The sequence below is a fragment of the Prionailurus bengalensis genome, chromosome A2 (genome assembly GCF_016509475.1).
Source record: "Prionailurus bengalensis isolate Pbe53 chromosome A2, Fcat_Pben_1.1_paternal_pri, whole genome shotgun sequence".
Lineage (NCBI taxonomy): Eukaryota > Metazoa > Chordata > Mammalia > Carnivora > Felidae > Prionailurus > Prionailurus bengalensis.
Window position 1 is genome coordinate 116,566,718 of NC_057348.1, and position 144,179 is coordinate 116,710,896.

At 39.7% G+C, this 144,179-nt stretch overlaps 3 protein-coding genes, 1 long non-coding RNA gene and 1 pseudogene across 5 annotated transcripts; 2 read left to right on the top strand and 3 right to left on the bottom strand.

The window, feature by feature from the left end:
• Positions 1 to 883: 883 nt before the first annotated feature.
• On the top strand, positions 884 to 1,950 carry LOC122486452 (annotated as a pseudogene).
• A 16,776-nt stretch (positions 1,951 to 18,726) lies between these two features.
• On the bottom strand, positions 18,727 to 21,229 carry LOC122488013 (cytochrome c). 2 transcript variants are annotated; one of them, XM_043589114.1, is made up of 3 exons: positions 21,116 to 21,229; positions 19,869 to 20,045; positions 18,727 to 19,757 (listed from the first exon to the last, which is right to left on the bottom strand). In XM_043589114.1, exons 2-3 carry the CDS (start codon positions 20,035 to 20,037, stop codon positions 19,609 to 19,611), a joined length of 318 nt encoding a protein of 105 aa, XP_043445049.1. In that variant the 5' UTR covers positions 20,038 to 20,045; positions 21,116 to 21,229; the 3' UTR covers positions 18,727 to 19,608. The 2 variants fall into 2 exon arrangements, with proteins under 2 accessions (XP_043445049.1, XP_043445048.1); XM_043589113.1 differs by having other exon boundaries at positions 21,050 to 21,207.
• Positions 21,230 to 28,982: 7,753 nt separating this feature from the next.
• CA2H7orf31 (chromosome A2 C7orf31 homolog) lies at positions 28,983 to 72,522 on the bottom strand. Its single transcript, XM_043589112.1, has 10 exons — positions 72,372 to 72,522; positions 71,554 to 71,706; positions 60,897 to 61,073; positions 50,022 to 50,093; positions 47,936 to 47,965; positions 44,706 to 44,887; positions 41,033 to 41,121; positions 33,679 to 33,853; positions 33,295 to 33,386; positions 28,983 to 29,864 (listed from the first exon to the last, which is right to left on the bottom strand). Exons 2-10 carry the CDS (start codon positions 71,685 to 71,687, stop codon positions 29,043 to 29,045), a joined length of 1,773 nt encoding a protein of 590 aa, XP_043445047.1. The 5' UTR covers positions 71,688 to 71,706; positions 72,372 to 72,522; the 3' UTR covers positions 28,983 to 29,042.
• A 3,074-nt stretch (positions 72,523 to 75,596) lies between these two features.
• Positions 75,597 to 78,249, top strand: LOC122486453. Its single transcript, XR_006298162.1, has 2 exons — positions 75,597 to 76,641; positions 78,100 to 78,249. It is a non-coding gene; the product is annotated as an uncharacterized LOC122486453 (long non-coding RNA).
• Positions 78,250 to 100,498: 22,249 nt separating this feature from the next.
• Positions 100,499 to 103,838, bottom strand: NPVF (neuropeptide VF precursor). Its single transcript, XM_043589542.1, has 3 exons — positions 103,694 to 103,838; positions 101,620 to 102,023; positions 100,499 to 100,595 (listed from the first exon to the last, which is right to left on the bottom strand). Exons 1-3 carry the CDS (start codon positions 103,829 to 103,831, stop codon positions 100,499 to 100,501), a joined length of 639 nt encoding a protein of 212 aa, XP_043445477.1. The 5' UTR covers positions 103,832 to 103,838.
• Between the last annotated feature and the right edge of the window lie 40,341 nt (positions 103,839 to 144,179).

The following is a 144,179-nucleotide window of genomic DNA, read 5'->3' on the forward strand; positions in this document are numbered from 1 at the left end:
ACAAACTTAAAAAATTACTAGGTGACATTTAGCAAGCTCATATTGTATGCCAAATACATTTTAAAATACTTTAAAAATATTATCTCAACAGATGAACGAATAATAAAATGTGGCATATACAGACAATGGAATATTACTCAGCCTTAAAAAGGAAAGAAATTCTGACACATGCTATAACATATATGGACCCTGAAAACACTATGCTAAGTCACATAAGCAGACACAAAAGGATAAATGATCGAATGATTCCATTTATGTGAGTTTCCTGGAACAGGCAAATTCACAGAGACAGGAAGTAGAATAGAGGTTGCCAGGGGCTGGGGGAGAGGTTTCTGTTTGGAACAATAAAATAGTTTTGGAAACAGATAATGGTGATGACCACACAATGCTGTGAATGTGCTTAGTGTCACTCAATCGTTTAAAAATAATTAAAGGGTAAATTTTATGTTGTGTGTATTTAACCACAAAAATAAGTTCTCATTCAAATCTCCTAATAATCCTATAAGTTATACAATAGATGGATTTGACCCAAGCAATCTGACTATAGATCCCAGGTTATTTTCCCATATTTTTAAAAAGAGAGAGAGAGGGAGAGGCAGAGAGGGAGGCACAGAATCTGAAGCAGGCTCCAGGCTCTGAGACATCAGCACAGAGCCTGAAGAGAAACATGAACCCACGAACCGTGAGATCATGACCTGAGCTGACATCGGACCTTAACCGACTTCACCCAGGTGCCGAACGGTATTTTCATCTTTAATGCACTTTTCAGTGAGTACACCATCCCGTGAATCTGAGTTCTTACTTTCATCACGAAGAAGTTCTCCTGCAAACAGGTCCTGTGGCCCCGGTTTTCCCGTTCCCCACGCATTCTGGACTACCCAGCAGCTACCTTTTGCATGACAATGGCCTTGCAACATGAATAGGGATCCAGCTCAGCTCCACTGCCTGCCTTGCCCCAAGCGCCCGATTCTAGGGACTCTTCTCCAGTGCCTGAGATTGATGGGCCTGAAGAAAATTATGCATCCCTGCAAATGTCATCTGCTGAGACCCCCCACACGGAGACCATCTCTCCTCTTCCTTCCTCCATGGATCTACTTGTTCAGGACAGCCCCGATTCTTCCACCAGTCCAGAGTAAAAGTGCTACCCACTTCTGCAGAGGAGATCACTGCGAAGAAGGACGATCCAGCTCAGGGCAAGAAACAGAAGATCAGAACCGTCTTCTCTCAGACCCAGCTATATGTACTCAATGATAGATTTCAGAGACAGAAGTACCTCGGTCTCCAGCAGATGCAAGAACTTTCCAACATTCTGAACCTTAGCTATAAGCAGGTTAAGACCTGGTTCCAGAACCAGAGAATGAAATGTAAGAGGTGGCAAAAAAACAACTGGCCAAAGAATAACAACACTGTGACTCAGAACAGCTCTGCAAATCCAGAATACCCAGGCTTCTATTCCTATCACCAGGGATACCTGATGAACACTTCCGGAAACCTTCCAATATGGGGCAACCAGACCTGGAACAGCCAGTTGTGGAGCAACCAGACCTGGAACAGTCAGTCGTGGAGCAACCAGACCTGGAACAGTCAGACCTGGTGCCCCCAAGCCTGGAATGGCCAGGCCTGGAACAGTCAGCTGCACGACTGTGGAGAGGAATCCCCGCAGCCCCAGATACAGTTACAGCAAAATTCTGTCAGCGATTTGCAGTCCGTCTTAGGAACGACTGGGGAAAGCCACAGTGTAATACAGCAAACGGCTAAGTATTTTAGTGCCCAGCAAATAATGGATTTATTCCCAAACTACCCTGAACATACAGCCTGAAGTCGCGTGACCATGAGCGTATTAATCCGTCTCCATTTGGGCGATGGCTGTATTACTTCTAGGATTTGTCTGTTAGGGTCCTGTATCTCTGCCTTGATATTCTGTTTTTCATTATGTTTATTCTGTCCATCAAGGGGGAACGGCAGGAGTCTCATCAAAGAGGATTCCGTAGCTTTGGCTGCTTTGAACAACATGCGGAAATACGTTTCTGGCACTAGATAACTAGATATAATACTAATTTGTATATCTTTAGGCTCCAGAATTTAACCACAAGAATAGGAAGTAAAAATACAAAGATGTGATGAAGGATTATTTGTATTTTCTGAGATAATGAGGCTTAACAACCTCAATTGTTAACGGTGGAGGGTTAAGTTATAATGTGCGTCGTTGATTTCCTCTGCCCCCTGTGCTGGTTTAACTACAACTCCTGATGTGTTCGTTATTCCAGTATTTGTAGAAAACTGTTTTTATATTTTATGTGTCGTGATGATAGGACCAGTTTGGCTGGTGGTTTATTATAGATTTAAGTACAAATAAATACCCACTTTATCTTTAAAAAAAAAAAATAAAAAGAGAGAGCGAGAACAGTATAAAGAAACCTCTGTATACACCTCATCTTGCTTCAACAGTTTCCTGCTTATGGCCAATCTTATTTGCTCTGTTCCCCCTCCCACTCCCAGTCCTACCCCTAGGCTATGTTGATGCACATCCAGACATCATATCATTTAATCTGCAAATACTTCAGTGTATACCTCTAAAAGAATAATTTTATTTGATTTTATTTATTTTTTAATTTCAAATTTTATTTAATTTGAATTCTTTTTTTAAATGTTTATTTATTTTTGAGAGAGAGCAGGGGAGGGGCAGAGAGAGAAGGGGACACAGGATCTGAAGCTGGCTCCAGGCTCTGAGCTGTCAGCACAGAGCCCTATATGGGGCTCGAATTCATGAACAGCAAGATCATGACCTGAGCCGAAGTCAGATGCTTAACCACTGAGCCACCCCGGCACTCCTAAATGACTAATTTTTAAAAACAGCGCTGTATAATCTAAAGCCCCCCAACAATTGCTTCATATTGGGTATGCTATTATTGTTCACATTTCCCCAATTGCCTTATATTTTATTTATTTTTTTAATGTTTATTTTCGAGAGAGAAAGAGAGAGAGAACCTGGGTGGGGTAGAGAGAGAGGGAGACAGAGAATCCAAAGCAGGCTCCAGGCTCTGAGCTGTCAGCACAGAACCCGATGCAGGGCTTGAACTCACGAACTGTGACATCATGATCTGAGTTGAAGTCAGATGCTTAACCAACCCAGGTGCCCCTCTAATTGCCTTATAAATTAGGACCCAAATAAGACCCACACATCGTAATTGGTTGACGTTTCTAAGTTTTCTAATGGTAACAGTAAGTTCCCCTCCTTCTTTTGTCGTTGTTCTTACAGGATTTTGTTGTTGGTTGGTTGGTTGTTGTTTTGTCTATGAGGTGTGTCATTTGTTCTGTGGAATATCCCACAGTTTGGATTTTGGTCATGGCATCTTTTGGAGTCACCGAATGTGTTCCTTTGTCCCCTGTACTTCCCATAAACTGCTGGTTGGATCTGGAGGCTTCATCAGTTTTAGGACCTGCTGTTTTGGCAAGAAGTCACAGGTGGTGCTCTGCACTCTCACCAGGAGGCACAGAATATCCAGATATCTGTTGCACTTTTGTGATGTTAGCTGTCACTAATAATTATTGTTCAGACCATTAATTCACTGAATATTGGGAAATGATGGTGTTCTCTCTTAACGTATTAGCTGGAATACTTTTATAAAGAAAAATTTTCCGGGGCACCTGGGTGGCTCAGTCGGTTTAGTGTCCGGCTCTTGGTTTTGGCTCAGGTCATGATCTCACTGTTTCTGAGTTCGAGCCCCACATTGTGCTCTGTGCTGGCAAGTGCGGAGCCTGCTTGGAGTTCTCTCTCTTTCTGCCCCTCCCCACTCATTCTCTCTCTCTCTCTCAAAATAAATAATTAACAAAATTTAAAAAAATAAAGAAAAATTTTCCTTTATCAGCTTTTTGGTTGCCAAGGTACAGTTTGTATGGGAACGGCAGGGTGAATACTTGATCATTTCCCTTTATACCAGTCTTTCAAAAACTGTGTCAATGGGAATGCAAGCTGATGCAGCCACTCTGGAAAACAGTACAGAGGTTCCTCAAAACACTAAAAATAGAACTACCCTACGACCCAGCAATTGCACTACTAGGCATTTATCCACGGGATACAGGTGTGCTGTTTTGAAGGGACACATGCACCCCCATGTTAATAGCAGCACTATCGACAATAGCCAAAGTATGGAAAGAGCCCAAATGTCCATCGATGGATGAATGGATAAAGAAAATGTGGTGTATATAATGGAGTATTACTCAGCAATCAAAAAGAATGAAATCTTGCCATTTGCAGCTATGTGGATGGAACTGGAGGGTATTATGCTAAGTGAAAAGAGTCAGTCAGAGAAAGACAAATATCAAATGACTTCACTCATATGAGGACTTTAAGAGACTAAACAGATGAACATGAAGGGAAACAAAAATAATATAAAAACAGGGAGGGGGACAAACCATAAGAGACTCATAAATAGGGAGAACAAACTGAGGGTTACTGGAGGGGGTGTGGGAGGGGGGATGGGCTAAATGGGTAAAGGGCACTAAGGAATCTACTCCTGAAATCATTGTTGTACTATATGCTAATTTGGATGTAAATTTTAAAAAATTAAAAATAAACACACACACACACACACACACAAAACTGTGTCAGTTTCCTGACAGTGAGCTTTGTCTGAATATTATTTTGAGCTTATGTACTTAAACATATTTGATGTGTTTCAATCTGTTGTAGTTACCGTGGTAGGCCATGTCCCGTGTCCACATCCCTATCCCAGGAACCTGTGAACATGTTCCATTACATGGCAAAGATAAGTTAAAGTAGCAAATAGAATCAAGGACGCTAACCAGTTGACCTTAAAATAGGGAGATATCCTGGATGACTTGGGTGGGCCCAATGTACTCACAAGGGTACTTAAAAGCAGAAGAGGGAGGCAGAAAGAGGAGGTTAAGGGTCATGGGATGTGAGGACTGTTGCTAGTTTTGCAGATGGAGGAAGGTGGTCATGAGTCAAGGACTGCCTGCAGTCAGTCCCCTTGCATTCCTTGGGAAGTCATGCTGGAAAAGGCAAGAAATAGATTTTCCCCCAAAGCTTCCAGAAAGGAGTGCAGACCTGCTGACACCTTGATTTTAGCTCAGTGAGACCATGTTGGCCTTCTAACCTACAGAACTGCAACTTTATGTTGTTTTAAGCCACTAAGTTGTGGTAACTTGTTATAGGGACAATAGAGAACTAGTACAGTTACCATCCTTACTGATGTTCATATTGATTCATCTTTGGCCAGTGTGATCCTTTTCAAACTGGCTTCTAAATCCTTGAGTTTTCTTGCTTTCTGGTATGACAAGATGTTCCTGGCCCACCTACTGGTAAGCTCTTGGAATTTGACTTCTATTTAAATTTATCGTATTCCCTTGACTGTAATCAGGGATTTTCAATAGGAAAATCCAGTCCTTACCATTTGTGTCTTCTCTGAAGAACTTGACACTATTCATTTCTTTCCAAAAGACATCTATCCTCCCCTATAATACCACCACAGAATCTTGTTCCATGCTCTTTTTGGGTCTTACTTCCTAACTCCCGAAGGCTGTCCTCAGGCCTCATTTCTTCTTTCTCCACACTGGTGCTTAGTAATCTCATCCATACAATAATCTCGGCCTACACCCCCCCCCCCCCCCATGCCAGTGGGTCCTAAAACTGTATTTCTCTACCTCATCTCTCCTGGTACCAATACAGGACCTCATTTCCAACTGCTTGTTGTTGATAGCAGTCACCTATACAAACAGCTGGCACCTCAAATTCACAGCAAAACCTTTACTATCATTGCCTGCCATCTCTTTTCTAGTTCTGCTAATGGTTCTCTCTGGCACTCAGATTCAAACTCAGGGTGCTATTTTAAAATCTTCCTTGTCCTACGACCCTCCTAAAATTAGAAATGTAACTACAGCCAACTAATTACAATATTTTCACTTTTTTTTTGTTATGCCATAAGAAATAAGAATTTTTAAAGTTTATTTTGTCCTTGAGTGTCTGTTTATGGACAAAGACCCTCCTCCCTCCCCCCATGAGAATCCAAATAACCATCAGAGATTGCTTTGTGAGCAGGGAACTAGAGCACAGGGATTGGATGGTTTGAAGAGTTAATGGTGTCCAGCTACAATGGTGTGAGTAATGTGGGTCTTATCACGGAATTACAACATTTGAAGTCTTTGCTAAGCATCCCCCTTCACTGAAAAAGCTTAGGGGATCTCTGCCAATGCTTCTGCATCCTTTCTATACCCCATGCCTGACCAACCTTCTTTTGATTTCCTTAGAAATACTGGTGTCTTCAATTTGGTGGCAGACAAATCTTTCAGGCATATAAAAATCACAAAATTAACTGAGATGGGTATCTACTAAACTAGAAGTCGACATAGCTCTCTGTTATGTTAAACATAACATAACATAAACATAAGTCTCTGTTTAACATTTGGTATAACCTCTAAGAAATATCACTTGAAAATTACTAGTTGTATGTATGCCATGATATGGACCTTAGTGGCCTGTGCATCATTGTGGAGTTCAGCGCCCTCTTGTGTTCACTACGAAGCCAAGCACAGCGGCTCTCCAGGATTTGCCAATCATATTTTGAACCGCGTCTCTTAAGTTCATGGGGAATGTGTGAATTTGGCTATCAGTTTTTTTGTTTGTTGGTTTAAAAATTTTTTTTTTTTTTAATGCGGGGCTTGAACTCACAACCCTGAGATCACTACTTGACTGAGATCAAGAGTCAGACGCTGAACGGACGCTGGATAGTCACCCAGACATCCCTATCGGTTGTGAAAAGGATCTGTCGCCCTGAGAAGCATATGTGCACAGAGCCAGCTGTAGGAAAAACTGAGGACGTAAAATTCTTTAGCTCCTTTATTTTCTCGTTCATCCTATTCTCTCTCCAACACTTTCCTTTCCCCCATTTTATAGCCTCCAGAGCTCCCAGATCATATCTGATCCTGTAACTTATTAAGTCATCTAAATTTATATATTTTTTTCATGCTTCCAAGAAATATTTTCATATATTGGGCATCAAACTATGTTGTATAGATTGATAGATGGAACCAAAGAGATAAGTGATTATTTAAAAATTAAGTGCCATAGCTCTAGGCTCCAATGGGAAAAGCATTTAACCTCAGAAATGAGCTGGCTTTTTAGTCAAAGGCATGGAACTAACTGTGAAGAATGGGAAAGATTCACAACTCTTCCAGAATCTCAAAATGGCAATGACAGCTACAAATCAATGGACATTCATACCGTAGCTCAATGTTAAGGCCCCCCAAAATATCCAGGATACACTAAACAGGATTAAATTATACACAGTCATAGAATTCTTCTGGTTCTCCCTTCAGATAACTTAAAAAAGCATTTATTTTGAACCCTGTGTAAGGCCCTTAACGGACAAGCCAGTTACAGGGCCTGACAGGCCCATTAGCCCCGTCCACCTCAAGAATCTCAAGCTAACTAAAGGGGGTCCTTGCTAGGCTGTTTTTGGATTAAGAAAAGACCACCAATTAGGATAGAAGTGGGCACCTGGAAACCTATTAAGTGGCTTGGCTTAAAAAGCTCTTCTTATCAGGGATAATTAATAAAGTAATTGGATTTTCTCCCTCAGGTAGTTGAATGGGAGTCAGCTGGTTGATAACAGGTGTAGACAAGACAGAAAAGAGAAGCAGTCGAAAACAGGAGTCATATTAATGGCAGCATGCTGGGTTAAAAATACAACAACTCCTGCTGGAGGAGCAAACATGTTAATCTGGCCCCCAGAGCTGCCTTAGACTGTGAACGGTGCTGTTCTTAGAAGCCTGTATGATCGTGGCCTCCCTTGTCACAGTGAGTTTGTTTCCAATAACCCCCCATTACCTGAAATAGCGTGAGACCGCTGGTTCATGCAATCAAATAAGAGTAATTAACAGCAGCATGGGGATGAAAATTAGAGGAGACGGTTTCTGCCGTCACAGAACTTAAATTGTAGTTGGGAAGATCATGCATATTAATTCATGGAACATTCGTTTCCTACTGTCAAGTGGTGTGTATATATATATTTTTTGTTGTTGTTTATTCAATGTGAGAGAGAGAGAGAGTGAGAGAGTGAGGGAGGGGCAGAGGAGAGGGAGACACAGAATACGAAGCGGGGTCTGGGCTCTGAACTGTCAGCACAGAGCCAGATAGAGCCGGACCCGGGGCGCCAACCCACAAACAGTGAGATCATGACCTGAGCCGAAGTCAGACGCTTAACTGACTGAGCCACCAAGGTGCCCCTGTCAAGTAGTATATTAAGTGCTAGGGAAAAAAAGATAAGTAGAACAGAGACCCTCTGCTCCAGAGGCTGAGACTCTGGCAGGAAAGGGACGGTGTGCAGGGGATACCCAGCACACAAACGGCATGGGGAGGGGCAAGTCACCAATGGTTGTGCCAAGAATCTGGATTTTTTTTTTCAGATATAACAAGGTATTTAAAAGCTTTCTATCTTCTTTGTGTGTTCTCAGCCACTGACTAGTACTTAGGCGTAATATTCTTCAATTTTGTTATCAGTATCTAAAAGTGTTCTGTGTGTCATTGCATTTTAACTGTTCAGTCAAGGTGATGGACTGTTCTGAGTCACCCACAGTCTCACTGGGGGGATGATCATGATTACTAGACTGGGTTGAGGTTACAAATTGCATGTGGCATCAGACAGTGAGAATTAGGGGGCAGGAGCAGAATGTATTGGAAAGAGTAAGGGCTTTGGACTCAGAGAGACTTGACTTTGAATCTTAGTTCTACCATTTACTGATGAGCAATGTAACATCTCTCAGCTTCATTTCCTGATAAAGAGTACTCACTAATCCCCCACCCTGCATAGGATTGTTGTGCTAAATGAGACCAGGCATAGAAAACACCCACACCCATGCAACCTGAGAACAAAATATCAGAACTATAAAATAGCTAGTTATTATTTTTAATAAATATCTCTGACCTTGCTTACCAAAATAGTCACATATTGACTCATTTATAACTTAATAGAAGAGAATACAACCTACAAGAGGGCTATTATTAAAGTTTTTATTTCAGAAATAATTTGAAGAACAGAAGGCAACATATCTATGAATGTCAAAGTGAGCCTTCTTTCATGCCTGATTTGGAGCTGGCAATGCACTTACTCCAGAATTATCAACAAGGAGAGAGGAGGATTTAGAAAGCAGGCAATCCTACTTTTCAGAAAAAAACAACGAAAGCCCTAGTGTTATTCACTCTGGCCTGGGATGCAGCTTGAAGCACCTGGGGCTTGGGGTAGGGAACTAAACCAGGGAGAGATACTGTTAGATTGTTGGGAAAGAAAAAGAATGTCAGCCTGTCATTAAAGCAGGGCTTGGATGCCAGGCAAGTTCTTTACAGGGGCAGGTCACAGAATAGAGCCTGGGGAAGCAGCTGAGGAAGCCTGGGAGTCACCTCTCTCTCACAGGTAGAGCTGCAATTAAGTAGATTGCAGTTACTGTTTAAAGATAATGCAGAAGCAATCAGGTCTTGGAAAGATAAAATCTGGAGAAAGGAAAATTTGAGACAGAGGTAAAACCACAGTGTGTAGCTGTATTTTCCTTCTGGGCCATTACTCATTTTGGGTCAAAAGCCAAAGAATCCAGGGGAAGGGCTTGGGCAGAGGGTCTCTACTAAAAGGTAAAGAAACTCTGCAGGGATGAAGAAACAAAAAGTAGAGAACAGAAGGGTGAATATCTCAGCAAGAAGGGGCAAAATGTGTACCCAACATCCTGCCCTTAAGACATCTTCCAAGTTTTCAAGCTGACCAAAGCTAAGAAGCCAAGCAGACAACAAAGAGCATGATGGAGTTTGTGTCAGTTCAAGACTCACCTTGGGATGAGCCCAGTCAACTCCCCAGGCTCTGCTGGAACCAACTCTACTCTCAATCTTAGCCAAAAGGCTGAGATGTGATCTCCTGGAACCCTAAAAGGCTACACTTTAACAGCAGGGTTGAACCAGATGTAGATAAAGCCTTTCCAGAGTTTCAACCTAGCCTCGAATCAGCTCAGTCTCTAAATGGCTTGAGATAATCAGCCTCCTTGCAAAGAAAAGGTGAACTTCTTCTGGAGGAAGATATTATCCAGAGCCACTGTAATTTTTAATACTCCATGTTAGTATTCAATTAAAAATTACTCGGCATGCCAAGAGAAAGGTCAAAAGGATTGAAAACTGAGAGGAGAAAAAAACAACACATCTGTAAGTGACCCAGATATTGACACCAGATATTGGTGACCAGATATTGGTCAAGGACTCTGTAAGTCTCACAATTAACAACAACAACAACATCAAAAAGGCGTAACTTGAAAATATAAAGTGAACATCCCAATAAAGTGCAATTTACAATAAAGCAAGTCAAATGAGTGTTTTGGTTTCCCAGTACATATAAAGTTATGTTTACATTATACTGTAGTCTATCAAGTGTGAAATAGCAGTAGGTCTAAAAAATATGTGCACTCTTTAATTAAAAATACTTTATTGCTGGGGTGCCTGTCTGGCTCAATTGGTTAAGTGTCTGACTTCAGCTCAGGTCATGATCTCGCAGTCCGTGTGTTTGAGCCCCGTGTGTTTGAGCTCAGAGCCTGGAGCCTGCTTTGGATTCTGTCTCCCTTTCTCTATGCTCCTTCCCTGCTTGCACTGTCTCTCTCTCTCAAAAATAAACATTACAAAATTTTAAAAAATCTTAAAAAATACTTTATTGCTAAAAAACGCTTAACCATCATCTGAGCTCTCAGTGAGTCATAATCCTTTTGCTGCTGATGGCTGTCTGATGGGGTAGTGGTTGCTGAAGGTCAGATGGCTGTGGCAATTTTTTTTTCTTTTTTAAAAAAAATTATTTATTTTGAGAGAGAGAAAGAGAGAAAGAGAGAGAGAGAGAGAGAGAGAGAGAGAGAGAGAGCAAGAGAGCATGAGCGGGGGAGGGGCAGAGAGAGAGGGAGAGAATCCCAAGCAGGTGCTGGGCTGTCAGCACAGGGCCTGACGAGGGGCTTGAATCTAGGAACAGTGAGACCATGACCTGAGCCAAAATCAAAAGTCGGATGCTTAACCAACTGAGCAACCCAGGTGCCTCACTATGTCAATTTCTTAAAATAAGACAACAGTGAGGTTTGCTGCACAGACTCTTCCTTTCAGGAATGATTTCTCTGTAGCATTCGATGCTGCTTGATGGCATTTTACCCACTGTAAAATTGTAGAACTTTCAAAATTGGAGTCAATCCTCTCAAACCCTCCCACTGCTTATCAACTTAAGTTCATGTAACATTCTAAACCCTTTGTTGTCATTTCAACAATCTTCACAGCATCTTCACCAGGAGTAGATTCCATCTTAAGTAACTACTTTCTTTGCTAATCCTTAAGAAGCAACTCCTTGTCTTTTCCTTTGCATTCACAACTTGGCTATTTGCTGTAAGAGACCTAGCTTAGTTCTTGAGACTCGCCTTCCTCACTAAGCTCAGTCATTTCTAGCTTTTGATTTATTTTTTTTTATTTTTTATTTTTTTTATTTAAAAAAAAAATTTTTTTTTCAACGTTTATTTATTTTTGGGACAGAGAGAGACAGAGCATGAGCGGGGGAGGGGCAGAGAGAGAGGGAGACACAGAATCGGAAACAGGCTCCAGGCTCCGAGCCATCAGCCCAGAGCCTGATGCGGGGCTCGAACTCACGGACCGCGAGATCGTGACCTGGCTGAAGTCGGACGCTTAACCGACTGCACCACCCAGGCGCCCACTAGCTTTTGATTTAAAGTGAGAGACATGAGCTGCTTCCTTTCACTTGAAAACTTAAGAGTCCATTGTAGGGTTATTAATTGGCCTGATTTCAATACTGTTGTATCAAGGAATAAGGGGCCGAAGAGGGAGAGAGGCAGGGGAACAACGGGTGGAGCAGTCCAAATACACACATGGATCAGTTAAGTTCTCTCTCTTATATGGGTGTGGTTTCTGGGACCCCAAAACAATTACACATCAAAGATCACTGATCACAGATCACTGTAACAAATGTAATAATATAGTAAGAGTTTGCAATATTGCGTCATATACCAAAATGTGATACAGAGACACAAAGTGAGCAAAGGCTGTTGCAAAGATTGTGCCAATAGGCTCGCTTGATGCAGGGTTGCCACAAACCTTCAATTCTTTTTTTTAATGTTTATTATTTTTGAGAGAGAGAGAGAGAGAGGGAGGGAGAGAGAGCACAAGTGGGGGAGGGGCAGAGAGAGAGGGAGACACAGAATCCCAAGCAGGCTTCAGGCTCGACATGGGGCTCAAACTCATGGACCCTGAGATGATGACCTGAGCTGAAGTCTATGGCTCAACTGACTGAGCCACCCAGGCGCCCCACAAACCTTCAATTTGTAAAAAAAAAAATGTAGTATTTCCAAAGTGCAATAAGATACACCTGTACATTTCCCTAGGGAATTGGAAATTATAATGACGATGACTGGAGTGGTTTAATATGTGAAGCAGGGAGACTAGTTTTAACACTACAGCAGGCTTTTTCAATCTTGGCTTTACGTTTTAGACTAGGAAATTTTGTTGTGGGGCTGTTCTGTGTATTATAGGTGTTCAGTAGCATCGTTGGCCTGTACCCACTAGATGCCAGCCAACAGCACCCCTACACAGTGGTAACAACCAAAGATGTCTCCATTTTTGGAGACAAAAATGTCTTCCTCCCCTGCCTAAGGTGGCAAATTCACCCCCAGCCGAGAACCATTGTACTACTCCAACAGTACAGATGGAAGATAATGCAGACAAATTAGGTATTGATTTGAGTGACAATGTATAGAAATGAAAATACAAAGTGGTAAGTGAAGGATGGTAGAGTGTGACAAATCGAGAATATATGACTGATTTCATATATTTCATATTTTGGATTATATAATAATCATGATAGGAAATAGAAAAGGATCAGGTTTGGGGGGAAAGTTAATGAATTTATTTTGGGATATGTCAGGTTTGAGGTGCCTGTATCAGTTTCCTATTGCCATTGTAATAAATTATCTCAAACTTTATTATCTTACAGTCCTGGAGGTCAAAATTCCAAAATGAGTCTCGGCAGGCTAAAATCAAAGTGTTGAAAGGGCTGTTTCCTTCTAGAGATTCCAAAAGGGAATCCACATTCTGTTTCTTCCAGCTTCTAGAGGCTGCCAGCATTCCCTGGTTTGTGGCCACATCACTCCAATCTCCGTTTCCATTGTCATATTGCCTTCTTCTCTAACTCATCAAGCCTACCCAAATAATTCAGGATAAATTCTTCATCTCAAGATTCTTAACTTGATTACATTTGTAAAGTCCCCTTTGCCATATAAGGTAGCATTCATAGGTTCCACGGATTAGGGCATGGACATATTTAGGTGGCCTTTATTCATACTACCACTGTGCCCAGGGGGTAATGCAAATAAAGATGTCTTAAAGGCAGTTGAGTATATGGCTTTTGAGCTCAAGAGGGATTTGGACTGTAGATAAAGATAAGAAGTTACTGGGATGTGTGTGGATATGCGGGGGGGGGGGGGGGATGTAAAGAAAGATATTATGAAAGGAATAACTGTGGGAGCACCAATATCACATAAGGGGTGGGCATCAGTTAGGATGAGAATCAGCTGCATATAACAGAAACTGAAAGTAACAATGGCTTAAATAAGAAGGAAGTTTATCAAACTATTAAAGAAGTCTGGGCTGGAATGGCAGCTTGACCACATCATCACTGTGCTAGTTCCTTCTGTCTTTCCGCTCCACCATCCTAAGGTGTATGGCTTCCATCTTCGATGATGCAATGTAGTCCAAAATGGCTGCCGGAGTTTTACCATCCCATCTAGTTTCTATGCAGGAAGAGAAGGGGTAAAAGGGCAGTCCTCCTAGCTGAGTCAGATCTTTCTAAAAAAAGATTTCCTGTAAGACCCACCCAACTGACTTCCATTTGACCCACTGACCACACCTAGGGAAGTTGGAGTGTAATCTTTTATAAGTATATTGCCACCCTAAAAACAAAAAAAAAAAAATCAAGGTTCTGGTCCTAAAAATGTAGGAGAGAATGGGTATCAAATACATAAAGAGTAGTCTCTTTGAGAATGAACCAAAACCAAAACCAAAACCAAAAAACCCAAAAGACTCTATAAATGAAACTGAGAAGGAATGATCAGAAGAGCAAAGGAACCGAGGGTGGGGAGTTTGGAGCTGTGTCTTGAAGGACAGTTCCCTGTCAAATTTTTGGATTCAGAAATTGTACTTGCATGAAGGCCAAGGGTATAGGTTGGCTGTCCACTTTCAAAATAGATTCTGCTGGAAAACCAGCAGGGGTAAAAGGGGACTTCTCCAGCTGAGGTCTGTTAGAAAATCTTACACCTTGTCTGAATTCTCTCGGATCTTCTAACAGAGGCCTTGGTTGTGAACAGCTTGATCAACTTCAGGGTGGAGAATAGAAAGAGAGCTACCAGAATTTTCAGACAGGTTATCTACATATCTGGCATATGCAAGCTTCATTTTGTTTTATTATGCTATAAAACAGTACTGGAGTCTTTACCTGACCTTGATTTACAATAAAAAAGGCCCTCCTTCCTCCTTCCTTACTTTATCTTGAGAGATACCCTCGTTGGGAAGGGGCAAAACAGGCAAGCCCTTCCTGTTTTTTCCAAGCATTCATTCTTTAAAATCCCTTTCCCCCTTATGTACATACCAAGAAACTAAATATCTTAACCTACTCTGATTCAGGAGACTCACAAATTAGAAACTGTCCCCACAGATCTCTTCCCATACTATCTCTAGGCACATAAGTGTTTGTTAGAATAGTGTTGTTACATCACACATGCCCCATCCAAGAATTATACAAGGCGTTGGTTTCCATTATCAACATTCTTTAAAAATACAACTATGGAATATCGCTCAAGACAAGTTAGCAACCACTGTGCCAAGACAGGAAACAGAAGCACTAGTTCTTTAGACAGGGGCCTTGCAGGTGGTACCCTACTATGACCTGGATTAGGCCTCCAGATAAATCCTGGGAGGTGCAACCATGGAGGGCTGGAGTCAGTCTACTAAACATTACCCTCTAAACTGCCTTTAATGCACATGGTCCCATCTTAATGTCTCCTTCCTTGTTGAGATTAAAGCTTCGGAAGTTGACTAGAGCCAGCATAATCCCAGTAAATAGAGTATTAACAACTATGTCTTTGTTAGGTTACTAGAAAAACTAGACACACAAGATGAGTGTATGAAAATTAGGTGCCCATTTAACCTTTTGACCACATGTCTCTGACCTCTCTGGAAAAGCTAAATGGAGTTGGATATTGCACTTCATGCATTCTTGGTCCTGGTCACTAAAAGGGAATGAGGTATCACCTGGTCAGTTATTAGAATTATGGGCCAGAGTCACGGATACAAATCTCTAATTCCAGGCACTTCTCTTCCATTATATCACTTCTTTAGAAGCCTCATCTTGGCCTCCCTTCCATACAATCTGCCCAGCTGTTAATTTGACAAACTATACTGCCCACCCAGTTCAAAATTAGCTAACATTTGAGTGTTTGAGTGCTAGGCAATATGCCAAGCACATTCTCTTGTTTAATCCTTACAACCCTCAGGGCTAATGTAATTAATGACAGTTTACAGATGAGTTAACTTAAGGCACAAATGTTACTGTACAGAATTCCATCAAGCAGGGTCCACAGAGGGCTCAGATCCCTGGGCTGTCTTCTTCCAACTCTCACCAGTAAAAAGTATAAAAAATTTAATCTGATATGCCCTAACTCGGGCTGGTGCCTTAGAAAACCTGCATATTTCCAAATTGTAAAGATTTTCTTTTTAAATTTCTCGGTCCAGATGTATTGCCCATGCCCAGTTACACTTTCATTAAACTGAGTAAGGAAAGCTGTAATTTCCAGAACTTAGTGATATTTGTTATGTTGAATTGTGGCTCACTGCACTGTGAAGTTCCTGTACTGAACTGAAAGCAAGCAGTTAGCTCTTCAAACTTCTATGGGAGAGAGAAGCAGAAGACAAGAGGGTTGGGAATGGGTGTTACACGGACCATGCTGGAGTAAGTGTAACATCTGGAGCTCCTCTTGATGTAACTGAACATTCTGAAACATATCTGAATTAAGAACATGGCTGAAGGTGGGGGGTGGGGAATAAAACCCTTCCTTGTAGCCAGGGGTAAAGAATTCATATCTGAAATGGGAGGCAAGGCCATCTACTGTGAGAACAGGAGAAGAGAGGTGAGAGAAGCTTGAGGAGCATGATTTTGTAAATTAACCGTGAGGAAGACTGGGAAAGAATGGTTACATAAAAAAACAGTTGCACAGAGTTTCTGCTAGTTCCGTGGAATCAGAGGTATGTTTACAATGGTGCCAGTTGGCAGATGTATGTGATTTTCTTCAATAATGCTCAGATCAGATGTGGAAGTGGAGAAAGCAGATGGCTGGGCTGCTTCCAGGCTGGGTGTGTGCAGGGGAGATGCTACAGAAAGCAACCGGTGACAATGGTATTGGATGTAGGCAATGCACCGACTGAAAAGATATGCTGAAAAGTTGGCTATGGAAGGAAACCACAAGGGAACGAGTAGGGACTGGGATTTTGATGAGTAAAAGGAAACAATAGAGAGACACGAAGAAGAGAGACATGTAGTATGAGGTTGTATAATGGGATTTCAAAATTCAGAAGTGGAGAAGTTCTGGAGCAACGACAAGTCTAAGTTGCAGCTATGGGAGAGCAGCAGAGAAGAGTTAAAATCAAGTAAAAAGTTTTGAGGTTATAGTGGCATTAAAGACAGATCATTCATTCACTTTTATGTAGCTCTTACCAGCATAATTTTATTTCTTCAAAGGAGTGAGAATGGAGCATGTAAATTCTTAGCAAATGTAGTGAAGGTCCTGAAGTACGGAAAACAGGAAAGGGTCCACAAAGATGTCCTCAATCTCACACAGGTAGTTCTGTCTGTGAGAGTAAGAGGAGTCTGGAAGGTGCCAAGACCACAATGATCTCTGCTGTGGACAGTGTGAAAGAACAAGCAGTCTCCACCTGTGAGGACTGCAGAGGTTTAGAGGCCTGGAGAATGTGGTCTTTAGTAAGAAAAGGAAGTGTGAGTGCTGTAAAGAGGCTACTAGATGATACACCTTACGAGGTACTGAAGCTAAACTGAAAAGTGAATGGACTTTATAAAGCAATCTGATTCATAGGGCTAGAATTTGGGTAAAATGTCATGCAAAACAATGTATATGAGTTACCAACATATTAAAGCTACATGTGCATAAAGATTCTATGATGCCTGTATTTTATTCCATGTTGAGTGTGAAACCTAAACCAAGGGAGAGTAAAAGAGAAGTCAAGTGTGTCAAAAGTCCTAGAGATCATCATAACTATTGAGAACAGAAAAGAACTAGACATGACAATTAGGTCACTGCTAACCTTGGAAGAGGTTAACTTTTCACTGTGACTTTCAAGGAATTTGACATGAATGTAAAGTATTCTGGTGCTCACCAGTCCAGAGCTTTCACAGATGTCAATGCTCAACAACAGTCATAGAAGGTAGCCATTTATAGCTGTATAAATCTAGCCATTTTTCAAGGGCTTAATTGCCACATGTAATTACTGGCACTATATTGGATAGCACAAGTACAATCCATCATCACAGAAAATTCTATAGGACAGTGCTGTTCTAGACGAAATCAATGGTGTAGATGGAACTGGGAAGAAAAACTTAAAAGCATCTGGCTCTCAGGGTACCTGGTGGCTCAGTTGGTTGAGCATGACTTGATATTGGCTTTATCAGGATTTCATGGTTCCTGGGATGGAGCCTTGTGTTGGGTTCTGTCCGGATAGCATGGAGCCTACTTGAGATTCTCTTTCCCTCTGTCTCTCAAAATAAAGTGTTTTTATCCTATTGATTTCTAAAAGAGCATGTATACCTCATAACCGGGAATTTCTTTTGAATTAGTTTTAGGATCATTTACATTATGTATGAATCACCAGATGCACTTACTGAGTATAACTGTCCTAGAAGACAGCAGGTACTCAAGTATCTCTGTCAACATAGGCTTCTGTTGATGTAGGAGGCACAGAAGTAAATCAGCCCCCTAGACTCCATGTCTTCCCATATTGACCTAGAATTCTTATAAGCTAAATGGCTAGACTGTTTCTGAATACCATTAACTTCTGCAGTTATCAAGGTGTTACAAAGGTGTTACCTCTGATTACAGTAGGCCTTCTTTTGCTTTCCCAAATTGTTTCCTGACTTCTTTGCTTACTTACATTTTTCCAATGATTGAAAGTAAGATTAAATGACAAATTGCTTTGCCAGGCCTTAATAAGCTATCTAATCATCCCCATCATCTTTGAAACCATTGACAGACAAGGCCTCTTCCCAGTTTCCTTATTGTCTCAGAGATAGCTTGTCAGTTTCTTTCACTGAGAATTTCACCACCTCCATAAAATGGCCAGGGTCTCTCTAATTGTTAGGGCATGGACCATGTATGAAATAACTTGTACAAAAATTATAGTCACACACCACAAAACTGTGACCAGAAGCATGTTGTTTTATCCACGTATGAAAGTCTGAGGGTTCATTCTGGCCACAGAAACTCTAAGGACGAATCACTGAAGTGTTGTTCTAGTTCAGACTGTCCTAGAGGAATAAGTACACAATCTAATACTATTAGTAACACTGCTCCATCAGCACTTAGGGCTGTTGTACTTAAATTCTGGCATCAGTCATTAAATCAAGCACATTAGAAAAATCATGATCTGTGATTTTGTTTTTAATTATCTTAAGCCTTATCACATAATTTACAAATTTGTGCTGATGATATATCTCCTCTACCTTAACCCTTCTAACGAGTTAGCAAAAGCACCATTACCAATCATACATATATGGTAATTCCACAGTTGTATTTTTGAATAGCTATTTAGAAGACAATCCTGAATTATAACTTAGTAAAGAATTCACAGGCCAAATCTGCTGCTATAACTTATCACACTGAATTTTAAAAGCATCTGACCTTACAGATCATCTATAAAACGTGAGAAGTGTTACTATTGTTTATTTAATATTATACATAAACCACACTAAAATGCCTTTCATTAAGCAAAAGGCAACATTTTAAATGCAGGGAATTTTAATTAAATTGGCATAGTTAAGACTAAAAAGATAAAGTGGACATTGCCAGCTTATCTTCAGCCCTTGCCTTTAACAGGCTAACACAACTTTTGAAACACAGCTGAGTCTTGCTGTTCTGATACAGTGAAGGGATTTCCTCAGTATTTAAATATATTAATATAACCAGTTATATAAATCTAAATATAAAACCAATCTCCTGTAAGTTTAGAGATGGCATTTACCATCTCTGTGAAAAGCTCAACAATCTAATCAATTCCAATCATATTCAAAGGGGAAAAGAGTGACAGCACTTGCTGAACCAGAATTACTATCAAAGGTCAAAAAGTGAATCATATTCATTTAACCACAAGCCAATCTTATTTAAATCAGGACTGTCCAAATGAAATATTCTATCAGCCATTCATGATCTGAATTCTGGTGTATGTGATCAATTTAAATATGGTACACATAAAAAAGTCATGAGACATTTTTGTTTTGTAATAAATAAGGCAACAGCCAACTATTACTCCTTAGTAGCTTTTTTGAGATAAGCTATCAAGTCTGCTCTTTCCCCTGCCTTCTTAATGCCAGCGAAGATCATTTTTGTTCCAGGGATGTACTTCTTGGGATTCTCCAAATACTCCATCAGTGTCTCCTCTCCCCAGGTGATGCCTAAACAAGGAGGAATGTATGTTAAGTATTTTACACTCCTGATGAAGGTCTTACCGTTGGTTATATTCATGCAATTTGTGCTTCTGTAATTTTACAACTGTCCCGCCTTACCTTTGTTCTTGTTGGCATCCGTGTAAGAAAACCCAGGGGCTTGGCCTGTCTTTCGCCCAAATAAACCGTGGAGATTTGGCCCAGTCTTGTGCTTGCCTCCCTTTTCCACAGTATGGCACTGGGCACACTTCTGAACAAAAATCTTCTTGCCCTTCTCAACATCACCCATTTTTAAATCTAAAAACGAGAGACCCAATTACTTATTTCCTTCAAGTAAAAGTCCCATGGAAATCAGTGATCACTCTGGACACTTACTCATCCACTGCGAATCTGAATCTATGATATGATATTGAGCACCAGGGTAAATCCCATTTTACTTATTGGTACACTTGCAACAGACTCTTTAGTACCAAAAACACTAGGTGGAAGGAGAACTTCCTTAAAAACACATTAAAACCCAAGTAAGCAAAGAGGGAACCTAGTTCAAAACCATTTCAAAAGTTGAGGTCAAGGTCACAAAAAGTCACAAATCTGAATACGTTGAAAACCATGATTACATTAAACCCAAACTACCGAAATCTCAACGTTTAATAAAGCCTAGTTATTTATTCATACTACAGTTTGAAGCCACGTCTCAGGAGAGATCAAAATATATTTAAAAAAAAATAGAAATCCTGGTTGATTCGGCCTGCTCAGGTCACTATAAACTGCCTTGCTGTTGTGAGTGGGAGGGCAGCAGGGGGCTGAGGTCTCGCAAGGAACCCCGCTCTGGGATCTCTGAAAGCGACCACGAGGTCACCCAATCAGGCAGGTTTCAAGGAGACTGATGAAACTTAACTTCCCGAGATGCTTAGGAAGGTTAAGGGGAGAAGCGACAGGTAACCAAGAAGAAAAATGACCCCTTTTTGGAGGAGCAGTTTTTTCCTCTCCACGAAAAACGTGAGGCGCTGCGCACCGTCCCGCCCTCATCCCGGGAAGTCCCGTCGGTCGCGTCTATAACCCTCAGCCCCGACTACGCGAGCTGGGGTCTCCGTCGGATCCGCAACCAAGTCGCCTTGGGCTTTCAGAGTCCTGACTGAGCCCATTCCCTCACTTAGCTGGGATTCCACCCCATTTCAAGCCGTAGCCCACCGGGGTCTGGCTGGCCAAAGTCCGGGGTCTTCACTTCTGGGCCTACTGACCCCGCGTGGGCCCCACTCGCAGAACCCGGGCACTGACCTCGGCCCCGCCCGCATACCTACCAACGCAACTGCGTGCTCCTACGGCTGCGCTTCCCGCCCGCTTCGGCCTCCCAGCTTTGCGCTCACCGTTCTTTGGTTGCGCGCGAAAAGAAGGTGCCCGCTCTCAAGCCGGACGTCCAGCTCTCTCAGTCCAAGGACACGCCGGTCCGCGCCTAAGTACCGGTGTTGGTGCAACCGAACTCGCTCTGCCCCCTCGCGGCCCGAGTGCGGCTGCGCCGCCTGATACGCAGTGATGTTTCAGCGCCTCATTGGCTCCGGTCTCCGGGGCCTGCGCCAACGACCTGCGCGTTTGCCGGCTAGCAGGGTAAGGTGTACCGCGAGCGTGCCCTTCTGCTCGAGGCCTCTCTTGCCGGCAATTACGACAGGCCACTGGAAGTACGACATCGAGGCGGTGCCAGGAAGGGCTGACGTCACCGTTCGGCCTGTGTGTGCCTGCGGGTGCCCCGGGGAGGGTGGAGCCGAGTCGCGTGGTGGACTGAGGGCGTTATCCTGCTAAGGTAACTGCTCTTGTGCTCGTTGACGTAATGCGCCTTGAGGGGGGCGTTTTGCCTGCCCAGAGGGGAACGCCCCAAATCTGTTGTACGTAGAGGTCTCCTGGCTACCATCTTTTCAGCTGGCGACCTTTACCCAGCGTCTGTCGTGGTTCCACGGCTGGCGCCAGCCGCACCCACAAAGAATACCCTGGAACCGGAGTTATGAGAGTTGGACCCGAGCTCCTGACGTGTTCTTGTTTCGCCTCCATTCTGATACTTTGAGTCATCTTTCAGATATCCCCTTAATGGATGCCCCAAGACCGAGGAATGGGGCAGGTGCAGCAGCTGCGGCAAAAACTAGATTGTAGCTCTGGCCCCTCACCTGCCTGTTTGCTCTCTGCCAACACCCGTCTCTCCTTCGCGTCCATGTGCAGAACAAGGAGGATGTTCAGGCAACATTAGGAAGTAACAATTTTTACATGGTTAGAGAATTCTTGGAAATCTACGGCGGATTTGCATCTCATTTAACCTAGGGTTGCATGTCATGTTCAAATAAGATACGGGGCTGGAGTCACATTAGAAATGCAGGTTTGATAACCCAGTTTCCAGTTATCATACTTTTCCTTTCGAACTAGCTCCCCTTCCTGTCATGCTCAATTATATCACTGGGAAATTTCTTCTGGACTCCCGTGGCCCTCTAATTCAGCCCCCGAGTTCTGAATGATTTTTTTCCAACTTTCTCATATTCTAGCACTGCCATATTCATTCAGTCATGTGTTTGTTGAGTGCATATTATGTACCTGGTGTAAATCATTGAGGACTCTCTGGTGGAGCTTACATTCTAGCAATCTTCTTCCTGCTCCCAATTTAAGCAATAGATGCTAGATTACCTTACACTCCTTCCCAACTACTGATACTGTGATTTCTGCTCCAGAGCACGCATCTCCCTGTAGAACTGGATTTTTTTTTTATTGTTTTCTGTGTTCTGACTTCCAGTTCCCCCTCTCTCTAATTGCACACACTACTGCTCCAGAAGTGTGCTATGAAACAGCAGAAATCACACTTACTCAAGATCATTTGTGGCTTTTGGAAGGGACCAAGATAGTGATCATTTAGGTTTATTCCTGAAGTAGGGTCATTTGGCTAACCAAGTATTTATTTACTTATTTTAAATAATCTTTTTTTTTTTAAAGATTTTATTATTAAGTAATGTCTACACCCAACATGGGGCTTGAACTCACAACCTTGAGATCAGGAGCTGCATGCTCTACCAGTTGAGCCAGCCAGGCACCCCATGGCTAACCAAGTTTTTAAAAGACCAAACTTAACAACACCTTGCAAATTTAGAACACCTGTTCTTTTGAAGCCAAGTACTGATAGCGTCACCCATATTCCTCCAAGGAATGTGTGGTCCTTAAATAGGTATAGTCCTATCAAAATCTGTTTTGTTCATGGCATCAGAAGTTATTAGTCTTTGTTTGTAGAAGAGTTGACTCATGGAGCATATTGTGCTGCTACCGCAGATCATATAGATGTAGCATTAAATCAGTTGGCTAAATGAATTGATGTCATTTAAAATTAATTCCTATGAAGGGGAGAATGGAAAGCAAAGTTCTTAGTACTTTTAATTAAGGACATTGTAGATAAAGAGCCTTGTTTTTGAATGTAATGGGAAGATGAGGAAAAAGAAAACAAAAGTAAACACTTGGCACATTGCTGTAGTAAAGCAGATACCTTAAATTATGTGTTATAATATTTATGTATTTAGGTTTGGAAGAGACTCATAGTATTTACAGTTTACTCAGGATACCTGAGAGAATTAGTTGGGAACAACAATATTTTGCACTTGTTCTCTGTTATATTCATATGTTATATCTGTTCAGTCTATCTCCCTCTTATCCCGTTTAGTGGCTGGTAAGGAGTATAACTATTACAAAGCAAATGCGGTAGCTTTTTCCTTCCAGCAATAGAATGGATGGCATACTTTAAAAATCCCTCCTGATGAAAAAGATCTAATAAGATACCACCCTCCCCCAAATCAAAACATATACGAGGTCGCAAGAAAGAAAGGGAAATCTCCTGGTTGGAGGCAGGGCTGACGTGGGGAACAGGCACTGAAAAGGAATGTGATAAGCTTAAGCTCACTTTAGGACCACCTTAGGGACTTTTGCTGAAGTAAAAGAGCTTTAGGCTTTAGGAGCAGCTCAGCAGAATGAGAGTAAAGCTCATAAAATGTGACAATAGGGGGGATGGAGAGGTAAGGTTGGCTGAGTCCCCTGCATAATGCTGAAACACTTGAACCTAAAGGATAAAATACAATCTCCCTGGAAAAGGGAAGAACCAGGTTAGTCTTGTCCGGCTTGGCCTTAAGTACTGAGTGAGAAGAAGAAGTATCCTCTGTGCATTCATAACCACGGGTCAGCCCTCATGCAGGTTTGATTTTACCCTACCTGCATGGTCTGAGAAACTCTCGCTGAAAAATTAATACAGTAGTCGTGGATGAGCAGTATGTTCTGGTGTCTCACAGAAGAAAACATAGATCTGCAGAGGAATATTTTAACCCAGGCCCTCAGGATTCCCGTACTCTTAAGAAGTGCCAAGCATGAGATCATTATGAAAAAACAACAAAGAGCAAAGTTACACCACAGATGACCATAGGTGTTGGAACTATTAGATGTCACTGGGGAAGTAAAAATCTTACTGAGAAAGATATCTCCTCACATCACCGTATGAGGAAAGAAAACTCGTTCACTGTTGAGTAAGCACAATAAAGTGGTTGTACGTATGTAGTCCACAAGAAACTACCAAATCAGAATAAAATCTCACACAATTAAGCTAAATTAATTATAATCCTTTTATACCATGCTGTTTTTAGCTAGCATAGAACATGAGGCTTTAGGATCAATAGTAGCCTATTTCCTTTTGGGCAGCACAATTATTGCTTATTATTTGTATTAATGGTGACCCTTTTTCCATAGGAGAACTTATCACAGTTTGTGATCAGATCCTTCGTGGTTGAGGGTTTTTTTTCACATTCTTTTACCTTAAGTTCACCAGGAATTGGGGTAGCCATTTGTTGTCCTCATCCAAAAGAATAATAAAACTTATTTTCCTGAGAAACAAATAGTTACGCTTACATTAAGCTTCAAGGTGACACTCTACCTTCCTTCATGTTTACCTACCAAAAAGCATAAAACCCAGACCTCTGAGAGACTCTTTTATACTCTTAAAGGCTAGAATGAGGACTCTGGCCCTTTAGATTTTCATAGGAAACACTCCTAGAAGGGGGAAAGAAGAGAAATGGTCTTATTTTCTTTTAAAAACAAAATAATTTTTATTTACCTTTACAATGTGTAATATGAAATAACATTTAAAATATGTAGACAAAAGCAGGGAACAAAAGCATTTGCAATGAATAAGAGACTATCCAAAACAACCAGGCCGATTTTAAAAAGAGCCAAAGCTGATTTGTAGAAATAAAAATAATAGTCATTGAAATAAACTACATACAATATGATAAGCAGAACATTTATTATCTTACAGCTTCTCTGGAAGCAGCTTATTTGGGTTTTGGCTATGGCTCAGAGTCTGAATTTTGTAGTCACACTGTTGAACAGAGATACAGTTATCTGAGGGCTCAAATAGGGCTGGAGAATTCAATTCCAATTCACTTCATATGGTTGTCAGACCTCAGTTCCTTGTTGGCTCTTGGTTAGAGGCCTATGGATGGGACCACTTACCCCATGGAAGCTTGCTTCCCAGAAACTGAGCTAGAGAAGCTAAGGTAGATGCCAGTCCTTTATAACCTTTTGTAAATCTTAGAAGTGACATACTTGTTTTATTGGTCATTGATTTTGGTACAATGTAAAAGGAGCCTTCAAAAGGGTGTAAATACTAGGCTGCAGGGATCATTGGACACACTATTAGTCGTTAGATATATCACTATCTGTATCTGTATATAGAAAATGTATGTGTCTTGGGGCATCTGGGTGGCTCCGTTGGTTAAGTGTCCAACTCTTGGTTTTGGCTTAGGTCATGATCTCACAGTTGTGAGATGGAGCCCTGTGTAGGGCTATGTACTGGGCATGGAGCCTGCTTAAGGTTCTCTATTTCCCTTTCCCTCTGCCCCTCCCCTGCTCCTGCATGCACTCTCTCTCTCTCTCAAAAAAAAAAAAAAATTGATATCTACAGTATCAATTCAGGGCTTGCAGAGGTTGTCGAACCTGGTACCTGGTAAACAACCCTAGCTGTAGGTCAGCATTTCAAAGGCCTGCAGCCTGGAAATGAAGGTGAACTGGAAGAAACACTGATCCTACAAGGTCTGCAGCCCGACTTTAGTGGTTGGCCAAGGATACCTCAAATTTTGAACTTGGAATAAGGAATTCTGTTGTCTTCAGGCACCTGGCAGAACCAAATGAAAATTCAGGAAGATTATAATGTCACCCTAAATCTCAAATTATTTATTTTTAATGTATGTTTATTTTTGAGAGAGAGGGAGGGGAGGGAGAGAGAGAGGAGAGGGCAGAGAGAGAATCCCAAGCAGGCTTTCCAGAGGCTCGTGTGGGGCTTGAATGTACGAACTGTGAGATCATGACCTGAGCTGAAACCAAGAGTCAGAAGCTTAACTGGCTGAGCCACCCAGGCACCCTTACAAATAAAGTTTTTAAAGTGTTCAGCAAAGAAAGAAAGATAATTTTTAACTCCATGATATGAGTGAGAACTAGCAGAAGCAAGAACAAGGTCATAGGGATTCCAGATTTTAAAATTATCAGACTGTAAAATATTTGTGTTCTAAACATAAAAGCCAGGCTTGAATATTTTAGAAGGGAACTAGAAAGTATATATATAAAATAAAATGGCAGATTTGAACAACCTGTCAAATAGAAACTTTAGAACTGAAAAATAATCAAAATGAAGAAGATACCAAGATAACGTATAATGTACTGTTTAAAAAGAATTTTAATATTTATTTATTTTGAGAGTGAGATAGAACAGGAGCAGGGAAGTGGCAGACAGAGAGGGAGACACAGAATCTGAAGCAGGCTCCAGGCTTTGAGCTGTCAGCACAGAGCCAAACACAGGGCTTGAACCCATGAACCATGACCTGAGCTGAAGTCAGATGCTTAACTGACTGAGCCACCCAGGTGCCCCTGTATAATGTACTTTTAAGTGGAGTCCCAGAAGGAGAGAAGAGAAAATGGGATAGAAACTATATTTGAGTGAAAGATATCAATCCATAGTTCAAGAATTCCAGTGATTACTAATACAGTAAAAAAAGAAATACGGTAACAGTGTAAAAGCAAAATGAGAAAAACACTGACATTCTAAGAACTCTTAGACTGACCACTGAGTTCTCTACAGCTACAGTGGAACTCAGGGAACTGTATACGGATATCTTCAATATACTGGAAGAAAGTAGCTGTCAAATTAAATTCTTCATCTGGCAAAATATCTCTTAGGAAAGAAAGACATTTCAAACAAAAACTGAGTTTGTCACCAGCATATCCACAATGAAGGAAATTCTAAAGGGTGTTCTTTTTTTTTTTTTTTTAATTTTTTTTTTCAACTTTTATTTATTTTTGGGACAGAGAGAGACAGAGCATGAGCAGGGGAGGGACAGAGAGAGAGGGAGACACAGAATCGGAAACAGGCTCCAGGCTCTGAGCCATCAGCCCAGAGCCTGATGCGGGGCTCGAACTCCCAGACCGTGAGATCGTGACCTGGCCGAAGTCGGACGCTTAACCGACTGCGCCACCCAGGCGCCCCTAACGGGTGTTCTTTATACAAAAGGAGAATGATTACAGATAAAGAGATCAAAGATTAAGAGAAAAAATAAAGAGCAACAAAATAAATATGTGGTTGAATATAAAGGAACATTGTTCAGGGGTACCTGGGTGGCTCAGTCAGTTGGGCATCTGACTCTTGATTTCAGCTCAGGTCATGATCTCACAGTCATGGGATTGAGCCCAGAGTTGGGCTCCATGCTCAGTGCTGAGTGTGGAGCCTGCTTGGGATTCTTTCTCTCCCTCTCCCTCTCCCCCTCCCCTGCTTGTGCACACTTGCATGCATGCGCGCTCTCTCTTTCTCTCAAATAAACAGTAAAAAAAAAAAAAAAAAAAAGAAAGAAAGAGTCAGACATTTAACCAAATGACCCACCCAGGCACCCCTAGTCCAGAATAGTTTGAAAGGAGGTGTAATTAAATGACATGATCATGAAATATAAAAATTAAAAGACATCTCAACGAAACACTCATAGAAATTCCTTATGAACTTTCATGATAAACAATGTCTAAAATGTGCCTGTTGGCACATTAAATGAGTTGGCTTGCATTTGACAGTTAGCTAGCCTCTTGGTAGACACCTTCCAAAAATGATATTTGGCTTTAGAATAATTGATATCAAGCCATTTGCTATGGTGTCCATGTTTATGTCCCCCCAAATTTCATGTGTTGAAAGCCTAAGGTTTATTAGAAGATGGGACCTTTAGGAGGTGATTCGTTCATGAAGACAGCCCTCATGAATGGGATTAGGGCCCTCATAAAGGAGGCCCCGGAGAGATCCCCTGCCCCTTACACCATGTGAGGTTATAGTGAGAAGATGGCTGCAGGGAAGAAACAGACCCTTCCCATTCACCAAATCTACCAGTGCTATATAACCTTAGACTTCTAGCCTCTAGCACTGTGAGTAACAAGTGTTGTTTATAAGCCACCTAGTTTATGGTGTTTTGTTTTAGCAGCCCAAGTAGACTAAGATGCCTTCCTTTCTTGCCACAATTAACTCACCAGTTACTAATTAAAGCCACTGCTAGACCTTCACAATAACATTTTTTTCCTGCGTAAAAAAATTGGTTATGTTTCTCTATCAGAAGGTTAATGGAAAAGAAACATCCAACTTTGAATGTGTGCATGCAAGGCATTTTGGGTTTCGTTTTTTCTACTGACTTAATTTGTCCACGTTTACGTAAAAAAAAAGGGCCCGTATATTTAATTTATTAAGGTAATGTAGTTTATAGAGCTGCCCATCTCTCAATTCACTGGGCATTTGAATTTTGTCTTTTGTATTTGATGTTAGTTTGTACAAACATTTACAAAAGGGGACAATGTTCACATATTTATTTTATTAAGGTACTATAGTTTGTATAGACATCTGTCAATTACTGGGCATATGAATTTGAAATACTCATTTCTGGAAAACAATGATGTAAACTTTGTCATACACATTGTTTTTCATGATTTTGGAAAATTACCTTGGAGTATAATTTGAAAATGAGATTAAAGACTATAAAATTTTCTGGTTCTAATATTTTATTGCTGAATTGTTAAACTTTTCAGGAAGTAAGAACATCCCCTTTTTATGGGTTCCTCTGACTAGATCCTAACTTAAAATTCCTGAAAACATAAACTTCATAACAAGGTCATTATGGCTTTTCTAGAAAACAGAATCCAACAACATGGAAGAAATTCTGTTAAATTTTTACTTTTCTTGCAAGAGGCTGGGTTTTGAAGGAAAGGATGAAAATCTCAATTATAGAAATAATAGGAATTATAGCCATAGAATTGGTGTTTCATCCCTGAATGCTCCTTATCCCTGAGGTCTTTATGGTCTTCTAGAATTGATTTATGGAAACGTTTTTGTGCACCAGTTTTTGAAAAAGAGTTCTTAAGCCCTAGCAGGTCAGTCTGAGGCTTGGCCACTCCAGCTCTAGGAATCCAACCCAGAATGGGTCTTGTCTCCTCATTGTTTGCTGTGTTCAAGGTCAGCCTTTCTTCTGGCTTACTTAAAAAATGTTCAAAATCAAAAGCTTCCAAGTCTGGTTTACTTTCTAAAGTAGTAGGCTTACTAAAGCTAACAGAGTTTTGACACATAGTACACGGGTCACGTATGGCAGGTTTTAGATGCTCATACTGAATGTAATGGTTTGGGCTATAGCAAGGTATAGGTTGGGGTTTTAATGCCAGCTGTCTCCAGTACAAATCTTTTATCTTCTTAGTATCTGTGATTTTTGGAGATATTTTTATGTCGCAAACGTTAGTCAGATCTCTTGTTGGGTAGCAAGGTGGGGATGCATAGGTAGATAGCAAACTTTGTTCTTCCTTAATCTTGTCTTCAATTTCCTGTTTTTTATGGGTGACACCTGCCAGTGTGTTATCACTAAGTGCCATCATTTCTGTAGAACTGGGTACAAAGGTATGAAAATTACACAAAACTCTAGGGGTACAATCTGGACAGGAATGTGGTCTCTGCTGGACAACAGCCTCCAGAGGCCGTCGGTTCTGCATCAGTCGAGCAATTCGTCCTGCTAGGGGTCTTGGAGGTTTTAAGACAGGATGGAATTTTTCTTGCTGTAGTGGTGGGATAAAAAGGAGAAAATCAGTTAATAAATCTGACATTGTAAGGGTATCACCACAAACGGCAGGTCAAATTTGTACCCGTTTTCACTGAGTAAATGTAGAATGGGTGTAGGAGTGCACATTGCAATGTTTGCTTGCTTATTTATTTATTTATTTACAGACATTGACATTTGGGTCCTAATAAACACATGTTTTTCTCTTCTACTGGTTTTTGCTGATAGGGAAAGGGGATGTTTTCACTTGGCTATGGAAAAATTCCTCTGTGTAGGAACTCTTTGCTTTCAAATGTTCAAAGATATAAAAGAATCACTTGAGCAGAATTTCTGCCATCCCCAACAGATGATGTTGAAGGTCATGTGTGGTTATTTAAATCTCAGTGAAAGCTTTCCAATGCAAGGGTTCTTAAACCTCGGTTGAATCAGAATCAGCTTTGGAGCTGGGGAAAATGAGATTCCTAAGCTTGATCCACTTGAGACTGTGATTCAGAGACTGTGATTCTGCAGTGGAGCTCAGGAATCTGCTTTTTTTTTTTTTTTAAGTTTATTTATTTATTGAGAGAGAGAGAACAAGAGAGCACAAGCAGGGTGAGGGGCAGAGAGAAAAGGAGAGAGAGAGTATCCTAAGCAGGCTTCACACTGCAGGATGTGGGGCTTGAACTCATGAACTGTGAGATCATGACCTGAGCCGAAACCAAGAGTCAGACGCTTCACTGACTGAGCCACCCAGGTGCTCCAGGAATCTGCTTTTGTAACAAACATCTTGAGTGATGCTGAGACCAGTGATGTGCTGTGCTTAAACAGCAGTCTGCAGGGGGCTTGTTCTATCTGTGCTTTTTGAGATATTTTACAGATATTATGAATCATGTCTGGTAACTGCAAAAGTAGTGTATTTACAAGTTTAGTAATAGATATATGTCGGTGGGGGTATAGGAATAAGAGGGAGGAGTTGATTAGAAAGGGGCATGAGGAAACTTTCTGGAATGATGGTAATATTTAATGTATTGATAGGTGTTTGGGTTACAAAGGTGTACGTGTTTGTCAGAACTCAGTGAACATGCACTTAAAATATGTGCAATTTCATTGAATGTGTATTTTGCCTTAAAAGAAAAGCTGCAACAGATTGAACTCTGTTTAATGATATGCATGCTGATTGTTTAAGGATGAAGTATCCTAGTGTCTGCAGTTTCTCTCAAGTGCATAAAACATAATAAAGTGTATTGATGGGTGGCTGAAGAGATGGAAAGATGGATAGATTATGTGATAAAGTAAGTATAGCAAAATGCCGATGGTAGAATCTCGGTGGCGGGTGCATGGATGTTAGTTGTGAAATTATTTCAACGTTCCATAACTGTCAAGATTTTTAAGATAGTATGTTGAAGAAAAACTAACAGAATGGATGGATGGTGATAATGGAATTGATAGCAGAGGCAATAAAAATGAGAATGGTGAGAAAACAGTAACTCGAGTTTGGATATAGAAAACAAAACGGAGTTAGGAGTGTCTTTTTGGATCCTAATTTTCTCAGAGTTGGAGGAATTTCCATCTATTATTAACAAATCTGTTATAACCTTTAGCTAGTTAGGTTTCAGTAGATACTAGAAGAAACCCCAGCTCTTTAAAATACTTTGTTAAATTTGTCATAAACAAAAAAGTGTGGGGTATATCATATCCTCCTTGGACAGGACCCCTTTATGCAAGAAGCAGTTTTTAGTATCTTTATTTCATTCTACTGTAACAAAATACTTCATACACTTATTACCACTAAAACATGCCTTCCCAGAGTCTGTTATTCATGTCTTAGTCAGAAACCAGAAAGAGGCACTAAAACTTATTTCATTTATTTTTTTAAAGTTATTTATTTTGAGAGAGAGAGAACATGCATGCATGCACAAGTGGGGGAGGGGCAGAGAGTGGATGGGGGGAGAGAGAGACAGAGAGTGAGACAGGGAGAGGGAATCTCAAACAGGCTCTGTGCTGTTAGTTTGGAACCTGATGTGAAGATCAAACCCATGAACTGTGAGATCGTGACCCGAGCTGAAACCAAGCTGGAAACAACCGACTGAGTGAGCCACCCAGGCACCCCTAAAACTTTTAAACTTTATTTTAGGCATATTTTATCTTATTATTAATAAAAATTTAGTTGATGGTTTACTTGCATAATAATTTTGCATATAATATACTTGGCAGACATTCTTTATATAACTGTACATGTATTTCTTTGTAAAAATGATAAAACTGCTTCCTGAAGGGCTGGACTCTACAGGGTCAAATCTGTGGAAACCTGGATAGCTGATGAACACACTTGACAATGTTGTAGTACATGTATAGTGCTTTCTAGCCTTAGAGAATATTTGTTGCAAGTGAAAAGTAAAAAAACCCTTCAGTGAATGATAAAGCACAGTCTGTATAACTATTTCAGGTGTTATGATTTTTTTTTTATCACCTTGGGAAATACCAAAGCTAATGTAAAATAAATGTGTTCAGTTCAGTCTAAGTTCTACGGTTTATATCTTCGGAAATACTAATTTTGTTTTAAAAACCGTGTAGCTTTAGAGGATAAAATCTAGGCCCCAAATAAAACAGCATATATGTCTATTGTTAAATTATTTTATTTCATGTATATATAAATAATCCAACAGACTATAATTTCTGTCACTAACGGGCTTGATCATTTCTTTCAGGCCATTTCACATAATCAATTAAGAAATTTGTATTGATATTTGCAGAGAATTTATTGGCTTCCAATTGCAATTTAGCCAACTCTCAATTGTGAATATCAGGCTTTATCTCTTCAAAAGCAGTGGTAATGTACAAGATATACAAGTATATAAACATTCATAGAATTATTAAGAATCTCATTAAAGGGTAAGCATTTGTAAACCTATTCCTTTTTAAATTTTAGCAACAGTAGCATAGTAGAAAATCTGTTTTTTAAACAGAATTTCAGTGGGCGCCTGGATGGCTCAGTTGGTTAAGCCTCTCAACTCTTGATTTCGGCTCAGGTTATGATCTCACAGTTCATGAGTTTGAGGCCTGCATTGGTTGCACTGACACTGCAGGCCTGCTTGGGATTCTCTCTCTCTCCTTCTCTCTCTCTGTCCCTCCCCTGTTCATGCACTCTCATGCTCTTTCTCTCTCTCAAAATAAATAAACTTAAAAAAAAAAAACAAAAAAACAAACCCTCAAAACACCAGCACTGGGAATAGGAAAAGAAACCTCGCTTGTTCTTTGAAATAGTGGGCAAAGGTATTTAAAGGAGTTCAGATCAATTCAAAACTAACTTCTATAATGAGTTAGATTTTTCTTTTGTTAGCTTGGTCACCAGTACTCATGAAGCAAATAAAAAGTGGGTAAAGCAAGAAGGGGCCTAACACTCGGATACTTTCCCCCTAAGTAACTGCGAGTTGACTGCAATTACTTACAGGCTCTGGGTCAAATCCTATCTGTCCAGTTAACTCTGCTCTCTCCTTTTCATGGTAATCATCCAGTTCAAGGGGGCTCATGGGCCCCAGACCTTAATGGAAACATCACATCTTATTACTTTGTTAGAGTAAATGAAGGATGGCTCTTAAATGACAGTTTATAGAAAAACTTACCCATTTCCCTTTGTAATATAATTAGAATGAATAAATTGAAAACAGTTTTACCTCCCAGTTTCCCGCTAAGAGAAGCTTACTACCCACCCTAATTTCTATTAGTATTCAGGTTAAGAAACAGGGGAAAATATTAGAAGATGCAAGCTTGTAACAGCATTTGTCAAATATTCTAATTTTCTTCTTTTTACTTGTATTAAAGTAAACTCATACCTGTAAAATCATGAGCATATGAAGTGATCCAGTGGGACCTCTCAAGATTTCTTTGTATATTGGCTTCTTTTAGAGAGTTAATCGGGTCCCACGAATTTAAAGAAGTGTTAGGAGCGAAGGTTTTAGGAGGTTTTGGGTAGAACACTGGCTTGTTCTTTCCAACACATTTAGGAAACTAGAATATGAACATCAAAGTTTATTGTTATTAATGCCATCTAGTAGAATAGGGCTGATTCACTATCTTAGCAAGAAGGAGCATAAAGGAAATTCTAGGCTGAAGTCAGATATGATTTTTTTCTTCATTAATCACTAATATTCTGCAACTTAACCATATTTAGAGTTAAACACAGTATTTTATCACATGAATGATGAGTTTTTTGCTTTAGCAGGGACTCTATCTGATAATAAACCTTGGAGAAATGTCCCTGAGAATACTCTACCTCCAGTAAAATTTTATTAGAGATAAGTGTTCTGAGGTACTCCTTTGGCTAAATTCAGCCAAAATTGTGTGTCTCCCACTTCTCTTTCCTTGTCAGAAATGGCACCATTTGATATATTTTATGGATTTCTGATGAAGTTTAAGTCATTTAAATTCAAATAAAATTTTTCCTTCTATCAGTATAACTTTACAATGGAGTTTATTTTGTATTTTCAAAAGGAGGTGTACGTAAAAGTGAATGAATGAATGAGGTTCATTGAAGTCTCTTTGGGTATTTAGAAATTCACCTTTTTCTCAGATTGAGCATACTCAGTAAATATTTACTGAGCACATATATATGCAAGGTAGTGGCAGGGAACAAGGATGGAACAGAAGAAACAAGTCATCCAGGGATGTATTGGCTAGAAGAGGAGAGAAGAAATGAACATAAATGACTCTAAGATGAAAAGTAACTGTTATAAAAGAGGTCAAGAAAGAAGTATTGGTAAGTTCTGAGGAGGGAGAGATTGATTCTAACTGAACAGGAAAGTAAGGTGGGGAGCAGAGAAGAATGGAGGAGACAAGAGCCCATGTTATGTCATACCACAGAAAATAGGCCTTGAAGGACATGCAGAGATAGGGAGGCCAAAGGAACAGCAAGAGCAGAGGTATGGATGGTGGTGGAAAGTATGGAATTAACTTTCATGAACACTATGCACTTGTCCTGAACAAAGCCTATCCTTAACGTTTGCAGGTCCTGGGGCTATATTGAGACCCTGCATTCCATTAGTCTAAATTATTTTATTTTATTCTATTTTATTTTATTTTATTTTATTTTATTTTATTTTATTTTATTTTATTTCATTTTATTTTATTTCATTTTACTTTATTTCATTTTACTTTATTTTATTTTATTTTATTTTATTTTATTTTATTTTATTTTATTTTTAAGTTTATTTATTTTGAGAGAGAGAGAGTGAGCATGTACATGTGTGCATGTAGGAGGGAGGGTAGAGAGAGATGGAGAGAGAGAATCCCAAGCAGGCTCCATGCTGCCAGCATGAAGCCCAGTGCAAGGCTCAGTCCCATGAACCTCAAGATCATAACCTGAGCAAAGATCAAGGGTTGGCCACTTAACTGACTGAGCCACCCAGGTGCTCCTAAATAGTTTAATTTATAAATCAAGCAAATAAGCTGTTAAATAAATATGTTCCATTTTCCTACCTTGACAAAATACCTTCATGACAACTTGGAAGACCAAGTTCAAATTTAGACTTATTAGACTGCAGTGGGGACACTGGTTCAAAAAGAGCTAGCTGCTGGCCCCTGGCCTCAGCATCACTTGCTGCTTTCTTCCTACCCCCAATTCCATCCCAAATTGTGAAGTGCCTTATATATAAGGGTACCCTGGCCCTCAAGTTCAAGCTCCATTATACCTATTACCTCTACTTCCAGCAAACAGCCATCACTTGGCAACTGCTTTGGCCCTGTGGTAGATATTGGCTTGGAGCACTGTCAACCCCTGGGAGGACGGGCCTGGGGAAGAGACCTCATGAAGGCCCTAGTACTGCATTCAAAGCCATTTTTTTAGGGAATTCTGCAGTGTAACATCAGTCTGGGGTGGGAGCCTGGGGAGCATGGGCTCTAGATGGACAGATTGTCTTGTTCCCATAAACATCCTGTCCCATAGGGAGGGGTATAGCCAGAGGAAGGACAGAGCTGGGCCCTAAAGGCATGGGGCCTTCTAAAATTCCTGGACCTAAGGGTGATGCTGATTATAGCAACTCTGTGAGGTTGGAGTGCTCCCCATTTTCCACATATAGAATAGTCATGGTAAAAGGCACTTGTTAGAAAACTGTCTCAAGTATTCCATAACCACCTCTATAAACCTTTAACTAATATGTGGTTTGCTTATTCAGGGCTAAAGAAAACCCTTTCTGTTCTCTTTATCTTCACAATGATTTGCAAAGCGAGCTTAGAAATAAGGACTTTTTTCAAATATTGTTCTGAGGGGCTGGATTAATCTTGTGTCTTAATCTAGTTTAAGTAACAGCAGTGATCTACTAAAATGCAGGCAAGGGCACAGAGGAAGAAAATAGGGAATGGGAAATTGTATTGTAACCTGTGGTGTTTTGGAAGAGTTTAAAGAGTCAGGGATATTTGAAGTGAAGATTTGGCCAGTTTTCAATATAGAGATGGAACTGTCCTAGGAATGAGAAATATATCTCTAGGAGGGGGATGGGCACTTTAGATTAGAAAGAGGGCTGGTGGTTCAAGAAGGAAACCACATTCCTCTGTAAGGATGATATAAGAGGATCCTCTTTGCAAGAGAAGCCAAAGGTCTTTCCAAATATTTACAGAGAAGGAATAATGGATAGTAGGCTCGGTTAGGCTTTTAAAATCGTTCATTAAAATATTTCAGATAGTCCAAGGTTAGGGAAGTTTACGTCACTTGACCTCTGTGGTTATTATATTTTATCTTACTCAAAAGATGATTACAAGGTAGATATTATCCCAAAGAATATTTTCATATTGCAAAAGCTAAGACCAGATGCTTTGGCTCTTGAGAAATAGAACAAAAGATCTTTGGCCGTTTGAGGAAGAGACAAAATCAGTCCAGAAGAGTCAAATATTTGAACCTATCTGTTTGCCATTTATGAAAGGAAAATGAACGTTCTGATTGGCATAATGTCTAGAAATGGCCATTGAAAAGAGGTTACCGAGGAAAGAGAATGGTAGGAGGAGAGACCATGGCTAGAGTAAGGGCAGTGCAATGATTAGTGACTCTGGTGGGGAAAACTAGGTCAGGCCAAAGAGATAAAAAGGTAGGGTGGCTCTGGGGAGTGGGTGGGAAAGAGGTACCTAGATTTCTGTGACTCTTGAGGGCACAGGCTTCATATATATGGAATGTAAAAGGATGAAAGCAAAATGACATTTAAAAATTTTTTTTTTCAAAGTTTATTTATTTTTGGGACAGAGAGAGACAGAGCATGAACGGGGGAGGGGCAGAGAGAGAGGGAGACACAGAATCGGAAACAGGCTCCAGGCTCTGAGCCATCAGCCCAGAGCCTGACGCGGGGCTCGAACTCACAGACTGCGAGATCGTGACCTGGCTGAAGTCGGACGCTTAACCGACTGCGCCACCCAGGCGCCCCTATAAAATGACATTTAAAATAGTGTTAAAATTGGGGCGCCTGGGTGGCGGTCGGTCGGGTGTCCGACTTCGGCTCGGGTCATGATCTCGCAGTCCGTGAGTTCGAGCCCTGCGTAGGGCTCTGTGCTGACAACTCAGAGCCTGGAGCCTGTTTCAGATTCCGTGTCTCCCTCTCTCTCTGCCCCTCCCCCATTTATGCTCTGTCTCTCTCTGTCTCAAAAATAAATAAACGTTAAAAAAATTTAAAAAAAAATTAAAAAAAATAGTGTTAAAATTAAGGCCCAGAACTTTATTTTTAAAAGGTTAAACTCTTATTTAGAATATTCCCCTTTCCAAGACCACCCATTTCTTAATGTTCTAGGTCAACAAAGTTTTGTAATCATTGGAATAATAACATTGACAGAAGGTTACACTTATTATAAGCTTACTCTCTGCTAATATGGTGCTGAGTGTTTTTACATGCATTTCATTCTCAAGACAACCCTATGAGGTAGAGTTTATGATTATTCCTGTTCTATCTATGAGGTGACTGGGGTATTGAAGAATTAAATGTATTATCAAGGGTTATACAATTGGTAAATTATTTCATTTTTTATTTTTCTTTTTTAAAAATTTTATTTTATTTTTAAATGTTTATTATTTATTTATTTATTTATTTATTTATTTATTTATTTATTTATTTATTTTTGAGAGGGAGAGAGAGACAGAACGTGAACAGGGGAGGGGCAGAGAGAGAGGGAGACACAGGATCTGAAGTAGGCTCCAGGCTCTGAGCTGTCAGCACAGAGCCGGAAGCAAGGCTCGAGCTCAGAAACCGTGAGATCATGATCTGAGCCAAAGTTGGGTGCTTAACTGACTGAGCCACCCAGGCACCCCTACAGTTGACACATTTTTAGAACCCGGAGCTGAGCCACTTTAAAATTTATACTTTTAAAAAAATTTTTTGTTTTAAGTTTATTTATTTTTGAGAGAGAGACAGACAGAGCAGAGGAGGGGCAGAGAGAGAAAGGGAAAGAGAGAATCCCAAGCAGGCTCCATGCTGTTAGCATGGAGCCTGAATTGGGGCTTGAACTTACAAACCATGAGATCATGGCCTGAGCTGAAACCAAGAGTTGGACACCCAACCAGTTGAGCCAGCTAGGCACCCCAAAATTTGTACTCTTTACAAAATGTTATACATGTTGTCTTATCAGCTTAGATAGAAAGTACTAAAATATGGTTTCTGGAAGTTTTCTTTTTTATAACCAGGAGATATATTTCTGGAATTAGTTAAGTTATTTTTTGTAAGTTTATTTATTTATTTTGAGAGAGACAGAGACAACACAAGTGAGGAAGGGGTAGAGAGAGGGAGACAGAGAATCCTAAGCAGGCTCTGTACTGGTGGCACAGAGCCCGATGTGGGACTCGAACCCACAAAGCCGGGAGATCATGACCTGAGCTGAAACCAAGAGTCAGATGCTTAACCGACAGAGCCACCGAGGCACCCTTGGAATTACTTAAGTTCTTAGTGTCCCTCTGCCTCCTCCCACCCTCAGAGAATGCTGATTATAATTATGTAATCAATTATAATGTGGGTGGGGTACAGCCTGGGAACTGGGATTTCTGAAAACACCCCAGGTGATTCCAATGTGCAGCCAAGGTTGAGAACCACTGCTCTAACAACAGGAAAGGTAAATACTATACAAAATATTCTCCTTTAACAGAGATAGAACATTGCAGATAAAGTTGAAGACCCCTTGGCCACTCTCCCCAGTGAAGTGGTGAAACGCAAGGAGGACAAGAATAGGTATTATCCTAAAGGGGGAAAAATGGATGAGTCAAGAGATAACTGCTCTCAAGCCCAGTATCAAATTTATTTTTATTTTATTTTTCTGTCCAGCGAAGTACAAAACTTGATTAGGATTAGGGATAAACCAGAAGAATAACTGAAAGATTGAAAATTAAGATTAGAAGAGATTAAGAAAGTTGGATTAATCATTGGATGAAGAGTCAGATAAATCAGTCAAAAATATTTACGTACAAAGTGCTGTGGGGAATATAGATATTATAAAAGATTCCACTTTCAGAGAGCTTGTAATTGAGTTGATAAGATATAAAATACGTGTAAAAAGTTATTGGTTATAATAATTGTAGAAACTCAGAAGAGGGGAAATCACTTCTGTTGGAGTAATAATGCTTATAAATTATAGCACTTTCCATTTTTCAAAGTGCTTTTATAGCCTTCATATAATCCTCATATCCTGTGAAGTCTGTTGGACAGATTTTAGTGAAATTATACAGGTATATTTTATTAATGTAAACTCAAAGAACAGAAATGATATTGCTAATATTACCAAGAGAACAAATGGCAGGTATAGGAATAACTAGAATGCAGGTCTCCTTATTTGGTTCACTTTCTGCTCTGCAGCAGAAACAACCAGAGTTGAGCTGAGCCTTGAAGAATGAACAGGTTTTGCATAGGCAGAGAGGCCGTGAAAGGAGAGCATTCCAAGAGTGGGAGATGGCCATCCACCTGTTCAAGGACCAGCGAGCTGAGCCGGGCTGCAGGAAGGAAGGAAGGCCAGACTCCGAAGGGTCTTCGGAGCTCAGTTAACCCTTGGAATTTACACTTAGGTAAAGGAGAGCTAGTCAAGATTGTTGCAGAGGGCTGAGATATGAGGACAGTGGCATTTTCATGAGCAGGAGGAAGTGAGGGAGATTAAAAGAAGAAACTAAACCACTGAACTGGAGACTTTGGCCATAACATGTATTGACGGAATGGTCTCTCGAATGACTTCTCATATTTCTTCATATACTCTGATATAGATTTTGCTTGAAAGAATTAAAGAGGTCCAGTATGATGGATGATTCTGTAAGGATCTTTCCCGATGTATAACTTTACAAAAAACAAATAGGAAATTGTGTATTTCATAGATGACTGTGTGACACCGCAGTGACCACTCTCTGGCCTGCCACAATGGTTATCCCAACTAAAATTCAAATGTTTCTGGCCTTGCATAGTTATTTCTTGCCTACCTCATAGATTGTTAAATGCAAGAAGATAATATATGGAAAACACTTGGTACTGCCTCTCACAAACTAATTGGTCAATGAATGTTGGCTATTATAGTTTTCAAATGTCCGGATCTTTCCCTTCACGATTAAAAATTTTCTCTCCCTGCCCACGTGGAGTCGTGGTACCGAGCTTAAGAGCAGAGAGTGGAGTCCGACAAGCTTGAGTTCAATGATTATGAGATAGCCACAAGCTCTCTGAGACCCAGTTTCCTCATCTATAAAATGGGGATGATGATACTAACTGTTTTAAGTTATTACAAAGGCTAAGTGATATACTGTATCCAGAATGGTCATTGTGTAGCAGTTTCTCAGTACACAGTGGCCGCTGTTTTTATCTTTGATTCTACACAAATATAATGGTTGGGATAATAATTGTAAACCTTTCTGAGAATTTTTCATTTATCCCATGTATATTTGGAGTTACTTAATACTCTGTGAATTATAAGAATAGGGTTGGGGGATACACAGCGAGTGAAATGCAGCCTTCCACCTTCTTTCAGTGGGGAGCATTTTTTCTTTTTTTTAGTAATTGTGGAAATGTTACTTTACTGCCCAAAGTATGTGAAATCAGCTAAGGAAACGCACACAAAAAAAATGTGAATCATGGTCAAAATCTCAACTTTTTTAAGCAGATAGAAAATAAAACAGTCCATCTTTTGGGTTTTCATAAATGTATAGAGTAAAAACATTTTTGCTTTGTTTTAAACACACATTTAAAAGATACTTACATCATAATATACACCCTGACCTGGCCAATTCAAGGCTTTCTTCTTTGAATCCATTGGAAAATCAAGCAGTTCATATCTGTAAGGATTACCTGAAATTTTCAGGAAGAGTGCTGTTATTCTGAATAAGCAATAACAGTTTTCTATGAATGGGATTTTGGGGTGCAATAAACAGAAACAAGATGATAGGAAATAGAGAGGAATGAGGGTGCATATTTTAGCTAGTGTATTAGAGCATTGCTTGAATTCTTGCTCCCCTTCATGAGCAGCATGTGGGCCACACAGAGCAAGAATGAGTCTCTAACCCGAGTGTTGCCAGCAATATGAGGGGGCAATGGAAATGTACCTTTCTTGTTAACGAAAGGGATTCTTAGGTAAGTTATAACTTTTAAGTTTAAATTTTCCTACGTCCTCTTTTGGTCTCTGAAGGCTTAGTAAATACATTTCTGTACTACTTGTTTTGGGCTTTCCCTGCCTAAATATCAAGAAATAGAATTAGTATTTGCTTACCAAAAAGGTGCTGAAAGAGAACATTTTAAAGAATGTAGCTTCTTAGGTATTAGTGGTGGTTTGATAAGCTTTATCAGATATAGCATGGTCTCCTCTGGTCCTGTAAGAAGTTCCACCTTAAAGAATGCTCTGGGGCGCCTGGGTGGCTCAGTCGGTTAAGTGTCTGACTATAGATTGTGGGTCAGGTTTGTGAGTTCCACGCTGGCAGTGTGGAGCCTGCTTGGGATTCTGTCTCTCTTGCTGTGCCCCTCCCCAGCTCACTCTCTGTCTCTGTCTCTCTTTCTCTCTCTGTCTCTTTCTTTCTCTCTCTGTCTCAAAGTAAATAAGCTTAAAAAAAAAAGAATGTTCTGAACATCCATCCTCATATGTAATAAGAACAAAGGCTGGCATATATTGAACATTTACTGTGTGCTAGTACTGTACTAAGTGTTTTATATATACACTCACATTGCTATGAATAAGGTACAATTACTTCCACTTTAACAGATGAGGAAACTGAGGCACAACAAAAATAAGCAATTTGCCTAAGATCACACAGCTAGTAAGCGGAATAATTCAAACTCAGGCAGTCTGGTACTAAGGCACTCTTCTATGTCTTTCTATTAAAGAAGAGTTCAAATAAGTGTAGAAAACCTAATGTGGTGGTATAGTAGTTTTTGGAAAGGTCTTTTTAAAAAATTTTTTTAATGTTTATTTATTTTTGAGAGAGAGAGAACGAGAGAGAGAGAGCATGGGGGGGTGGTGTGCAGAGAGAGAAGGAGATACAGAATAAGAAGCAGGCTCCAGGCTCTGAGCTGTCAGCATAGAGTCCGATGTGGGACTTGAACCCACAAGCCGTGAGATTATGACCTGAGCCGACGTCAGGTGCTTAACCAACTGAGCCACCCAGGCGCCCCTAGAAAGGTCTTTTAGAAGGGTTATTACAATATACTCATCTTTAAAAAAAAAATTAATGTTTAGTTTTGGGAGAGAGGGAGAGACAGTGCGAGTGGGAGAAGGGCAGAGAGAGAGGGAGACACAGAATCTGAAACAGGCTGCAGGCTCCGAGCTGTCAGCACAGAGCCCGACACGGGGTTCAAAGTCACAAACTGTGAGGTCATGACCTGAACCGAAGTCGGACGCTTAACCGACTGAGCCACCCAGGCACCCCTGAACTTGCTTCTTTTTTAAAAACATTTCTTTCGGTCTTTTGTAATTAAATTGTCATCCCTTGTCTTTTGCTTATTGTTTGATAAACATGTTAGTGTTTTCTTGCGGATTTCTATAAAATATTTACATATCAGAACAAATTTTGCATTTTTGGTCCTAGATATTTTTCACAACTTGCTAGCCTGCCTTGTAATTATTATTTAAAAAAAATTTTTTTTAATGTTTATTCATTTTTGAGAGAGAGAGAGAGAGAGAGAGAGAGAGAGAGACAGAGCATGAGCGGGGGAGGGGCAGAGAGAGAGCGAGACACAGAATCTGAAACAGGCTTCCAGGCTCTGAGCTGTCAGCACAGAGCCCAACACAGGACTTGAACTCACCAACTGCAAGATCATAACCTGAGTTGATGTTGGAGGATTAACTGACTGAGCCACCCAGGCGCCCCAATATACTCATCTTTTTAAGGTCCTCTAAGAGTGACTAACTGGTCAGAACAGGTGGATGCTTGGAAGAGTGGGTAATGGTGGTGGTAACTTACTTTAGTCTGTGACCTACAACTGCGCTGAAGTGTTTTTATAAATTCTGCACACATTTCTCTGATTTCTTGTTAACTCTATGCACTTCATGTAATTTTAGAAATTATCTAATTCAGGGATTGAAAAAAATAACTTTAACACTTTGCCTAATAAGATCATACAAATTTCAGTTGCTTGGCATCCTATCTTGTAGTTCTTTTGCACAGCTCTTCCCACCCCAACCTCCCATGTATTTACATGTATACATGTTTGTATATGTATCATTTAGAGTTGAGTATATTTATATGTATGTCGATGTCTATATATCTATATATTTGATACAGATTTCACTACCTTTTATCCATGACTGGACTGAGAGGTAATGGAGAAATTCAGTATGTGGCACACATACTGGAATCATTATATGGGTAGAGAGTAATAAAGTAGTAACTGCTAATACTTATCTCTGGTATCTGTAAAGTAGGTGCTCATAGTCCCATTTTATAGATTGAGAAGTGGAGGCAAAGAAGTTAAGAAACTTTTCTATGGCCCATGGGGAGTAAGCGGCAGAGTGGCAGGGGTAGAATTCTACCCATGCCATCTGACTGCATAGTCCACGTTTAAACACTCCACTGTACTGTCTTTCAAAATATTACTGCTGTCTCCTAGTAAGGTACGGAGGTTGATACTAATGATGGCAAACATTTGGGTCCAAATATTTATGTACCACTAGTGGCACTGCATTATAGGACATTTCTTGGGTCTTACCTACGTCACAGCCTAAATTCATTCAACAAATGTTTCTCTCTGCCTAACATGCACCTTTTCTGTCACCTTCAGTTACCTCTTCTGTAGTATTTTCAGTCTTTCTCCATAGGTTTCTTCTCTGTTTTCAGATATCTAGTGTGGGAGAAACTTGATGACTAGTGAATGGGCTTACCATCCTAATACAACACATCTGGAAAGACCCCAGGGTTTGCTTCTGCAAGAAGATGCCCCAAGGTGTTAAGAGGACCTAAACAAATTGTTCCTATTACTTTCTGAGTCTTGTTTCAATGACATTCTCTCAGTTTCATCACAACTGCTATACCTATGTCTAGACCCTGATGCTCTGAACCAAATATTGTCCCTTGTGCTAATTACCTGAGCTAGGATAAAATTTTTAAAAGCTAAGCCATAAGAGAAAGCAGGAAGGAAATAAAAATAGAAAAGAACAGGTAGAATAAAAACAACTAATTCTACAATGTTTGGTTTCTGCTTCTAGCATGGAAGGCTGTATAAAGAAGAAAAGTTAAGAGCATCTGCGGAAAATCTGATTTACTTGGTTTGTGGTAGGGTTCCCGGTGATTCTAAAGCACAGCCACAGTTAGGAACAACTTTCCTAATCTGATGGGTCACACTTTTGTGTCTTGAGTCCTTTGCCCTCCTTTCTTTGATTTTATTAATTGAATACAATTCAAATATGAGAAGAATTAATACTGTTCTGATACCAAATCACATTTTACCTCTTGTTTTCAAAATCGTCGTATCGTAAGCCTTCGTTGGCACAGTGGGAGGAAACGGCCGTTGGCTTCGGGCTTTAATGCCAGTGTAAGGATCCTTAGGTGATGTAAAGGTCGGGAACATGGCACCACGTGAGATGTGTGTGTGGTAGGGGTGTTCAATCGGATATGGGAAGCAGGTTTCTCTGAGATTTAGTTGAGCAAACAAAACAGAATAGAAAGAAATGCAATTGAAAAAAATTAATCATCAAATATTTATTGGGATCCTTCTTTGTGACTGGTACTGTTCTATTTCTGAGGATACGACAGTGAGCCAAGCAAGGCCCCTATACTCCTGGAGTTAGCTTTCTGGTGGAATATGTGCCACGAAACATATTTTCCTAATTTTGCTAGACAAATAAAAGTTACTTTTTAAAATAAATCATAACTGAATTCTTTATCTGTGAATAATTTTCACAACTAATGCAGACGATACATGAAATCTGTAGTTTTTCTAGTTGCTTTCAATTCCTGCCTCTTGTTTTAACAGGATCCCAGTGCTTTATTTTATGGAATCATTTCTGGGCATTCAGCTTCAGTATGCAAAGTGATATCCAACCATCTTGCCTTGAACTTTCAACCTAGGCCATCTGTTTCTTTTAAGTAGTCAATCAACAAAATATACTGCCTGTTTATGTACACAGTACTGTTTAGAAATCAAAAAGCCAAAAATAGCTGATAAACTGATGGGAAAAATAAAAACCAACAAGTTAAAAAGACCACGGGGATACAATTTTACTATGATTTGAAAAACTAGCAGAGTTCTTAAAAGAACTAGCAGAGATTTGTGAGAGCTGATAGCTGGCAATCAGCGGTGGCCCAGGCCCAGATCCCGGCCCCTTACTGCTTACTCGGCCCGCTAATGCAAATCCGTACTGAATTCAGCAGCCTTGTCATCATGACGGGCTCTCTGAAATACCTAGCAGTCCAAGATTCTTAACAAGTTCCTGATCTCTCATAGATACCGCAAGAAGTTAAGGCTGATTTGTAAGAGAAAGTGTCTAGACTTCAAGCAAAAGTCATTTATGAAGGCCAGCTCGTTCTGTTTTTGTGGAAAGATTTGGTTTTCTTGCCCTTGTCACAAACTCCCTCAGTTGAACACATTTTTGCATTGGGTATGGCATCATTTTATTGTGAATCACTAAACTTTTCTAATGTATTTATTTTGCTTAAAAAGCACCACATCAATGGCTACATGGCTTGGTACAAGGCACGAGGTCATCAACTCCGTGATGATATTAGAACACAGAATCAAGACATTCATTCCTGAATTCCAACTCACTGATGTACCTCAGAGTCATAAAAACACTAGCCTAGTAACTGCTTTCATTGAAGCAATATTGGGTATACTTCCTTTTATATACAGCACAGTGATTTCCACTTATTCTAAATAAACATTTCCATTGTCCCAATTCAGTGGATATTATAGTTAACCATCTCCCTCAAATTAACTTCCCCTTATAAATTTGCTTGAAAATAAACGATCATTTATAGTTGGAGCAAACTGTGAATAAAATAGGAAGGAACACATTTTTCCTCATGGGGAGAATGTCCAGTCTACTTAAGTTAGGAAAGGACGGAGTTTACTGAGGTCTAGTAAAAAGCCCATGTTATAAGAGAAGTTCTTGTACATTCAGAGCCTTGAGTGTTTGCTTCATTCACTTTCAGGTGTAGTAGTCAGAAAGCAGGGGACCTAGGTAAGAAAGATAGAGACCCTGGGGACAGTAAAGAATGAAATGAGAAAGTCCAGGGTTCAAATATTGTCCAACAGAGACATTTAGTCACAAATCATACTAGAAAGAATGGCTGAGTAAATACAGTATAATGATTGTCTCAGTCTATGCTAATTAACTTACCTGGAAATAAGATTAATTTTGATTTTCTTGGATTTTTCCCAGTATGTGTCAGATTGAGATAAGATGTAAGAATTGGTGGGAATGGCGAATCAGTGGGATTAATTTTTGAACTTTCAATGCCATTCCCCCTAGACTTGATGATGTAGTTTAAGGAAATGTGGTATGAATATTTCATAAAATGGTCATGTCTGTCCACTGTCCCTAGAAAATATCTCAGTGGTTAATGTGGGAGGTCCTGAGACATTGTAACTACTACAGGAGCAGGAATTATACTCAGGGGACATTGCCTTGAGATGTTGTTAACCACAACAATAACTACAACAATAAAGCATTTATGTTCCTGGCTTTATGCTAACTGCTTTATCTCTCCTCTTTATCAGAGAATCATTCAACAGGCTAAATGCTAGCATGCACCCAGAGGCCAGGGCAGGGTGGCCCCATTTGGTACTAATCTGATGTTGGCTAGGACTGCCCAACAAAGGCATTTGGTTTTCATTGTATCTTGTATCTTGTTCATCACAAAGACATGACCAGAAAGTAGAGATTGACTTCTTAATTTAGAATACAAATTCCAAAGGCCAAGATCACGTTAAATTACAAAAACAGAACCAAAAGAATTTCGTAAGACTTTTTTTTTCCTGGGGATTGGTCCCCCTAATAGGAAGTAAATTTGCAAAAAGTGTATACATAGTTATTGGGTCTTTCTGGTTTTGTCTGTGGCCAGGGTTTTGCTTTGAGAAGAAGGGGTAAAAGGTGGAAGTTACAAAGGCAGGGAGAGGCCCACTTAATTCTGATCATTTGGGATTGAGGCAGAATTTTCTTCCCCCTCAGATTCTAGAAACTATTTCCTAGTTAATAATATTAAGTTATATCTGGTAATGATTTAGCAAAACATATTTTACTCTAAAACTCAAAAGCTATGGACTCTGTCTTGAATCTATATATGAGATTTCGTTCAATATTTTATATATATAGTACAAAGGCTATTTTTGTTAAAAATCTGAATAAAGTATGGATTTTCGTTAATAACAATACATCAATTTTGGCTCATGAATTTGTAACAAATACACCCTACATGTAAGATATTGCTAATAAGGGAAACTGGGTATGAGGTATATAGGAACTCTGTACTGTTTTTCAAATAATTCTGCAAATTTAAACTGTACTAAATTAAAAAGTTTATTAAGAAAGGATTAGCAGCGTATATAATACCATCCTCTTCTCCCACTTGTTAAAGTCTTTCATGAAAAGTCACATTTGTACTCACACTGAGACATGGATTGCCAATATTTTTTACTTGACTATAACATGGAAGGAAAATGTTAAGTATATACTTACTGTACTGTTGCATTAGGTGGTTTGGGCATCCTAGAGTAAAAACAGGAAACAAATCCTAATTTATATTAAGGACTTTTCAAAGCTTACATTCCTATTAGAAATTTGCTTAAAAATAAAGATGTATCCCATTTTCAAACTACAGTGTCTTTAAGATAACATTCTCGATTGACTTTCTGGAACACTGAATACCAGTCAGAGGGATGATATCCTCTTATCTCAGTTCTGTTGATCAATCTAACTTCAGTCCCACTCACCACCCATTTTGCATTTCCTATTTGCAGTGCAGGTGCAGGACTGACTGCTTCCAATGATAATGCGGCTCTGATTTTGACATTCACCCTCATAATCAGGCAGTAGCCAAAGTGCTGCAGGCAGCCTGCCACCATGCATGTGGTGCAATTACATGACCTCAAGTGACCTCAGTGTGGCCTGGTGGGACAAGATATAGAAGTACTGTGTGTGCTTTGTCCCTTTGCCCAGGATTGCTGATCTATCACGATCATAAATGTTGCCCCGTTGACAGAAAGGCTGGAACAAACCTGAACACCTTTCTGAAGGCATGTCTTTTCTGAATCAGTTCATTTGAAAGTTACGTCTTTACTATTTACCCTGAGCCCTGCCTGCCAAGAAATAATACTGAAGCCCAGGAACAAAGTCCACACTACAGGCCTGTCACCTACTTCTATTGGATTCAACAGTTAGTTTCAGCCTATGCAGATATTTCTGAAATATTTCAGGCATAAAAAAGTGAATAGAATGTTATCTGTTGATAGCAGAGGTCAACAAAATGGAGTGTGCTGGTTAAGTTTTGTATGTTTCTTTAGAAAGTGGTACGTAAGCTATATTATGTTTTGATTCCACAGTGTATTATCAACACGTAATTCAGATGAATCTTAACAGGTTTATGTCTTTCTTTATTTGGACTCCAAGTTTGCAGGCTTGGGACTAAAAAACAAAACCAAAAAACATGTCTTCCAGTTATATTTATGGTTGATTTGGGGAAGGCGGGGGCAATTAATATTAATAATCCAAGGAATTCCGAGTTACTAGATTGGCTACAATATATGAAATGTTAAATCAGCATCTAAAATTTTTCTCATGTGACAAATTTAGCTATGATATTGACAAGTGTTTATCTAAAATCAGTTGGATTCAAAATTGAAAACATTTTTAAAAAGGAAAACTTTTTAAAAAGTTCAAGTTTGAAAGGATAAAATGAAAATTAAAAATGCTCAGAGACCCAGGCCCTTGACCTAAACCAGTCCATTATTTTACTGCTGCACTCTACATTTACTACTGATCTCAAAGGGATAAATGAATAGGACCTAGTAGCCACCACAAATTTCACGTCTTTTTGGCTCCCTCTTGTGGCTGAACTCTATATTAACTTCTTATCTACACAAATTTCCTTACAATTCTAATAAAGGTAAAGAAGTGATTTTTTCCTTGTTACTTCAGTGTTGTCAGTATTTTATTTTTATCTGAAAATTAAGAAGTATGCTTTCTAAATATATATAATGGACTACTGCAGAGAGGAAAGATAATTTAATATGCTGGAAAGTAATTCCTCTAAGCCAAGGATAAATTAAAAAATATTCCTTATCCAAAAAGGAGACTTAGGGAGTAACTTTATTACAAATTATTTGTAAATTGTCATGATAATCCTCTCCCCTCATAATATCCTGATGAAAAATTTTGCTGAGGGCGCTGGGGCATTTCCTATGAAACTTTTAAGAAATTTAACAGATTCTTATTAGATTAACTAGGTCAAAGGCAGAGAAATGGACCCAGATGACTTGTTTGAATTCTTTTGAAAATTACTATTCCATATTTTGTATTTTTTTCTTTGTTTAATTGCTACAAACTATAAGTTTGTGGCTTATTTTTGTGGGTTTTGGTTTATTTTTTAAATTTTTATTTCTTTGGTCTTTGTTTCTATTATTAATGATCTCTGTTGGAAAAATAAAAGAACACTTTTGTTTTTCTAAAAGTTCCCATTTGGGAGCTTTTTTTATTTCTCATATAACACATTTTCACTTAAAAAAGCTATTTGGTCCATTATGATGAAAAGAAACCCCAAACTTACAAAGAATCATTTCCATAGATGTCACTTTTTTTGTTCTGTGTCAAATAATAGAATTGTTCAATAGGAAGTTTTCTGAAAAGAAAGATTAAATAGAACATCTTTTTAAATTAATACAGTGATTATCAGATAGTAAAAAGATAAATAGGCTAACAACCATGTATTTATGGAAATTCAGTATATGAAAAGGTGACATTGTAAGTCAGTGGCAAAGGATTTACTTTTCAGTAAACAATGCAGGAAAAATCACTAGCCATTTGGAAAAAAGTAAATTTCCATTTCATGTTATGCATAAAGATAATTTCAGGTGGATTAAAAATCTAAATATTTGGGGGAAAACATACAAATATTAAAATATGTAAGAATGTATTTTTTTCTTTGTGGTGGGGAAAACATTTTAAATGAGATTTTTCTTTTAAATTCAAAATCCAAAAGGAAATTTTATGACATCAGAAGAAAACCTTTGAATACGGGATGGAATAAAACTGAAATAGGGGTGCCTGGGTGGCTCAGTTGGTTAAGGGTCTGACTCTTGATTTCAGCTCAGGTCTTGCTCTCAGGGTTGTGAGTTCAAGCCCGACATTGGGCTCTATGCTGGGCATGAAGCTTACTTTAAAAAAGCAAAAAAACAAAAAACAAAAAACAAAAAACAAATAAAACAAAGGTTGGAAGAAATTTTTGCAATAAAGATATATAAAGGATTACTATCTAGAATATAATTAGTAAGAACCTATAGCTAAAAGACAGTACAAATGGGCAAAGAGTAAGAACAGAAAAGGGAATGTAAATGACCATACATAAGAAAACATGAACATAAGTACTCAACCAGAGAAATGAATTTTGATAACCAGATCTTTATACTAGATGGGCAAAAATTATGTAGTTTGATAATATAACACATTTGGCCAGGAGTGTGGGTAAATAGATACTTTTACACACTACCATGAAAATATAAAGCATTTGGGCCATATCTCTAAAATTAAAAATATTCAGGGCGCCTGGATGGCTCAGTCAGTTAAGCGTCTGACTTCAGCTCAGGTCAGGATCTCGCGGTCCGTGAGTTCGAGCCCCGTGTCGGGCTCTGGGCTGATGGCTCAGAGCCTGGAGCCTGCTTCCGATTCTGTGTCTCCCTCCCTCTCTGCCCCTCCCCGTTCATGCTCTGTCTCTCTCTGTCTCAAAAATAAAAAAAATTAAAAAAAAAAAGTTAAAAAAATAAAATTAAAAATACTCATATATTGTGACTCATAACTTTCACTTAGGATTTTCCCTAGAGAAACATTTGTGCATAAGCTCAAGGAGGCCTGCACAACTGTACAAGAAGGATATTTGTTACATATAGTTAATGTCAAAAAAAGGGAAACCATATGAAAATGGCTAAATAATCTCTGATGCATCTGTATTGTAGGCACAATGAGAAATTAAAATGAATTAGATCGATCTGTGTTTACAGTCTTTAGATTGCAGAGAGCGAAAAAAGAACCGAGTTGCCTAATACTATACATCCAGCGATTCCACACTTAAACTGTATAATGCATATATTTTCAAGGGGTACATGTATAATTATATAAATGTGCAGAAGGTGTGAAAGAATGTACACCAAAGTGACAGCAATGGTTCCTTCTAGGAAGGAAACTGGAATTGGTGGGACAGTGGTCAAAGGAGACTGGACCTTGTCTTTGACTTTTTTTTTAAATTTTTTTTTTTAAGAGAGACTTGTATTTTTAGAGCAGTTTTAGGTTCACAGCAAGGTTGAGAGAAGGTAGAGAGATTTCCCACATACCCTTTATCCCCACACATGGCTTAGCCTCCCCATTTTACTATTTCTCACCAGAGTGGTACATTTGTTACCATTGATAACCTGCATCAACACATCATTATCACCTAAAGTTCATGGTTTACATTAGCCTTTGCTCTTGGTGCTTATAGTGTTTTAATATACATTGTAGTGCTCAACTGTCACTTGTGGCTCCAGGTATCTTTTAAACACCCATCTTTTATCTCATCTACCCAAAGTTCTAAAAAGCTTGCTTTCTCAGTCTTTGAGAATGGCCCTAGAGTAGTGAGGGTTATTTGTATCCATGAGAGTCCTAACCAAGAGAGTCCTACAGTTGAGGATGTGCTTCATAATTAGGCAAACAAAGTGACCAACTCTGTGAGTGTCAGGCTTTCTCCAGTCATCACAGTGCTTGCTCGGTGGCTTCATAAATTAAATTACCATGGAGGCAGGACAGAAGTTATAGGTAGATTCAACAACGTGAACTTCTCATCAAACTGACCTGGCAACATTTGAGTTTGCCAGTGGAGGTTACTAATCCCAAGTATTTCAAATGTTTATTTATTTGTTTTGAGAGAGAGCAAGTGAGAGAGTACAAGTAGGGGTGGGGCAGAGAGAGAGGAAGAGAGAAAATCCCAAGCAGGCTCTGTGCTACCAGCACAGAGCCCAGTGCAGGGCTTGAACTCATGAACGGTGAGGTCATGATCTGAGCCAAAATCAAGAGTCAGACACTTAATTGACTGATTTACCCAGGTGCCCCTAACCCTAAGTATTTCATAGAGAAAACTCTCCCTGGGTGTACTAGTCAGCCACCTGATGGGAGGTTGATTACATCGTGAAAGAGATGATTTATCCCCACAGGAGTAGACACTTCTAAAGACAGATTTCCCTTTCTTTCTCTATATACTTCTGCCAGTTACATCACCAGTGGACTTCCTGAATGCCTTATTCACTGCACGCTATCTTAAAAAATACTACTTTCGATTAAGGAATTCAATTTACCACAAAAGAAATAAGACAATGATTGCATTTAAAGGATTTACTGGTCTCCTATTTACAGAATGTAGAATAGCTTATTGAAGATTCATTTGTGGCTGCAGCTTGTCCTAAAGAGTGTGGCACATGCTCTGAACCAGTGGCCAAGAAGTGGTGTCTCTCATAGCCAGAACGGATGGTCTAAAAAGCAAAGGGTCGGAGTGGAACCTCTCACTATTATACTTACTGTTACACTTGAGAAAAATGTTACTTCCTTCCCAACCCCCTTGAGTTTTGCTGGGTTTGAGGTCAAGGGAGAAATGCTACCATGAGAAGACACAATGGTCCCACTGAATTGGAAGTTGAATTGATGATGTGGTAATTGGAGGCTCCTTATGATTGGAGAAAACAGGCAAGAAGTAGATTGGGATGATTGATTCTGAATGTCAAGGGCAAGAGGACTGTTGCTGTGCAGTCATGGGGAAAAGTATTTTTAGAACCTAAAGAATCTTTTGGATACCTCTTAGTATTGCCTCTAGTGGCATAAATTTAATGGAATGCTGGAGCAGCCTCACACAGGTAAAACCACTAATTGCTTAGATCTCTCAGGAACAACATTGGGGGGTACCCCACTTGTAATGAACTTGTACCAGCCCAGGTGCTTGCTGAGGGCAAGTGAACTTGGCTATGTATATAATTATGTTATTCTCTCTCTATATATTCTATAGATATTCTATAGAATATATTCTATATTCTATATATATTCTATATATATTGTGTATATATATTGTATATATATATTCTATATATATATTCTATATGTATATATATATACACACACACTTAATATATTTTTCTATATGTTTTTATATACCATAATATATAATTACTACAAAGCTTATAATATATTTATATATAATATGTTTATATATTAACTAATTTTATTTTTTCATTCACCCTTTTCCCTTATTTCCTTATTATTCTATATAGGGTGTTGGTGATGGTTTACTTCATTAAGTGTGTAGCTGTGAACTGTCAGGGCAAGATTATGACTGAACTAGAGGAGAACATCACCCAGAGATCTTGGACTTGGAGCTGGATGCAGGCACTGATGAGACTCTGGGTTTCCCCGTTGGGGGAGGTGAGTGCATTTTCATGAAAACGTCTTACATTTTCTTACACTGGCAGCCGTTCTCAAACTTCACTGCATGTTAGAATTACCTGAGGGATTTTATTAAAATGCAGATTCTGTCTCAGTCAATCTGGGGTGGGGTCCAAGATTTTGCATTTATCATTTTCTAGATGGTACTCAATGCTGCTGGTGCATGGACCACATGTTGAATAGGAAAGCATGATACGGTTTTTGCTGCTGTTATTTAGTGTGACAGTCAACTGGCACAGGTGGCTGACATCTTTACAGTACCCTCTCGGTATTCTGTTAGTTTTTCACATTTTGAATATCCCACTTGCCCAGGAAGAATCAACTTTCCAGCCCCTTGAGCAACCAGCGAGCCAGTCATCCATATCTGCAACCAGACTTTGATTTGAATGTGAGTAGCCTAAAAACACAGGCTTCAAGAGGGGCATCCATATTGCTAATAAGGTAGCAGCAGAGCCACCCAGTTTTAGCAGAAGCTCTTCCCTGATGAGGCGAGTCTCGAGAATGAGTCTGGATATTATTCCCGGAAGCTTAGCAATTAGCCTATTTCTCTAGCCCTCCCACAGTTTTGTGAGTTAACCTAATATCCTCTGGTAGATCCTCTTCTTAAACTAGTCAGAACCGATTCTGTTTTTGCAACTAAAACTCCTGACACATACAAATGGATGACTTGTGAAATTAACATTTAATTTAAAAAAGAACAAAAGTGGTTTTACTGTGAAAAAGTCAAATATAATTTAATTTAAATGAGATAATGTCTATAAAGCAGTTAGCACAATGTGTGGCTAATCAAGTACAAGTACTTGATTAATGCTGTTGTTTAAAAAGAGATTGTTTTCTGTTTTTATGGAAATGGCATCATTCTCATTTTAAAGGTTTAAGTAATTACAAAAAAGTACATTATTAAATACTACCATGTAAAACATGATTCTAGATATCTGTCTCTCTTTAAAAAGTAGATGTAAGGAAATAAGAATGGGAGAATGGACAGCTGTGGTCAGAATCAGTTTCAAGAATAGGATGAATGTTCATTCAATTTCTAAAAGAAAATTAAAATTAAAAAAATTAATTAGCACTTAACAGATAGCAGTGTAAAACTGTAGGAATTCCTGAACCATAAGTATATCTCTTCACTACATAGACATAAATTTCTAAAAGATTCATGTAAAAGTAAGAAAACGTTTTTGAAACATTTAGGATGTTGGGAGTCATTATTATTTCTTAGGTAATTATGACTCTCAGGCGTGAGACGATTTCACTCGCTTCTGCTTTCTCTCTCTGATCTCTCCATTTTGGTTGTTTAGTTAATCTGTAGTTTGCCAAGGTTTATAACATTTACCTAATTGTATGATGATAATTTTCCCAACCATGTGAATGGATTCAGGGCTCACCATTTAGTGTCCAGACATCTCATGCTTGAATGGATTCAATGTTCATCATCAACCCTTTTATCACAGTATCTCTGTTCTTGAGTTCTTTATTTTGACTTATTTTTTTGGTTTGTTAAATTTCATTTTCAGATTTTTTTTTTTTTTTTTTTAAGAAGGGCTCATTGGGTGCCATTACTCTAAATTCTGCCTGTATGTAGTCTTTATGCTTGATTGACAATTGTTATGCAATATCTTTGGGTTATGTTTACTTTTACTGAAACCTTTGAAGATAGGTCTTCTGGAGTTGAATGCTGCTGTAGATGCTTGAGGCCAGCCTCCTTTCCTCCTTGTAGGTGCCTTGCTTTTCCTGCTTGAATGTTGAGAGAACTCTTTCTTTATGAATAAAATAATATTGGGGCGCCTGGTGACTCAGGCGGTTGAGCATCCGACTCTTGATTTTGGCCCAACTCATGATCCCAGGGTTGTGGATAGAGCTCCACATTGGGCTCCATGCTGAGTGTGGAGCCTGCTTAGGATTCTCTCTCTCTCTCTCTCTCTCTCTCTCTCTCTCTCTCTCTCTCTGTGCTCTTTTCCCCCACTCACATTTTCTCTCTCTCCCTTTCTTTCTCTCTCTCTCTCTCTCTCTTGCTAAAATAACCAGGTTGTATCTCAATGTCAGTACTTCCACTCTATTTTTTGCCATTATATGGTATATGCTTTTGATTTTCAGATTCAGTTCTTAATTTCAAGGGAATTTTCTTGTGTATCTCTGAGTACCTTTTTCTGTTAGATTTACTTATTATTTGTTTTACTTGTTAGATCCTCTGCATTTGGGACATCAGTTTTCCTTATGATAATTATGCTTGTTCTTAATAGCCATAACTTTTTCCTTTATTGCTTTAATATCCTTGTCTTTTCTTTCTGCTTTCTCTGTGATTTATTGTCTTTATGCCATTATATCAATTTTCAGTCACATCCATTCTGTTTCTTGCTGCTTCTTTTTTTTTTTACTAGATTTGTGAGTGCTTTTGTGTGTTTTTCTTATTTTTTCCCTAAGCCTTGTGGTCTTCCCTTTTATAATATTCTATTGTCTAATCATCCTGTCTTTTATGAGATTCACATACTTATTTAGTCCCTTTATAAAGAATGTAGTTTAAAAAAAAAAAAAGAGAGAATCTACTTTTGTTTCCTGGGCTATGTTTTTTCTCAGACTAGTTTCTTAATGTGCTATATAGATATAGATATAGATATAATTTTATATTCCTGGTGCTTCATCATTTCTTCTCATATTACATGTATTTAATTGAACAGCTCTGTCTAAATGCAGCTATTTGCTCTGATCTAGTGTGGGTGAATTCTTGATCCTGTCATCTGAAATAAGTTTGTCTTTCTGTCTGTGCTACAAGCTTGATGACTGAATATTATTCTCTCCATATTTCTTTAGCCTGATGGGATGGAGGGGACAGAGAGTTCAGTGCTGAGATTGTGTCAGATGGAATCCGAGTCTCTTGGTACTGCTGTCTAAGGTCCTATTAAATGTCCTCTGTAAGGCTCATTCCTTTCATTTAGGGAAGTAGCCATACCCATGGCTTCTATTCATTCCCTCAGGTCAACACAGTGTTCTGGAAGAGCACACATTCGGCACAACTTCATCTCTCTTGAGATCTTGTTGTTTTTATTTAAAAAAAATTTTTTTTAACGTTGATTTATTTTTGAGAGACAGAGACAGAGTATGAGCAGGGAAGGGGCAGAGAGAGAGGGAGACAAAGAATCTGAAGCAGGCTCCAGGCTCTGAGCTGTCAGAACAGAGCCCATCACGGGGCTCAAACTCATGAACTGTGAGATCATGACCTGAGCCAAAGTTGGACGCTCAACCAACTGAGCCACCCAGGCGCCCTGAGATCTTGTTGTTTTTAAAATAGAGGCTTCTACTCTTGAGGCTTTTCTTCAGTTCTAATAAGATTACCTATTAGGATTGCTCAGTCTTTTAATCTTCTCTTCAAATTGGAGAATTATCAGGATTTTGTTGACTCGTCTCAGTATGCATTTGGAATATAGGGATGGGGTTAGGTATAATGCCTCTCAACCAACAGTGTGTCTTCTCTCTGGACCTGCAGCACTTCCAGGGGTCTGGAAATATGTGTGGCTGGTTTTATTTTGGTTGTCACAATGAACGAGACTGGTATTTACAGGTTGAGGGCCAGAGATGATGTATATCTTGCAGTGTACGGGACAAAGAACTGTCCTGCTCCAGATGCCCTCTTGAGAAACATTTAGTTACAAACTGTAATAAATGACATGGAATTTTCTTTTCTTGACATAACATTAAAATTAATGGCATAAAGGCGTTCTTCTTTTCTTATTTGGGGGCTGCTGGTGAATTTCCTGTTTATTTCTCTGTTAGGTAACAGGAGAGGGATATTCCGTGATTTTGTTTCATAAGCATTAACCTCCAGGCATTATCACCACCACTACTACTTGTGTCATCATTAAAGGGTGCTGGTTAGCAAGAGTTTCAAAGTATTCGTTAGTTCACAGACCACTGTATATCTATTGAACAGCTTTTTAACATTTGCCAGGTTGTTAGAGGAAGATTCATTTCCTTTTTCTTTTTTTTTTTTTTTTTAATTTTTTTTAACGTTTATTTATTTTGGAGACAGAGAGAGACAGAGCATGAACGGGGGAGGGTCAGAGAGAGGGAGACACAGAATCCGAAACAGGCTCCAGGCTCCAAGCTGTCAGCACAGAGCCCAACGCGGGGCTCGAACTCACGGACTGCGAGATCATGACCTGAGCCGAAGTCGGCCTCTTAACCGACTGAGCCACCCAGGTGCCCCCATTTCCTTTTTCTTAAACAAAGTAAAAACTTTGCTACTTTATCAAAGTTATAAGAAGAAGTGTTTATGGAAGTGAAAACAAAGCTATAAATTGTTATTACTTTGTAACTTCATTCTTCTAAGTGAATGGATGCTGAGTTAGGTGATGACAATTTCACTTTGAATTTCCGAAGCTTGGTTAAGTAGATATTGTTTAAGTTCCTTTAAAAGTGTTTTAATTAGATATAGGTTATGTCATGAAATGCCGGAAGGAATACTGATGTTGACAGGGACATTACATTGGAACATGCATATATAAATGCATATGATTATATTGCCATTAGTAAGCCATGTTCTTTTAACTTCTTAACCTCACACGGCATACCATAGGACCTCTCACTGGACATTTTCCTAAGCAGTATGTACTTGGCACCTGGGTGGCTCAGTGGGTTGTGTGTCCAACTCTGGATTTCAGCTCAGGTCATGATTTCACAAAGTGAGATTGAGCCCCATGTCAGACTCTGTGCTGACAGTGCAGAGCCTGCTTGGGGCTCTGTCTCCCTCTTTGTCTGCCCCTTCCCTTTCCCTCCCTTTCTCTTTCTCTCTCTCAAAATAAATAAATAAACTTAAAAAAAAAAAAAAAGAAGCAGGTACTTTCAATTTATAAAGTCATATGAGTGGAGGGTTGGTGAGGCAAAGGGGTGATCCTGTTCCCCATGAGGATGGGGTGAATGTGTGGCACCACAGCACCCCACTGAAAATCCCCATTAGGGAAGGTGGTAGGGTGTGATTGTTAGAGCAAGATTTTATATGGACCGGGATGAGGCTTGACCCCTCAGAGAGCTGGAAAATATTCTGTTATTAAGCAAAAGGCCCTTTTTGGGGAGAAAGGAAAACATTGTGACAGAAGTTATTCCCTATTAGGAGACAAGTAAAACCTATTCTGTAGTTGTTTGCCAAGTAATGTGCATTGTATCAGAAAATAGGACTTTGTCCTGAATATATTTTTAAGAGATAAATATGCCAAAGTGATAATGTTTAACGTAGTTGTGAAGAGAATAGAGTACAGCAACCTGCATTTCTGAGCCAGGGATGATGGGCATTCTAATTGGAACAAGTACTTTATCTCCCAGTGGCCTAGGGCTGCATTCAGTGAGGCACCAGACACAAACCTCTCATTTCAAGCTGGATGTCCCTTAAAAAACCTGTCTTTGGCTCTTCTTTTATACTCTTGAATCCTGTGAGTACAGTTCTGATCCTTTTAGAATGTTGTGTGTTTTTTTTAATATGTAAATTTTGAGGACAATAGATGCAGAGTCCGTAAAGAGATACATACAACCCTAGTCTAGAACAATGCTCAAAACTGCTGAATAAATGAATAGCTGGAGTGAATGATGAACAGAATGGACAGATGAAAAGAACTTGGTCTTTGGGGTCAAATAAATCTGGACTCCGGTTCCTGTTCCACAACTTCACAGTTGTGTGATCCAGGGAAAGGTACTGAATCTTCTGGGTCTCCATGTATTGTAAAACCAGGATAACAATGTGGCTACTGTACAACAATATTATAAATCTCTCTATATTATATTAGAACGTAAGTTCCATGAGAGTGGGGACTTGAAGAAATCTGTTGGATGAATTCATGATCTTGAGGTCCTTGCTATCTGTAACATGTCAGTATTTGCAGCTTTCCCATTGGACTGACAGGCCTTTTCATTTGTCTGCTTTTTATTCAGTAAGGTCGTTAGCTGCCACATGTCATTATTGTTTCTCTTTCTACCTGCAGCTTGTCTTTCCTAATGTATTTTTTGAAACTGCTTTAGAACAACAAACTAGTTAGCTAGATTGTTAGTAAGCCAGGTAAGCAGGATTGTTGGATAAAGCAGGAGTAGGTAGGCTCTGTGGGAAGGTTTGATAGATTGTGCTTTGAGTAAATTTCATAGTTTTTTAAAATTTCATATTTTTACTAAATAGTTAATGTGACATTTAATTTGCTGCTCAGATTTTTTTTTTGCTTTCTCTTCAGTTTTAATATGTTTTGAAGAAAGTCGCTGAGTGACTTTAAGAGTTACAAGTGATTATTGAAATATTTTATTACTTGAAAACAATGCCCAGTAGATTCTAATGACTACAGATTGATGAACAAATTAGAAATCAAAAGTTCCAAAAATCAACAACATCTACACAAATGAGGCCAGCTATTTGCTCAAGCAAAAAGATTTTAAATTTAATATCTCTCTGGAATATTCTCATATAGTTTTAGATAAAATGTGATTAGCAAGGGAATTAATCAAAATTTCTTTTTTTTTTTTTTTTTTAATTTTTTTTTTCAACGTTTATTTATTTTTTTAAGACAGAGAGAGACAGCATGAACTGGGGAGGGGCAGAGAGAGAGGGAGACACAGAATTGGAAACAGGCTCCAGGCTCTGAGCCATCAGCGCAGAGCCCGACGCGGGGCTCGAACTCACGGACTGCGAGATCGTGACCTGGCTGAAGTCGGATGCTTAACCGACTGCGCCACCCAGGCGCCCCAAAATTTCTGATCACAATAATTGAACATCTCTCAGGATAGCAAAGACATCCATAAACAGATTTTTTTTTTTTTACAGATTTCACAATTAGAAATTATATAATTAGTTTTTCCATCTGTGTCTTTTCATAACTAGTAAAAGAAATAAATTTGGAGGTAGATTTAAGTTAACAACAAGACTCACAATGGAAACAAAGAGCAAAGAAAAATGCAAAATAAAGATCTCTATGTAAAGAGCAGGAAGTTTATTTACCTTGGCCAGGTTTCTCCACCAAATCCATAATGCTGATGTCCTTTGCCCATGACATGAGGAGGTTCACATTTTGGCCTGTGCTCCTCAGGGAGTGAAATGGGTATTACCCCACCATATTCTCTGTCAGCACCCCATGGAAGTCTACATTGTTGGAATGACTCCCTTAATTCCTGATATCTGTGAAAAAAGAGATAGTTTTGAAATCACTTCAGCATGGAATACTATGGAATGCTATGGTCGGAATGTTTGTGTCCCCCAAATTCGTGTGTTGAAATCCCAATGCCCAGTGTGACGGTATAAGGTGGGCCCTTTACTCAGTGACTAGGTCAAGAGTGGAGCCCTCATGAATGGGACTCATGCTCTTGAGAGACCTCAGAGAGCTTGCCATCCCCTTCCTCCATGTGAAGATACAGCAAAAAGGTGCCAGCTACAAACCAGGAAGAAGGCTTTTACCAGAATGCAACCATGCTGGCACAGTGATCCTGGACTTCAAGCCACCAGAACTGTGAGAAATCAATGCTGCTTCTAAGAAGCCACCCAGTCGGGAGGACTTTGTTATAGCAGCCCGAACACACTAAGACAAACAACTAAAATTCCTACAGCTTTAAAATTATTTTTAGATTACATTTTTAAAACACAGAATTCTCAGTGTTGGGTACGTTATGATAGATACTGGTTACTTGGGCATCCTCGAATTGCTGAAGGAATGAGGTTAAATTTTTGAGGGCCTACAGATGATGATGATGACGATGATGGTGATTTGTAGTTGTACTCCATGTACTTCTTTCTTTTAAATATCATTTTATTGAGATATAATATACATACCATACAATTCATCCATTTAAAGTATACAATTAAATGGTTTTTAGTATATTCACAAATATGTACAACCATCATACGATAATTTTAGAACATTTTCATCACCTCAAAAAGAAACCTTGTGCCCTTTAGCCATTGTTTATTTCCACACTTGCCCATCCCCACCCTAGCCCCAAGCAACTACTAATCTACTTTCTGTCCATCTCTAGGTTCTTGTATAGCCCTCCTAGGGCATGTGAAGTAGTATCTCTTTATGGTTTGGATTTGCATTTTCCTAATGACTAATGATGTTGAGCATCTTTTCATGTGCTTATTGGCCATTTCATGTATGTTCTTTGGAGAAATGTGTATTATTCAGGTCCTTTGCCATTTTCAAATTGGGCTTTCTTTTTCTTTTTTTTTATTTTTTTAACGTTTATTTATTTTTGAGAGACACACACAGAGCACAAGCAGGGGAGGGGCAGAGAGAGAGGGGGACACAGAATCTGAAGCAGCTCCAGGCTCCGAGCAGTCAGCACAGAGCCCAATGGGGGCTCGAACTCACAAACCTCAAGATCATGACCTGAGCCGAAGTCGGATGCTTAACCGACTGAGCCACCCAGGGGCCCTGAGCTTTCTTTTTATTACTGAGGTATAAAACTTGTAGATAAAGTCCCTTCTCAGATATATGACTTACAAGTATTTTCTCCTGTTCTGTATGTTGTCTTTTTATTTTCTTGATAGTGTTCTTTGGGGCACGAAAGTTTTTAATATTCATAAAGTCCAGCTTATCAATTTTTCTTTTATTTCTTGTGCTTTTGTGTCATATCTAAGAATATGCTGCCAAATCCAAGATCATGAAGATTTACCCCTATTTTCTTTTAATAGTTTTTATGTTTTAACTCTTATCTTTAGGTCTTTGATCCATGTTGATTTGTTGTTAATTTTTATACATGGTGTGAGATAAGGATACAGCTTCATTTTTTTTTTTTTTTTTTTTGCATGTGGCTATCCAGTTGTCCCAGCACCATTTGTTGAAAAGAATATTGTTTCCCCATTGAATGGTTTTGGCTATGGATTATCTTTTGATTTTTAAAAATGGAGAGTCCTGCAAAGGAGCAGAAGCATTTGCTCCTAAGCTTTATCTAGAGCTCCTTTTATAGTGGTTCTCAAAGTGTGGACCATGGACCAAGCATCAGCATCTCTCTAAAAGCTTGCTAGAAATACAAATTCTCAGGCTCTGCTTCAGACCTAGGAATCACAATTTCTGGAGGTGGGCCCCTGTAATCTGTTTTAATAAGCCCTCTAGATGATTGTTATGCATGCTAAAGTTTTCCCATCCCTTATAACTGTGCCATTCAGTGGGCTGGAGATGTGGAAATTTCATAAGTTGGCTGGTAGGGTTTTCTGATCTTAAAAAGTGGTAATTCACATGGCTCTTCCTGCTCGTTCTTAACAGGGAAGTGGAGGGCAAGGACTCTAACCAGTTCACTCTTGTAACCATGCTTTATAGAACATATCCAGTGGATGTCTTTTGAATGAGTGCATGCATGAGTGAAACCAGAGAGATGGATTTGTTTCCTGGACTGTAGCCATTGACACAAGAATGGAAGCTTCTGCCTAGAAGAAGGCCTCACAAAACACTTAAGAATACGTGACAAAAAATCTGCTTCCTAATTAGTAAGGATTTAATGACTTAAGTCTCCAGTTATGGCTGTCTAGATTATTTGGAATATATTTCCCACTGAAAACAACCAAAAGTGCTGAGAAGGGAGCTTCTGGGTTGATGAATACATGGCAATGTGGGGAGAGTAGTGCACTCAGAGAGCGTGGAAGTTCTGGGTACCTTTCCACATAGCTTGTCCTATGCATGTATTTCACCTAGCTGTTTCAAAGCTTTATCCTTTTTTAATAAGCTGGTAATCTGTCACCAAGAGATGAACAGTATAATGTCGTAGAGAACAAAGAACATTGATTCATCACAGTTTCCATAGCACAGCAAAAAGGACAAGTCACTGTAGACAAGGACTCTGCCATACTCACCACAAAATCCCCAAGATAAAGCATAGTGTCTTGCAAATATATAATGCAAATATATGATGGGCTACAGATATTTATTGTCTAGGTGGTTTTCCTGGAGAGCAGACAATGACATGAAGATCTTATAAAGGGAATCAATTACACTTTTGGGTTAAATTTTCTTAGAGAAGTTAAAATCTATTTCTGTCTGACCTTATTGATTTACCTGGAGGAGACAGACTAAAACAAAACAAAATGCTGAAAAGAAAAGAAGAAAAATACCTTTTTGAAAGTGACTAGTTGTTAGCAAGATAGGAAATACCAGAGCTCCATAAGAGGGAAAATAGGAAATCAACAAAACTAAAAGGCAGCCTGCAGAGCGAGAGAAGATATTTGCAAATGACATAGCTAATAAAGGGTTAGTATACAAAATTTATAAAGAATTTATGAAATGCAACACCAAAAACATATAATTCAGTTAAGAAATGGGCAGAAGACATGAGTAGACACTTTTCCAAAGAAGACATCCAGATGGCTAACAGACACATGAAAAGATGCTCAACATTACTCATCATCAAGGAAATACAAATCAAAACCACAGTGAGATACCACCTCACACCTGTCAGAATAGCTAAAATTAACAACTCAGGAAACAACAAATGTTGGCGAGGATGTGGAAAAAGGGGAACCCTTTTGCACTGTTGGTGGGAATACAAACTGGTGCAGCCATTCTGGAGAACAGTATGGAGGCCCCTGCCCCTCAAAAATAGAACTACCCTATGATCCAGCAATTGTACTACTATGTATTTACCCAGAGGATACAAAAATACAGATTTGAAGGGGTACATGTACCCTGATGTTTATAGTAGCGCTATCAACAATAGCTAAACTATGGAGAGAGCCCAAATGTCCATTGACTGATGAATGGGTAAAGAACATGTGGTGTGTATGTGTGTGTGTGTGTGTGTGTGTGTGTGTGTGTATACACACACATATATAGACACACATATATATACATATATAAATATACATACATATATACATATATATACATACACACATAATGGAATATTACCCAGCCATCAAAAAGAATGAAATCTTACCATTTGCAATGATATGGATGGAGCTAGAGTATATTATGCTAAGTGAAATAAGTCAGTCAGAGACAAATACTATATGATTTCACTCATGTAGAATTTAAGAAACATGAACATATGGGAGGGGGGAAAAGAGAGAGGGAAACAAACCCTGAGAGACTCTTAAAGATAGCGAACAAACTGAGGGTTGATGGCGGGAGGTGGATGAGGGATGGGCTAGACAGGTGAGGTGATGGGTACTAAGGAGGGCACTTGTGATGAGCACTGGATGTTGTGTGTAAGTGGTGAATCACTGAATTCTACTCCTGAAACCAATACTCACTATATGTTAACTATCTGGAATTTAAATAAAAAATTAGAAAAAAAAGAAACAGAGAGGTAAAAAAAGCACAGGAGCCACTTTTGCCCTTAAGGCAGTGCCAATTGTTTCCAATTTCATTTTTGTTTTAAGGATGCTGTGGGATGAGCAGTACAGAAATCAGTCAGGTGAGAAATCTAAAGGAGAGCATCTCTACAATAAGCTCCAAAAGATTACTATCTCATATTAGAGCTAAATTAGAAGTAAACCACCCCTCTTATTATCTTCTGTCCAAATTTTCATCTGCCCACCACCTGACCTTGGATTTCAGTGGTCCAGGATAGGTTGCATACCCCCAGGTACCTTGCAGGACCAACAAGATTCCTTTTTGGAGGAAAGACTGTTGGGGGAATGAGTTCTAAAGAATGAGTCAGACATTTAGGTGGGGGAATAACATGTCAAAAGGCTAAGAGGTTAAAAAGATTATGGAATTGAAAATTTCTGACAGCCTTGGCTCTAGAACCCTTCTTAGTAAAGGATCTGTTTTGTTTGATAAAATATTTTGTTAGGCCACTTGATATAGAGGTAGAGACTCTATGAGTATGGGTGTCAGTATGATACCAAGCCACCTGAGACTGACTAAGCTGCTCTGCTGTGGGAGGGATTTGGTGTTTTGCTCTTGTGAGAGGAAGATGAGAGGTAAGTGGAGTACAGGGAGATGAAGGGAGAAACCATCAATATATTAGGAGACTGGACACTGCACTTGGGTGAAAAGTCAGTGAGGAACCCTAGTGACAACTGAGTTCAGGGACTTTTAAGAATACAGAGGTTACAGCTAATAAGGGACTTTAAGTTATGTGTTGTATGGTATGATGTGATTCTTCCTCTTGACCTATAACTGATCAGGGAAGTTTACCAGGCTCACAAATGCTCTGTGTGGATGAGGTCTTTGGAGGAAACTGAAGAATGTATTTCATGTCTGGGTCAAAGTATTGTTGAACAGAAGCAGTATTAAGTGGAACCAAAGGAAAAACCAAAGTCAGAAAGTCAGTAATGATCACCTCCACCCCACCCTGGGAATTTGTAAAGTTTTGAGGAAGGCTTTGGACTTTCAGAAGGTATAAAGATTTGAGTGGAACTTATCCAGATCTTAAGGACTGAGCAAAGGGGAGTGGAATTTTGGGTCAAATCAGTAGAGATAATACAGAATTCAGGAATTTGAAGCACAGTAGAGAAGAGCTATGGTAAGAGATAAAGCAAGAGAGGAAAACAAGAACCAGAGCCTCTGGGCCTTGTAAGCCCTTTGGACTGTATTGTCTGAGCAGCGGGATCCAATTAGAAACACGGGAGAGGAGCTCAGAGAGAGGGGTATGGACTGTGGAACTTCTTTGTACCTGTATAGCACTTGGCTTAATGTAATCCCCTGTAAATATCTGCTGAATGGAATGAAGAACTAACACTGTCTTTTATAAATGGAATGCTTTATTTCATAAAGTCACTAGATAGGTGTTGGTAAACCATGGCTTATAGGCCAAATCCAACCTGCTGTCTGTTTTTGTCAGAATTCTGTTGGAATGCAGCCACAATCGTTCATTATATATTGTCTATTGTCTATGGCTGTTTTTTTGGCCATAGCAGAGTTGAGTAGTTCGACAGAGACTTTAAAGCCTAAAGTACAGTTGACCCTTGAATAACATGGGAATTAGGGGTGCTGACCCCTCATGCAGTTGAAAATCAGCATATGACTTTTGACTCCCCCCAAACCTAACTATTAAGTCTACTGTTGACCAAAAAACCTTACAGATAACATAAACAGTTGATTACACTATTTTGTAATAGTGTACACACATGTGGACACATATATTTTGTATGTTATATGTATTATGTATTGTAGTCTTACAATAAAGTGAACTAGAGAAAGTGTTAAAATCATAAGGAAAAGAAAATACATTTACATTACCATACTGTATTTGTTGGAAACAAATCTGCATATAAGTGAATCCATGCAGTTCAAATCTGTGCTGTTCAATGGCCACCTGTATTTCCTGTCTGGCCCTTTACACAATAAGTTTGCCCATCTCTGCGCTTGCTCGTCAAGGAGAATGTAGGTGACCATTGATTTAGGGTGCTGTCGAAGGGATGGCGGTATCCAGCTCTCAGACCTCTGAGGCTTTCACCAGCTTTATGGCTATGATCAGTAGACACGGTTTGGAGGACATGACAAGTGAAAAATATTTAAATACATTTGATTAATGACAACCTAAGCTTTAATATCTAAGTTTTAAAAGTTATATTTAAATTAGATGAGTCAATTTCTCAATATCTGACCTCCATATATTACATTGTCCTAGGAAGATGAGCCAGTAGAAAATGTTAATCAATCATTTGGGTTGGTATCCATCTAAAGCCAGTAAGTTGTAGGAATCCATTTAAAATAGAAGGCAAATGCAAAAATAAGTCCTGTTTCTCCTTTATTTTAGGGTCTCACATTTCCCCCCTTAGCTTTAATATTGACAGCATTGTATAGAAGGAACTAGGAACATAAATATTGAAGTTTTAGGATTGAGTAATGTGAAAGCTTAAATAATACATGTCTCCATAACAAAGAAAATAATAATAAATGATTAGTACTGCAATCTGTGACCACATAAAATTAAATGTTTACTTGTTTTTGAGAAAGATGTTTCCTAAGGATGAACCAGCATCTTGCTTTGGAGTCACTGTGGAGTTTTGAGTATTACATTCTACTTGGGGGAGCTGAATTTAGCCAGTAATTATTGGAAGGAATGATTAAAGGAAGCTCAGAACAAACATTTTCTCATTTTTAGTTGGCAGAGAACTAGTAGTAACAATAACAAAAAAGTTAAAGAATCTAAAAGCAGTGGAATGAATTCAGAAACAAAATGAGAACCAATGATGAAATCTTAAGCAATTCTCAAGGCACTTCTCTAATTGATGTTTGTTTGCTTAATGAGCTAGAGAACTTGCTAGAGATAAGGAGATGCCAACTGAATGGAAAAAGGAGATAGACCTCTGTCATGATTCTAAGTAGCAGTATCAGCCATTCTTAAATTTTCAGTGGAAGAAATACAAAAGAATACCATCTGTTTATTAATATTTTTAAAGAAGATCAAGTCAGAGTATATATAATAGTGACTACTATGCTTATTCTAAAATACACCAGTGAAGAAAGTAACTGAAGTATAAAGAGTAACTCGCTTTTGGTCAGTGGGGAAGTTACAACCATAGTCCTGGTTTTCTTACTGTTTTCAGTGCTTTCTGCTAGCCCACTGGTTCTCCAAGTAAGCTGAAAAACTTCTAAAAATGCAGATTTCCTAGACTCACATCAGAGCCCAGGACTCTCTATTTTTATTTATTTATTTATTTTTATTTAAAAAAAATTTTTTTTTCAACGTTTATTTATTTTTGGGACAGAGAGAGACAGAGCATGAATGGGGGAGGAGCAGAGAGAGAGGGAGACACAGAATCGGAAACAGGCTCCAGGCTCTGAGCCATCAGCCCAGAGCCTGACGTGGGGCTCGAACTCACGGACCGCGAGATCGTGACCTGGCTGAAGTCGGACGCTTAACCTACTGCGCCACCCAGGCGCCCCAGGACTCTCTATTTTTAAAAAGCTGCTCAGGTAGTTCTGATGTGTTCTGTCTGCATACCAGTGCTGGGTAACACTGGAGCTAGGCTGCCTATTCTGAAAAGAAAAAGTACACTGATGTGAGGAAGTCATTTTGTGTTGCTGTTAAAATTGCGGAGTTCAGAATACACTATGATATTTTAAAAAGGCATCCCTTTAAGTACATCCAAGTTTAGAAAACTAAACTGCTGAGAGCTAACATATGCTAGGACTCATGTTCATCCTTATCATTATGAAGGGTAAACCCCAAAGGCCAGGAACTTTTGTTGTGTTTTGCTTTGAGATACCTTGAGGTTTGAATTGGGAGCCACAGACCCTGAACTTCCTCTGAAGAAGTAAGCCTCAGCATTGACAGAGTAGAGGTTCCAATGTTACCATGATGACACTTTTCAGAGCAGTTCAGAAGAAAAAGGGAACTTCTGTATGCTGCCCACCTGCTTTTTAAGAGGGGGTTAAAAAAGGGGGTTCTGAGAATGCATGATCATCCTGGCTTTCCCATTTGGGGACTATGATAGGAAAGAATTCATATGGAATAAAAGGGAAAGCAAATTTTAGTTATTAGGAGTCAGGAACATGGTTGTACCTACCTACTGTTTCAAGGAGTACCTTATTGTAGTTTGCAGGTAACTGAACATATATTGTATTTAATTTTATAGGCAGTTAATAAAAAGCAATATTTTCTCAGAGATGCTTCTCTCCTTTTTTTTTTAAGTTTATTTATTTTGAGAGAGAGAGAGAAAGAGAGAGAGAGCAGGGGAGGGGCAGAGAAAGAGAGAAAGAGAATCCCAAGCAGACTCTTCACTGTCATCGCAATTCAGAACTCAGACTCATTGACATTAAGACCTGAGCAAAAACTAAGAGTCGGATGCTTAACTAGCTGAGCCATCCAGGCACCCCTCAAAGATGCTTCTGTTAAGTTTCATGCTACTTAAAAGGGTTTGGGGCCAATTACTAACCAACCATAGGACCATTTAGGTAGAAGAGATAAAAATTTCAGTGAAAAGCCTTATATACATGCTGTTAGTGAATTCAGTCAGATATGACAGCCTTAAATTCCTACTCAGATTCCTTTTGACCAAATATAAAATTTTATGTTGCTGTTTTTGAGCTAGGGACAGTTGTCTATCCCCAGATCATGAACAATCTGCTAAGAGTTTCCTCTGACTCAAGGGAAGCCCGTCCGATTCTGATGACTCTTGGAGCTGAGTAGGAATTTAGGACCGACAAGCCATTTTGGGGAATCAGGGAACAGAAGAGCATGTGTAGCAAGGACTGACTTAGTAGAAGTGAGCTGAGTCCTCTTTCCGACAAATACGAAAATATTCCTTTTCATTTAGTGAAAATGTCAGTTTACAAAATATGTTAAATATGATCTTTAAGTTAAAAAAATGGAGAAGACACATATCATGGTGTTAACGGTGGTTATTCTGGATAAAGGAAGTACAGAGGTTTTCTTCCTTTTGTTTTAATTTCATAGCTTTTCCTTTTGTTAGAAAAATGGAAAACTTGTTTTCTTTGTGGATTTCCAGGATTTCTAAATTATTTATGAGGAATGTGTTAGTTTTATAATTAGGAAAAGAAAAGCTTCTTTTTTCATATAAAGAGCATGTTTACACACTGGACTGGATCCATGGAAGTCTGATCAAGATGGTGAAAGCCCAGATTCAAGAAAGAAGAGTTAAGTTTGCAGAGCAGCAGTATTTAGCCTGGCAAAGAGAACTCTTACAGAGCCAAAAAGATCTTCGAACTCTTGAAGGGCTGCTGTCATGGAGATGATAGGTAGATTATTCTTATTTTGCATGGAGAGAAGAACCAGGGTCAGCAGGTAGAAATTATGAGGAGGAAAAATGTCCTCAGTAGAAAGAAATTATCTGATAACCAATAGCATTCAAAATTGGGATGGACTGCCTGTGTGGTAGTGATGTCCCATTTTGGAAGTGTAAACTGAGGCTGGGTGGCTTTCTGAATGATTTCTTAAAGAAGGAATTCTTAAACGAGAGATTTGATCAAGTGAAATTATAAATAAAACCAAACCAAACTGAACAAAATAACCATACAGGCGCTTTTTTTTTTTTTTTAACCATCGAAGTGTTTTGAGATTTTTTCTTTTTCCTCAAAATGATTCAAATAAATACAATACAGAGAGCTGGCACTGAGATCTTAGAAAATTACTTGTTTGCACCTGTTGCTTCATATGTAAAATGGTGAAAATAATAGTACTTATCTCATAGGGTTGTTGTGAGGATTAAAAGAATCACTATATACAAAGCATTTGGTACAGTGTCCATAAACAGCAATCAATCAACATACGTTAGATGCAATTTAAATAATAATTTGTAATTAGTGTGTTACAGGAAATTTGGTGAAGCAAAGATTTAAATCAACCTTGAACAACGGATTCTGGGAGTGTTTTTGAACAGATGGTGTCAGGGGATGATAGGGAACCACTTATACTACTCCTGATAAAATAAAAAGTTTGATCAAATCAGATTAATTTTCAAATGAAGGAAGTGATCATTCTGGAATTTTAGAATGTTGTGAATAAAATTGATGTCTGCCTTGTAAAGATGCACAGCAACTTACTTTTGATCAGGTTCCTAACAGATGTGGACACTACAGTTTAGTTAATTGTCATGTTATGCCATCCCTAAGCTGTGATAAACAGAAGAGCCCTCTGAGTGTTTTTTTTTCTCACATATAAAAATAAACTAATATATTAAAGCCCTTTGTAATTATTTACGTTTTGTAACGTTTTGTAATTACGTTTTGTACGTTTTGTAATTATTTACGTTTTACCTGTCCTCGGAGGCAGTTGGGCGAGTAGCTGTTTGTAATGGAGTGTGCAATTCATTAGAGTAAAAGGTGTTTGACAATAGGTCAGCTCCTTCAAGCTCTCTGCAACAGTAGGGCCTGCCATGAATTACCTCCATGTTTCTTGAAAGGCACAGACTGGAAAGAAAAGAAGGGCACAGTTGGTTCCAATAGTCAACTGACTTGGTCACTATCACACTCTGACCCTCCCTCAGGGCAGGCAGGAAACATACTTTATACTGCTAAATTGTTCAACTCAACATTGCATAGAAATCAGGGGTTTCCTTTCTCACCAAGAAACCATCTGTGGGCCCTCATATATCACATCAGTAATAAATAGTAACTTAAATTCTATGGAAGTGAATTTCAAGGGAAATTGAAAGTGGAAGTGGAAGACGTTCTTAAGGACAATCTAAACACTACTGAACGACAGGTCCATATCCATACAAGGCCACTCCTCCATGGACATCGACTGAGGTTAAATTTTTGCCTCAAAGTTTACCATAACTATTCAAGAAAACTCAGCTGACCCCCCACCCCATCCCCATAATATTTCTTAAAAGCAGGCAGAATCACACAGCAGAATCAGCAGCTGTGCTTCTAAGGGTTTCAGGGATCCGGAATGAGAGAAGAGCTTTGCAGAGAGGTGCAGAAGCAGTGGTGCAGCAGGACCCCAAAGGGTTAGAATCCCGCTCCCTCCCTTGGACTTGGACGAGGAAGCCAAGGAGGCGCCCCGGCTGGCACCGCGGGCCTCCCAGGCCATTAGCGTCCTGCCTAGCGGTGACTCAGGGGTTCGGACGCACCTGGGACATCAGCCTGGGGGCGGCCCTGGATCACGTCTCCCCTTGCCCTCCCCAGAGCTGGTGGGCCTCTGCGGGGCGTGGAATCCCGCCGTTGTCCACACCTGCGGGCCCAGGGAGCTTGCTGGTTACGGGCAGGTGCGGGTGGGGAGAGAGAGGGACCGCGGGCAGGCCAGGGGTGGGGTTGAGGGTGCCTATGACGGCAACCGTGACCGTGGCACTAGGTAATGCATTCTTGCGGAGGGGCAGGAGGCTATTAGAGTTTTCGCAGGAAGCCAGCCTAGGAGCCTTGCGACTGGTAGTAATCCGAAACGGGACTGGAAGTGTAGAGAGAGGACAAGACGCCCAGTCTAGAGGTGAAAGGGGCTCTTCCGGGGCTCCAGGCCCTCGGCCCCGCCCCCACATCTCGCCCCGCCCCCAGGCGTCCTCTGGTGGAAGATCGAGTTCTACTTGGTCTGCTTGTTCTAGGGTTTTTCTCCGGCCCTAGCATTCCCAGTGTGGACTGCGCGGAGGACGGGCTCAGCGCCAGGATGGAGGGCAGGACACCCTGGTGAGGCGAGAGCATCCTGCCCATCTTCTCCTCCGCCTCCTATTGCTGGAATGGGGGGCTGCGGCCGCTTTGAAGGTGGCTTCGCTGGACTCTGCACGCGTGCTCCGGAGTTGTGCCCTGTGGGAGACTTGGCTCTTCCTTCCTCGGGTGGGTGCGGACATGGCAAACGGGCAGGTCTGGCTGCGGCTTACCTACCCAGTTCCCAAGGACCTAGCCCCACCTTGATGACCTCAGTTACCCGCAACCCCTGCCCTCCCACCTCCATCCCCTTTCCCCCAGAAGCTAATGTGAACACAGCCCCGCACCTACAGAGCCCTGGGTTTCTGTGATGACTGAGACACCTCCCCCACCCCCGAAGGACGGGGATGTATGTGGGAAGCTTACATTTTGAGAGAGGCTAGAACTGAGCCTGTAGGAACACAGAAGGATGCGGAGGTAGAGAGATCACCTCTGCGAAGGGAGTTGTTCTCTGACTCTTAAAACAGCTTTTTAATCAGCCGACCAGTGGATATTCATTTTGTGCTGTGCTTTCTAGGTGAGTGTTAGGTGACATGCGAGAAAGAAAGGTGCATTGGAATCGGCAAGGTCGGGATTTTATATTCTTGGTCAACTTCATAGTCTCTGCACCTCTCCCCCAATTCCACTAAGCTTGCAAGAGTAAATACTGCTGGAGACAGAATTGTGAATTAGGTGAAGTGTGCCCTCATCTTTCCCCTTTATACATTTTATCCCTCCCCCCCCCCCAAATAACTTCTCATGGAAGTCCATCCTAATCTTTTTTTGCCTTTTTGTTGCTCTAGGGTTTTCAGGATTTCCTTTTAAATTCCTTCCCATTGAATTCCCTGTCAACTTAGCCTATTTCATGTGCCCAGCCTTCCAGTAATTTCTGTATCCCACCTTTCTCTTGTGCTTGACCTTTGTTCCATTTCCTCATGGCTTGATTCTTCCTGGGTGGTAATAACTGAACACAATAGATTTAATCAGGGATATCTGCTGAAGCTGCATCACAAGCCATGGGCTCGTATGTATACGGATGGTTGTGAGACCAGGGAAGTTAGGGCCACAATGGGACCCAGGATATATGGTGAGAGTCTCCAGGTTCTAGTGGGTTTGAAATTTTATTTTCTGTCAAACGGTGTAAAGAGTAGGAAAATAGCATTACTTATTTTTAACTTTGTTATCTCCAAATAAAATTTATAGGCAAGAAAAAAAATTCATTGTCAGATCTTTGTAAAACAAGTGTTCTCTTTGGAAATGCTTCCCCATCTGAAAGGTTCTTGAGGATGTCAGAACTGGGTCTACTTGACCACACTCCTCAGCCATCAGATCATGTATATGTGACCCCAACCAAAAGTAAGCACCTGCCTTGGGATGCTCAAAATAACTGATTTCTTAGGTGTGTCACCACTTCCTGTGGAGTCAGATCACCTTTCTATCTCTCCTGACATACTGTTCTCTCCGTCACCACTTCATTTACCTTAATGTATTCTTTGAGTCACTAGTAATCCCACCAGCAGAGAAGATGAAATTTGGGAATGAAAAAAATGTATGCATAGAATACTGTGTCTGGGTTGACAAAAATTCCAAACCGCTAAAGTTAGACCTTTCGCCTTCAAGGAGATAATATACAGGAAGTATATAATAATGTAAGCTATACTCTATAACCTTTATTTTAAATCTGTTATAAAAACTTTTAATTAAAGTGGTATTTGATAATGAACCAAATAAAGTTTTGAGGGATCTCGTACTTCTTGGCAGATATGGGTATTTAATCCACCCCTCGCAGTTTCACTGATATAATTGATGTATAAAATTGTATAAGTTTAAGGGGTACAACACAATGACTTCATATGTGTATATATTATGAAATGGCTGTCACAGAAATTTTATTTATTAGCATCTATCACCTCATATTGTTTCAAAAAAGAATTTTTCCCCTTGTGATGAAATCTTTTAGGATTTGTTCTCTTAGCAACTTCAAATATACCAAACAGCCTTGTTCACTATAGTCATCCTGTTGTGCATTATATCCCAGTACTTACTTATCTCATAAACTGGAAGTTTGTACTTTTTGACCACCTTCGCTTGATTCCCTTACCTCTCACCCCCTGCCTCTGGCAACCACAAATCTGATCTCTTTTTCTATGAGTTTGTTTTTTTAGATTCCACATATAAGTGAGATCATACTGTATTTATCTTTCTCTGTCTTACTTAGCATAATTCCCTCGAGATCCATACATATCAGGAATGCAAGATTTCTTTCTTTTTTATGTCTGAATAGTTTTTCCGTGAGCACACGTGTACCACATTTTCTTTATCCACTCATCTGTAGATGGACACTTAGGTTGTTTCCATGTCTGGCTATTATAAATAATGCTGCAGTGAACATGGGGTGTAGATCTCTCTTTGACATAGTGATTTTATGAATATTTAAGGTTTTTTTAATATATTTTTTAAAAGTTTATTTATTTTGGAAGAGACAGCGACAGCACGAGTAGGGGAGGGGCAGAGAGAGAGAGAGAGAGAGAGAGAGAGAGAGAGAGAGAATGAGAATCACAAGCTGTTGCCACGCTGTCAGCACAGAGCCCTAGGTGGGGCTCAAACCCATGAAGCCACAAGATCATGACCTGAGCTGAAACTAAGAGTCAGGTGCTTAACTGACTGAGCCACCCAGGCATACTTCATGAGTATTTTTTAAATGGAAAAAGTTTGAGTGTTATTCCTTGCCTAGAAGATGGGTTGGGAAGTCTTTTTCAGTGACTTTAAAACATACATTAAAAAACAACTGTAAAACTTAAAACCTCGTTGATTCCAGTGTATGTATCCTACTTACTAGGATGATAATTAAAACTACATATTCTTCTGGCCTTAAAATTAAACTGATTACAAATGAGTTTAATGACACTTTAATATTAAATTGAGGTTTTTTTTGCCTTGAGTAGCTAAGGAACTGTGTACTCATTGCAATGACAGAGGTGCAGATATTTATAAAATGTCCTTATTTGGTAAATAATCCCCAATTGCCCAGAGTGTGTCAGGGATTGCCCCAGTGCCTGCAATCTCTGGGGATACGGAACAGGAAACAGTTACGATCCAATGAGGTAGGTGCTACCTTGGGAAGCAAACACCCTTGTACTTCTAGCCTCAATAATTATGGAAATCAGTAATGCTGGATATTTTATTCCTGGCCTCTGGTAGACTAGCCTCTAAAGATGGCACCCATTGCACTTCTAGCCTCAAGAATTATGGAAATAAGGACTATAGTAATATTGGATATTTTCTTCCTGGCCTCTGGTTGACTAGGCTCTAAAGATGGCCCTTAATGAACCACAGCTCCTGCTATTAATGCTTATGTGTAGTTCCCACCTACATCTGTATGAGCTGCTCTGTGACTCGTGTTAACCACTTGAATGCAGAAGTATGCTCTGCCAATGCTAGACCTAGTCTTTAAGAGGACTGGTCGCTTCCACTTTCTCACTCTTCGGACACTTACTTTTGAGAGACCTGAACCACCATGAAATAAGTCTAACTACCTTACCAGAGGGACCCTGTGGGAAGATTATATGAAGAGGGAGAGGGACCCTGTTGTCATAATGTCCCCATTATCTGAAGAGATGACTCCAGTCTCACGTGTCGCCCGACTGCAACCAGATGAGAAGCCCCAGGTGAGACCAGTGGAAGAACTGCCTACATGATCTCAGACAACCTACAGAATCACAAGAGGTAATAAAATAGTTGTTCTTTAAAACCACCAAGTCCTGGTATGGTTTCCTGTGCAATGATAGATAACCACTTATTGTATAATGTTTGTACATACTACATAATTTGTTTTCTTTCTTACCTTCCTAAATATTAGAATGTTTTAATATTTTAATGTTAGCTAGAATGTTGGTGGTTGACTTTACAATGTAGTATTTAGGATGCAGAATATTTTGATGGCATTGTAACTAAACTAGGAGACGAAATAACATCATCCAAAAATAGAAATAGTGACTGTTAGGGTCATCTGGGGAGTGGGGGAGTGAGTGATGGGATATTCATTTGTATGAAGAATAATTTCATCATTTAGGTGGAAGCATGCCATGTAATTGTTGCATCGACATTTAAATATGGGTAGAAGTGTGTCTGTGGATACCTTAGGGTCAAAGGAGTAGAGCGTAGGCTAGTTGATGCCACAGTAACACATAACCACCAAATCTAAGTGGCCTAACATCTCAGTGGCTTGTTTCTGCTTATATTCCATAAACCAGTACTGCAGGGGACCCTGCACCTTGTCATTCAAGGGCTGCTGTCTCCTAACTCTGCCATTTCAATGTGGGGCCTCAGGGTTTGCAGCAGCAGAAGGGAGTGTAGGTAATTAAGCACCAGCTCTTAGCTGTTTCTACTCACAAGTGATTCACAGCAGTTTATAAACATTCCTATGGCCAAGGAAATTGCAGGGCATGGCCTGCAATATGTCATGTTCCTGTGTGTCTAGGGAATGGGAAATGTTAATGAATTCTAGTAACGTCAGTCACAGTGTTCTTCTAGTACTTTGCCTCCCTCCAGTTTTAACTTCACCCTATCATTCTCTATACTACCACCTGGGAGATTTTTGTAAAATGCAAATCTGACATGTGTCTTGCTTGAAATCCACCATGGACCCCTGTTATTCACAGCATGAAGGCTGACTTCTGATTTTGAAAAAAATTTTCCTAACCTAATCTTTCTCAATCCTGTCCCACAGCAGCCCACCCTTCAATTATATTGACCTTACTTGCAGTAAGGAGCAGAAACCATGCTTATTATTTGAGCAGGGTAAACTTAATATAAAGGATTATTAACTAGTAGAGGCTGGTTAACTACGAAAAGAGGGAGATTTAAACTTCTTAGAAGACAGAGTGTCTGTCATAGGTACACACAGCCTTCGGATGGAGAAGAAACCTGTTAGAGGTGTAGGTTAGCACTGTTCTCTAGAAGTGGTCTCGTCTTAGAGGATGTGAGTTGGCCAGGACTGGCCTCTGGAAGTGGCCTGCCATTGCTGGAGGGTATGTGCTGGATATGGCTGCTGGTAGAGAGAGAGAGTGGTCTAATGGCCAGTTGGAACGCTTCTAGGTGGATGCCAGGCTCTAGTGATGAATAGTAATAATAAGGGATCAGTAACTGAAACAGAAGTGTCTTACTGTTATCATTGCCTTGCAGGGGGTCATTCCAGTGCTTTCTATTGATGAAACTTAAAATTCTGCCACCTGATGACAGAGAACTTTTTGCAGGATCCAAGTCCAGTATCACAAAGTGCAGGGTAAAGAAGAGTGGATTTGGAATGGAGAGCCAATAAATTGATAACTTGCACACCCTAGTAATGGTAATTTATTTAACATACACTGTGTACCAGATGCTGTGATAGAAGAGTGTGTGTGTGTGTGTGTGTGTGTGTGTGTGTGTGTGTTTGTAGGTGTACATAATTTTAAAACCCACAGCAGCCTTGTGAAGTAGATATCCTCATTTGACATATACAAAAAATGATCCACTTTTGTCTGGACATTAAAGCTATGCTCTTCTCTGCCATCCTGATATTCTTTTCTTCTCTGTGGAAAGTTAAATGTGCCCTCTTATCTTCCCCCTTAGTACTTGCCTCTGTATTACAGCACTTATGTTGCAGTACCTTTTGGTTTGTGTGTCTACCTCTCTCGGTAATGTAGAAGACCTTGAAAAGCAGGAATCGTATTTTTTGTTTCATTTTGGGTTCCCAGTGCCTACCTTTAGTACTTAGTACTTAAATACTCATGAAAAGAATAATTATTTGGATGTCCCCTCCTTGAAACCAATGTCAGTGAGCTAGATAACTCTGGAAACATATAGGTAGGTGCTAAGTAAATCTCTTGAGTTGGGTTGAGTATTTACTATTGGATAAGCTAGTAAGGTCTTGTTGAATATTGGGAATAGGGAAAGCCTTTTTTGTTTTTATTTTATTTTATAATTTGGTTTATTTATTAACACCATAATGTGATAAGAAACTGTCAATTTAAAATCTCTTTTATATGTTTGTGCATAGGAAAGGTTTGATTCCTAAAAAACATTTAGCCCATCATAAAATGGTACAATTTTAGTTCACAGTCATGGATAGGTTCTGCTGTTGGCCATTCCGTTAAATCTCCTTTAGGTTCAAATTCTACCTCTGTCAGTTTTTCTTTCTTTTTTTTAAGTTTACTTATTTATTTTGAGAGAAACAGAGACAATGTTGAGTGGGGGAGGAGCAGAGAGAGAGGGTGAGAGAGAATCTCAAGCACGCTCTGTCCTGCCAGTGCAGAACCTGATGCAGGGCTTGAACCCACAAAACTGTGAGATCGTGACCAAGAGTTGGATGCTTAACCGATTCAGTCACTTAGGTGCTCCTACTTCTGTTAGTCTTTCAAGTAAGAAACTTTGGAATCATCCTGTGGATTATGTTATTGGTATTTAAAGAGTTTTGAGTTTTGTTCTAGCAGGAGTTAAATTACCAGCATATATGAGGCTTGGTTTTATGCTTTTTTAGAGTGCTTTTTTAGGGTGGGTCTATTTCAATCCCCCTCTTCCCCCCCCCCCAACCCCCGTCCTTTATGAAATGGCCTTAGCTGAATGGCCAGAGTGTTCACCAAAGTCTCCACTCTTGCTTAGCCTGAATTCCGGTGTGTTCCTGGCACTGTTCAGTGTCCAGAATCCTTGTTCAGTTCTTGTGTCCTCAGCAGCTGTTCTTTGCTAGTGCTCCTGGAGTTTTGCTGTGTGTTTGAGATCCCTCATAGATCTGAGTCTAAGATTCACGAGCTTCCAGGATTTGATAACCCTTGATTTTTCCTCTGCTTCCCTAGCTTATTGTCATTATTATTTCTTTTTATTTTTCTATTCTTTTTTGCTCCTTCAGGCCTCTAACATCTGTGTAATCACTTTTATATATTAAATTCCCTCTGCTGAAATGCCTAGTTTGGTTTCTGTTTTCCTAACTATTCATATTGTGTCACACATAGAAAAGAAAAAACTGTTGAATAAAAAAGTAAGAAACACAGTGAGATCTAAAGCACCATACCATTTATTTAAATACAGACAGAGTGACATGATCAATAGGCCATTTTAAACCTCGGTCCCCATATAAGAAGACCAACTAGCAACTATCCATAGACAAGACATCATTGTAAAAATTGCAGAACCCAGGGATAAGGCTGAAGCACCTCCCATGTCCATAAAGATTGAGAAAAACCACATTAGGAGAGTAGGAGTGACTGCACTTTGACTGTATTGTCTTTCTCTCACTGGCATAGTGCTGCACTGATGTCCCCCCAGGGCCTATAGTTTCTCCAGTGGGGAAAAATATAGAACCCAAGGTGGACATCCAGCTTCTGAGCATTGTGGGATGCTTCCCAGAAAGCCCACTTGGGTCTTACCTCACAGAGATCACTGGGGGAATCTGTGGGGCTTAACCACTGAGGATAAGATAGAGATGGAGAAGATAGTGGGGCTTACAGCAGCCAAAGCTCAGAACTTGGCAAACCCTATTCCTGCTTGCAAAGATCCCAGTCAGTGGCTCTGTCCATCTGCAGAGCCAAACCAGTCTAGACAGGGAACTTTGTTGGCAGTTCTACTTGATTTGGGTCCTGAGCTAACAGGCTTTACTGGCTGTTGAGCCTGTTCTATGCCCCTTAATCCCCAGGCAGGGAAGCAACATTGCAGTCCCAATTGCTGAGTATAGCCTCCTGCCTGATCAGGAAATCCAGGCAGCCACAGAGTCTATCCTACAGCCATGCAGAGATGGAGGCTCCCAGGCAGGGAGTAAGTAAGTATAGATCTGCTCCCATAACCAGGGAGCATGAACAGTGACCCTGGCAAGGCTTGGAGCCAATGCTACATTACTATCCAGCTGCAGAGCCCAGCCTACAGCCCAACCCAATTGCTGAACCAAGTCCATGGCCTTGCCCAGCAGGGAACTGAGCCAGTGAACCTGCCAGACCTCAGAGTTCACTATCTGGACCCACCCTACTGCAGGATACAGCCAAGGCCTCTCCTGATCAGAGAGCATAGCCAGCAGTCTACCTAATCATGAAGCATAACCTGTTGTCCTGCCCAACTTCAGGGCACAGCCTATGGCCTTGCCTGATCACAGGAACCAGCCTGAAACCTGACCAACTATTTAGCTCTGCCTGCATTCCCACCTGAGCACAGAGTCTAGTCAGTAGCATCATCCAGTTGGAGAGAACAGTCTGAGATCTAATCTACAATCTACAAGCAATTGTAGAGCTCAGCCCATAGCCCTGCCTGACTGTGGAGTTCAACCAGTGGCATCACCCTGCCATGGAACATAACATGTGACCTCACCTTACGAGAGATGATTGTAGAGCCCAGCTAGTGACATCTGACTGAAGCACAGCCAACAGCCCCACCCAATAAGAGAGCCCACCCAACTACCTTGCTTAATATGTAGCCCAGCAAGGAAGCCTACCCAAGCCTAGAACTCAACCAGTGGCACCCTCCTGCCAGCCAACCTCAGAGCATGAGAAGTGGCCTTGCTTAACTAGAGACCCTGATAGCAAGCGCATCTGCTCACAGTCTGTACCAGCTGACCCATTCAGTCCAAGCTGAGCTGACTGTTGAAGGTCTTTCTCTGCTGAATTGAACCTGTAAAGTATAGAGAAGAGGCTACTTATTCAAATGTATAGATACTAATGCAAGAAATCAAGGATCACAAAGAATCAGGGAAACATAACTAAAGGAAACAATAACTGACCCTAAAGGAATGGGTATCAATGAACTATCTGACAAGGAATTCAGAATAACCCTCTAAAGAAATTCAGTGAAATATAAGAACAAACAGTTAAACAAAATTAGGAAAACAATGCATGAACAAAATGAAAAGTTTACCAAAGAAATAGAAACCATAAAAAATCCAAACATAAATCCTAGAACCAGAATATAATGACTGCACTGAAGAATTCAATAGAGAGCTTCAATGCAGAATTGACTAAGCAGAAGAAAGAGTTGGTGAACTAAAGGTAGGGCATTTGAAATTATCCAGTCAGAGGAGAAAAAGAAAATGAAAAAAAGTGAAGAAAGCCTATGTGACTTACAGGATGACATCAAAACAAACAGTAAAATGGAAATCTCAGAAGGAGAAAGGAAAGCGATAGGGACAGAAAGTCTCTCTAAAGCAATAATGGCTGAAAACTTACCAAACTTGAGGAGAGAAATGGACAGCTAGATTCGTGAGGTCCAAACAACCCCAAATAGGTTGAACCCAAAAAGGGCTACACTAAGACCTTATAATTAAATTGTCAAAATTTAAGATGGAGTATGTTGACAGCAACAAGAGAAAAATGACTTGTCATGTACCTGGGAGGCCCATACAACTATAAGCAGATTTCTAAACAGAAACTTTGCAGCCTAGGAGAGAGTGGTATGATATATTTAAAATATTCAAAGAAAAAACTGCCAGCCAGGAATACGATACCTGGCAAAGCTATACTTTATAAAGGGAAGAGAAAGAAAGACTTCCCCTAAGAAATGAAAGCTGAGGGAGTTCATCACATTAGACTGACTTACAAGAAATGCCAAAGGGTGTTCTTCAAGCTGAACTAAAAGGTTGCTAATTAACATCATAAAAACAAGTGAATGTGTAAAAGTCACTGGTAATGGTAAATACATAGTCAAAGTCAGATTTTCTAATATTGTAATGGTGGTGCATAATTTACTTATAAGTCTACTTTAAAAGTTAAAAAAACAAATATATTAAAAATAACCATAACTACAATAATATATTACTGGATACACAACATAAAAAGATGTACATTATAACATCAGTAACCTAAAATGTGAGGCTGGTGGGGGAAGTAAAAGTATAGTTTCTGTATGCTATCAAAGTTATGTTGTTATTAGGTTAAAATAGGATGCTTTAAAGATATTTTGTGCAAGCATTCTAGTAACCACAAAGAGAAACCTATAATAGATACATAAAAGATTATGGTAAAAGAGTCAAAGCATACTACCACAAAAAATCATCAAGTCACAAAGGAAGACAGTAAGAGGGGAAGCAGGAACAAAGAATCTACAAAGCAGTCAGAGAAAAAAATTAACAAAATTTCAATAGTAAGTCCTTACCTACCAATAATTACTTTTAAGATAAATGGATTAGGGGCACCTATGTGGCTCAGTGGGTTAAGCATGTGACTTCGGCTCAGGTCATGTTCTCGTGGTTCCATGGGTTTGAGCCCCACGTCAAGCTCTGTGCTGACAGCTCAGAGCCTGCCTGGAGGCTTTGGATTCTGTGTCTCCCTCTCTGTGCCCCCTCCTCAAAAATAAACATTAAAAAAAAATTTTTTTTAATAAATGGGTTAAATTCTTCAATCTAAAGATATAGAATGACTGAAAGGATAAAAAAAAAGATACAGTGATATGCTGCACACAAGAGACTCACTTAGCTTTAAGGACACACATAGACTGAGAGGGAAGGGCTAGAAGGAGATATTTTAACCAAGTGATAATCAAAAGACAGTAGGCATAGCTTTACTTAGACAAAATGGACTTTAAGCCAAAAATGGTCAAAAGAAACAAGGTCATTACAAAAATGAGAAAGGTGTCAACTCATCAAGAAGATATAACAAGTATATGCATATTGGGATCATCTGAGAAGTTTTAAAGAATCCCAGAGTCCCAGTTTCACTTCCAGAGTCTTTGATGTAGTTGGTCTGGAACTTGCTTGGGCTTCAGGATTTTTAAGATCGCCTCCAGATGATTCCCATGGGCTACTTTTGAGAATGACTTCTCTAGATCCAACTTCCAATTTACAGAAAATGCATGACACAGAAGAAAATGTTACATAACACCATGGGGATACAATCAGCAATAACCAGGCCTTAGGAAATGCTGTAGGGCAAAGACCCACTTTCTTTACAGAAAATTATAAGGAAAAAAATTAAAAAAAGAAGGCACAGAGGGGAGAGAAACATACATTAAAAGTGACTTAGAAGAAATAGCAACTCATTGCAATATATAGCTCCTTTTGGATGCTCAGGTGAATAAAGAAAGTATATAAAAATTTTTATATAACATGGAGAGTGTTGAACATTTAGTAAATAGTTGATATTAAGGGATTCTTTCTAAATTTTGAGTATGATGATATGGTGGTTATGTTTAATTTTTAAGAAGAGTTTTTATTTTTCAGAGAAAAGATGTTAAAAGATCTCTGGATGAAATATATAACATCTGGGATTTGCTTCAAAATAATCTGGGAAGAGGGAGCTTTGGTAGATTGGTATAGATTAAAAAAAAGACTGGAAAAAAAAGAAGATAAGACAAGTGTAAATATTTTTGCAACTAACATCAGAGCCCCTAAATACATATAGCAAATACAAACAGAACTAAAAGGAGAAATAAACAACAATGCAATAACAGCTGGGAATTTTAATATCCCTCTCTCAACAATGGATAGAGAATCAATAAGGAAATAGCAATTTGAACAATGCTATAGATCAAATGGATCTAACAGACATATTAAGAACATTGCATCCAAGTGCACATGGAATATTCTCTAGAATGGATCATATGTTAGGCCACAAAAGAAGTCTTTAAGAAGAGTTGAATCATATTGAGTATCTTTTCTGATGACAATAGTATGAAATTAGAAATCAATAGTAGAAGGAAAATTGGAAAATTCCTAAGTGTGGAAATTAAAAGTACACTTCTGAGCAATGAATGGGTCAAAGAAGAAATAAAAAAGAAATAAAAAATATCTTGAGACAAATGAAAATGTAAGCACAACATTAGCAAAATGTATGATATGCAGCAAAAACAGTTCTAAGAGTTTATGGCAATAAATGAGTACATCAAGAAAAAAGAAACACCTCAATAAACAACCTAACTAGTTCCTCAAGGAACTATTAATAGAAGAACAAACTAAGCCCAAAGTAATCAGAAGAAATAATAAAAATTAGAGCAGAAATGGGCTAAATTGAGAATAGAAAAACAATAGAAAACATGAACAAAACTAAGAGTTGGTTCATTGAAAATACAAACCAAATTGACAAACCTTTAGCTAGACTAACCAGGAAAAAAGAACACCCAAGTTAATAAAATTATAAATGAAAAAGGAGGTATTATAACTGATGGAACGGAAATACAAAGGGTCATAAGAAACTACAATGAAGAATGAATAATTGTACAACCACAAATTGGAAAACCTAGAAAAAATGGATAAATTCCTAGAAACATGCAAACTACCAAGACTGAATCAGAAATAAGTAAAATATCTGAAAAGATCAATAATAAGTAAGAAGATTGAATCAGTAATCAAAAACCTTGTAACACAGAAAAACCCAGGACCAGATGGTTTCACTGGTGAATTCTACCAAACATTTACATAAGAACTAACACGAATCCTTTTTGAACTTCCAAAAAATAGAAGAGAGGTAACACTCTCAAACTTATTTTACCAGGCCAGCATTACCTCAGTACCAAATCTTGATAAGGACACGACAAGAAAATTATAGGCCAATATTCCTCATAGATATAATTGCAAAAATTCTCAACAAAATACTACAAAGCTAAGTTGTGGAACTTAGTAAAATATCATATACCATGATCAAGTGAGATTCATCTTTGGGATGCAAGAATGGTTCAACAGATACCAATCAATAAATGTGGTATATTGCATTAATAGAATAAAAGATTAAATCATATCATAATTTTAGTACATGCATAAAAAGCATTTGATAAAATTCAACTTTTATCCGTGATTAAAAATGCAACAAATTAGATATAGAAGAAATTTACCTCAACATAATAAAGGCCATAGAAGACAAGCCCAACGCTAACATTACAGTCAATGGTGGAAGACTGAAAACTTTTCCTCTGAAATCTGGAAAAAGACAAGATTCCCACTCTCACCACTTCCATTTAATGTAGTAATGGAAGTCATAGCCAGAGCAATTAGGCACAGAAAAGAAGTAAAAGGAATCCAGATCAGAAAGGAAGAAATAAAATTGTCTGTTTGTAGATGACATGATGTTATGTGTGGAAAATGTTAAAGACTCCACTAAAGAATTGTTAGAACTAATAAATGACCTTAGTAAAGTTACAGGAAGCAAAATCAACATACCCAATTGTTTGTATTTCTATGCATTAGAAATAAATTAAAAAGAAATAAAGAAAGCAATTCAATTTACAATAGCATCAGAAATAAAATACATAGGAACAAATTTAACCAAGCAGGTGGAAAGATCTGTATACTGAAAACTGTTAGACAATGATGAAAAATTGAAGAAGACACAAGTAAATGGAAAGATATCCTATATTTATGGATTGGAAGAACTAATATTGTTAAAATATTCATACTACCCAAAGTAGATCTAGATTCTCTAGATTCAGTGCAATCTCTATCAATATTCCAATGGCATTTTTTACAAAAATAGCAAAAACAATGCTAAAATTTGTATGGAAGGACCAAAGAACCTGAGTAGCCATAGCAAGTCTGAGAAGAAGAAAGCCAGAGGCATCACAAGTCTTGATTTCTAACTATATTATAAAGCTATATAATCAAAACAGTGTGGTATAGGCCTAAAAACAGACACATTGACCAACAGAACAGAATTGAAAGCTCAGAATTAAACCCATGCATATACATCAGTTACTGTTTGACAAAGGAGCCAAGAATAATCAATTGGGAAAAGATAGTCTCTTCAATAAAAGGTGCTGGGAAAACTGGATATTCACAAAGAATGAAACTGGACCCTTATATACTATTCACAAAAATTAACTTGAAATGGATTAATGACTTAAGACCTGAAACCATAAAACTCCTAAAAGAAAACCTGGAAAGCGCTCCCTGACATTGGTCTTGGCAACAATTTTGTGGATATGACACAAAAGCACAAGCAACAAAAGTAAAAATAAATAAGGGCACTACATTAAACTAAAAAGCTCTGCACAGCAAAAGGAATGATAAAGAAAACAAAATGGCAGCCTACGTAATGATACAGAATATTTGCAAACCTCATATCTGATAAGGGGTTAATATCCTATATATAAGGAACTCATAAAAGTCAATAGCAAAAACAAAAACAAAAACCAACAACAATAAAGCAAACCCCCTAAATAATCTTATTAAATGGGCAAGGAGCCTGAATAGACATTATGTCCAAGGGAGACCTTCAAATGGACAACAGGTACATGAAAAAATGGTTAAAATCACTAATCATCAGAGAAATGCAAATCAAAGCCACAGTGAGAAATGGCCTCACACCTGTTAGAATGGCTATTTTCAAAGAGATGAGATATAACACATGCTGGTAAGAATGTAGAGAAAAGGGAAAACTTTTGCACTTTGGTGGGAATGCAAACTGGTGCAGCCACTAAAAAATGGTATGGAGGTTCCTCAAAAAATTACAAATAGAACCACCATATGACTCAGCATTTCCACTTTTGATTATATATACAAAGGAAATAAAATGATGATTTCAAAAAGATACTAGACCCCCATGTTCATGCAGTAGTATTTACAATAGCCAAGACATGAAAACAACATAAGTGCTCATTGACTAATGAATAGATAAAGAAAATGTGGTGTGTGTAAAATGGAATTAGTAAAAAGAATTTGAGAATTACTCGTGTGTTTTAGTCATACACATATGTCACACACATACACATACACTTTCCCAATATCTACTACATCTACCAATATCAATCTACTATCTGTTGACCCTTGAACAACACAGATTTGAACTGTTGGTTCACTTATATGAAAATGTTTCACAGCACAGTACTTTCTTACAATTTTCTTAATAACATTTTCTTCTTTCTAGCTTACTTTATTTAAGAATACAGTATATAACACATATGACAAACAAAGTACCTGTTAATTGATTATATTACTTGTAAGGCTCTGGTCAACAGTAGGCTAATAGTAGTTAAGTTTTGGGGGAGTCAAAAGTTATACTTCGGTTTTTAACCACGTGGGGGTTGGTACCCCAACCCCTGTGTTGTTCAAGAATGAACTGTATACATATGTACAGAACTCTTAACACATATTGGTGGTAAAATATACACATTAAAATGAGAGGTTTTATATCATTATTGCTTACCAGACTTCTCTTTTTTCCATTATTTCTGTTATTCTGTAAATGTCAATTGAACAACTACTGTGTTTTTACCGTAGGGGATGCAAAGCTGAAAATGTCTGATCCTTGATCTCGGAAAATCTGCAGTTTAGTAACTTAGATTCCAAAGAAGGGTGAAGCATCTTCAAGATGGAACCAGATGATCCAATAGGGCATGGGAAAAATATTAGAACCTCTATATTTTTTATCCCAACATTTAAAATTTCTACTTTTGCTTATATTTTATACTGGACTTTATTAATTTATTGGTGTGCATAAAGGAAGTGTATGGGGGAAATAGCCTCTCATTTATTTTAGCAGGATTTTAAATTGGTACAACATAAATGGAAAGCAGTTTACCAACATCTATCAAAATTGTGATTTGACAGCATTTTGACTAGGAATGCCTCTTCTAGGAATTTTTCCTGCCTACATGCACACACACACAGGGCTCAAGCACACACACAGAGCATTCAGTGCAGCCTTGTATGTAACAGGAAAAGATTTGCTATGACCTAAATGTCCATCAACCAAGTTATATTACATCCATACAATGTAATACCATGCAGCCATTAAAAAGAGTGATGATACTTTTTAAAAAATGTTTTACATTTATTTATTTTTGAGAGAGAGAGGAGAGAGACAGAGCACAAGTGGGGGAAGGGCAGAGATAGAAGGAGACACAGAATCCAAAACAGGCTCCAGGTTCTGAGCTGTCAGCACAGAGCCCAACACGGGGCTCAAACTCACAAACTGTGAGATCATGACCTGAGCTGAAGTCAGACACTTAACTGACTAAGCCACCCAGGCGCCCTTAGAGTGATGATACTTTTAATTTATTGTCTTGAAGCAATCTCTGAGATCTATCTGAAGGGAGGAAAAATCTAAGTGTAGAACAGTTGCAGGGTATGCTATTTGTTAGTCAATGAAAGAAAATTATGTATTTTCTTATAAATCATGTATATATACATGTATGTATGCACATAACATTTCTTTTTTTAATGTTTATTTATTTTTTAATTTTATTTTTTATTTTTTATAATTTACATCTAAATTAGTTAGCATATAGTGAAACAATGATTTCAGGAGTATATTCCTTAATGCCCCTTACCCATTTAGCCCATCCCCCCTCCCACAACCCCTCCAGCAACCCTCAGTTTGTTCTCCATATTTATGAGTCTCTTCTGTTTTGTCCCCCTCCCTGTTTTTATATTATTTTTGTTTCCTTTCCCTTATGTTCATCTGTTTTGTCTCTTAAAGTCCTCATATGAGTGAAGTCATAGGATTTTTGTCTCTCTCTGACTAATTTCACTTAGCATAATACCCTCCAGTTCCATCCACGTAGTTGCAAATACACATAACATTTCTTACATATGCAAAGTATTTCTAGAAATATGCACAAGAACCCGGCCACATTACATTGGTTGACTTTGGGAAGGAGAACTAGTAACTGAAACTCAGTGGAGGGAGGGAGGAGGTATTTTACCATATTCCTTTTTTGTACCCTTTGAATTTTGAACATATTACCTATTTGCTGTAGGTTAGGTTTTCTGGAAGCAGATGCTGAGAGGGAGTTTGGGGTACAAGGTTTCTGTTAAAAATCAACACCTGTGGAAGGGAGGAAAGGAAGCAGGACTGGGCAGAGGGAGAAGTCTGCCTGTCTCAAGCCTGACAAAACCTTGGCTAACCCTCTGGGGAGCTATGGAGCACATGGCCTGTCATTACTTTTCTTATCCCTGCACTTTGTGGAGGGTTTGGATGGATATAAAATCCCAACGGTGTGAAGGAAGAGAAGTTATTCTTTGATTAATAAGTCTTCAAACCTCCCCAGAATCTCTTTCAGTTTGTTTAAGTCAGTGATACCACCCACCTCACCCATCTTTGAATTCAAAGGCACTTTTAAAAAAATGATTCATTCATTCATTCATTCTTATTCATTTTTAGGAGACAGAGAGAGACAGAGCATGAGCAGGCAAGGGGCAGAGAGGGAGACACAGGATCCGAAGCAGGCTTCAGGCTCTGAGCTATCAGCACAGAGCACAATGTGGGGCTCGAACCCATGAACCAGGATATCATGACCTGAGTTGAAGTCAGATGCTTAACTGACTGAGCCACCCAGGTGCCCCCACAGGTACTTCTTAATTGATGCAAATACTATAATCATGCTTGTTTGTTTGGAAATTTGACAACATATAGAAAAAGTCCTAAAGAAATTGAAAGTAGTTGGTTTTGAGGAATAGAAATTGGAAGTGGATGAGGTTGGGCTTGGGACAGTTATTCTTCATCCAGGTGGAGCCCTTTTATGAGTGAAAGGGGGGGCACTATTAAAATTACACAAGGATAATAAACCTAAATTAGAATTATCCCTGGAAAACGGGGATGCAGTCACCCTAATTACAAATCCTGTAGAATTCTTTTGACTTCTTAAACTTTGTACACCTATTTCTTTCTAAACATAGAATTAATCTTAAAAGAAGACTCATAAAATTTAGAAGCCAATTAGTATAACTTGACAGTCCATGCAGAAATGATGCCTGTGATATTCCTGGTGTTTAATCATCCAGTCTTTGCTTACACACTTTTCCATGGCCCATATCAGTCAGATCAATTACTGGGCAGCTATACTTGTTAGAAGCTTCTTTCATACTTACCAGTTTGTAACTTCCACTAATAGGCAATAATACAGAAGCCTTTCTCTTCTCTGACTAGCCTCGATTTTAGAAGTCTGTTGCTTTCATTAGTTTAAAAGAAGTAACACCTATACCCTGACTTACCCCTCAGCTTTTCTGTACCACTGTGCTCTGCTTATTAGTGTTAGAGCGATCAGTGCCCATAGACCCGAAAGGTGGGGAGAGCAGGTTTGCTTAGGGTAAGAAACAAGACTTGAGAAATGATTTAGTGTCTTGAGTAAGGTCATGCATAATCCTACAAGGTAAAAGCCTTATCCGGTTTGATTGGCAAGTGAAAGGCTCATGCATCAGAGAAATCACTGACTTGAGTGATGTATAATCCCTGGCTCCGTGCCTGCCCCAATCCTCTATCAGGCTGCCACCATTGCCCTCCTGCTGTCCTATGATGTAGGACATGGCCAAGATTGACAGAGAGAGAAGGTTGAAGGGGCAGTTGTTAAAATGTCACCCACTCAGACTGAAATCCAAATGGCTTAATTCAGCATGATGCATTTTAATTAATGAGAGTGAAAAAGTGAAGAGGTTATGGTTTCTAATCAAACAAAGTAACACTTTAGTTACTGAAATGCAAATGGCTTAATTGGGAGGGAAGCAAAAGTTAATTAGATCCAAAAGATATATTAAGAAGATACTAAAAACATTTTTGCCTCAAGTAGATCTACAGTCGGTTTGTGGCTAAAGAAAGTACATATAGATATTAAATTAAAATGTAAATATTTTAATATTTGATCACTTTGGGACTTCAGTGACTATTTCAATTTTATAATAAATACAACCTTTGCATTTCATTGCAGGTATTTTAACATAGAATCTTGCTGATTCTTGGCTCTGTTTGTTGTTATTTTAGGACTTTCCTTTTCCTTAAGGATGTATGGATTCTCTGTTGCTAATAATCCTTAACTCATAGCTAGACTGAGACTGGAAATATGTTTACTTTGGCCTCCTAAAAACTGTTGAATTGAGGTGGTCTTACATTAGGTTAAAGTTGTATGTTAGGTTTAAGTTAACTGAACCTTAAGTTACAGAATACTGTACAGTATAAAACAAGAGGCTCTTAAGGACTTTTTGTGGTGGTGGTGGTGGTGGTTATTATTTTGGTGTAAGAATTTAAAATTAGTTAAGGGGCACCTGGGTAGCTCAGTTGGCTAAGCGTCTGACTCTTGATTTTGGCTCAGGACATGATCTCATGGTTCCTGAGATCGAGCCCTGTGTCGGTCTCTGTGCTGACAGCGTGGAACCTGATTGGGATTCTCTGTCTCTGTCTCTTTCCCTCTCTTCCTCCTTCTGCCCCTCTCTCTCACTCTCTCTCTCTCTCTCTCAAAAATAAATAAACTTTATAAAATAAAATGAGACGAAAATAGTAATGTACAATGTGGAGCATTTTCTGCCCTCTAGTGGTTAAAAGTAATTTTGCAATATCAGTTATATTTCAGAGCTTTAAATTACATGAGAAAAGCTACATGATATTTCATGGTACTTTAAAAGCAGTTTGAGGGGTTCCTGGGTGCCTCAGTCAGTTAAGCGTCTGACTTCAGCTCAGGTCATGATCTCACAGTCTGTGAGTTCGAGCCCCGCGTCGGGCTCTGTGCTGACAGCCCAGAGCCTGGGGCCTGCTTCAGATTCTGTGTCTCCCTCTCTCTCTGCCCCTCCCCTGCTCATGCTCTGTCTCTCTCTGTCTCAAAAATAAATAAAAACATTTAAAAAACTTTTTTAAAAAGCGGTTTGAAAATTATGTGGGTGTATTTCTGTAGGCAGTTACTATAGTTGCATATTTTAAGAAGGAGAAATAATTTTATGTTTTATTGACCACAGTATACCAATTCCTGGAAATCTGGTGAGAAATAAATTTTGAGATAATTTTTTTCTGGATTAAAGTAATATTTCTCTACCTCTATGAAGAGAGTATTAATTTCGCATTGATCCCATTATAATTTAATTCCACTCCTGATTCTAACAGCTATTTTCCTGTTTTACGTCTTTCATAGTTCCTATATTAAGGCAGAAAATAATGGGTGATAATACTTCCCACTTCCTAAGCATAGAATTATACATATTATCTTAGTGTTATATTATCAGAGGAAAACTTCATGATATACGAAAGAGAAAAATAGATTATTAGGAAGAATGTGCTAGAGCCCTGAGGTTCAAAGAAAAAGGCTATAAAATAGCAAGCATATGAATGATTGTTGACCATTCTTTATTTCTTAAGATAATTAACCAAACTCTTCATTTTCATTATTGTTCTGAAATAAATGTTTCCTCATACCTGACTGCTAAAAGAGACCTTTACTGTTTCAGGTATTTGCAGAGAAGCATTAGCTCTGGCCCCAGACGGGACACATATATGTTATGAGTTGGTGAGATGATAAAGTAGATCAGGAGGAAAAAAAAGATTAGCAACAATTGCCTCCTTTCAAGACAAGCATAATGGGAATGTAGAAAAAACTCAATGTTCTGGTGAAAAATGCGACATTACTAAATAATATAAGGGTTTGTCAGAGTCAGCATCTCTAAAAACATCAACCTTATTGTTGGTGGGAGCTTTTTGGGTAGGCAAAGCCATGCTAAAGCTTTGGATGTGGTTATTAGGTACTAATAGTGTGAGTATAATTAGAGAATAGTGCTAGACTATTTAAAAAGACACCTTTGAGATGTACTTAATGTCACTGAATTGTACACTTAAAGATGCTTAAAGTAGTAAATTTTATGTTGTGTACATTTTACCACAAAAGAAAAATCTCCCTGATTTTTTTAATACTTCTCACAACAATGAATAAAATGTGTAATATCTAATAAGCTTTTAGGAACTCAGGGCCAGATTAATACATAGTAAGTTCAAATAAACATTGGATATAATAAAGAGGGACAGACATTCACTACATAATATTTTCCTAGTTCCAGCCGGACTCCAAAAAGCAAAGTGATTAGTGACAAACATCAGTCTAGGTGAGAGGAAGGGGAAGGCTTGTAACACCCGGATATACCTATGATTCATGTTGGTAGGGTAGGGCACACTTCCTTCTGATTAATTTTAATGCCTTTACTGCTTTGTCCCAGTTCTTGAATGAGATCTGTAAGAGGCTGCAAATAGCCTAGGGAGTGAAAGATCTATCAGGATGAGTTTACCTACCAATACTTTTTTTCCCCCAGTCCACTTGCCAATGAGTACATATTTTAGCAGCTCTCTTGACCAGTTCGGTTCTCCCACTGAAGCAGAAACTGGTAGTTGAGTTTCGTCATCAACAATAGCACTTGGTCTGCTATGGGGGAAAAAATAATAATTAATGTTTCTTTAGAACTTATTCTGTGATCTTTTTACCCTTTATAGTCATTCATTAGTGATGAGGTAGGCACCTCCTTACCTATTCTTAAGGTAGATACTTTAAGGAACAAGTAAGTGAAAGCTGTCCTGGAATCTCTGGTCTTTTTTCCTTCCTTCTTTCCCTTCCTACCTCCCTCCCTCTTTATAAAATCTGTACATAAAACACTCTGGATTTATTCCTGGGATCCAGTGCACTCATGTTTTTTTTTTTAATTTTTTTTTCAACGTTTATTTATTTTTGGGACAGAGAATGAACGGGGGAGGGGCAGAGAGAGAGGGAGACACAGAATCGGAAACAGGCTCCAGGCTCTGAGCCATCAGCCCAGAGCCCGACGCGGGGCTCGAACTCACAGACCGCGAGATCGTGACCTGGCTGAAGTCGGGCGCTTAACCGACTGCGCCACCCAGGCGCCCCCGCATGTTTTTTTTTTTTAAAGCTTAATTCTACAAATGTTTCCTGAATGCTTACAATGTTTGGGGTCTGGATTGAAGGTGATTGTGGTGGTGGACGGGATGGTGGATAGAGAAGGAAGAGCACAAACTCTGAAGTCAGACAGATCTCGGTTTGGCCACTTGCTAGCTCACATTTCTTCAGAAAGTTCTCTCTAAGCTTACTTCTCATGCATAAAAATGAGCATCAGGGCTTCTGGGTGGCTCAGTCTGTTAAGCATCCGACTTTGACTCAGGTCATGATCTCGTGGTTTGTGGGTTCGAGCTCCGCGTTGGGCTCTGTGCTGACCTCTTGGAGCCTGGAGCCTGCTTTGGATCCTGTGTCTCCCTCTCTCTCTGCCCCTCTCCTACTCATGCTCTGTCTCTCTGTCTCTCTCTCTTAAAAATAAACATTAAAAAAATTTTTTTTAAATGAGCATCACAGAAATAGTTAAAACAGCATTAAATGTTAAAACAGACATAGTTACCATAACAATACATTGTCATTATTATTATGCTGGGGAGAGGTACAGAAAAGGTGAAAGTGTTTCTAGGAATAACATGTGGTTTGGTATGTTCATTAAATAATAGGGTAAGTTTCAAAGGAAGAGTGTCACATAATGTCTGCAGGAGGAGCTTTAGGATAAAAAAAGAAAAAAACACACATGAAGTAAGTGGAGGCCAGTGCTCTCACCTTTCTTGCCTATTTCATTTTGTCGGTCACACTTAGGTGAACACTGACCTTTCATTTTTCTCCCTGAGAAATTGGTCCCAGAGTCAGTACTTTTTTTTTTTCCTTTTTGTATTTCTCAAGGTCATTGTCATAGTATGATGTATGAAATGTGGACCTCAGATCGCATGGAAGTTGCCTTCCATGAAAATCGTTGACTTTGTCAACCCCAACTTTCCTCTGAAGCTCTTATACTTTACTTTCTGTTACAGGCTGGCTGAGGTTTAGGTTAGGACCAATCCAAATAGTATATCCTTGGGAAAGAAGGGAAGTGTTGGAAGAGAGGAGGAGGGGTATAGAACGGGGGATGTTTTGGGGTTGTGCCTAGGAAAACACATTGAGGAGGAGAGCATAATTACCATGTCACTTCCACTTTATGCTACTGTAAAAAGTCAGAATTTGGAGGAAGATCAGGTTAAACCACTTGGGTGATTCTGATTGGTTTGGCATTATGTTCTTGGCACTTAAATGACCAGATAACAACATTCACTTATAAACCGAATTAGATATTAATTTCAAGTAATTCTAGAAATAAGAATCTTCCATTGAAGTGATTCTTAAACTTTATGGGGAATCACAAAAACCACTGACAGTTTATCCAAGAGCTCTGAACTCTTCTTCAGAAAAATGTACATATATGTGTAGTGATTCAGAGAAAGTATGATTTTTAGGAGGTGTATGCATTCTTCATAAGGAGAGATTGATTCATCATTTTTGCAAAGGGTGTCAAAAATGAAGTTTTAACCAAACACCAAAATCTAGAAGACATAAAATTCCAAAGCAAGAGCACCATTTGCAGACTCTGAAGGAAGTGGCTGGAAAGAGGTTCTACCAGTTTTCAATTCCCTTACCTACTTAGAGACTATAAAGGGATAGGATTTGGGTTTATGAAGAGATTTCTTTAGAGAGCTTTGTTACCTCATTGTTAATGCCCCCTACCCATGTCCAGGTGTCAGAGATTACTGTTTCTTACTCTTCATTGGTGGGGGTGAGGGGTGGCTTCCATATGATGGAGAAATGTGTTCCATGTGGTTGAGAGAAACAAAGGACTGGTCCTCAACTCTAGGCCAAAAAGCTAAAGCTTCTGGAGAGAGGCATGTTGGAGGGCTTCCAGCACGGAGGGTGAGCTGTGTGTGACCAGACTTTGGTAAAGAGAGTTTGAGAGAGCCATTTCGAGCTCTACTGAAGAGGATCCTCAGAGGAGAAATGGGCATGTGTTAGAGTGAGTGCCTGTGTCCTAGGACAAGAGCTGAGGCCAGCTTGGGGATTGAAATACATCACGGGAACAGAAGTTGGAGGGAGAGGGCCAGCAATGGGTCCCAGACGTGAATCCATCCATCCCAGTAAGAACCGTCTCATCCTTTTGCTTCTCATCTGGTCTTCCACCCCAGGCCAATCCAAAACAAAGCAGCCAGGGAGTAAGGAAGCAGGTGAGGCTGGAAGAAAAGCAGAAGTTGAGTATAATTCTGACCTCAGGCCTCACACGGGAACAGTGGAGAATGAATGGATGGATGGCCAAACACAGACTGAAATGCTGATTACAATGGAATTGATTGCCTTTTTGACTTAGAGAGGCCAGGGGTCTGACATCACTCAAGAGCTGTGAAGTTCATGGCATCTGTCTAAGTTCCCTCCAGGGCCAGGGGAAAATTGCTGTATGTCCTCTTCCCTGTCCCTTACATTTTTAGCACAGGTATGGGATGCAAAAATAAATTTGCATTTTGACCACATCTCACAAGTTGTGCCGTTATATTGATACCCACTGTAGGACATAAGCAGACCCTACTCCCCCTCTCCCCCCAGCCCACGTGGCAGACTGGCCCTTGGGTCTTAAGAGGGAAGTGGGAACTCCTCTAATTAATAACATGGGGAGGGATTGAATACTTGGAGTGTGGGAAGAAGAGACAGAAGGGCCAAGTCTGGGGGAGCAGGGCATGCTACATAATTTGAGGGGCCCAGTGCAAAATAAAAATATAGGCTCCTTGTTGAAAATTATTATGAATTTCAAATAGGCACCAACAGAGCATTTAACCAAGTGAGGGCCCTGTGTGTCTGCATGTTACCCACCCATGAGGCTACCCTGGGGTGAGGAAAAGAGATCAGAAGAGAAAAGGAACTTATTAGTGGTCCCGTTAAAGAGACACACACTCCCTTACATGAAAATCACACACTCCCTTACTTCTTATGGAAGCTGGCAAAGGGGCTGGTGAGTGGTGAGGGGCTAAGACAGAGTAAGCCAAGTAGGTAAGGGGACAGCTGATGGCTGGTTATTTACCTAACACTTTCCATATATTTCAAAGGTTTAGGTAAAGAACCCATGTTATACAATAAGAAATTTCCCTATGTCATATAGTATCAAGGATCAAATGGCCTTTTGTTATTTCCTTAGTAGTGTATCAGGATGTTGCATGATATTTTCTCTGTTGCTCAGAATTGGTAACTAGGGGCCAAACTTGGATGTACAAAGGTGTGCCAAAATACCTAACATTATAATGAAAGATGTGGATGGGGGGGCAGACACCCCTCAAGGGCTTGCAAAGAGGTGGTGGAGCCATATCAGCCCCTGCGTTGGCCCCTGCCCCACCCAGCTGTGTATGAGAGGCTGGCCTGAAGGAGGCCTGCTGTAGCTGCTTCTCACCCTGAAGCCAAGCAAGAGAGGCTCCTGGAAAATCCCTCATAGAGAGCAAGGTCATGAAGCGGACACTGGCGGTTCGCTTCTGACTGGCTGTTTGCCTAGGCAGTAGACTTACTGATCGGCCCCTGCCCCTCCTAAGCAGGGCAGAGAGGGTTGGAGACAAACAGGGGCAGCAGTGGAGCAGTCGAGGGCTAGCATGCAGCCTAGCCCTTGGCATATGAGGATGGCTGCGTTTTCTGTGGACCAAGTGGACACTGAGAAGGTAGCTGGCTCTAGCCTTTCTTTCTGGCAATCAGAAGCTGTGGGGAGTTCAGGTGAGATAACAGTAGTTGGAGGAGATCAAGTAGCATCCAGGACTCTAAAGTCAGTGACCTGGGCAAGTGAAGGTCCCTATAGGGTTTCCTGAAGAACTCACTTGTGGAAGCAGTAACATATAGAGAGGACAAAATGACTACCCTTGATGCCCTGCCCCCATCCCTCCTTTGCCCATTCAGACACGCTAGACAGAAGATGGGAGGGGAGATTGTTTTCCAGAGGGCTATCATTTTGCCTCTTACCACCTTACCTCTGAGATGAGGAAGGGGAGGAAGAGAGGAAGAGCAGAAAGATGCCCATTTCCCATTTCAGGTCCTTCCAGCCACCAGCCCAGCCAGCAGTGGGGGAGGGGGAACTTTGCTTTGGGTATGAGGTTGGCATCTTCCACTGGACTTGACTGAGGTTATTTTTTTTTTATTCCAGTTACTTAACATACAGTATAATATTAGTTTCAGGTATACAGTTAAGTGATTCAGCACTTCCGTGCAATTCTCGGTGCTCATCACAAGTGCCATCTTTAATCCCGGTCACCTATTTCACTCATCCTCTCATCCACCTCCCTTCTTGTAACTATCGGTTTGTTCTCTATAGTTAAGAGTCTGTTTCTTGTGGAGTTGACTGAGTTTTTTAATCTCAGGAAGTGACCAAGGAAGTTATAGAATCTGTCCAGGGTATCATTAAAGGATCACTACCCAGCAGGGAAAGGAGATTCAAAACAGCCCAGCTGGGGCAGCATAGGAGAAAAATAACACTATTTCTTATTTGCACCCTATGGATTTGAGACTGTTCAATAAACTAGCTATATCTGATTAAGGACTTCCTGTTATTATGACTAAAGTCGAGTAACTATGCATTTATATTGTGGTGTACTGTGTTTATAAACTGTTAGTTTAGGAGTGACCAGATTTTTTCTGCAAATAAATAAACTTGAAATATTAAATGAGAAAAGAGACATACCAGAAGGCAAATTTCCAGATACAGATAGAGAGGCACTTAAAGAGGTATTTAATAATTGCCTTTTTCTCTTTTTTGAAAAATTTTAACCTAGCATAGAGTCACTAACAGTTGATGCAATGGAAAAAAATGGGTGTATAAAAACATAATTTGTAAGTGATTTGTTATTCTGGTTCATATGTCAACCATATTACTCTCTTAAATTATTTAAATTTCATAATAATATCTGTCAGGTTACTCTTCTATTTAATTTTTTTACTTCATTGTGGCTGTGTCCATGATATTTACATAAGATAGTGGTATAGCTTCAGCCTCCCCCTGCCCACCCTCTCCCTTTCTCCCCATTACCAGAGGCTTCTTAAGTATTTGCAATGTTCTTTTTATTTAGACAAAAATTATTTCATTTTTACATTACAATATTCTTTAAATTTTTTAAAATAACTTTTAAGATACCAGCTCTAGTGACAAGGAAAAATTGTTGTCAGTGATAACCCATCAAAAGGGTACCGTGACTCTTCCTTCATTGTTGTCTTCACTGTAGAGTTGTTTACAGATTATAGGCCACAGCTTTATATCATCTTTAGGGACAAGCTCTGAATCTCTTATTTTTCTTGTTTCAGTTCTGTATCGTCTATTTTCTTGAATCCCAGTCTCCTAAAATGTAAGCAGTACAACATGTTCTCATCCATCATAGCAATAGCATAAGTGCATATAAAAATACAAGCCATGGTCCTAACTGCTTAATTATACTTGAGTTGAATTGTGTTGCACTTCAAATGAGTGACATGTTGATGAGATCCTGAATTTGTAATGGGTACTCAGACTTACCAGCTTACCCTGGACTCACTTCTCTCCCTCCACACTGCCCCACTCGCAACATCTGGTTAGTTGCCAAATTCTACCCCTGTATATCTCAGGACCTCAGCAGAAATGTCAGTAGTTCTCCTTTTCTTTCTTAATGTTTACTTATTTTTGAAAGAGAGAGAGAGAGAGCATAAACAACAGGAGAGGGACAGAGAGAGGGAGACACAGAATCCAAAGCAGACTCCAGGCTCCAAGCTGTCAGCAGAGAGCCCGACAAGGGGCTGGAACTCAGGAACAGCAAGATCATGACCTGAGCCAAAGTTGGACACTTAACCCACTGAGCCACCCAGATGCCCCATCCCTTTCTTAATGAATAACATCCAAAGTCCTTTACTTGGCCCTGGGTTTGCACTGTCAGCTCTTAGCCCAACCTTGTCTCCTTCTTTCCTCTTTTCTTTGCACCCTTGCTTCTCTCACCAAACTGAACCTTAGCTGTGCGGGGCTCACCCTTGCTTTAGTACCATTGTTCACACTTCTCTTTTTGCCTGAAAGTATCTTCTCTTTTCCCACCTGTCTCTGAATGTTCAAAACAGAGCCACCTTTCAAAGTCTAACTGATGAAACTTTCCCAGAGTGCTATGTGTAGAAATACTCCCAGCACCGCACCCCCACCCCCACCCCCGCCGGGCACAGTCTGTTGTGCCATGCTGTGGACAAAAAGCATGGAATTTATGGACCCCAAATTCTAGTAAAGGAGAAAATATGTCAGATGGTAATAAGAGCCACATAAAAAATAAACTAGGAATGTTCTGAAAAGGTCTCACTTATAAGGTGTCAGAGCTTGCTACCTGACTTTCTACAGGCCTTAAAGTTTCATGTTCTACTCTATATAAAAATTTATTTTTTTGTTTTTATATATACTCTCTACTAGAAAATAAGAGGGACACCTGGGTAGCTCAGTTGGTTAAGTGTCTGACGTCGGCTCAGGTCACAATCTCCCGGTTTGTGGGTTCAAGCAGGGCTCTATGCTGACAGCTCACAGCCTGGAGCCTGCTTCAGATTCTGCATCTCCCTCTCTCTCTGCCCCTCCCCAACTCCTGCTCTGTCTCTCTCAAAAATAAATAAACACTAAAAAATAAAAATAAAAAAGGAATAAGAGGTAGCTTGCCTATTAATTTTATGAAACTCTTGCTTTTTGATTTGTGCATAGTAGATACTTCATAAATACTTATTAATACAATGATAGTAATAGCACTCATTTATAAAATGAGATCCAGAAAGAGAAAAAATTTTGATTTAAAGTTGATGAAGAAAACCTTCTGAATTTGAGACCTGGTGTATTGAAATGGAATCCTGTGTACTTGCAGACAGTTCCCTCATATGGGATCTTTTACATTAAAGAGATTAAATGTTGGACAGTATGTCATAGACTTAAATTCCCAATCCTGTCATCAGGATTTTCCTACTCAGTATGTGGCTATAGAATGATGAGACCGATGCCCACGTGTGGCTTAGGGGAAACCACCTCATTACTTTATGCCTGTGGTCGTGTTTATATCTGGCACTTCTATAGTTCTCAGTTCAGGTATTCATTTCCCTGTCTCTTTACCTTTTCCCTTCTAAGAAACTTAACTTTCTTAGAAACTTTTGAAAAGAGGTAGTCCTTTTTAATGTTTCCGGACCAGCTATATATAACTGCCCATTCATTTTAACTGGTTTTCAGGTATTTACCATGGGTGTTTTTGATCAGGATTCTGGATTTCTCGGGGCTGGCAGTTCATGGAGTAGAGTAACTCACTGGCAGATGGTGAAAGCATGGATTGTTGGAGCAAATCACTCTGTGTCTTGGCGACGCTTTTGGCCGTTGTTCTCCCAAACCTTTGGGGCAGATTAGGAACATGTCTTGAGATACTTTCCTTTATGTTTCTTCCAAATCTCAGGGGCAGGTTGGCCATTGCCCCAGTGCTTCTTTCTTCTTCCATGGTCCTCCCAAATCTCAATGGCAAATTGGCAGCTGAGTGTGGCATTTTGTTGACTGTGGGTGCACTCATCTTAATGACAGTTTTTGGACCCCAGTCTTGGAGCTCTTCAAAACTGAGACTTCTTTCCTTTTCTCCCTCAGGGTCTCCTTTAGGCTACGATTAGAAAAGAATATTAAAATAAGTTATTGTTTTAGGTAGTAGGTATAAACCCCAAATTAACTTAAGTCCAGACTGTGGTTTGCAGAATTGTTAAAGCTATAAACAAAGTTTGTGTTAATGTGCAGAATTTTTAAATAAAGCGTTCGCATTAGGCTTCTTAAAGCAATCTAGTTTCTCTGTCCCTGGACTATTGTAAGACAACCATAAAATATTAATAAAAAACATATAGTGAATACAGCAATGTGTTTGAGCAGCAGGAACATAATAAAGTATTGAAATGAGGCAAAAGTTTATTTTGCTGAAGTTATTCTCTTTCAGCTTTTGATTCATGCTGTTTATGAAATAGTTCATATATTTTTATATTTTGATTTTAGAGAAACCTTACACGGCCTCTTCATGTCTCTTGCTTCTCCTCTTTTTAAATGCCAAAGTGGTGGATAAATGCAATGAGAGATGCTAGCTAGGTTTTGGGGTATAGCTAGAGGAGGCTCCACTGAATTTCTTTCTTACCTGCTCACATTCAGAGCTCCACTCTAAAGGCATTGCTCAAGAAACCGATTGCATTTTTATTAGTATATAAGTTACATTTTTATTAAAGCAGTGATTGGTTTGTGGGTTACTGCACCACTACTCTACCAACTTTAAAGGAACCACTTAAGGGGTGCCTGGGTGGCACAGTCACAGTCTCACCATTCATGAGTTCGAGCCCTGTGGCAGGCTCTGGGTTGAAGCTCAGAGCCTGGAGCCTGCTTCAGATTCTGTGTCTCCTTCTCTCTCTGCTCATCCCCCACTTGCATCCTGTCTCTCTCTGTCTCTCTCAAAACTAAATAAACATTAAAAAAAATTAAAAGAACCACTTAAAATACAACAAATATTTAATTAAATTTAGCTTTCCCATGAAAATGTGTCCCTAAGAAGATTAAAAATTGCTTTTTAATGTTTATTTAGTTCAGAAAGGGTGGGAGAGGGGCAGAGAGGGAGGGAGACAGAATCTGAAGCAGGCTCCAGGCACTGGCTGTCAGCACAGAGGCTGACAAGGGGCTCATGACCTGAGCTGAAGTCAGACACTTGACCGACTGAGCCACCCACGTGCCCCCTTAAGATTTTTAAATGATTGTTTTTCTGATTGTAAAAAGTAATATGTACTCATTTCAGCAAGTTTGGAAAATATATAAAAGCATAAAGAAGAAAATAAAAATAACTTGCAATTCCACCATCTAGGGACAAATATGTTACTTAGATGTAGATTTACCATAAACTTATCAGCTCATAATTGCTAGGTAGAAAATACAACCCTTGTATTTTTTTAGTTTGTAGTTGAAGACCATTCAAATGTTCAGCTGAAGTATATCCAGATCTTATATCAGCAATTATTTATTACAACTGTGTACTTCTGAGTCCGTTGAAAATTCCTAATGCACCTTTATACTTGTTACATATCATACCCTGTACATAAATTGTCATTAGAGAGGCCAGGCTGTTTGCTGTTGTGTTAAAAAATACAAACTATATCAGTGCACTGTCATGGGAAGCCTGCAGTTTGACAAACAACAAAGCACAAACTAACTTATTCCTTACTCTTTACCAAATACAAAAAGGCATCAGATTTAGGACATATATATATAGTTAATGCTAGTCATGTTAGATGGAGTTTAAAAACTTACCTCAGAATATTTGTCATAATTTTCTTTGCTGTGAAAATTGGACATCATTAATTCATCTGTACAAAAGATGCTTGATGTTAACAAGCTTGAAGTGGCCAAAGTCAATAAAATAAAGCATTTTGATGAAATAACTTTCATTTTGTTCAGAATCTAGAATTAAGTTTCTATGTGCAGCCTGATGTCTGCAAGATGGGGAATCGTGGTCTTTTTATACTGTCTAAAAACAAAGGAAAGATTGATTTAACAGTGAAACCAATCCCACATGTTTTAAGTACTAATATTAATTAGAGTGTTTAACTAAACTATGTATTTAAGGAATGTGGGTAATTCATTCTGGAAAGACAGCTATGTTCCTGTTTGCAAATTCATTAACTTTGAAAATAATTTTCCTCATTATGAAGGAGTTTCTAATTAGATAAGTTTGGGGCCATGGTAATTACGAGTCCGAACAAACAGAATGCTTCATTTCTCTGAGCTCAAATAAAAAATATTTTGGTGTTTGCGTCAATTCTTCAGAAGGAAAAAAAAAATAGTATTCAATACATGCGAGCTATGTTAAACAAAAAAAAACCACATTTTTTTTTTACTCACACAAAAGAGTTAGGCATAGTAATTTCAAAATGTCAAAGAAAATTAAGAATGTGAAAAGAATTCTAAGTCACATAATACCCAAATAAATGCCATTAATTAACTTTTTGTAAAATGCTGTTTGGTTATGAAAAAGCTTCAGGAGTAAATGTCAGCTGCGACGTGAAAGGTGGGCATCAGACCATGTGCTAGGCGTTTTGACAAACTGGCTGTCTCAGGAGAAGCTGGAGGCAGTTCCAGGCCTTTTGTATTTGCCCTGTGGGCCTTATTTGGCAAAACCGTATAAATCACTGGGATTTTATTTCTGTGGTGCTGCTGCACCCTACCTTCCTCCTCAGAGCCCTTAAGAACCCTAGCAGAGGTTTGGTAAGTCACACACATGCTAATTTTGTTGGTCCCCTGGCCCATATTATTTAGGTAATCTCACATTGCCACAGGCATACTGACATCATGACATAAGAAAAGAATTTATAGAAATAAATGGCTATTTACTGAAATGCCAAAGCGAGTCTCTTTTGGAGCAGATGACTGGTATTCTTAAACAGCTGTCTTATCATGAGACTACCTAGGTTCTAGAGAAATCATTATTTATTCCCATCTGCCCATTCAGCCCTCTCAGGGAAAAAAGACCTTATAGTGATTGATTTTTAGCTACTTCTAGATACAGACACTTAGAGGTGAATTCACAAAAGAGCAAATTATAAAATCACATCTTTTTGTGTCATGGATTGTGCCATCTTGAGCCTCTTCCACAACCTACCATGATTTGAGGTTTGCGATGGGCAGAAGTGAAGACCTTTCTCTATATTATAGATCTCCAGAATAAATTAGGAAAACAACAACGGTTAAACTCTTGAGTACCCCAAGGTCACACTTGCCTGCAGCCTCTCTTAAAGGCAGTTGACATCATTGGCCTCATTTGTTTTAGTCTGTGCTAGCCAAGAAGCCCCACAGTAGGAGGCAATTAATTCAATTCATAGTCTAGGGTTAATTTTGTAACACTGTTATTGGATTATTTGGGTTTAATTTCCCTGAGGATTTAATGCATTTCTCTTTCAAATTGTTCCTTTGCAAACTGCTGATGGAACTTCCTTTTTTTGTGGTCAGTAGATCCAAACTTTTGAGAAATGGGTGACGCAAGGAGCAAGTTATGTTGGCCGAGTTCACACCCTGGAAAAAGTGGAAACGATCCACCTGGGTCTCTTTCAAAGTACGTTCTGTTATCTGGTTGTTTGAAATGTTAGCAGTGCATCCATTTTCAGTACTGCTACTTGAGGTTTTGACACATCTATTAGAGTTTTTCTGATTGCAGTCAGCATCTAGAGTAGCCGATATGACTAATTACTCCCCTGTCTCCACCAGGTTCAAACTTCCAAGTTTGGAGTATAATTAGAATTATCTTATTAATATAGGGCTTGGCACTTTTTCAGCCGTATTTTCAGTTAGCTTCGAAAGTGTTGCTATAAAACAACATGACCTAACATACACAGTATGAAATCATCATAAATCTTTTGATGAAATGTGCTGCCACATACATAGCATATTTAGGGATTCTTGCTGAGACATGAGCATAAAAAAATGAAAAAAATCTATCTCCCGGACACGTGGCATTTACATACATGCTTCACTAAGATTTTAGGAACCTGAAATCAACTCACTTCTAAGCCTCTCTCTCCAGCTTGAACACTTCTGAGCTTTAGACCCCCCACATCCTTGGCTTCCGACCACACAGTGCTGTTGGGATGCCCCACAGGCATCTTAAATGCTGTATGTCCAAATTGGAATTTATCTTTTTCACACCGGTCTCTCCTCCTATGTTTCCCATTTCAATGAAGAGTATTCTTTCTGTCAGGGTCCAATCAGGAGATAGAAAATACATAGTAATTTGAACAGTAGTTTGATTAATATAAAGCATTATTAATTATAAAGGGGATTAACTATAAAGGGGTAAAGAATACACTAGAGCCAAGGGAGAGTATCCAAGGAAAGGGCAAGCTGATTGGGATTCAGACCATATTGGAGAAAGTAAGGATGGCAGAGAAGTTTGCTGGGTCACCCCAGGCCAGAGCCTGTCTACACTCACAAGTGGGAGATACTCTTCCAGGGTGCAGATGGGCCAAGGCTGGGAAGGCAACTTCTGGGATATCTCTGAGACTTGCTGGGAATCAACTCCATGGGGATGAGTGCTACCAGATGTCCCGAACATGCACCACGGGCAGCCATGTGTAGGAACAAAAAGAAGCAAATGGAAACCCATTTGAGCCAGAAAGAGAAATCCCTTCCTCCCATAGTACCCTTCTAATGCCTTTTACTAACAAAGCCTAAAATTATTATAGCCCCAAAAGATAAATGCTTACTGGGTCCATCTCTATTATCTCAGAGCATGAAATGAGGAGTGGATTTGGAGCTGAAAGGCAATAGATAGATAACTGGCTCAGTCATCCACCCATAGGACCACTCCTAAATCCTTTGTGAGAACCATGACTGTTTCCTCCCTGTTCCTCCCTCATCCCATTCTATAGTTAATGAACAACTGTTTCTAGTTTTGAGCTTTATACTCAGTAATAATAGATAGTATTTTCTTGAGCACTTACCACATGCCAAGAACCGTCCTAAGTACTTTGTGAATTAACTTGTTTATCTTCCACAATAATCTCATAAGTATTTACTATTATTATTTGTATTTTTCAGAAAGGAGGACTAAGGTGCAGAAGGGTGAAACAATTTTCTCTGTACATGGCAGGGCTGGGATTTGAACCCAAGCATTCCGAACACGTTCTCACTCTGCCACTCCACCCAGTCAAGCCTGGTCTTTTCTAGCTTCTAATTAATCTGTTCACCTCTCTCCATCCCCATTGCCATTACTCAGTTCACCATTTTCTCTTATCTAGACCTTTTTCTTGGTCCTGTCCAATTCTTCCTCCACAGAGTAATCAGAAACATTTTTACAAAATAGAACATATTTATGATTTCTTTTTTAAAACCTTTCAGTGGTTTGCCATTTTTCTTGGAATCACTTAGATAGCCCACTTTTCATTGCTAGTAGTCCTCTTACCTCTCCTACATCATCTCTCCCACCACCTCTGTGCTTTATGATAAACTTCTTTCCTTTTTTTTAAAGTTTATTCTTTTTTTTTTTTTTTTTTTTTTTTGAGAGAGAGAGAAAGCACAAGTGGGATAGGGGCAAAGAGAGAGAGACGGAGAGAGAATTCCAAGCAGGCTCCATGCTGTCAGTGCAGAGCCCAATGTGGGGCTTGAACTCACAAACTGTGAGATCATGACGTGAGCCCAGATCAAGAGTCAGATGCTTAACCTACTCAGCCACCCAGGAGCCTCTATGATAAACTTCTTTCTGTTTTCCAAATGGATGCGATTTCTCTTGCCTCCAGGCCTCTTGCTTATGATTTTCCTGTGCATGAAATATTCGTCTATTTCCCCTGTCTCCTTCTTACACCTCCTCATTGTTTGGGTCTCAGCTGAGACATTACATGTTGTGAGAAGCCTCTCCTGACTTCCAGCTCCAATAAATGGCTCTTTGTTCTTCGCCAATTGTGGCCTTTTCATTCTGTCTTGTCCTGTACTGTACCTTGGCCTCCCTCCTCCTATATTGTTCTGGAAACGTACATGAGGGCAGAGCCTTGTTTTTGCACATCACGGTGCTATTTCCATTGTCTATATCACAGATGCTCAGAACATTTTATTTCTAAATGAATGAATATATTTTTCATTGGTGTTAGGAATAGGAGTTAAAACTGAAGGTGCTTGTTAATTGTTGTTCCCAGTTTTGGCTGTTGACCAGAGTTTCCTCTTTAGTGTGACTTATACATTTTTAGAGCTTAAGTTTGTTGGCTTATACTGAAATCTTACCATCTTAACATTCTCCCGGTGAGGGTTCACATCTAAAGCTTTCCCTGACTGAGACCCATACATGGACAGTCAAGTATAGGTAGGTTGAATGCAAGTATGTTTTATCCTGTTACAGTGCAATATGCAGTTTGATAAGTTCAATATATTCTGATGGGTCTTGCTGTGTTACTGTGTCCAAACAGCAGGAAGGGTGTGAAAAGGGACTACTCAGCCCTAAGAGGGGCTTCCTGACCATGCTTCAGGGTCTTCCATTAGGCGGACTTCATAGGCTCCACTGACTGAGGGCAGAAAAGGGCTCTCTGATTACTTGTTACTTTTCCATGCCCAATAGATGTCCCTGACCTTTGCCAGGCAGTTAGAGTAGGGGACAAATCATTTCTGCCAGTCAGGAACTGAGGTGATGTGAGTTGGGTTTAGGACTTTGTAATGTCCCGGTTTATCTGCCCCTCTAGGAAAATATTTAAAATACGTGGTTGTTTTTGTGCCATGGGCTGCAAGTTTTTATTGCAATTTTTATACAGAAGAGCTACCTTCCTCCACACATTGATCCATGCCCCCTAAGGCCATGGTGACGTCTGCCAAAGAGGTATTGAATATTAATATATGGAAGAATTTTCTTATACAACCCTGTTCCTCATCCTCACCCAAGCAGTTTATTTTCAGGGCATTTATTTACCTTCTTACAGTTTCTTTATTTCTTTCCATATAAGCAGAGTCCAATTGTTGTGCTATGCACAAGAATTTATGGCATTATCGTATTATTTTCATTGCATGTTTGCAAAGTATTTTGTAACCATTTGTTAACGAATTTCAGGCCCCCTTTAGAGGTGGGTGATGGTATTACTGTATAATACATCTCAGTCTATTGTGTACAAAGAGAAAGAAATGTCTGCCTTGGTTCCAAATAAAATTGTCCTATGCAAATTGTATAAAATTACTGTTTTAAAAATGTGTGGTGGTGCCTTTGTTTCAAGATTTATGAGTGGCTTGTTATAATGAGCATGTCATATTTTGATGGCAGGATTGTATTTACTTCTATGCTTTTTATTATGACAGATTACAATGCCAGGGCCTTGCAAGGTGCTGATGTGAACATGAGACAAAGATTATCCCTCCATGTAGTAAAAGCAGTTGAAATTCAATTCTAGTTGGAGTAACTTAAAGAATCAGTTTGTACAATACAAGAATACACATTAAGTAATTATAAAAATTAATTCAAATGATTTATTTGAATGATTTATTCTAGAAGGTTGATTAAATGGCAAGTTCCCTATGTCTAAAGGATATATTTTAGAACAATGTACTGAACAAACTTTTCAGTATTAAATCTTTCAAGTGATATGGAGTGGTAATGTTTTAAAGAATTTTTAAAGCAGTTGTGCAAGGCTGATTAGGAAGCGGCCTGTCTACAGCACAGCTTTCCAATTCAAGCTTTTACGCTTTTTAATGTTTCATTTTTATTGACATTTTTTTCCTTGCAGGAAAAATGTGTGATTTTTACTGGCCTGGCAGGGGGTTATGGTACCTCTTGCCAAAGTGTCAAGAAAACTCAGAATTCTCTACATGAGGGACAAAGACCAGATGTTTAGTTAAAACAACACATAGCTTTTATACAAATATAGGTAATGGAAACCAAGACCTTTCCTGGGATTTTTTTTTTTTCTCTTTTTTGGGCCAGTTTTGCCTTTGATATTTTTAAAATAAGCAAGCAGCCATCTTGTTATTCCAAACTGAGCAAAATAATTTAGTTTTTCACAAAGTGTGTGCCTTTTCAGTATCTTGTTTTTGTTTTATCTATGAAGGATTCTGCTCTAAAATGTGGAATGTGTTCTTCTAATAATAATTTGCTTTAATGAAGAGAAAAGTCACGACTTTTAATAGTTTCGGAAGGACCTAGCCTAATCCACCAGCCTGATTTTTCCATTAGCCTGAACACACCTTCACTGGGGAGGAAATTTTGTTACTTAAACCTACATTGGTAGGAGTTTTGGAGGATGTTTATAAGCACAACTGTTTTCTCATCTCAAAACAGGAATAAGGACAGATGAGTAACTAATAAAAAATGAGTGTCATCGCTAAATGTGGGCCTTTCTAGATGCTCTTTCATCTCTGATTAAAAGAGATGATAAGGGGGCTACTTGAAATGTACATGTGAATGGGTTGTTGCCTGTTTCTCTTTGATTAGGGATCATGTGTTTTCTGTGCTCCTGAGTACTATTGGTAGGAGTTTCTCAAAGGCCCACAGAAGCCGTGTAGTTGCCATTGTGAGCAGAAGCTGGCCTGGCTCTGACCGCCCTGGCATTAACACATTGGCACTTTGACTTTATTCTTTTCTGTTACCAGTTGTTTGGCTTTGGCCATTCTGCCTGCCTTTCTGTTCTAGATCTGAGCTCATGTGGGTACCTCATACTAATGGGCACCTGTATCCCTTAGATCACAGGGGCTGGATTTCATTACTGAGGAGTGGTTTGCACTTTCCTTCGACACTGGTTTTATTGGACCCTCAAAAGGATGTGTCTACAACATAGCCAGGAATTACAGGGTGGCGTTCTGCTGGTTAAACTCAGCTGATTCCATGATAAATAAAACTCAACCAATTCCAAGCAAGCAAACAGAAAAAAACCCTCAGTCAAATAGTTGTCTTTGGGGGAAGCACTTAAAAGCATACTTTTAAACCTGTAGTGACTTGGGGTATCAATTTAATTAAGAGAAGATTTTTCTGGCAACCTCCTGATTCTAAAAGGTGAGATCTAGACAGAAAATTCTGTACTTACTGAGATTCAATGAGCAAAATAAATGTTAATGTAATCCTATTAAATACCTAATGGATTTAATTTTATACTGGGTTTTATACCAGATGAGTTGAAGAAATCCGGTATTTCCCCCTTGAGAAACAATAATAAAGAAAATAGACAAAGCTGGTAAAGGTTTTAGAACATATTTAGATGTGCAAGCAGGCATATCATATCTAGGGACAATGGTTTATCATAGACACAGACTTGAATGACCAGAGCAGTTTTATGATGGTGGGATTTGGCTGATGGGCCCTGTTGGAGCCCTGTCTGATTCATTGATAAGGGGTAATCGATGATCCATACTCTAGAAGCATCCAGCCAGGAGACTGATGTGGATCTTTCAGTGAATACCATCTCTGTCCTTACCCCATTCCCTAATCTCTAGATCTGTCCTTCCTATGCTTCTATATTCTTTGGGTTGATTTGTTACTTTAAATTTACCACTTCAAAACTTCCCTTAATGAATATCTTAACCTGATCTAACTTGGATAAAAATAACTAGGAAGAAGGAATCCTTGAATCCTGGGCATGGTGAGGGATGCAAACATAGAGAAATCACTGTAGACTTGCTTTGGATTTCCCTGTCTATTGAGCAGTTTCCTATTCTTGTAAATGTTTTGTAGTTGAAGCTTTTCATATAGGTACAGCTGCAAAACTAGGCTCTCCTTTACCTGATATATTACTCAGAGCTCCTTGGTTGCACATAACTGAAATTTCTAATGTGTTTAAGCAAAGTGGAGAATTTATTATGAGGATATGGGGATGTCTTATGAATGGGATTGGGGCCTATAGAACATCTGGAGCCTAGGACTCAAATCACCTTTGGGGCTTCCTCCTGGATTTTCATTTCTTCTCTCAGTGCATCAGTTTCATTATTCCCTCCTACTGCTGTCTTGATTTTTCCACCTCTCCGCCCATTTGTTAATGCCTTCTGAGTTTACACATCCTCAATTTCAGCCACCTCATGAGAAGCTGCTTTATCTCAGTTCCAGATTCAAAATTACCAGGGAAGGATTCTGATTGGCCCAGTCTAGGTAAGGTGCCCCATCCTGAACCAATCATTTATGGCCAGGGATGGGTCACATTGCACCAGCATTGAAGATCCTATTGCACCCCTGTGTAAGAGTTGGGGGTGGGTGTTGCTACTGGGAAGGCAGTACAAAAGTGACTAATGTGGCTGGTTAGATACAGTGTGAGGGGGAATTTGGACTCTTCTCTTCCTGAAACCAGTTCCCCATGCAGGGGAAAACTGCTTCCCAAGCTGGTGAAAAACTTGGGTGCTGAGTTACAGTCAGAGGACAACTTGACCATTCTATTGGTGGGCATTTCTCTGTTTTTCTTTAAAGATGTTGACGAGGTCTCTATCCTGGCTCAGTGATACCAGTAGACAGTGCCTTCATCTGTGCCATCTGGGCCTTTGTTTTTGCCAGCAGGTGTTCTTGTGAGATATTTTTGTGGCTCATGTGGGGCTTTGATGGTAAAAACAAAACAAAACAAAACAAATTCTAGATCTTCTTTCCCAGGGGCAGCTGAGGGCACAATTCCCAGCTATTTCTCCATATATCCATCAAAAGCAGTGCCAACTTCGAGAGCCTGTAAGACTCCCTTTCTCCCCTGGCAGGTGAGAGCCCTGGCTCAGGTGTTTCTCTTTGGCATTTGGAGGCGCTCCTGTTTCCACCATTATGCTCAGCACAAGATATGAAGCACTGTCCTGAGAATTTCAAGACCAGGTGGTTTGGTCCCTAAATGGTCCTAAACTCTTTTTAACTTGGGCCTCTTTGCTAAATGTTTCACACCCTTTATTTTTCTGTGGTGATACTGGCTTGCTTCATTTCTTCCCACTGAGTTTACTAAGGTTGAGTGAATTCTATGACCCAGAGTAGAGTGGTTCATTGCTTTTTGAGCAAAGAAGTTTATTTTTCTATTAGGTTGGCAGATTTGCCATTCTCTGTCTGACACTTGGGTAATCTTTGGAAACCCTCCAAAATTCCCTTTCCTTAAATAATGAACTTTCCTTAAATAATAGATTGGTAAGGGTTATTTTGGAGATAGTAAAAATAAGACTCTTATTCCAACTAGAAGCATATATTCTTTTGATAATTAGCTTCATTGTTCTATGTCAATGTTTTGACAATATTTACATTAAATTGGAAGTAGTAATAATGGGACATCCTAGTTCAGTCCTCCAAGTATATCTGTCTACAATAAAATATTTTCTTTCAGTGGCAGAAAGTATTTTAGAAGTGTTCATTAGAACAATTTGATAACCGTGTATCTATTATTAATAACTCAAGACAGGGAATTACATGTTACGTGACTCATGTAACCAATAAGGAAGCTGCCGTTTCCATAATTATAAAGAATTCATACCACATCCATTTCACTATTCTGTATCATTTGACCCATTTATGGCTCATTTTGAAAGAGGAAGATTAAAAAATTTATAAAGTTTTTCAAATGAAAAATCTGCCAGGTAATTTCTCCTTTCTAATGCTTGCAGTAGGTGCTCTCCTTCTAAGAGGCTGGACCATTTGGTTCTACACCCCTCTCCTCTAACTACACACTAGTAAAGGAAGTTCAGGATCCTCCTCTGTCACCCTCCCTCCTGGAAGCCTTTTGAGGGGTGGATTCTGAAAAAAGTTGGAGCCAGGGAGGATGGTCTGGGTTGGCCACATTCTGGAACAAATGAAAGGTGTGGGGTGAAGGGCAGCTAGTCAGTGTCCATGTGCTCTCTGTTCAGTTGCCCGAAGTTTCTGAATGACTCATTTGGGAAAAAAGTTGAGCAAATGCTCAGCAGGGCTGGCTGAGTCATCAGCTCCAAAAATTCCTCCAAAATATTGGTTACTGATCACAGCTACTGCTCTGCTTTTATTCTCCCTATCCTCTAGAGTTAATTGTGGGGTAGAAGAAAGAGGAAGAGGGAGGTGGTCTGGGAGAGAGGAGAGCATAACTGGAAGGCTGGTAGAAGATGAACTTCTATATTCAAGGTTTTTTCTGGCACGGAAGAGAGAATCGGGGCAAGTGAATAATTCTGGGTCTATCTTTTTTTTTTTCCCCCTCACTCCCCATCCCAAATCTCAAAAGTAGTTGAATTTGGAACTTATTGTAATTAGGGTCAAGGAGACCCCCAGATTTTTGTCACACCTGAGAACCTGTGGCAGCACTGTTCTTAACACAGGGCAAATTAGTACCATGAGACTCTAACTCCTCTCCCACGTGATCTGATTGCATCACCCTCTCTCCCTTTGGTCAGGCCTGTGAACAACAGTTGCTGAAGTGATTTTGATGCAAAGTGACATTTGCAGACTGTGGCCACCGACCAAAGAATCCGAGCTAGAGTATCCAACATTTTACAGGCTACAAAATCTAAGCTGGCCAACATTTATTGCTTGTGCTAGCAAATCGAGCCAAGTTTCCTAAGCCTACAGAGCAGACGCCTTGCTGCTGCTGATTTTACTATCAGCAAACAAAAGGGAAATAGGAAATAATACAGAACAGTTGAATGAGAGCACTTGCAAGAGTGATACAAATTCAGGTAATCTGAAGAGAGAGGGACTTTCTTTTTAATAAAACCCAAAAGGACGCAGTTTGCACAGAAATAAAATGAAAAAAAAAGTAATGTAGAAGAAGTTTTAGCAGAGTTTCTGCACTGGTCTCCCAGGATGGCAGTGATTTACATATTAAGGCAGCCACCAGGGAACTGTTAAAAACTCTCTAGGGAAATTTCCAGTGTGATGGATAGAACTTTAATATTAATATAGGATTCATCATGATAATGTAAGTCATAGATCTAAAGCTCCCTTCATCAATTGGATCAGCCCTTTCCCAGCCTATTATACAGGTGGTACATGCTTTAACTAGTGTCATATAACAGTCCTGGAGTCTTTCTTTATCTGTAGTGTCTGAAGTTCTGTTCACAGAAACAGTGACCCAGTGAGTCCATTCATCTTTTACTATGTTGTCTAGACTATCTGCATTTCTCCCCCCTTGTATTAATATTTACTACTTATTAAAATATACATAATTATACTTTTTTTTCACAAATAGAAAAAGCATAATTCAACACATACCTGCAGTGAGTATAAAGGGAAGATCTGATTATTAATCTATCTGTTGATCATTATACAAAGAAGAAAAGTGATTTCCGGGTTGCTATTTGGTCTAGTTATTTCAGACATAATTACCAATCATATGCATATGTATTATTCAGTCATTTTCCTCTGGGTTTTCAGGTCTTCTGACACTGACACCAAACAAAATGGTGGCATAGCCTCTCTAGAATTCTATAAGACAATGGCAACCTTCAGCAATGAGAATGATTGTAGTGTTGATAACAGTCATAATAAATGTTAAGATTTGTCTGCTGCTTTACCCAATAGGGATTTGAACATTCACTTGTGCAGCATACAATCACTTTTTCTTATCTTAGGCTAAAACACACATGAAAATAAATCCATTAGTACAGATTGTGAATATAAAGTGTATACACAGACAAGTAGACCCTCAAATTCTATCAAGAAAAGGGGGCTTTCCTGGGTGCCTGAGTGGCTCAGTCAGGTAAGCATCCGACTATGGCTCAGGTCATGATCTCATGGTTTGTGGGTTCGAGCCCTGCATCAGGCTCTGTGCTGACAGCTCAGAGCCTGGAGCCTGCTTCAGACTCTGTGTCTCCCTCTCTCTTTTCCCCTCCCCCACTCAAATTCTGTCTCTCTCTCAAAAAATAAATAAACATTAAAATTTTTTTTTAATTAAAAAAAGAAAAGGGGTCTTTCCTTCAGCCTGGGAATCATTGAGCATTATGTCCCTCCTTTCTCGATTACTGTAATACTCACTGACTCCACTACACCCCAGTTCCATACCCACAGAGTAACCAGTGTTCACACTTGGGTGTATCATTTCATGTATTTTGTTGGCATAAATTTTGAGGGTGTAAAGGTTCTGAGAAGTCCTGCTGTAAAGAAAACTTACATGTTGTAGAATCCACAATTTCTTAAACTTTCTTTTGACCATGGAATCCTTTTTTTTTTTTTTTCCCCTCTCAAATAAGGTCTATAAACACATTGAGAAATGCTGGCCTAATGGAGGTATTCATAAACTTGGCCTCTTCTAGTTTCAGGCTTTGATTTTCATTGGAAAATTTGCAATGAACTCCAACTTCTCCCTAAGTCCTGGCTCAGGTATCTCTTCCTCTGTGAAGGTTTTTCCACTTGCCCTAGAATAGGTATATAATTGTTCATTCCCTTTTGCCCCCTAACCCCACAGGATTTTTTTTGAGGGGGGGCAGTGTGGAAAATCTATGTTAATGTTTATAGATCATGAGCTAATCTATTTATTTTTTATTTTCTCCCTTCCAGTCTACAATATCCTTTATTTTAAGGAGTATGTTTTTATTCTCAGTGCCCTATAGAGTACCTGGCTCATTGTATGAATTCAACAAATATCTGCTGAAGGAATGAATGAACAAGTAGAGTCTGGGAACTTAGGCAGAAAAATTATCTTTCTGGTGTGTTGGTATGTGATTAATGAATGAACCCTTTTGAGTTAAGTACTTTTCCCATTATAGTGACTAATTTCCATACAGTTGATTGGATTGAGACTGACTCAGATGTGAAATGGTTAATCATTTAGTCTGACAAAAATACAAGATTGACTGTTATTCCATCTGTTTTCCCCCTTATATAGACATGGGCGGTATATGTATAAAATTCTAGCACCCAGCCATAACAGAGACATTTTTCTTCTCTACCCACAATCAGTCCATAACTCAGAATTTCCCTATTTTTAACTGCTAAAAAAAAAAAAAGGAATTTGTAGACCTTTTCACCTTTCATTAAAAACCTAGCCTTATAGATTTAAAGAATGATAGATTTGACTATATTATGCCTATAAACTTTTTATTTGTAATATATATTTAAAAAATGTTTTTCCTGAGTTACTCTAGGTTTCAGGCTTACAAATTTTACTGTGGCTTAGGCATGTTTTCCTCCCGTTTTCCTTCCTTCATTTTTTTTCCTCATTTTTTAAAAGACGTTACTAGAAGGAAGATAATAACCTCTCTCTCTGGTTCTACCCCACTCCAGGTCTACACCTGTGGAGTGACGAATGTTAACACTTTAGTGTATGTATCACTTCATGTATTTGGTTGGCATAAATTTGGGGGGGAGGTGAGGACCCAGGCAGGATAGAGGTTAAAAGGCTACATTTATAACATTCTTTTCTACATTTCCTAGATCTCTTAAAAAAAATTTTTTTTTTAATGTTTATTCAGTTTCCAGAGACAGAAAGAGATAGGGTGCCAGAGGGGAAGGTGCAGAGAGAGGGAGACACAGAATCTGAAGGAGGCCTCAGGCTCTGAGCTGTCAGCACAGAGCCCAACGTGGAGCTTGAACTCATGAACTGTGAGATCATGACCTGAGCTGAAGTCAGACACTTAACTTACTGAACTACCCAGGCGCCCCTCCTTAATCTCTTTTGAAGATGGTTCACATAGCCTCAGCCTGGTAAGGACATTAAGAAGAATTAATATGCCCAAGAAACTTAATTATGTTTCCGTCATGGAGAATAGCCTGGAAAATTAGCTAAGGTTAAGTCGGCTCATTCTACGATGTTGTCAGAATGTAAAAAAGAGGCAGAACACTTGATTGGAAGAGGAGGAAAACAGGTTGTTAGACTGGGATCAGGAGCACCCACTATTGGTCTCCCTTCCCCTTCCCTTAATTTTTTTTTTTTTTTGGAATAAAGCCTATCGCAGCAGATAAGTGACACTCATGGGTACCCCTGGCACCCTGGAAAGACCTAAAACAAAATCAAAAGTGATGACAGTAGTTAGGGGATAGGCGATGGGAGGGAGGAGAGGAAGGGGAGAGTGAGACTATGATGTAATGGGAAAAACACTTAATTTAGAAAGCAGATTTCAAAAAGCAAAAAGCACTCTAGTTTGAAAGCACTCAATTTAGAAAATTCTAGTTTCTGGCTTCTGTGTAACCTTGGGCAAATACCTAAGTTAGTTCTTGGGCAAATACCTAAGTTAGTTTCTTCACAGAAAAGTTCGTGGATTGCCGGATGATCACTAGGGACTCTTTACCTCTAAAAGTCAACGTTGAGGGGTGCCTGGGTGGCTCAGTAGGTTAAGTGTCTGAGTTCAGCTCAGGTCATGATCTGGTTCTTGAGTTTGAGACCCGCATCAGGCTCTGTGCTGACAGTGAGGAGCTTGGAGCCTGCTTCAGATTCTGTGTCTTCCTTGCCCTCTGCCCCTCCCCCACTTATGCTCTGTCTCTCTCTTAAAAATAAATATTTAAAACAAACAAATAAAAGTCAATGTTGATGATATGAGATAAACAGAGAGAGCTGGAGAGAAGAAAAAGATATACATGTATGTGATTAATAAGGTCACCCAAGTCAGATGCCCCAGAACTTGTCTGCTCAGGAGTAATTCCTGCTTCCTCAAATAAGGGGGACAATTGATTAAATCTAGAAGTTTCTGTTCATTAGCTGGGGTCAAGATGAGAATCTGGCTAATATTAGAAACATGTTGTATAAGCTGTTTTATATATAACCCCTGCTAGGAAGCCAAAAGATGGTGGGCAGTAGATAGAGTCCTTGTTAACCAGGTAAGTCTTGCACCTGCAGGTTTACCCCAGGAAACCAAGCATGGAAATGGTGGCTGGATCCTCATGGAAATGGTGGCTGGATCCTCAAACTTTCATCATTAGATCGGGCAATTTTTGACAGAGCACAAACTTCTTGGCTAAGAACCAAAGGTTCTTGGGAACCAATCTCTGTAGCAGGTGTTAATCTCAAGATTGTTTGAAGGCCAAAGCAAAGAGAATGGTTTCCCATTTTCATAACTGCTCTGATGTTTGAGTTCCAAAGGTGCTTTAGAAACAGAGCTCAGACTTGGACCCTTGACCATCAGAGTTCTCCCAGTAGGCCATTTCAGGGTAAGCTTGGGGACAGTCAACTGTGGAATGTTAGGAGAGGAGAGAATAAGTTTCCAGGGCTGTGTGCTAACAGCAACTAACAGTTGATTCCCCAGAAAGTAGTTCTGTGAAGGCATTCTTATTTTTACATATGGCAGAGCTGAAAAAGGGGTTATTCAGCAATTGCAACATTTTTTGTTTTATGTGCCTCTGAAGGCAAGATATGTTTTGTCCTCCATCAAGTCTTAAAAAATATTTATCCTGGCATCTTCCCATTTTTCTTTCCACATGGAAACTCTGATATTTTTAAGACTAGATGTGAAATCATTCCTAGGTATGCACATTATATGGAGATCTTAGAAAAACTTTTAAGGAAAATGAATATAAGATGGTATTTCTTTTTATGTACCAGACATTACAAACCGTTCTTTTGTTAGGCTTTTCTTGATGAGCAAGATGTAATAAAATGATGTATATTCTCACCCTGTAGCAGATACACTTTATCTAGTGGGACAAAATATTAAGAGCAGCAAGGAAGGTTAAAAAAAAGTGGGGGCCATTTGAAAAAATGTCCTCATGATAGCATCGTGAAAGCAATGCTATCTTCTGGTTAAATAAAGCATGAACAATAATTTTGGGTTTGGTATGTTCTTCAATTATGCATTTGATTTTGGTAATAAAAGATGCGTGTTTTTCAATAACGTTTGGAATTTAAATACACTGTTCCTTTTTTCCAGTCTTCAGGAGAGCACTTACCAATGCAAAAGCTACCTCTAACCCATTCTTGTCCATTAAAAATTAAATGCTTCTACAGTAAATTATTAAAAGAGCTAGGTTGGCTGCAAATCATCAAAGGTACCATAAACCATTATGCAAGCAAGCGAGAAGTCTGATTAAATCTAAGGGATCAGAAGGCATACACATCCCTCGATATCCATCGCAAATTCTAAACTACAAAAGCAACCATAAAATGCTACATTAAATTACTTTTAAAAACTCTTTCAGGATTTTCAAAACTCAACTGTAACTTGCCTTTTCAATTAAGTATGAACTAAGAACCTTTACTGCAAAGCACAGATAAACTACCATTTAGAGGTTATTTCCACTTTCTTTAAACCTGCAGCAAAATTAGCCTCATTTTTCAACTGATATCACTCACTTAATGGAATCGAGGAATTCTAACAGTGTTTGCCCAAAAACTAGTTATTAATTAAGTCCTGTTTCCCCAAAGTGTCTTTATTATCTTTTGATTATATTGGAAAAGAAATTGATGGGCCCTGAATGTTGCAAAATCATGTTGAAAATGTTGGAAGTATTTAAACAAGATACATTTAAAGAGAGAAAAAAAAGATAACTCATGGTTTTGGTTTAAATGAGATAATATATAACAAATGTAAGATGCCTAGCTTAGTGCCTGGCATATAGGAGATCCTCAATAAATAGAGGTTTTTCTTGTTGTTAAGCCCATTTTTCATTTGAGTAACTCAGGCTCCACCATGGCTAACTTGTCCAGTGCTCCCTGGATGGTGTGAGCCCAGCACTGATTGATTCTGAAGCGCATGCTCTTCTCTCTTTCACCCCAGTGTTATGGCCTTTTTAGCACCTGCCTGTTCAGGCAACCATTGGGCCACTCGTGTATGCATAAAATGGTCTACTGAAACAACTCCTCAACAAATATAAAAGATCCGGGAGAGACAAAAATATAAACACCTAGGTAACATTGGCCAAATTATGATAACTGGGGAGAAGAGGAACAACAGCCAGAATAAGCATTTACATTTGGGTTTAGAGCAGGATCTGCTCCGAGGTCTCCCACCCATTGTTCTCGTCAGCCAAATGTGGTGAGGAGAAATAATTTTGCAGTTTAGCTGGGATTGGTTTGGGTGGCTAGTGAATCTGAATGAGTAAGTGAAAAGCAGACATTAGGGCTAAACAGGTGTCAATTGAGTTCATCTGTCAGTGGTTCACAAACTCTAGTGTACATCTGAATCCCCTGGAAAGCTTATTAAGACACAGATGGAAGGGGGCAACCCCAGAGTTTCTCCTTCTGTAGGTCTGGGGCAGGTCCCAAGGTTTTGTCTTTCTAACCAGCTGGCAGGTGATGCCAACACTGCCGGTTGAAGGCCCTTATGTGGGAACCACTGACTTAGGTTATCTCATTTAATTGTTACCACACTGTGATGTAGGTGTTATTAGCCCCATCTTACAGATGAGAAAACAGAGGAGTCGTGAGTTTGGGAAACTTGTCAGAGTAACGGTTTATCTCCTGGTTAAAGAGAAGCTGGGAAATTGCCTTCAAAGAATCTTCAGATTTTCTGAATCACTATGGCAGGTGAGAGAAATGTGAGACTATAGCTTTTCATTCCTACTCTCCTGTCACCCTCTGGAGGCAAGGAGGGTATTGGAATGAGACAAAAACTGTCATTGATACATGCCCAGTACTGAATGGCCTACAGATGACAATGAAAACTGAAGCCATTCTTTCTGAGATCCTTAAGCATCCTTAGATGCTTAAAGGATCCTGAGATCCTTTAGATGGAGAAGCTGCAGCATGGAAAGGCTTAATGATTTGTTGGGTTATACGGAGTATATGAGTGGTGGCATTGGGATATCATAGGACCTGAAACCTAATCAAGATTTAATTACAAGAGGAAAAATTTGCAGCTTTTGTTTGCCATCTTGATTGGTATTTGCTATGTCCACATCCAAAAAATGACTGAATACAGAGGCAACATAATGAGATGGGATAGGTAATAAAACAGGACCCAGAATTCATTTATATGTCCTATATTTATTGACTATCTTTCACATGCTAGGCAGTGTTATAGGTGCTGGGGCTAAAAGGGTAAATAAGATAGATGAAATTTTTCTTTTAGCATTTTAAAGGCAGTAAGACAATTAATGAAGTAAAAAAAAAAAGAGAGAGAGAGATCCAGGAAATTTAAGGAGTAATAAATACTGTTAAGAAAATTAAAGTCAGGTAATGTCAGAGAAAATGACCATAGACTCAGAAATTTATAAACATGGGTTTAATGGTTTACTAAAGATTCAGAAAGAAATGTGGAGGATTGACTACCAGTCAAAGGCTGGGACTATCATACTCTGGTTCTCAACATTTCAGTTTTATGGGTTCTCTTTTATCCATGAGTATAACTCAAGATTTCCCTTCCAAACTTCACCAGAAATTATCTTAGGATCCTCAGATGAGGGAGGTTCTTGTATTACATGCAGATAAACTGCAACTATGCATATCTAACAAAAGATTCAGGTATGCATTTCAAAGACAAGGGCAACAATCATAGTAACAATTGATTCAAACAACAATTATCAGTGGATGGTCCAGCTAGTGTGTGTGCACATCTTTTCCCAACTTTCACGTGAGTGCTGTCACAGTGGTGGCTTGAAGTCAGCCATGAGGTAGTATTTAAATCAGGAAATTGGCAAATGATGCAATGCAGACCTCTGAAAATTACTACCTTTTTCCCTTTTTCCCAGAGGGCTTGTTGTTATTGGGAAAAACCCCTCCATAAGTCTCTCATGCTTCTACATATCTTGTTTTGTATGCCAAGAATGTAAGGCCTGATCTCTCTTTAACAGGCTGTTTCACAGGGTTGCATCTGAGCAATTTTGAAGATTAAGGTAATGTCTCTCTCCGGGACAAAAGGTAGGCTTGCTTACTGCTTGCTGTAAAATTGGTAGATTCTTGAAGATAAGTGTTTCTTTCCTACAGTGCAGCACACTGAATATGCAGGTCTCCATCTGGGTCCTCCTTGTTGTCCCCATGGGACCTGGGGGTAAGGGGAACCAATGTAAGCACACTGAAGCTCATGATGCTCACGATGCTTATTGTACTGTGAGTAGCCGGTCCATGGTCTGTGATACAAGTGTCTTGGGTTTTCTACAAGCATCCATGAAACAGTAATAGGCTAACTTCATAGCTTATAAAAGTGGGGTAAAGTCAAATTGCAACTTTGACTGTTCTGGAGACCAGGTTGGGATGCTCACAGAAACACGACCTTCTGGAAGAGGAAGGTTTCAGGAACCAGGTTCAGAGAGATGAGAACATTTTCTGTGATCTGGTAGTGAGTATTCTTGCCCAAGTCGTGGGGAGGAGGGGTATGTGTGGAAGGTGTGAGTGGAAGAGGGGTTTCCTACTGTCCTGTTAACGAACACAAGTTGAATTAATGCTTATAAGCCGAACAACGAAAAGTAGGACTAAACGAACTACCCAAATGGTGCCTGACTGTTGCTTATTCTTTCATCTTCACGGGCAGAGGAAGGGATATTACCACAACAACGGGCGAGCAGGCTCCATGGCCCCAGCTGAAAGGCAGTTATGTCTATGGCTGTTGAGCCAGGAGTCCCCCAGACCAAGCGATTGGTGTTAGTAATGAGGACCTTGCTATTTAAATAGAACTTTGGGTGAATCAAAAACATTGGTTTGGATGAATTGAAAGCATTGGTTAAGCCATAAGCAGGAGGCCACTCAGAAAGAAAAGCGAACCCAACACCTTGCCTGATATCACAGAGGCACTGCGCTCATCTCCATGGCCCTCTTCACAGCTTGACTTGGTTTGTAAGAAGATGGAACGCTAGGCACAGGGGTCACCAAAGGCCCCAAAGGTCCTCAGAAAGCATGGTGGAACCATAGTGGTTTGTGTTCTGGGGAAGAAAGAAAAGGGATCCGGGGTCCTGGTGCTTGCTGGACCACGGGAAGTGTCTTAGGGAGGAAGTAGTGCTGTGCTTAGGCTCTGATCCTCGGGTAAAGGATTGAAAGGGGAGGAAAAGCCTAGCAATAAACTTCTCTTTCTGCTGCCCCTGCCATCCTACCATAGCCCAGATTCTCCTACCATGCTTTATTTCTCACCTGCTCACCTGGGAAATAGCATGATCTGGTATCTTGTGTAGACTCTGATGTGCATCAGACTCCTTGGTGCCTGAATTCAACTTTGGGGATTTGGGCACAGTTCAAAGTGGGGAAGAGAAGCTCAAGTGGCCTACTGCGTGGGACTTCTGGGCCACTTCAGTCTACTATTATTGTGGTTTCCGCTATTGAATGCATAATTGGCAATGATGTTTTATATGCTTGTACTGTAAATGCCCATAAATGTCAGGGAATTTTCCTATTCAGGGGCTACCACATGTACTGGCCCCTCCTAGCTGGTCCAACAGGAACAATATATAAACTCAGATGGAAAAAAGGACATCTCAGCTTTAGTTAAGGGTATAATGATTGCCAGAGGACTAGGAGAGGCAGTACTTTTCAGTACAGTAGACCATTTCTGACAGCCACCAACTGGCTGCCCCAACCTTTTTTAAGGCCGCTGATAATCTGCTACTAAGCTCTTGTTGAAACTGAAAGTCTTATTGATGGAGGGACTCTAGGGTGTACCCATTTGGGGATGAGTCAAAATGGACTCAACAAAACAAGATGGAAGTGTCCAATAAGTCTGCCTTGTCAAGTGGAAATGGTATATTTAAGATAGTAGGTCTGAGTTTTTCATGAGTTTTACATGAAGAAGCGCCAGTCGTCTCTTTGGGAGGAACTGTATCCCAATTTTACCCCCTATCTCACTGCTGGCACCTTAACCAAATAATAGAAGTTAGCATCACCAGGAATTGGACAAATGGAAATTGCATGCTATCTGAAAAAATGCAATGGGAGAAGCACAACATATGTGACATTCTAGTCAAAAATATATACCATGAATCCAGTCTTGAAGAAACATGGCACAAACCCATATGGAGAGACATACTACAAAATAACTAGTCTGTATTCTTTCAGATGTCAAGGTGATGAAAGACAAAGACATACTGAGGAATTATTCTGTGTTAAAGAAGATTCAAGGAGACTCATGATCCTAGACTGGATTTTTGAGTAGTACATTTTTTTTCTATGAAAGACATTATTAGGACAATTGATGGCAATTAAATAAGATCCGTATATTGCATAATAGCTAGGTATCAATATTAATTTTATAGACTTTAATAACTGTACTGTGGTTATGTAACAACAGGTCTTCATTTTTTGATAGAAATACAGTCAAGTATTTGTGTCTGTAACTTTCTCCCAAACGAGTTGAAGGGACACACACTCACACGCGTGTGCGCATGTACACACACACTTACATGCACACATATAGAATGATAAATGCGTTACAGCGTTAACATTTGGTGAATCTGAATCAAGAGTATATGGAGATTATTTGTGCTGTTATTGAAGCTCTTCTAAAAGTTTGAAACTATTTCAAAATCAAATTTAAAAAGAAATGAGGACTCATAACTGACAAGGTGATACTCATACTGATGGAAGATTTAGGCATAGTTTAAGAAGAAAGGGGACCACAGTATTCTTGGTCTTCTGGGGAGTGGGAAGATTTTGAAGGAATAAAACATTAATGATATTTGTATTCAGGGGCGCCTGGGTGATTCAGGTGGTTAAGCGTCCGACTTCAACTCAGGTTGGTGATTTCGAGCCCTGCATCGGGCTCTGTGCTGACAGCTCAGAGCCTGGAGCCTGCTTTGGATTCTGTGTCTCACTCTCTCTCTGCCACCCTCCCACTCTCCCTCCTTCTCTCTCTCTCTCTCTCTCTCTCTCTCTCTCTCTCTCTTTCTCTCTCAAAAATGAACAAACATTAAAACAATTTAAAATAACAAATATTTTTATTTGTTGAGTTTTTAACTTTTAGAATATTTAACAAAGAGTTTGATTATGGAGGGGCTCATTTTTAAAAAATGTTTTATTTATTTACTTGGTGTGTGTGTGTGTGAGAAAGAGCGACTGAGGGAGGGGCAGAGAGAGAGGGAGAGGGAGAGAATCCTAAGCAGGTTCTGCACTGTCAGCTCAGATCACGACATGGGGCTTGAACCCATGAACCATGAGATCATTACCTGAGCTGAAATCAAGAGTCAGACACTTAACCAACTGAGCCATCCAGGTCCCCTGGAGGGGCTGATTTATCAGCTGTGGGAAGGAGGTTTTAGAGGCTTTAACTAGGATGATTGAGCAAAGCCTCCTTGATGTGAGTCCCAAAGGATGAGCAGACAGCTTTGCACAGATGTGGGGACAGTGACAAACTAAAAGAGCCAAGGGGCTCTTTGGGTAAGATCTTGGTGTGTGTGCAAGACTCTGCAAGAAGACCACTGAGGCTACAACACCTACACGCTACTCCTAATTTGTAATAGCTCAACTTTGACCAAGTCATTTTGCCAATTGTGATGTTACTTTCTTCATCTCTGGTATAGCCCAATCTGTCAGTACATTATAGTTCCTGATAAATATATATTGACTGAATGAGTGGATGAATAAATTAATCTGAAACAAGGGCAAGCTAGGATTATCTCTAAAGACCCTATAGCTCCAAACTTTTATGATTCATGTAATATTTACGGAATGCAGAATGCCTGCCATGGTGTCAAATGTTTGAAGTTGGAGGAAGATGGCATGAAAAATGCACTGTTCCTGCTTTTGCCACATTTACAGTCCAGGAAACAGGCATCCAGAAAAAGTGATGCAGAATTTGGCACCAAAATAAATTTACACAGTAGTCAGCTCTTCTCTGCTTTTAATAGGTGTATTTGTCCTCTTGGTATAAGTGAGTTTGTGTGCGTTATTCTAGATTTGAAGATGTGTATAGGAAGATTCAGAACAAAATACACTTCCGACTGCTTTTTAGGTGAGGAGATCAAATTCTACATTTCTTCAATGTAGGCAAACTTTTTGGTTGAACCAGTGTGGGCTTGGTGGCTACGGGAAAGAATTGTCTCTGCAGTGAGAGAGCATTTAGTTCTTTTTTCACCAGGCCTGCAAAATACTGCTACTAATAATCACCTAAAGAAGGTTACTGCGTTCCAGGCCCTGGACCTGGCATTTATATCTATTACAAACCCCTCAACCATGCTGCCAGACAGATGTTATTATGTAGAGATGAAAAGAAAATGTTCAAAGATGTTAAGATTCTTGCCCAAGGTTCAGAGGTAGTAAGAAGCAGATTCAGGGTTCAAACCTAGATTTTTCTGATGCCACTGCACACACCTTTTCCATGACACCTTTTAATTGCTTCCTAGGCAATTAAAAATGTTGCTAGTGGTTCTGGCTCCTCATTACTCAAAGGTGCTGCAGTTCTTAGAAGAGTGCCTCCGGAGTCAGCCTGCAGCAGCAGATATGAGCATATGGCAGATGCTAGGGAGGTGAGTTGACCTGCTGTGTGATGTGATCTCCAATGAATCGATGAATCGTTGACTCCCTTTTTGCACAGGGCTTCAGTCCCGTGAGTGTAGGGCACTGTGTTGTGTTGGGTAGAGTGAAAGCAGATCGCTTGGAACAAAGAAGCCCTACAATACAGTGCTGAAGGAACAAAGAACTTTATTCTCATTCCAAGAGCAGCCCAGCACGGGTAGGTGGGCCCATTCGCGCTGTGCAATCATTTAGTGTCCCTTCTGCCTTGTTTCTTCCCACCTCTTAGGGCAGTGTCCTCCTCTACATCATAGAAGCTAGTTTGCAGGCACATCCGTGTTCCAACTGTTGAGAATGGGTAAGAAAGTACCTGAGCACATGTTTTAAGACCTAGCTGTAGAAGTGGCACATATCTCTTCCACTTCGTATTCCTGATGGGGAGAACTGAGTCACAGATAGGACCATGCTCAGTTGCCCGGGAGGGAGTTCAGGGCAGGGTGGCTGGCTATATGCTTAGCTAAAACTCTATTATATGGAAGAAGAAAGGAAACAATTTTGGTGACCAGCCATAAATCTTTGCCATGAGTACGCTGTGTAAATCTCTATCATAATATTTGTAGCATAGTTTTATTTATTTATCTTCCCTAGCCTGTGAGCTCAGTGAGGACCAAGGACTGTGCTTTCACTTCTGAGCCCTCAGGACCTAGCTCACTGCCCCTCACGTATGAAGCACTCATTATATTTGTGTTGAAGAATGAATGAGCCAAATTGAGTGTAGGTCTGGGGGGGGGTACGGTAAGAGAAGGGCAAAGATGAGCGCTACTTTTATTGCTCAGTTCAGAAAGCAAAACTGAGCCTACCTAGGGCACGGTATGCCAAGTGTGCATGAGGCATTTGATGAAAAGCTTTGCCATGAAAAGAATGAAGTAATTCAGCTAAAAGAAAAACAAAGGCAAAATTCAAATGTGACACTCTGCAGCTCAGCTCAGAAGAAACAATTGCCCAATTGTCACCAGGTGACCTCACTTTTCTTTATAGTCATCAGCATGGGAAGATATAAAACAGGTGAACCTGTGAGTTTACACAACTTTTAAACAGAGGCAGAGGATGTAAAAGGAGTTTTGAAACGTATGGGAGGAGCTGCATATACAAAACCTGGCTTTGCAGCCACAGGGTGAGATCAGAGCAGGGGCCAGGGATGTACATTCTTTGTAGACCTCACCCTGCATTCCTTGTAGAAGGAGGGCTTCCAGCTGGACTAAGTCGGCAGAACCAAGCAGGGCTACCCATCTTGGGCTCCTGGAGACAAGAACAGATGGCAGATAGGCAAAGCAAATTAATCAAGCCACCAAATGCTCTCTGATTTGGTTTTCAAATTCACTAGGCTAGTTATACACGACCACTGCTGTTATTGTGCATCATATCTACTTGACAGTATTGTCCAGCCCCTAGATTTCTGTCACTGGCTCAAACTAAAGAACATGTGTGTTGTGTTCCAATTGGTACTCCCCCCAGTTCAAGGGAATTCTGGGGCTAAAAAACCCAATATGCAGCAATTCACGTGCAAAGCCTTCCATGGGAGCTATTTCTATTCTAGCCTAAAAGGGCAAAGAATTGAACTCAGTCTTTTTGAAACACAGGTTTTGAAAAAGTTCCATGTAACAAGATATCCTGTTAGGATTCTTGTCCATCTGTCTGGAGGGGTCAGTCATGACTTTTAAGATCTCTTCCTATCCTTCCGGTCTCTTCCCACAGTCCATGTGAGAACCTGGCTTATTACAGAGCGGACTATGTAACAGTCTAACCACCCATCCATCTCCTGTGGTACCTACTGCTTTTGGCAGTAAGTAGTCAGCCGCATGTCAATATGCTACCGAATTCCACAGGCAGCGCTTGTCTACACAGATAAGTGTAGGGTATTTGTTCTGCTCGTACAGCATTTGGATGTGTTGTGTCACTCCTATAGGATATTTTTAAGATAAAAGCAACAACAACAACATAGCCTTCTGGGACGAACTGTCTAGAGGGCAATCTGGTTATAGGCAGGGAGATAAGGAGATGGGTAAAATCAGGGTATGGGACTGGCCATGATGGGCTCATCTCTAAGGACTATAAAAAATATCCTAGAGACATTTTATGGTACATTCAGACAAAGAGACCTCAAGGCAGTGTGGCACAGTGGGCTGAGAGTTAGAAGACCTGGGTTCGGGCTCCACCTCCGCTACTACCTCCTGTCACCTGTCTGGAGCAGTTTCCTTTTTGTAAGATGAGAGGGTAGGACTACCTAATCAATCCTTACTGGGCCATATTTGCCTGGTGTGGCAGGCCTAAGCCAAAATTCATGAGGATGGAGAAGGACAAAGAAGATGAATTGCAGACAGGGTCAACTCTGGGAACCCCATTTTTGCTCATCAAAGGATGTATTTGACACAGACTTGGCTGGCAAAACCTTAATCAGAACGTTTTGTTTGCTACCAGGAGAGTGAAAACCAGGAAAACAGTTGCCACATATTTCTGAATCAGGGCTGGTGTTGAGATGAATCATAATACATTATTTTGTTTATATACCACTTTTCAGTTTATAAAGTGCTTTTAAGCCTTGCTCTTTGGCGGCAAATGGAAATTATTAATTCATTCTAGAGATAAAGTTGTGTAGGTTCTGAAACCTACCAGCAAAGGGTAGACAGGTTAGGACTAATGATGTAATTTAGAAGGCCAAAGCTCTCCTCATCTGTCCCAGAAAATGTCCGTTAGCGTTGCCAAAGTACAAGAAGTGCCTATTAATTAAACCTTTAGCACGGGCTAGTGATCAGACCAAATTGGTTAGCTTTCATCTAATGAATGGCAAAATCCTCAAAAAGTCAAGCAGAAATGAGATAACATTTTGTTGGACGGGAAGGTGGAGGGAAAGATCTAGATGCTCGTATAGTGCTCATGTGAGTAAGATAAGTCGAGGTGGGAGATTCAAGGGAGACCCAGGGGCAGTGTGAGTGCACTGATGAAGCTTCAGTGCTGAGGCTGGGAGAGGGCTGCTTTGGGAAGGTAGGTACAGGGGAAGAAGTAGGTTTACGACACATGGATTTTGATACTTTTAGTTATTCCATGGTTTTGTGTAAGGTAGGCCCTGCCTGGAATACTGCATTTAGCACAAAGAAGGAAAACAGAGTAAATACTTGGAAGGGAGATTCTTAAATGTTAGCATGGATAAGAATGGCCTCAATTGCTGCTTATACATTTATATTCCAAGGCTCTACCTCCGGGATTCTGAGTATATAGGTCTGGGATGCTGCCTAGGAACCTGCATTTTCAAATGATCATGCTAGACGATTCTGATTCAGTGGATTGATTATTACACTTAGATAAGTACTCTTCAGGATTTTCATGCAAATGGACATGTGTTATAATATTTGGGTAGTATTTAGGTCTTCCCTTATCTATAGGTATTTTGTGTACGGTGTGTTATTGCTCCTGGGAGGGAGCAGTGCCAGCCAAATCTAGAGGCAATGGGCAGATGCTCTATGGCACTTATACAGCTGCTATGAAAGAGGCACTTCCCCACCACAATCCTGTGCCCAGTCCTTGGATTGAGAGGGTTGTGGAGAGCTCCTTCTGCATTTCAACAAAGATACAGCTTAACTACTTGTCATGCTTTCTGCCTCTGAGGCAGATTATGAAGTAGTTAGGGGGCTTCTTGGTGTGACTGGAAGGGAGTGGAAGCTAGAGAATAAATAGGGAAAGTTAGCAGGAACCCAAGCCTCAAATACATCCATTAGAGAATGGAAAGAGCTGGCCAACGTTGAGTTATGGGGCCATAATTCCACCTCAGGATTCTGGCAATGGCATAAGCCATTTGAATTCTTCATTGTTAGTTTATGAACACTTCACCCTCCCCACTCCCACCCCCCCTCCTGCCTTGGAAGATTAATAGCTTTGTAAATTACATTGTATTAAAATATATGTATTATATCTCAACATGAGGCTTTCATATGGGTCTGAAAGTGCCCTCAGCTTATATGGCCTTGGGTAACATGTCTCACTCTGTGCACTAATGCAGTTTCAGTTTTGTTAAATAAAAAAGGGACTTCCAGACTGACATTAACTCCACAAAGGCTGTGGGCCTTGTGTCAGACCATTCTGGGCTGGGAAACAGCAAAATGCAAAAGCATGAAGGCAAGAAACACAGGGACATTTGAGGACACGCAGGAAGAGAAAAGTGGCTGGAAGTGGAGACCTTGAGTAGGTTGAGATTATTTGTGTGTGTGTGTGTGTGTGTGTGTGTGTGTGAGAGAGAGAGAGAGAGAGAGAGAGAGAGAGAGAGATCCTGAATGTACAAGGTATTTAGACTTTGAAGGCAATATACCTTTGAAGTCATACCTTCGAAGGTATATTTGAAGAAATATACTTTTGAAGATTTCTGTGTAGGGAGGTGGACTGATGAAAATGATATCCAGGATGGATTGGTTGCTCAGGTCCTTGGGATGACAGGCTGGTTGGAATAGGGCCATGATGAGAATGAGCAGCTTTAGTTTGCAGCCACATTTGCATAATGGCATTGTTTTTAATTACCTATGTTGTGTGTGTTTGGGTGGCTTGCTGATTTGCTGGTGGACATGATGGGTAAGGTGCCCTTCTGCTTTTCTTTGAAGTGGGCAGAGAAACCCATATTGCCTTCCTGCCCCGTGATTCTATATGAAGGTGTACCTGTGTCCAGATTTCTTAGTTTTCATACAAACATATTACAATCATCATAATTCAGGGACAGGGTGAAGGCCAGTGAAACCTGTGTTTCCTGATTTCTCATTCAGTATCTTCTAAGCTCTCTAGATGTCATGGTATTACCCCTTAAGGTGATTATTATTTATTTATCGAAACAACATTGTCTAAATTCCTTAAATAAGAATCCAAATTCTCTCCGCGGAAGGTCTGCATCAGTTTTAGCCCTCATGGCTGGGCTGCTAAATAATAATACTGTGCAAGGTTCTGGAAGGCAAGGAGGAGGGAAGAAGTAGATGCGAATAAAAAGAAAGATAGAAGGAAGGAGAACAACAATAAAAGGGGGAAGGAGGACAGAGGGGAGAGAAGCAGTAAAAAGCAGCTCAAAGGTAGGAGGGTGGTCAAGGGCATGGGTTGCTACAAATACCCTCCTGCTGACCTAGAGCAAGAAGGAGGCATCTGGGGAAGAAAGAGCAGCCCCTCACTTTTACCACGTGGGGGCAGACTCTGCTTACAGGAAAGAGACTCCAAGAGAACAACTTTCCAAGTCAGCCCGGTGAAAGCCTTCCTCCTGGTTCAGAGAGGATTCAGTATTGACCTGATCAGTCGTTCCCCATGACCCTTGGTTTCCTGGGTAATTACAACCCTATCTCTGGGCACAATGCCTGGGTAATTAAAGAGACAAAAAAGCCAACTTTGCTCAAACTCAGATTTTCACCTAATGTGGAATATGGAATATTTCACCTAATGTGGAATATGGAATATTTCACCTACAGTTAAATAGGTGCTACAAATAACTAACTGCTTTGACATCTCCCCTTACACTTAAAACATATAGGGTGCCTGGGTGGCTCAGTCAGTTAAGCGTCTGACTTCAGCTCAAGTCACGATCTCACAGTCTGTGAGTTTGAGCCCCGTGTTGGACTCTGTGCTGACAGCTCAGAATTGGAGCCTGCTTCAGATTCTGTCTCCCAATCTCTCTCTGCCCCTTACCCACTTGCACTCGGTCTCTCTTTCTCTCAAAAGTAAAATAAAAACATGAAAAGAAAAATAAAATGTATAATTACCAATGCTTTTATGCAACATTCTCTTTTCTGTACATCTTCCTCTTTACTGCAGGGTTATTGCATATACGTTATATTTGCATTATCATTCTAGGCATTTCAAAAGGTTGGAAAGTGCTCTTAAGTTCTTCTAGCTCCTTCTCAATCTTCACTTCTGTTATATTTTCAATGCAGGGTGATAGAGTGCAGGGGAATGTGTAGGTCAGTTTCCAATAATAATAATAATAAATAACGATTTACAAACTCTGAGCCTTTGTGTTAAACCGTATTTAGCTCAAATATTTTTATTTGGAGAATGGTTGAAAACAACCAAATTACTGCAGCCAGTTCTGTGGTGCTTAAAAAGCAATTGTCGCATGCATCTGATTGCTTCTGAACATAATGTTACTAGCATAGTGATAGCAGAGGGAAGTCTGAGCTGAGATATTAAAGGGGAACTACTTCCTCTACTTAAGTTGTTAAGTATTATTATCCCAGATAACTGCATTCCAATGTCCATGCTGTTTTCCTTCTGGTAGAATTTGCCCCTTTTTGAACCATATAGATCAAGTTAACTCCAGTGAGTTTGTACATTTTCTAAAATAGACCTAAGTAACCAAGTAAAAAAAAAAAAAAAGAATCTCTTAAAAATAAAAATCTTCTCTTTTGAAATGGTGATTGGGCCTCTGAGATAAAGAATCCCATTTGCAAGTCTAAAAAGAATAATAAGGACTTTCTCCCATCTACTAGTTGAGTAAGGCCTGAGGAAAATGCAACTTTGCTCTTCTGAAAAAAATTAGAAAATAAAGGGATAGCAAATTGATCAAACAATTGTGGAAAGTTTGGCTCCATTAGTCTCGTGCTTTTCAGTATGCCCCAGCTAGCAATAAGATTTGGTTTATGTGAGTATGTGCGGCGAATGTTCTATTCAAATTGTCTGTTAAATTTGGTGGCATAAGAAGAAATGAAGCAAAGCTGCTGCTTGTTGACAAATCTTGTGTCCCACCATCTCCTCATCCCTAAGTATAATGAGAAGAGCATTACCGCCCTTTAAGATTTACTTAACTTTTTATGAAACACCATCGCGCTAATTTTGTCAATGGTCCCTTTAACTTATAATCCATTACAAGGGACTGGGAAATGGTTATTTCTGGATGTGGTTTCCGTTCTCTCCTTCTATTTTGCAAGCTGCGTGTCAAAGTTATGGAGCCCTTGCAAGGAAAAAAAAGGTCTTCTAAAATTATTTCTTGTTCTTGAAAAACAGGAGAACTGACTATAAAGAATGATTTGCTATTTTGGTGTCTGTCTTTACAGCAGTGGAAAATTGGGACGGGATCAAACATCCTCTCCAATTTGGCCACCACCTGCTTGGTTTAATAGTGTTTTAAAATGAACCCCCTGACACATCGTCATCAGGGCTATTTGCACCTTGCGGAAACATGATTCAAAATTTTCTAGAATACAGATCACGGATAGGGTTTTATAATGAAGAAATGCAGGGACATTTGGAATTTTCTCTGAAAGCTGATGTGCTCTCTTATTTGAAAACCCAAGGCTTTGACTCAAACTTTCAGATTCCCTCTCCAGGTTAATTATTACAGGTAAAGAAAGTCTGATGGATACAGAAGGGCTGACAAAACTTGTGAGGTCTGGTTTTTTTGCACCTAAGTGTAGTGCCAAGATTTTGGCTTTCTCTTATTTGAATCCATCCCCTGAGAGCCTTGTTTGTTTTTAGTACCTAATTTTATTGTTCATTCTTACTAACCTTCAAATCTCAGCGCACTTTTAGAAGAAAGTAAACCAAAAGTAATTACTTGGGGAACACAAAGGCCATATCTATATATGAGATCAAACATTTCCAACCTTCCCTTGCTATTTACCTCTAAATAACTACTCTTTTTTTCTAGTGCTTTCTACTTGTTTTCGTGACAAACAAACAGCAGGGAATGTCTTCAGGCTAATTATACAGGACCATTTTGGGATCCCACAGGGAGTAGGATGAAGTAGAGCTCTATCTCCACTTTAGTTTCATGGGGAAACTAAACCCCAAGGGAAGTCAGGCCTATGCTGACTTCTCAGATGATGGGTAATTGTGGTATAGGCAGCCTTTCCCTCCACTAAGCAGAAGGACCCTGAGTATCCAGAAGATGACTGCTAAGCCATCCTATGGTGGCTTCAAGTGGTCTTGTGTTGTCATATAACCAGCCCCTTCCCTCCCCTCATCCAGAAAGTTGAGTGTGGGTGTGAAAAGCTTGAGAAACAAAAAGGAGCAGAAAAGGTAACAGCAGTGCCTGGATATATAGACTTCCCTTCTCTTTTGAAAAACAAATCTCAGTGTAAAATCTAGTAGTCACATTAAGAATTGTGAGAATGTCTCAGAAGATCCAGTGTTCTGCCCACACTGTAAACCTAGCCTCAAGCACCTGCCACGCCTTGCAGGCTCCTAGGAGCTATGCACATTGGCCTCTAAGAGAAAGGACTCTTTCAGCTGCAGACACCCAATTCTGACCTCTTTTGAAAGGAATTTCAGGGGTAGCCTCTTGCTTCAGGGATCAAATGATGTTTCTGAATCTCTTACCTTTCTGCATCTCTCACTTGTACTTGTTTCTGCCTGTTCATTTTTTAGGCAGGTAAGCAATATGGCTGCCAGATGCCTGAGATTTACAGTACGCTACCTTAGGGACCCCAGCAGCCCGGGGAAGGAACACGAAGTCGGGTCTGGAGCTGGGGATTAGGTTAGGTCTACTCAAACCACAAGGAATGGGCTTTCTGCAGGAAAGATAGGTTCTATTACCAGAACCATATGAGGAAGTCGTTCTGGGCACACAAACCCCCAAAATGTTCTGTACACAGTCCTTATCTATACACTAAGAATGCCACTGATCCAGGATCAATACTATATTGCCATTGTGTTATAGAGTGGGTTTTTTCCCTTAGGGAAACCGTGTCACTGCTTTCTCTTATTTTTGTGCTCCCTTGGGTCCAGTTTCAACGGGTACCTTGACTTGTGCCCATGGCCTTTGGTCTCTGCCCCTACGCTCACGTGGGACTTCTATCACAGGACATTATGCTTGCTCATCTTATCAATATTTCTTAACACCTATAGATTCCTGAAATGGTGGCTGATACTGCCTTTGGCTTCATCATGGATACTCTGATGAATCCAATATCTGTCTTCTAGAGTGGACATGGCTCTCCGTCCTTGCTCCACTGGTGATCCTTGCTTGGATGGAGCATTGTTCCTCATGTCTGTCCAGATTGGTCTGGTCCCTTTTGGCCCCTTCTGGCCTGCTCTGTCTCACAGCCAGACCTGACCAGGTACCGACAGGGAGATGGCTCGTTATACTGCAGAGAACCTGCCAACTTTGTTCATGGATGGATCCCTGGCCAACATACTGATTTACTAGCTTGCAAATAAGGTCCTGGAGAAATGTAAGGGCATGAGCTTCTAGATGACAACATCGAACATGTGTGGTGGGTGCACTTTTCCCTTTCATGCACATGGAAAGTATTAGGAGGGGAAATATTCCCCTCAGGACATATTTTACATTGGCAGTCATGTTTTCCTGGAAATTGATTTAACTTTTAACACTTCGGAAAGGATCTGATGTAAAACACTTAATAGCCAGAGGGAAGGACTGTATTTCCCGTCTTTCAACACCACCATGGCTGTAAAATGCCTTTCTCCACTGACTAGTGTATAGTGTTCCATACTTTATGATCTCAACACACTTCATTCATTCATTCCCTCATTCATTCACAAGTATTTGAACACCAGGCTCTTGGAAAGGTACCTAAGGATGCAAAAATGAATAAGACCATGTCCTTGCCCTCAAGGGGCTTTGCTCTCAGTAGTCAAAGTCCCAATTAATAAACACAGAATTCAAACATGATGGGACAGATGCTCTTAGATGCATGTAGGACATCAGACATGGACTCAGAGGAGATAAAGTTGTGGAGTGAGCTGGAGGTGGGGCGAGGCAAGGCACACTGTAGAATGAGCAAGAATTCACTAGGTGAAACATGGAAAAGGAAGGTTCCAGGAAGTGTATTCCAAGAAGGGTCATATTGGATGCTATAGGACTTGAACCAGCATGGAGGGTTTGAGAAGGAGTAACAGGTACAGCAGAGCATAGGGTATAGGACAGGGAAGGAAGGGAAGCGGCAAGGTATAAGCTTGGGGTTATAGGCACAGGCCAGATCATGAAAGGTTTTTCAAATTATAGTAAGGAGTTTATATTTTATCCAAGAGTAGGGGGAAAAATTAAAGGATTTTCAGTAGAGGCCATCATGATTAAATTTACATTTTAGAAGCTCACTGTGGCGTTAGTGACAGTATTGCCTAGAGAGGGGGGAATGAGGCGGGAAGACCAGGTAAGAGGCTGTGACTCTAGCGCAGGCCTGGAATGGTGAGGGCTTGAATTAGGGCAGTAAAGATGGGCTTGCCTACTGAGGCAAGGGAGCAGACTTAAAATACATTAAATGATATCAGAAAGGGGCAAAGATTCAGGGTAAATGCCTGGCTTTAGTGTTGGGTAATAAAGTATGTGGTAAAGCCACTAAACAAGCCTGTGGAATGCAGACTTACTTTTAAAACTTAAAGTCTCAATTCAGTTTTAGATCTAACCGATTAGAATTGAAAGAGGGACATCCAGATACAGAGTCCCCCATAGGTGGCTGATATATGAATCTAGAGCTCAGGAGAGAAGTCTGAGTTAAAGATATTAAGTTGAGAGTTGTTTGTAATAGAAAGAGTGGCTAAACTATTGAGACTGTGAAGTCATTTAGGGAGGACATACAATGCAAAGGGAAGAGGGCCAAGGACAAAGCCCCAGAGAACACTAACCTTCAGTGAGAAGCAGGGGGAACTGTCTCTCAGTGGATAGAGAGGTCCAGGGCAAATGAGGAGGTTGGGGAGTTCAAATGAGAAATTTGGGGTGCAGTATATTTTAATGAGAAAGGAATAGTAAACTGTGCCATGGGAAAGTAAGGCAAGATGATGACTGATAGATCGTCACTGGATTTGTCAATGAAAATTTCCCTGACGACTTTGTCTGAATACAAGATCAGCAGATTTGAGAGGCAGGAGATTAATTGCAGAGAATTGAAAAGCCAGTGGAAGGTGGGCAAGTAGGATGGTGACATAGAGTATTTGTATTGCTGATTTAATTCTCAGTTCTCTCTCTTTGACTGTAACCTCCAAGGGTGGAGGGGCAATGCTGATCTTGGTCAACATTATAACCCTGGTACTGAGGTCAGGGCCACATCCAGAGTAGACATTTAATAAATATTTGGTGAATGACAAAAGAGATACAGTGGTAGGTAAGGGGCATAAAGTACCAGAGAGGCTTTTTATTTTCTTCCACCAAATTTGAGGAAAAAATAGATGAGCTTGAAAATACATGTGAAGCAAGGTTTCAGAGAAAGTTTCAAAGGTTTCAAAGCAAGGTTTCAAAGAAAGAGACAGATTTCTGATGTATTACAACATAAATTTGGCATTTTCTCTAGCTTTTTTTAGAAATCATCCCTAAACAAAATGAACATAAGAAGCAAAAATACAAACCCTCAAACTCCAGTTTTAGTGAAATTAAGGAACTGTAAATTCCCAAATCAATGGTAATGGAGAAGGAGGGGATAGTTTATAAGAGTGGGGGGAGAGGATGTGGAGATTACAGATCTCAAGGAGCCAGCAAAGTGAAATGAGTCCCTCCTGAGGCTCAAAACCCCAAACGCTCATTGCAACAGGATGCTTATATAGGGGCCAGGGATGCTCCTGGACTCTGCTCTTAAGAATCAGAGAAAGCAGGGGCGCCTGGGTGGCGCAGTCGGTTAAGCGTCCGACTTCAGCCAGGTCACGATCTCGCGGTCCGTGAGTTCAAGCCCCGCGTCAGGCTCTGGGCTGATGGCTCAGAGCCTGGAGCCTGTTTCCGATTCTGTGTCTCCCTCTCTCTCTGCCCCTCCCCCGTTCATGCTCTGTCTCTCTCTGTCCCAAAAATAAATAAACGTTGAAGAAGTGAGAATCCATATATATATATATGTATGTATGTGTATATATATATATATATATATATATATATATATAGGCTGTAGAGAAAAGAAAGAAAGAACAGGAAAAAAATGTTAAACAAAGGACATGAAATGAAAAAACACAGTTGCCTTAGAGTAGATGAATATTGCAACAAAATACATTGCATGAAATTGTTTTAAATTTAAGCAGGGGAGGGGCAGAGAGAGAGGGAGACACAGAATCCCAAGCAGGCTCCAGGCTCTGAGCGGTCAGCACAGAGCCCAACGTGGGGCTCGAACTCATGAACTGTGAGATCATGACCTGAGGTGAAGTCGGACACTCAACCGACTGAGCCACCAAGGCACCCCCATTGCATGAATTTTAAAAATAATCAATGAAACAGTAGTTCTTATGAAACAAGAGCTTCAAACAGAGATGTGAGAGCCCAGGGAAGAGGTGGTACAGTGTAGGAGAAGATAAAATGTAAACTGGAAAACCTCACAAAAGCAATGTAAGGAAGAAAGTAGTAAAATAATCATAGGGATGATAGCAAAATTGGAAGGGAAATGGTGAGAACAGATACTCTAAAACACAGTAAACGATATAGAGAATTAAGAAAAGAAGAAAAATAAAAAGTAAAGAAAATGTTAAAAAAGAATGAAATAAAATGATATATGGAAAAAACAGGCAAAGAACATTCTATGTATACAAAAAACATTTAAACAACACTCAACTTCCCTTATATTAAGAGAAAGGCAAATTGAGTATACACTGAGATTAAGACTTCGATTTCTAGCAATATCGCAAAGACACAAGTAGATTCTACTCAGGGACAACATGGATGTTGCTTCATGGTTTGAAGAGAAAGAACATCTTTTTCTATGAAACTAGAGGGAAGGAAATAGAATTGATTCAGATACCAGAACTTCAACTTCCTGCCTTCACAGACAGTTTCTCTGTGTAGAGACAGTCAAGCACATCTGCCAGGGGGAATGGGGGGGTGGGGGCGGTCGGCGGAAAGGAAGGAAGAAGCATCAGAAGAGTACTGGAGATTTGAAAAAACATCTGTTGTGGGGTGGAGGAGGTTTATTTGGAAGACGTAAAAGAATTAGGTGAAGAGTGCCTCTGAGTTGTTGTGGTCTATACGTTATGGTCTCCTTCAGCATTGCTCAGCTGCCTGTTAGGGAAGTGAGGACACCAGCAGTTGGGGGCTCCAGAGTAGATCGGGTGAAGAGACAAGGAGGCAGAAATGCTGGAAAAGAATGACTGAAGTGAAAATGGAGGAGTGAAAGGAGGGTGACAATTTAGTGGATTTTAAGATTTTAGAAGTTGAGTATTCCAAGTCATGGGCCACAAGGAGAGGGGAGGTTCCCTTCTGTCCTGTGTTTCTCCCTTTACCCAAAGTAGAAGACATACTAATCTTTTTGGTCAGCTCCCAGGGTATTAGTTGGGCCATATTTGCTCATGGTGAAGTCAATTTGTGAAAAGACATCAGTTCATGGATGTCACTTCCTCTCTTCCTTCACCCAAGTGGCCAAAGTGGTTTTCTGACGAGGGCTTATTCAAGGGACCGGTGTCCGTCTTTTCTTTGTCTACCTTCCTTGTCCACACAGCTTAAAGAGTTACGCACCATGGACTCACACCTTTGTCCTTTTCCTGCTTGCAGAAAGGAATGTGGAGAGATCCAAGACACAGGTTTGGGCCTCATACCTGTTTTAATATAAGCCTTTTTAGATTATGGGAAAAGGGTGCTCCTTATGGTCCAGGCCAACCCACTGTGTTTGCTTTCCAGGGTTAGGGAGTCCTTTGGGGAAGAGCGGTTAAGACCAGAGACTCTTAGCAAATATCTCCTTTACAGCATGGACAATTCCCTCTAACTTAGAGCAACAAGAGGAAAGAGTATCGGGTATGTTCATGGGCATGGGGATCTGCTGTAAGAGGAACTGAAGGCCACTGAAGTAGGAGGAGAGCTAAAGCTCCATGTCTGTCTTAGCCTTAGAAATGTCAGAAGCACTTTTGGTTCAAGCTGGTAGTAAAATGCTTTAGCAGGGAGCTGGCAGTTCTAAAACAACCATCTCAAAAACCAGAAGACATGTTGTGGTTTTTATAGTTGAAAAGGAGTTTAGGACTAGGTGGGGAATTACCACTGCCACTACTGTTACTGCTGCTGCCACTACAGTAATAATATTTTAATAATAAACCAGTAGGTGCAGTAACACATTAAATGAGCGCTAAATAGCAATTCCTAAGCTATCACTATTTATAGCAGTGGACACAAATGTTGATATGAATGTTCTCGTAAATACAGAGGTTTATATTTCAGATGAGTAAAGATAAGTTCTGAAGTAAAATAATTTGTCATAAGGGGGATCCAAATCTCTTTACAGGGAGATGTAACAGAAAAATCTGCCATGTGTGATAGAAAAGAGTATTCATTAATCTCACTTGGGACCTTAACCTTAGTCTTTGTTTGAGATTCCTAAATCATAACTGTGGCTTCTTTATTAACATTGATGGATTTATAGCACAGCGTCTGAATAAGCGAAATACTTAATTTTAGATCCAAATAGCATTTTTATTTTTCAAAAAAGTATTTCCCTGGGGACAGGGATGGGGTTATCTTAAATCTCCCAGACTGGAATGGGATTGAGAAAATGCCAGCTTCTTGGGGAATGAGTCCTAAAGACTCCATAGTTGGTACGTGGGATGAAACTTTTGGCTGTAGAGAACATGAATAAAGGTAGTAATGGAAGTTGGACAATTTTTGTGCCGTGTTTTTCTCTTAAATAAGTAGTCAACATATATACATATTTTTAATGAAAGAATCAACTTTAGTGAAGGCACCAGGAGTCGAGTTGTGGAAGAAGTTTTGGACAATTTATTTTTCATTGATTGGGTGATTTGGGGTAGAGGAAGGGAAAGACACCAGTACCTAGCAGTGACTTAGCCGTTCTCACTAATCCAATTCTGAGACCCAACCAGTTCTGGAAACTGGCCTTCAGCAACTGTTACCTGGGTCTGTCTGTCTATCTTTATCTATCTACCTGCCCACCTACCTACCTACCTATCATTTTTACACTAGCTATATTGGGATATAATCCACACGTCATATAATTCCCCCATCTAAAGTGTACAATCCAATGGTTTTTAGTATTTCCCAGAGTCGTGCAGCCATCATTACAATCAATTTTAGAACATTTTCACTCTAAAAAGAAATCTCAACCTTAAGCAGTCACCCTCTTTTCCCCCAGTTACCTTCTCCCTCAGCCCTAGGCAACCACTAATCTATTTTCTGTCTTTATAGATTAGTTTATCCTGGACATTTTATATAAATGGAATCTTAAAATATGTGGTTTTTGTGACTAGCTTCTTTCACTCAGCATAATGTTTCCAAGATTCATCCATGTTGTAACATGTGTCAGTACTTCATTCCTTTATCATGGCCGAATAATATTCCATCATAGGACTATACATTGTATTCATCCATTCATCACTTGATGGACATTTGAGTTGTTTATACATTCTGGCTCTTAGGAGTCACGTTGCTATGAACAGTGTACAAATTTTTGTGTTGACGTATGTTTTCATTTCTCTTGGGTATATACCTAGGAGGGGAATTGCTTGGTCATATGGTAACTCTATGTTTAAACTTTTGAGGAACTGCCAGACTATTTTCCAAAGTGGCTGCACCATTTTACTTTCCAGCCAGCAGTGAAGACAGGTTCTAATTTCTCCACATCCTTGCCAACACATGATTTTCTGTTTTGGATTAGAACCATCCTAGTGGGTGTAAAGTGATATCTCATTGTGGTTTTGATTTGCATTTCCCTGATGGCCAGTGATAACTGAGCATCTTTTCATGTGCCATTGGCCATTTGTATGTCTTCTTTGGAGACATGTCTATTTAGATACTTTGCCTAATTGAAATTGGATGATTTGTCTTTATATTATTGAGTTATAAGTGTTCTTATACATCCTAGATACAAGTTTTTAATAGGATATATAATTTGTAAATATTTTTTTTTTTCGTTCTGGGTTAATTTAGGTAACAGGTTTAGCCACTGTTAAAAGCCTTCTGAAAAGAATGAAAAAAATTCCTAGGATACCATCTACATTTATGATCACCATGTGGTTCTAACCAGGGGCTTTTTTTTTTTTAAGTTTATTTATTTATTTTGAGAGAGAGCATGAGCAGGGGAGGGGCAAAGAGAGAGGGAGAGAAAGAATCCCAAGTAGGCTCCGTTCTGTCAGTGTAGAGCCTGACAGGCCTGTCAGGGCTCGATCTCACAAACAATGAGATTGTAACCTGAGCTGAAATCAAAAGTCAGGTGTTAGCCCACAGAGCCACCCAGGCACCCCTAACCAGGGGCTTTTTATATGTGGCTTTAGGTTTAGGGAGAATGAAGAAATGCACTTGCTGTGTAAAGTCAGTCACAAATTTCCTTTTTCTTTCCCACTTGGTGACAATACAAGAGGGAGAAGAAGTTTGTACCATATATAAGCTGCTAACATTCTACATTAGCTTTAGTGGTTTTCCTCATATTTCAAGTGTAGGAGCTGATTGGAAGTCACTCTGATGGAATAGCTAGATTTTGTGCTTTAGAATTGAAAGGTATTTAGAAGAATTGCATTCTCACGTTCGCAAGAGCTAACCTTTCCAAAGTTCACCTGTAACTTACTCCTTTTTAAAGGAATTGAAAGTCTTGTTTCCTTTGGTTTTTCAATATATTCTTTTAGGGAAAATTTATTTGTTTCCAATTATTTAACACTGAGTTCCCCAAACAACCTCTTTATTTGTTGCTCTGTTTTAGCAGCATCACAACATAAGTTTTAGCAGCGCTAACCAAAATAGCTTTCTATGATTCACCTCTGACCAGATAGGCCATAGCAATTTTAATTCCATATTTAAGTTGCCATGGAGATTTATATACCCAAATGTTGCCTGGTGCATATAGCTATTCAGCTGCTTTTTAGGGTAACTCTAGACTAAGTACTAAGTACTAAGAACCATGGAATGTGGGAACTCAACCTTGGAGATGGTTTATTACAACTCCTCTTAAGGGTCATAGTAACACCATAGTAAGCACATGCCAATATATGTGATCTTTTTTTCTACCTTTCTGTATTTTCCAAATGTTCTAAGTTAGCATGTATTGTTTTATAATTCAATATGCAAGTATTTCAGAATTTGATCTTTTATTATTATACAAGTATTACTTGCTTATTGTAGAAAACATAGAAACTATGCATAAATAGAAAAGAGCAAAATAAATACCACTTCTATTTCTACCCCACGGAGATAAACACTATTGACATTTTGGTGTGGTTCCTTCCAGAAAAATTTAGATGATAAGGCAAAACTGTTATCTAGTCTTTCT

Bases quoted from the DNA above. Each gene is read 5' to 3' on its own strand.
- LOC122488013 (XM_043589114.1), bottom strand. From the start codon at position 20,037: ATGGGTGATGTTGAGAAGGGCAAGAAGATTTTTGTTCAGAAGTGTGCC. The intron at 19,758-19,868 runs GTAAGGCGGGAC...CTCCTTGTTTAG, and splicing joins GGATGCCAACAAGAACAAAG to GCATCACCTGGGGAGAGGAG.
- CA2H7orf31 (XM_043589112.1), bottom strand. From the start codon at position 71,687: ATGGAGGTAATTCATGGCAGGCCCTACTGTTGCAGAGAGCTTGAAGGA. The intron at 44,888-47,935 runs GTAAGTATATAC...ACTAAATCTCAG, and splicing joins CCACCTAATGCAACAGTACA to AGAAACCTGCTTCCCATATC. The intron at 33,387-33,678 runs GTATGAGTTTAC...GTTTCCATTAAG, and splicing joins ATATGCTCATGATTTTACAG to GTCTGGGGCCCATGAGCCCC.
- NPVF (XM_043589542.1), bottom strand. From the start codon at position 103,831: ATGAAAGTTATTTCATCAAAATGCTTTATTTTATTGACTTTGGCCACT. The intron at 102,024-103,693 runs GTAAGTTTTTAA...TTCTAATCGTAG, and splicing joins ATTATGACAAATATTCTGAG to CCTAAAGGAGACCCTGAGGG. The intron at 100,596-101,619 runs GTAAATACCTGA...TTTTGTCCACAG, and splicing joins CCTGATCAAAAACACCCATG to CATGGCACAACAGACTGTGC.